The sequence below is a fragment of the Sus scrofa genome, chromosome 17 (genome assembly GCF_000003025.6).
Source record: "Sus scrofa isolate TJ Tabasco breed Duroc chromosome 17, Sscrofa11.1, whole genome shotgun sequence".
Lineage (NCBI taxonomy): Eukaryota > Metazoa > Chordata > Mammalia > Artiodactyla > Suidae > Sus > Sus scrofa.
The window spans coordinates 62729197-62864624 of record NC_010459.5 but is presented as its reverse complement, the minus strand read 5'-3'; the positions used below and the strand labels follow the sequence as shown (position 1 = coordinate 62864624).

Here is a 135428-nt window from a genome sequence, read left to right as displayed (position 1 = left end):
TCAGGAGGGCCAGCGTTCTGCCCTGGTGGCCTGATGGCAGCCTGGGAAGGGTCAGAGGTGGGAGGTGGTGGGTGGGGGTGGGGTGGGCAGAGCGAGGAGCCCGTGGGCGGCAATGGGAACACACAAGTGGCAACTTTGGAATTAACTTTTTGGTTTTTCGACTCCAGAAACCAGTTTAGTTTGCTTGCCGACCGTGCTCCAGATGTTCTTTCAAAGGCTCCCCGTCTGGGGAGGCCGTGGGACCCAGACTACCCTTCAAAGCCCGCCTGACCCCTCCCCTCAGCGCTGCACATGGGGGGTCTCCCTGGACCGTGCCCTGCGGCCCCATCTGCCACCATGGCACAGCCCCCACCTCCATGGAAGCAGCTGAGAAGGCGCGTGTGGCACAGGACACCCCACGTGTGTGCCCCAGAAAAGTGCTTTTCAGAGGAAGAACAGGCTCAGGCCACACCCCCGGGGGCCTTGGCAGGGAGGGGCGAGCCCCTGGGAAAGGTGGGGCCTGCCTGCTCTCTGCCCTTACGCTCTGCCCTCAGTGGCCCCAGGGCTCCATCCCCACGGGTCTCTTTCTGTGCCCGTGCTCCAGCAGCGAACCTCTGAGCAGCTTGGTGGGCCCTGGCGCAGAGCCTGAAGAGCCACACCTCAGATCTGAGCAGGTGGCCCCAGCTCTCCCTCCAGGCTCTGTGTCTCTCAGCAGCTGCGTGTGGCTGTGCATCTCCCCAAACGGGGTCCCGCCCTGGACAAGTGAACTTTGTGTAGACGCCCGCCCTGCCCCACCCAGCATGAGCAAAGATGCTGAAGTGGGTTGAACGGCGGCTCCAGAGATATGCCCACCTCCCAGTGTGAACTTCTTGGTGCAAAGGGTGCCAGCAGATGTGATTAGGCCTTGAGGTGAGCTCATCCTGGGTTACCCAGTGGCCCTCAACCCCATGGCAAAGATCCCCAAAACACAGAGAGAGAGAAGGCCACGTGAGGAAAGAGGCAGATATTGGAGCCATGTAGTCACAAGCAAAGAACACTAGGAGCCACCAGAAGCTTCAAGAAGCAAGAACGGATTCGCCCCTAGAGCCCCTGGAGGGAGCACAGCCCTATGAGACCTGCTTTCAGGTCAATGCTGCTGACTCTGGACTCGTGGCCTTTGTGTTAAGCCACCTAGTTTGTGGTAATTTGTCCTAGCAGCTCTCGGAAACTAGTAACAGATGGCTTCTGAGCTGTGGGGCTCAGGCAGGTTCGCTGGAGAGAGCGAGCTGGGCCGGGGGTGGGGGGGCCGTGCACACTCACACATTCCTGCTGCACACACACCTCTTCCTGCACCCCACTGTGTGCACACACAGACACACTTCCAGGGAGGCTCTGGCAGGACCTGGAGGAGGAGCAGTGGGCCCAGGGTGCAGGGGTATCTTGTTTGCTCCTGAACTTGGGCGGAGGAGGGGTCGCCCCACCACCTGCCCACCCCGGCTGCAGGGGCTACTCTCCGCAGGTTCCCGGGCTGGGCTGGGGAAGCAGGGGCCTTGGTGGGGGCCCTGCCCCTACTGTGGACTCTCTTACCGAGCTTCTCCAGGCCCAGCTCAGCTACGCAGGCGTTGTGCTCCAACCACAGGGGCCTGCTCCCTCCTACCTGAACGCTGGGCCACCCCCGCCCCAGGCAGGGGCCCGTGGGAAGTCCCAGATCCCGCCTCAGCTCAGACCCTGTCTGGCGACAGTGCGCTCTAGCCCCAGCTGGAACCTCCACACCGGCCGTCCCCACACAGCCCACGCGCCACACCCGGGAGCCCTCACAGATGCAGCACTCATAGATCGGTGGGGCATGTTCTGTGTGCACCTCGGGTGTCACCACACTCAGTGTGGCCTCATGGCCTGGGAGCATACTGCTGAGGTCCCCACCCTGTGCTCTTATCCCAGCTCTTGCACTTCCTGCCAAGTCCTATAACCTCCTGGGGCCTCGGTTTCCTAGTGTGTAAAACAGGGACAGGGGTTCCTGCTGCACAGACTGAACCTGTTCACACGCATGGGCAGGGCATGTCAGGGTTTGCTGTGCCCACTGACGGCTCCACTGCGAAGACCTGTCTACCTCTCCTGCTTGCCTCTGTTCTGCCAGGGTACCCGGGGCAAGGCCTGCCGCCCACCTGTCCAGGAGGGGCGTGATGACAGGTGTGCCCACCACTTGCCTTGGCCAGGTGCTCTGCTTGCCCCACTTCCCCAAATCCTCTCCCAGCTGTGATCAGGAGGGGCCGCCCACCTCCAGGCCAACACGGCTGGAGGTGGGGGACTCCAGGGATCAGCCCCCCATTCTGCCCAGCAAACGCAGGGTCTGTAGCCAGCCTGTCCCAGTTCCACAGAGGGGCTGCTGCCACCCTTCCCAGGCTGCAGGAAATGGCCTGGCTCAGCTTGCAGCCAGGGCCATAGCTCGCTTCCCTTCAAGCCCGTTTCCTTTATCCGGTTGTTTTGCTCCGAATTCACAAAGCTCAGCCTTCCCCCCCTCTCCATTTCCACCCTTCCCCCATTCCTGAGTGGAGCAGGACGGATACGCGGCTGCATTTTAGCGCCGACAGGAGTCCCTGACCGGCTCCCGCCCCGCCCCCCAAGCCGGCAGCGTGGACCGAGCGGGAGTCCGGTCCAGCGTCCCGAGCTGCCCCCTGCTGGCCGAGCCTGGGAGCACCGTCCTCGCCTCCCCCGCCCCCTCCACCACCACGTTTGTCAGTGGCCCCAGAGCCCCCTTCCCCCCGAGACGCGCAGACCCTGGGGGCGGAAGGGGAGACCCGGGCGCTGCACCAGCTGTTTATTGGGCCCTCGCTAGGGGCAGGGAGGGCCGGCCCCTTCGGGAGCGGCGCGCGGCGCGGGGCGGGAGCTCCCGTCTCGGGCCCGGGGCCCGAGGCCCTGGGGGTGGGCGGCGCGGGCTCTCAGCAGGCGAACTCCTAGGAGTCCCCCGTGGCCCCGGCACGCAGCGCGAAGAGCTTCTCCCAGCAGGTGGCGACGGCGTCCAGGGCGCGCAGCAGGAGCCTCCTCCGGCCGCCCCGACGCCGGACAAGGCGCGTCTCGGACCGCCGGCTGGGCTGTCGGGACGTGTCGGTCAGGGAGTATGCACGGACCCCACCCCGCCCCGCCCGCTCTTGTCCAGCCCCCGAGGGAAGGGGGTCGCCGTCCGGTCAGCGGGCCCAACAGGAGTCCCCAGAACCTGGGGCCGTGGGAGTGAGTGGGCTGGGGATCCGGCCTCGCACGCGCTCAGGGACGCACACCTGCCGCAGCGTCCAGCAGTGGCGCCGCATCACCGCCTCGGTGCGCACGGCCACGGTCCACGCCGCTTTCTCCAGAGCCCCGCGGCGGCCCCCGGCGACAGCCCCACGTAGGGTCTGACCCAGGGCCACGATGGACAGTAGGATATTGTGCTCCTGGGGGTGGGGGAGGAGAAAGCGTGCTGGGGACGAGCCCTACAGGGAGCCCCAAGGGAGGGGGGGGGCCCACGGGCTGGGGGCGGGGCGTCTCCATACCTTCTGGGCGCCGCAGGAGGCTCCCACCCGCCCCTGCCTTCCGGAGGCCGCGGCTCCAGTCAGGTTTTTCTGAATGAAATGGTGTCTGGAGCCCGACCCGGCCCCTTCGGCCCCTGGCCCCATCCACCTCACTGCGGCCTGCAAGTCCTCGAAGATGACGGCGCGGTAGTGGTGGAGCACGTCGGGGACGCTGCAGGAGCGGAGCCCGGCCCGGCCCGGCCCGGCCCCCAGCAGCGCCAGCAGGAGCACCCACAGCGCGGGCTTAGGGGGCCCCTGCAAAGGATAGCGCGTCACTCCGTGGAGGGCGCCTCTGCCCCTGCAGCCCCGCAGGCTTGCCCACGGGGGGGGGGGGGGCTCTCAGCTGCTTAAAAAGAGACGTCGCCGGCGGTTCTGCAAAGGCTCCAGGCATGGGCCTGGCAGGCTTAGGGAAGGGCACACAGCAGGCCTGCAACCTGGACAGCACGAAGGTCTTGCAGAGATGGGTAAGGACGCAGGACTCTGCAGTCCCACACACTGGATGCTCTAGCTGGCGCGGGTGTGAGGACCCAAGTGCCCACAAGACTCAGCAGGGCTGACCTAGGTCTGGGCTACAGCAGGAAGTACCCTCTGCACAGCCTTGCCCCTGGCCATGCCAGACCCCCACCACTACCCCCGGCATCTCTCACCTCCTGGGGCCACAGCAGTGGCTGCAGAGCTGTTTGCCCAGCCTTCCCCACAGCAGAGGGCAGAACCCATCTGCTCCCTCCACAGCCGGGCAGCTCCCGCCTCCCGTCGTCAACTGCTCAGCTACAACCACCTCTGAGAGCCATGGAAGCTGGGGTTCCCCTGTGCCCCCAACCCAACCAGGACAGGGGTGAGGGCCTAGGGCTCAAGGCCACACCCCTTGGGAAGGGGAGGGCTTGGGGAACGCCAAGGGGAAGGGAGGAAGGGGGGCACCTGACACCCCACCAGACATTCCATTCACAGGCCTCCCCCTCCCCCAGAATGGAGGGACCCGGCTCACAGGGAGAAGCCCACCCCCATCCAGAAGCCCAAACATCAGAGAAAGAGCAGCTTGTCCTCAGGCTCCCAGCCTCCAGGCTGGAGTCAGACAGCAACTGGAACATTAATCATGTGAACCCAGCGAGACCCGGGACTCAAGACAACAGACTCTGCTTCCCGGCCCTGGCAGAGAAGCCTGGCCTTGCAGGACTGGGCCTGGGAGTCCGCGGGGGGCTTCTTCTGCCCGAGGCGCCAAAGCACTGGCCAGAAGAGCAGATGCAATTAGCTGCAGCCCCTTCTGGAAACCCACCCTCCCAGACACACTAGGCAGGACGGCCAGTTCAGTTACCCCCTCCGCCTGCGGAGGCTCAGAGATCCCAGTGAGAACAAGAGCTGGTGGTGCTGGAGGTCCAAGTGGGGTAGGGCGACTGCCCGGGGGGGCCTGGGAAGGCCAGTCCAGCCTACGAGGGCCCGGTGGCCCCAGCACCAGACCGGTGACTCTGCCGACACTGCCGGGAAGGTCGGGCAGGAGCGCCCAGGGCCAGGCTGCGGCGGTGGGAACCAAGGGGGATTTCCCGGTGGGGCACAGCGGGGCTGCTGAGCCACCCCTGGTCTGTGCACGCTCCCTGCCCCTTGGCCAGCGTCGGCCCCCCCAGCCCGTGTCCCGCAGCTGCTCACCATGGGCCTCTCAGGGTCAGGCCCTCCCTCACTCCCGCCGCTGGGCCTCGGACATGCTCCTGGGATCCTCAGGTGGGGGCTGCGGCTGCTACTCCAGGTCCTGCTCCAAGCCTGGCCACCAGGGCTTCCCTGGATGGGCTGGAGCAGGAGGACGAGCGGCAGGCGGACCAGGCTTTTGAAGTTGGCTCCTCCGAGCAAAGGAGGGAGGGAGGACGAAGGAGGGAGGCCCCAGGATCCCAGCCCTGCCCCCTCCCTCTCCCCACCCCTATCCAATCGCTTCTTCAATTAACCTGACCCTGGAGCCCAGCCCCAGCGGGCTGTCTTCCCACCCAGCAGATCTTGGATTCAGCTGTCAGCTCCGCGGAGGACGGAGGACGGGGCAGGGCGCTTGGGGGGCCAGAGTGCAGCACAAGGCCGGTTGGCAGGGAAGGGGAACCCAAAGAGGCAGGGGGCTGCCCGCGCCCTCCCCGGGGGCCCTCCTCAGTGGTCAGCAGGTGCTGCCTCTTCCAGGAACCCAGCGCCAGGTGAGCAGACTTAACCCTCCGGCCCCCAGCTACCCAACACTCCGTCCGGGGGTCCTGTCCCAGCAGGTCTCAGGCCTGGGACTTCCCGGGCTCTCTGCTGGCCCAGCACTCAGAGGTGCCTCCCGCTGCTCCCCTCCTGGGCCAAGGGGGTCTTTTGCTGGGGAGGTGACCTTGGCTAGACTTGAAGCAGAACTGAAAAGGGCAGATGAAAACCTACGGTCTGGCTTTCCCAGGGAGAGGAGACTTTCCTCACCACCCCCGGCACAGGGAAAGCCACCCGCAGGCAAAAAAACACAAAGATGACACTGGCGGGTGGACAATCCAGATGCTCTGGAACCTCCTGAGGGCCCTGAGGGAAGCCTCACCTGGCCTAGGTCAAAGGAAGTGCCCGGAGGAGCCACAACCCACCGAGGGCACAGAACTACCAGCTGCCCTGTGGCCACAGCTCTTCCTGGGCCCCGGCTTCCAACAGGGGCAGGCTGCCTTTCAAACTCTAATAAAGGTGTCGGGACTCACTTTTCAGTGTTGGGGCTGGACCCTTACCACCTCCTCCAAAAGGGATCAGAAGAAACTCCGGAGTCTCAGTGAAATCACCCAGGAGCCGAACCTCCTGCAGAGCCCCCCAGGACCAGCCCCACTCAGGGTGAGGGGAAAGATTTCTGGGGTCACAGACTATCTGTGAGCAGGGCCAGGCCAGGCACTGGCAGTTCCTGACCCCACAAAGGGATGGTCCCATCCCTGGGGCTGGCTGTGTCCCTGTGGCAATTAGAACACGGTGGTGGGGGAGGGGGGACGGACCCCGCAGGTAGGCCCAGGCGCTGACATGGAGGTGTGGCCATGGCCCGAGGGCTCAGCCACAGGTCAGGGACCACTGCCATCTCAAGGCACCCCTCTGGGAGCTTCTCTTACTAGTCTGTGGAAACAACTGTCAGCTGCCCTTCTGGTCCCCACCCCCCCCCACCTCTTGTCCTTGGCCCACAGCCTCTGGACACCCCGGGACCCTGGCCAGACGTCTACAGCCACAGCCAAGACCCCGACTTCCAAGGGAACTGGCTAGTTTCCCACTGAATACACACGAAGGGACCCAGAGCCCCAAGTCTTTATCCTCAGGGAGAAAACATGCCATCGCCCAGGGCATGAATGCGTCTTCGGTCTAGAGAGGACGGTTACGAGTGCCATTGGATAAAATTCGCTGACTACAGATGAGCAAACATGAACTCACCTGCAAATGCGGAGCCCCTCTTAGCGGTGGTGCGCACACCAAGCCCCCCCACCCCCCATCCTTCAGGGCGCCAGGCCTATCTGCGCTCCGGAAAGTCGCCACCCGCAGGGCACTGAAGTCACCAGGACAGCCAGGCCCCAGCTGTGCCTACACGCGGCTCCTGCCCAGAATGTGCCTTCCACGTGCTTCCAATGGCCCCGTCCAGTGGGCCACCCCAGGGAGGGCCCGGAGCACACCTGCCAGCCGCTGACCCAGCAACTACCTAGAAAGCCTTTAATTCGAGAGCAGGCCGGCACGCCCCCTGCCCGCCCCCCAGCCCGGCCCCGGCGGCTCCCCCAGCGGGGGCAGAGCAGTCAGAAGGGGTTCCGGATGCGGGCTGCCACGAGCACGAGGATCTCCCCGATCTTCCGCTGCCAGTTGGTGATGTCCTTGGACGTGGCGCACCACAGCTCCCCGTGCCGGGGCTCGGCGTTCTCGCAGCGCCGCCTCACCTCCTCCCGCTGCTCCTGCAGGGAAGCAGGGGCGCCTGAGCAGGGCCCCCCCGCCCCGGCCGCCCGGCCCCGCTCGGCTCAGGGCAGCCCCTCTGCCTGGGGAGCAGACCTGACGAGGCGCTTCCCCGGGGGTGAGCCCCGCGTCCACATCCCGCGAGGACCCAGGAGGGCCGGGCTCCGGGGGGGCGCCTGCCCCGCAGGACAGAATCACCGAGGCACAAGGACGACCCTCAGGCCTCAAGCTCCAGCCCCATTACTAGCGCGACCTCGCGCCCCCGCCACAGGAACGCGTGAGAGAACACCGCCAGGCCGCTCCAGGTGGCGCAGACATCCACGCCGCGCCGCAGGCTGGGCGGCTCTGGGGCTGGAGACGGAGCGGCCTCGGAGCCGTCCCGGCAGGCGCCTCACCTCCGTGCCATGCTGCAGCTCAAACTTGTAGAAGAAGGCCCAGGCGTCCCCCAGGTCTGAGTCGATCTTCACCGTGCGGTGGAACCACTCCCTGGCCTTGGTGATCTTGCGTTCGCTCCAGAACAGCCTGTCGGAAGCAGAGGGTGGGGCCCAGGCGGGCGTCCTCAGGGGGGGTCCGAGGACAGCCTGGGGCCTTGGCGGGGGCGGGGGGTGTGGGGGGTGGTCGAGGAGGGGGAGGCCCCGCTGCAGCAGCGCAGGGCTCAGCCCGCAGACCGCCAGCCTCTCCTGAGGCCTGGCTGCCTGGGGCTCCGCCAGGCCACTAAGCGGAACCACCCTTCCAGAAGCGCCTGACCAGGGAGCTCCCGCTGTGAGGCCATGGGGTAAGGAATCAACTGCAGCAGCTGGGGTCGCTGAGGAGGCACGGGTTTGATCCCCAGCCCAGGGCAGTGGGTTAAAGACTCTGGCGTTGCCACGGCTGCGTCAAAGGTCACAGCTGCAGCAGGGATTCAGTCCCTGGCCCTGGAATTTCCATATGCCGCGGGTGCAGCCATCTAAAAAAAAAGTCTAACCAAAGTGTTTCTTTTGGTTGTTTTTGACCACCCCAAAGCGCTTCTTAAAAATAAACAGGAGTTACCATTGTGGCTCAGCGGGTTAGGGACCCTACGTAGTCTCACTGAGGATGCAGGTTTGATCCCTGGCCTTGCTCAGTGGGTTAAGGATACGGCCGGCTGCAAGCTGTGGTATAAGTCACAGATGCGGCTTGGATCCAGTGTTGCCATGGCTGTGGTGTAGGCCAGCAGCTGCAGCTCCGAATTGACCCCTACCTAGCCTGGGAACTTTCATACGACACAGATGTGGCCTTAAAACGAAACACACACACACACACACACACACACACACACACACACACGAGTTCCCTGAGAGCTCAGCAGGTTAAGGATCCTGAGCTGTCACTGCTGTGGTGCAGGATCAATCCCTGGCCTGGGAACTTCTGCATGCCGCAGGCACAGCCAAAAAACAAAAAAACCCAAAAAACCCCCACCACTCACACGGAGCAAGAACCTCAGACTCCTTTAAATTGTTTTCCTTTGAGCCAAGTACCAGGAGAGAAAGCCAACCCCACAAAACATCAGACCACGGCCCTGACTGGGGGAGTGAAGTGCAGTCTCCTCCAGCCCCTCGGTTCTCACCTCCTGGGACATTTCGCCTCAGGAGGCAGCTCCAGCAGGAGCCCAAAGCCAAAACAGAGAACCTGGGCCACAAGCAGACACGCCTGAAAACCAGACCCGGAGAGGAGCCCTGGGGTCCAAAGCCAGACCGGGAACCCAGGGAGCTGTCCCCACAGGCCAGCGAGGGCGGGAAGGCAGAGGGGGGGCTGCCCGCCTCCACCCAGCTCCCCCGCCAGAAGCACCAGCGCAAACCCTTCAGGCAGCTGTTTCAGGCTGGGCTCAGCTTCGAAAGGAATCACTCCAGGCTCTGATAGCCTGATTGTTTTTTAAGCCTTGCGGTATTCTTAATTGCTTGGTGTTAGATAAACTGTGATTTAAAGAGCACAAACCCAGATAGCAGCACACAGCACCAGCCTGGGAACAGCGGGAAGGAACCTGTTTACTTTACAAAGCCTTTTATGAGGTTTTATGGCAGCCCTATCGGAGTGTCACGCACAAGTCACCGTGGGAGCCCTGGGAGGGCCCAAGCTGGGCCTCTGGGGCCTGCAGGAAGCCCCAGGCGCAGTGCCTCCCCTGCAGCGGGGCGGAGGAGCCGGGCAGAACCTGAGCAGGGGGGCCCAGGCTGCCCGGGATCCCGTCAGGCAGGGACAGCACCTGGGAGCTCCCCGGCCCACACCCCCTCACGCGGGGGGGCGGGGGGGAGAGCCTCGATGACGACGATGATGCTTCCAGCCCTTCCACCCCGCCACCTCCCAGCCCTGACCACACCCACCCTCTGCCCTGCACTCAGGTTCTGCTCCTCTCAGGCCCCTGTCCTTCGAGAAGGGAACAGAGACCCTGTGAGGTTAGGAGGGTCTCAGGCCCTGCACACACTGGCCTCAAGCTCACCCAGTCCTTTCAAGGCCCCGAGCTCCCTCTTTCCACACGTCTCGTCTCGACGGGGCCTCTGACCCAGCACCCCACAGAGCCGCCTCCCCTGGCCCTGGAGGCCAGGTCCCCTGAGGACAGGTGGCTCCGGCAGAGTCGCCTCCACACCCCCGGGGACATGGGCTGGGCCTGGCCACAGGCCCTGGATTGTTCCTGGGCTGCAGGGGTCAAAGGGCCTGCCTTCTCACCCTAACCCGATGAAAGCAATGTTCTTGCTTACAGCCCTTTGGACCAAGGGAGGCTTGCTTATAACTTCAGTTCTCTGAGGACCAGCGTCAGCAGGCCTGTGCCTGTCCTGCAACCCACGGGACCCACAGGAACAAACTGAAAAGTGGCAGAGACGGCAAGAGCAGACCCACGAGAAGGAACGAGGAGAAGGAAGGCAGGTCAGGGATGAGCAGGCAACCCAGGCCCATGCGGCCTCTGACTGGGGACGTGCTCCATGGTGGAGCTGCGGGGGCCAAGGACCAGGGGAGCCCACCCTCTCCCAGGGACCAGGAGGCCCCGGCAAGGTGCTCAGAAGCACCACAGGGACCCTACTCACTTGGCCACAGCCAGGAGCACGTGGGGGTCGTGCTCACACTTCTTCAGGGCATCCACACTCTTGGTCTTCCTCTGGGGTCTCGCTTCCAGGAAGATGGCTTCGGACCAGAGGACCCCTAAAATCCATAATGCAGACAACCCACCCTGCTTTCAGAAACATGCCCATCCACACACAGGCTGCCCGAGGTCAGCCTTTGAACGTTCTAAGCCCAGTGTCCACAGCTACGCCTCCTGCACATTTGGGGAGAACAGCAGGGGCCAGCGGCACCGCCCACCCCCCACAGCCAGCAGCCCAGGTGGCACAGACAGGACAACTTTCTGGGGGCAGGGGGGCCGGAAGTCCAAACACCTCTAAGGTTTCATTCCCACTGACTCTGTGACTTCGCAGCTAAGAATTCACGGTCACAAAACCATCGGAAGCGCTACCACAGACCCGCGCAGGGCCACAACCCAGGGGTGGCTATCAGACTACAAACAGACCCCCCCTCCCGGGAGGGGGACGGGGGGGGGGGTCACACACCCAGACAGCTCAGTGAAGCCACTAAGGAACGTACATTCTTGAAGATTCAGTAACAGTGAAAAACTCTCACAGATTTAAAAAAGGAACAAGGAGTTCCCGTCGTGGCGCAGTGGTTAACGAATCCGACTAGGAACGATGAGGTTGCGGGTTCGATCCCTGGCCTTGCTCAGTGGGTTAAGGAGCCGGTGTTGCCGTGAGCTGTGGTGTAGGTCACAGATGCGGCTCAGATCTGGCGTTGCTGTGGCTGTGGCGTAGGCCGGTGGCTACAGCTCTGATTCGATCCCTAGCCTGGGAAACTCCACATGCCACGGGAGTGGCCCAAGAAAAGGCAAAAAGATGAAAAAAATAAATAAATAAATGAAAAATAAAAAAAGGAACAAATCTAGGAGTTCCCATTGTGGAGCAATGGTTAAAGAATCCGACTAGGAACGATGAGGTTGTGGGTTTGATCCCTGGCCTTGCTCAGTGGGTGAAGGATCCGGCGTTGCCATGAGCTGTGGTGTAGGTTGCAGACGCGGCTCGGATCTGGCGTTGCTGTGACTGTGGTGCAGGCCGCCAGCTGTAGCTCCGATTAGACCCTTAGTCTGGGAACCTCCATATGCTGTAGGTGCGGCCCTAGAAAAATCAAAAAGATTAAAAAAAAAAAAAAAAAGAAAGGCACAAAACTAAACACACAGTATGATTGACTTTGTAAAAACACGAACAAGCTAAGAGCAGGAAGCGCCGAGTACTAGGCTTACAGGTGATTTCTGTGTCGCCTTTTTTGCTCCAAATCAGTTTATATACTGCATGTGCATTAACCTATCTGTGATAAAATAGTGAACATTAAATCCTAAACGGCAAAGAAACGGTGGTGGAACATGAGGCCAAACTCCCCACACTGAGACTTTCGTTCAATCACCTCAAAGACCGAGTTTACGGAAACTTCTGACGCAAAGACGGACGCAGAGCACAGACACCGCCTGCGGCCCCTGCAGCCCGCACCCCAGGAGCTCACCGGAGCTGGGGCACTCCTGCAGCGCCTTGGCCATCAGCGTGCTGGCGATGTTCTTCAGGCCCGCACGGTACTCCAGCCTCACGGACTCCAGCCTGAGAGAGAAGCCGGCGGCGGCAGCGGGGGGGGGGGTCAAGCAGCAGCAGCCCGACCACAAGCCCAGACGCAGTTCTGGAAGCTCCCGGGAAGCCACAGCAGCTGCGCTTCCCCGCTCTGCCAAGTGGGGCTCGTCCACCAGGGAAGGGAGACGCTGGGGTCCCCACGACCAAGCTCAGTGGCAGCTGCCCTGGAGGTGGGGACCTGGCACCCCCACCGAGGTGCAAGAACGAACAAGCGGGGAGGACACACTGGTGTGCTGTCACCGAGGCCCGCCTCGGCCCCTGCGCACACGTTCCCAGGGACAGAGGGCCACCCTCACGGGCAGCCTCCTGTCCTCCCTCAAGGCAGAGTCGCCTCTTCCGAGGAGCCCGTTCCCGGCGTCATCCGCCCCCGACGCCCCCCCGCCCCAGGGCACACGCTGCACCGCGTCCGCTCTCTCCGGGCCCGGCTGAGCCCGCCTGAGGCAGGGCCAGGACTCCACAGGCGAGCGCCCGCCACTGCCCCGCGAGGCCTGAGCGGGACACGCAGCACCGAGGCCTCGGGCAGCTTGCTGAGGGGCACGGGACGCTCACCACAGGCCGGGGTTCTTCGGGTTCTTCAAGCGGGACTTCTCCAAGATGGCCCGGGCTCGGGTCAGCTGCCCGATCTTCTCCTCCAGCCGGGAGAGCAAAAGCCACAGGGGTGTGGAGTGGGGACATTTCTTCAACTGCGGCCAACAGACACCAGCGGGACAGGGCTCAGCTGGTGTCTGAAGGGGCCGGGATCAGGGCTGCCTGTGCCCAGAGAGCCAGCCACTTCAGGCCCCGGGGGGCGCCCGCGCACGCGGGTGTGGACTCTGCAGCCTGGGCGTGACGTGGGCCGCAGCCCGCCACTCGGCTGGCGCAGCACAGCCGCGTGTGCAGGGCCTGAGCCCACCCCTCCTCCAGCTGGGGCTCCGCAAGGGCCGCCGCCCCCGCCCCCGAGGGGAGGCGCTCTGTCGGCAGCCGGCCCGAGGCTCACCCCCTGGTTGTAGGCTTCCCGCGCCTTCTCCATGAGCTCCTCCTGCTCCTCGATCTGCCCCTTCATCATCCAGAGCTTGGGGAAGTCCTCGTAGTGCTTCAGCGCCTCCTCGCACAGCTCCTGGGCGGCCGCCAGGTTCCCCAGCACCCACTCCAGCTTCACAGACTTCATGAACACCTGGGGGGACGGCGTCAGGCAGCACCTCCCCGGGCGTGCCCGCCCACGGCTCACCCCGCGAGCTGTCCACCCGGCCGCACGCACGCGCTGCTGTAAGCGGGCTCCTGCCCCTTGGAACGGGCCGGGCCACACACACGACTGCACTGCAAAGCTGAGCGCGCCGAGCCAGCTTCGCGTGCCTGCGGCCTCCGTCCCCCCTCCCGCCCCCGAAGCGGGCGGTGGGGCAGCTCTGCTCACCCGGGCTGTGGGCGCGCTGCTCCGCGCCTTGGCCAGCAGCCGGCGGGCCCGCTCATACTCGTTGTTCTCGGATTCCAGCTTCACGGCCGCCAGCCAGATCTCCTCGCTGTTGGGGTTGGCCTGGGGGCAAGCACAGCAGTGTCGCAAAGGGAGCAGGGGGACTCTGCAGCGAAAGCAGCCAGCCTGGGGGCCGGACCAGGCCTCACTCTGCAGCAGGACCCTCTGATCCAAGCCAGAGGGTCCACCAGGCAGCGCCCGGCCCCCAAACGCCGACCTGCCCACAAACGAGGCCGCGTGCCCACGGGGACAGACGCAGCCTCCGTGGCTGCCGGCAGGGCCATCTCCCCCAGGACCCACCCCCGCTTGCAACCCGCCTGCGATCCACCCCACACCCCTGGTGTGAGGACGCGGGCCGGACGCCAGGACGCCTGGGGCTTTGGCATGGCGTGGAGGCCCCCAGGGTTGGGACCCAGCCATGTGCAACCCAGTCCCGCAGACACGTGGGCGGTGCCCTCAGCCTCCAGCAAACACAGCCACCTGCTGGCCACACTCGGCCTGGCCGGGCCACAGGCCTGCCCAGCAGCCCCACAGGGACAGGTGAGGAGAGGAGAGCGCCTGGCGGGAGACAGGCAGCTGAGCACCTGCAGCACTGAGCGCCCTCAACAGGCAGCTGAGGGCAGGAGGTGCCGTCCAGGCCAGTCCCTTCCCTCAGCGTTCACTCAGGGACACGCCAACTTTACCACGTTAGCCTGGGTGACGACACATCGACATGTGCACAGCACGCTACGGTTTGTAAAAACCTGTGTTGCAAACCGCTGCCTGATACTGTGTTGTCATAAAGTATTAGGATATCACACGTGACGACAAAAATCAAGCCCTTAAAAAAAAAACGTCCAACAAGCCTGGCCGGCTGCAGCAGTCTGAACGCAACTCCACCCGCCCACGGGCCTGGCAGCAGCAGGAGGCCCCCGTGCGACCCCGAGGCACACGCCCTGTGCTCCGGGCATGGGGCACAGGCCTTCCTCCTGCAGGCGCTGGGCAATCGAACGTCACGCGGGAGAGTGGTGGTCCCTATGCCCTCCCGTGGGAAGTGTGCCCCAGCTGCTGCTCCACCCCGCCCGCCTCCCCGTGCTGTGTTCTGGAAGAGTGAGCCCGTGGTCACTGAGTGGCAGCAAATGGGAGGAAGGTGTCCGTCGCCTGGGCCCCATCTGCCTGCAGAGCTCCCTGACCACACACAGCCCCTCCGGGGTCAGCTCCTGTCCACGGGCAGGGGAAGGGCTTTGCAGAGGGCCCGGGACACCGGCGCCCTGGGGCCTCGGCCAGCCCCTCGAGGCACCCCTCACCCACCTGGAAGGCCAGAGCCAGGATGCTCCTTGCTGCAGGCACGTCCCCCGCAAGCCACTTGGACTTGGCACCCATGAGCCACAGCACCTCCGCTTTGGGGCAGTGGGCCACCGCCCTCTGCAGCAGGGCCTCCAGGGACTCCCTGCGAGACAGAGGGCTCGGTCACCAGCAGGGCACGCAGGCCGCCTGCAGCGGGCTGCGGGCACTGAAGAGACAGTTACTGCTTCAAAGTCCGGCGCTGTAAATGATTCACTAGATCTTTACGACGGGGAGAGTGTGGGGAAATCGCCTCTCTCCACAAAGGCTCTAAGCTCAACTACTGAAGAGGGCGCCACAAAGCAGCGCATTGTTCAGTCCGAGCCTGGCGGAGGGCTTCTCAAGAGAGTCTTTCACAGCCGCGAGTCTGGGAGCATGATAACTCCGCGGCCTGGGCGACGGGCCTTTTCATCTCTAACCGCAGATCGGCCAATAAAGATTACGACCCGAGTCTACTCTTTGGCATCAGAGAAACTGTCTTCTGGAAGGAAGTTATCTTAGGTCACTACTGAGCAAGAAGCCCTCCAGCCGGGGGTTCGGGGGGAAGCCCCCAGCCTCAGGTGGCTCCCCAGCCCTGGCACAGACGACCTCCTGGGGCCTCAGCAGCAAGACAGAGTGCAGGCTGACACCAGAGCCAAGGCCCCAGGTCCCGACTGGTCAGCCTCTGAGCGGGCAAGACGCCAAGGGCGCCAGAGATGGGGGAGGGGACGGTCCTGAGGCCACATCCCCCAGGAGGGGCCCTGCTGCAGACTGGAACCTGTGCAGGGTGAAGCAGCAAGGTCATCTCAAAAGGTCCCCAAAGGAGTTAACCCCAAGACACACAGCAGCTGGTGGTGGGGGAGGGAACGGGGCTTCGGCAGCGGGTCTGCAAAGACACGCTCAAGACCAAGCCTGAGCAACGTCACAAAGAAATGGGCTCAGAACTCCCAGCTAAACCCGGGTGGGATCAGCAAGGCCCGGGCACTGGGACGGCCGCAGAGGGCCCGGCAGAGGCTGCCCGCTAACTCCAGATGTTGCAACATCTAATTCAATCAGCAGTTACAGCCAACGAGGCAGACCCAAAAGGTGTTTTCAATTAAAGAATACAACTGAAGAAAATTGTCAAGGACCTCCTCAGAGCACAAAAAGCAGCGCAAGCCCAATCTAGCACGGCTTAAATGAAAAACACGCCTGGGCCTCAATGCCGCACCGCCCACACTGCCGAAGCCAGCGCTGGCACAAACGTGGGGCCTGAGGCTCCAGCCTCGCCCCCGGGACCCTCAGACCACCAGGCGTCCCTGGCTCAGCTGCCGGCACTTGGGAGGAGCCTTTAGTGCCCCGGCTGCTCAACTGTGAAAGAACAGCAACGCTGTCGCAGAAGGTGCCATCAAGATAGCCCCGGCTGCAGTGTTCCAAATGCCACAGGAGCTTCTGCCCCTCGCCAGATGGCTGGCCCTCGAATCGGGCCCTCGCCCACCCGTGGGAAGGTGGGGCCTAAACCCCGCACCCGGCACCCTGGCGTCTCGGGGGACGCTCAGGGCAGCAGGCGTACCTGGTGCCGTGGTTCTTCTCAAAGTAGGCAGCTCGCAGCCACACGCTCTTCTTGCTGGGGAAGACCTGCAGCGCGTAGGCGTAGATGGCTCGGGCGCACTCCAGGGCGTTGTGGGCCACACACTACGTACGGCAGAGAGAGGAGGGCGTGAGGGGCCCGCCCCCGACCCGGGAGCAGGGCACCCGCCAGAAACCGTGCAGTGGGAAGGTCTCCAGAGGGAAAGCCCAGCAGGACGGGGGCACCAACAGCAAAACGCAAGCAGGAGGGGCTGCGACGAGGCTGCCTGCTGGCCGCAGGGGCACCGGCTGCCCCACAGGCTGGCTCCCATTAAAAAATAAGTGTCGTACGTGTTCTCCATTTAAAAAGTTACGCTCACTGGAAATGTGTAAAACACTAAGGGAAACCAAAAGCCCACCCATCCCAACAGACCTGCCACAAACACTCCCGGGCCTCTAGGCCTCTTCTCCGGCCTCGCGTGATGTCAGCCTCGGTGCGCATCAAGGCGACACAAGAAAGCCAGTTGCTGCCTGCAGCAGTGCCCCCTGGGGGTCAGGACCCCTGGACAATCACAGGAAAAGGCTGGCAGCTGTCCTTACTGAGCCTCACGCAGGGCCGAGACCATGCCTGGCACAGACCTCACGCTGGCAGGTGCTGCCAGCGCTCCTGCACAGGAGGCGGCACAGCTCCAGGCGAATAAGAAGCCGCCAGAAGCAGCAGAACGAGGCTCTGCACGTGTGAACACCCACACAGCCTGGACCAAGAGCAGGTGTCCTGCAGGAGGGCTCCGAGCCACCCAGGGCCACCTGGCAGCCTGGCTGGGCCGTTAGCAAGCCTCCTGATTGCAAGGACATCCAGCTGGAAACAGGCAGGAAGCGGGGAAAAAGGGAGGTCTCCTCCTTCAGACCCGGGTCCCTGACTCAACCACCAGAGGCCGGGAACCCAGTGCAGGTGCGTCCTGACCAGGGGCTCCGGAAGCAGGCAGGACCCCACCTCAGCCGCCCACGAGCCCCCGGTTCCCCCTGTGACTTCCGACAAAGGCCCTGGAGGGCAGTTACAAAAAGGCCCTGGGGCCTATGTGGCCCCATGGGATTAAGTGACCGCTGCCCAGGGTCCAGGGTGTGGGTGTGTGGGCCGGGCCCACCCCCAGGGGGAGCTCTGGAAGAACTCCACGTTTCTAAGCACAAAAGGGCCTCGGTTCTTCCTGCAGAAATACAAGCACAGAAGAGAGTGGTGCCTGCTCCAGGCTAAGTGAAGAGACACAGAAACCAGAGTTTCAAAGGGCTTCAGAGTTCTGTACCCACAGCCCATCCCTGTGGGGTAGCGCCTGCCGTGGCCCCCAGTGCTGTCAACAGTGACGAGGAAGGTAGGATCAGAAGGGCTCAAAGAGTTCCCATTGTGGAGCAGTGGAAACGAGTCCGACTAGTATCCGTGAAGATGCGAGTTCAATCCCTGGCCCTGCTCAGGGGGCTGGGGAGCCAGCATTGTTCTGGCTGTGGTGTAGGCCAGCAGCTGCAGCTCTGATTTGACCCCTAGCTCTGATTTGACTGCTATAGGCCGAGAGTGCGGCCCTAAAAGATAAAAAGGACGGGGGGGGGCCTCAATGACTGGGAGTGGGGGCCCTTCCCCCTCTCACTGGAGAGGCTGGGAGCATCTTAGGTCTTTCTTACACTTTTCTGTCTAAAATGTCCCGTAACGAAAAGGCTTAAATCACGAGGGCAGGAATTCGGGCACACTCAGTGTGGTGGAGGCACCTGGGTCCCTCCCACGTGCTCACAGCCAGCTGCAGCCTGTGTCCCCAGACTGGAGGAGGGAGAGGAGAGCTCCCCACTGCTGCAGAACCCAACCGTCAACCCTACCTAGTAAAGCACCGAGAAAATCACCGCCTGCCAGATGCCGCGGTAACACCTGAGACAGGCCACCACTGTTGTTAACGGAGCTGCAAACGTTACAGGAGTCGCAGTGTCATCCCCCCCCCCAACGAAATACCCGCTAGTTACAAGGACACAGGAGTCGTCCAGTGGAGGGATCAGGAGACAGCACCTGAGCTGGACAGAGCTGAATGTGCCCCTGCTCGTGGACACGTCGCAGAGACCAAGGAAGCTGTGCCCTCAAAAAAGGCAGACCAGGAGTTCCCGTCATGCTGCAGTGGAGACGATTCTGACTAGGAACCATGAGGTTGTGGGTTCCATCCCTGGCCTCGCTCAGTGAGTTATGGATCCAGCATTGCCATGAGCTGTGGTGTAGGTCGCAGACGTGGCTTGGAGCTGGCGTGGCGTGACTGTGGCTGTGGCTGTGGTGTAGCCTGGCAGCTATAGCTCTGATTAGACCCCTAGCCTGGGAAGCTCCACATGCCGCAGGTGCGGCCCTGAAAAGGCTGAAAAAAAAAAAAGAGAGAGAGAGACAGACCAAGAGAAACTAAGACCTCCCCGATCCCCCACCCAGGGCCCTCGGGGACCTAAGGCTATAACAACCTCGGGCAGCTTCTCAAGGGGAACACAGGTGGGTGCTGCCTTTTGCCAAAGAGTGAGGTCTGAGTAAGGCCTGCAGCTGACTTCCCGGCTCCATCTCGGACCTGACTCTGAGAGCCGTGTCGCGTCCTCTGTTAGGGACGCACACACTGCAGTGTTGACTGGGAAAGGGCCATCATGTGTGCAAGGCGCTCGAGTGGCTTGGGGGAAGGACAGGGGTGGTGGCCACACTCCCAGCCCTGCCACACTCCTCAGCATCCTCAAAGAGGGACACACAACTGAATCGCAGCCCGGAGCCACGGGCGCCTGGCAGGGAGTATGCTACGCCCACGGGTGCCAGCACGAGCATGTGCGGAGAATAAAAAAGCAAATGTAGGAATTCCTGTCATGGCTCAGTGGTGAACGAACCCAACTAGGAACCACGAGGTTTCAGGTTCGATCTCTGGCCTCACTCAGTGGGTTAAGGATCTGGCATTGCCGTGAGTTGTGGTGTAGGCTGGTGGCCACAGCTCCGATTAGACCTCTAGCCTAGGAACCTCCATATGCCTCAGGTGCAGCCCTAAATACACCAAAAAAAAAAAAAAAAGTAAATGCGGCGTTTCCACTGCGGATTCAGTGTTGTCTCAGGTCACTGCTGAGGCATGGGTTCGAGCCCTGGCCTGGCACAGTGGGTTAAAGGACCCTATGCTGCAGCTTTGGCAACACCAGATCCTGTAACCTGCTGTGCCAGGGATGGGACCCTCACCTCCGTAGCAACGCAAAAGCCACTGCAGTCAACTCCCCCACTGGCAGGATCTCCTGTTCACTGATCTGAACCATTCCTCTTTTCTCTGGAAGTGCTCCAAGGCAACAACCTCAAAGTGGGCAAAAGCTTCGTGTGCAAATGCTTTCTGAAGAGCAATTTACAGCAGAAATCAAGAGAGGTGGAGCAGTGACGAGCTAGGACAGCTGGGTTCCCTGTGGCCCTGGACCTGGCTTGGCTCTAGCTCCAGCTTTGCACACAAACTTGGGTTTGTACAAAATGACGCAGCTTTACTGTTTTCGTTTGTTTGTTTTTTAGGGCCGCACCCGTGGCATATGGAAGTTCCCAGGCTGGGGTCAAATCGGAGCTGTAGCTGCCGGCCTGCACCACGGCTCAAAGCAACAGTGGACCCTTAACTCACTGAGCGAGCTCAGGAACCCGCATCCTCACGGATACCAGTCGGGTTTGCTTGAGCCATGACAGGAACTCTTTACAACTGCAACTACGTTCAAACATCAGCAGATCACAAAGACTTCCCAACTGCAGCCTGTCCCGCGAATAGACGCCAGGCCGTGTGGCCGACTCACACTGTCCGCATCTTCCATCCACGTGTGCTTCCGGTCCTCCTCCTCGATGCCGATGCCAATCACAGCACGCATGACCGCCTGGCAGGTGGCCACACTCCCAGCCTTGTCGCACTCCTCGGCATCCTGAAAGAGGGACACAAAACCAAACGTACAGCCCAGAGCCACAGGTGCCTGGCAGGATGCAATGTCCAATGCTGACACGGGCCCTGAAGGTTCTGATGCCCACACGGCCCTGGCAAAGCCTACCCTACTGCCTGGTCCACAGCTGCAGCCTCACCGCCACCCAGCAGACAAACCTCCACGAACACCTAAGCCATCCCGCCAGCCCGCATGACACAAGCACCTATTGGGAACAAAGCTCTACCGGAGGCCACTCCAGGCTGGGAGGGGCTCCCGTGCTAGGAAAGTTCCAAAGTGGCAGGGTCAAAGACAAGGTCATGCGCACGCACACTGCTGGCCTGGGGCTCAGGACTCAAAGGACGGAGCTGCGGGTGGAAGGGAGGAACCTGGGCTGAGACAGCAGCCTGGGGAAGGACCGGCCTCTGGGACAGGGGGTGGGGGCAGGCTGACCGGCAGAAAACACTCGACTTCAGGAAAGCAAATCTAGGACGAGCAGAGAGAAGACAGCTGTGGCTCCAGATGCAACACAAAGTGCTGCTGAAGCCTCGTGCGTCCAGAGGGGAAGGACCAGCGAGGGGGTGACAGGAGGTCACCAAAACGCCTAGCACAGTCTCTAGGAATTTAGGGCAAACCTCAGGATGCGGGAAGGGAGGGAAACCCTGCAGAGAGGGCAGAGGAAAGCCCAGCCAGAGGCGGAAAGCCAAGCAGGCAAGGATGTGAACCCGCGCTAATGCGGTCCCAGGCGCGGCCTGGCCTGCTCCCCGGCTCCTGAGGGCTCGAGTCTCGATGGACTGAGTTCCAGAAGAAACGGGAAGCAGGTGGGCCCGAAAGCAGAAGTTAAGTGACATTCAGCAGAGTCAGGCACACGGTAGGCACTAAACAAATGGTGACCTGCTCAGGAGGCACCACCCCTGAAAGTCATGCACTCTCTGCAGGACATTCTGGAAAACCACGTGCTAAACTTCAAACAAAGGTTAAACTGGGTTACAACGGAGGCGTGCGGATCCCGCGCAGCCCACTCTGGGGCGAGCAAGCAACGGCAGAGAATGAGCTTATCGACCCGCCGAACAGCCGGCTCGGGCTGCGTTTCCCTGCCGCGGGCACAGCCTTAGTGACGGGTTTGCAGGAAGGTGGCCTGAGAGCCACCAGGGGACAGGATGGCCACTGCTGGCCCCCGAAATCACTCCCCTGACGGGACGGAAATGCAGGCTGGCAGAACAGGCGGACGTGCTACGGCCAAGCAAGTGGCCCAAAGGGGTGCTGGGGTGGGACCAGGGCAAGGGCACCTGCTCGGCTCTGCCCGAAGACACCCCCAGGAGCTGCAGCTGCCAGCCACACCTGCCCTCCCCAAGGGCCGGAAACCCAGCTGGCAGGACACAGCATGGGTGACCCAGGGCAGTGAGGACTGGGACACGGCACCATCCGCGGGTCCCCCACACTGGCCGGCTCACCACCTGGGGACCAGGGAGGAGGCAGAGCTCAGAGTCGCTGAAGACCACGGAGGAATTCCTGCTGCGGCTCAGTGATAATGAGCCCAGCGAGCATCCGTGAGGACACGTGTTCTAGCCCTGGCCTTGCTCAGTGGGTTAAGGATCTGGCGTTGCTGTGGCTGTGGTGTAGGCCTCAGCTGCAGCTCTGATTTGACCCCCAGCCTGGGAACCTCCAAACGCCATGGGTGTGGCCCTAAAAAAAAGCAAAAACATAAACACAAAAAAGACCATGGAGCACTGAGCCCGTGAGACCAGGCGCAGGGAGAAGAGAGCGCCTGGGACCTGCTGTGCACAGGGCAGCATGAATGTGTGGAAAGAGCCTGAGTGAGGACTAGTGGGATGCTCCTGGAGGCACACCCCCAAGCCCAGGAGCAGCACCTATGCCCCCCGGGCCAGGGTGGGGACCCCAGGAGAGACCTGGCACTGAACAGAGCACATGGCGAGGCCACCTCCATGGGGAATCCATCCCAAGCCAGCCCACACCAATGAGTGCCCAGCTCCCCAGCAAATGCAGAGGCAAGCATGACCCCCAAAGGCCCAAAGTGTCCCCAGTGACAGAGGCACGCCCCGTCCCTAAAGCCAGAGCCTCAGTGACAGAGCCAAGCTCCATCCCCAAAAGGTCAGCGTGTCTCCAGTGACAGCCACCCTCCATCCCCCAAGCCAGAGCCCTCAGGAGCACCCAGCGGGACACACGCAGCACCTGCGACAAATCAGACGGCCGGGCGCGCAGAGACACAGGGGGGAGAGGTGCACAACAAGGGGCGACACCGACCAAACCAACCCAACGCGACGGAGGCGTCGGGGGGAGCAGACAAGGACACAAAACAACTAGCACAACGGCACTCGTGTGCTCGAACGTTACCTGGAGACAGGAAAAAAAGAAGGTTTTTAAAATGACCAAAATGCCTAGAAGTGCAAACCTCAGGATCTGCAACAAAAGGCGTCCTCGATGAGCTCAACGGCGGATTAGACGTCACAGAAGAGGAGAGGAGAGGAGTGGAACTCAGGTACAAAGCACCGAGCCAACAAGACGAAGCTGAGCGGCAAAGGAGAGCATCCTGCGACTGACCAGAGCAGCCGCGAGCTGAGCTCACACCGCACGCGCGGGGAGGACCAGGCACGCCGAGACCAGCAAGAAGCTGCGGCTTCCCTGCTGCCCTCCCACGCACAGGAGGGTCTACCTGGGTGAGCAGACGAGGAACGACAGGCATGCAGACTGGAAGTTAAGAAGTAAAACTGGCTTTGCAGATGGCGTGCTCTTCCACAGAGACAACCCCAAGAATCCACTGAAACTACTCCAATTTAAGAAACTATTTCAGCAAGGTCACAGCACATAAGATCCATTTTAAAAAATAAACTGTATTCCCATACACTAACAATAAGCAACTTAAAATGAAATAAAAAAACCTCTGTTCATAACAGCATCAAAGATAACACTTTAGGAGTTCCCTGGTGGCCTAATGGTTAAGAACTCGGCATCGACCCTGCTGTGGCTGGGGTCTGGTCCCTGGCCCAGGAACTTCTGCACAACTCAGGTGCAGCAAAACCAAGCAACCAAACAAACAAAAGCACTCTAGGATAAATCAAACAGAAGGGCAACACTAGTACACTGAAGCGTTTTCAGAGGTTTGTGTGTGTGTGTGTCCTTGTTTTTAGGGCTACATCCACAAAAGTTCCCAGGTTGAGGGTCAAATCAGAGCTGTAGCTCCCAGCCCACACCACACCCACAGCCACGCCAGATCCGAGCCGCGTCTGCAACCTACGATGTAGCTCACAGCAACGCTGGATCCTCAGCCCGCTGAGCAAGGCCAGGGATCGAACCCGCATCTTCATGGATGCTAGTCGGGTTTGCAACCGCTGAGCCGCAATGTGAACTCCTACACTGACATGTCACCGAGGACATTTTTAAGGAACTAAATAAATGGGGAGACATCTTACGTTCAATGGTCAGAAGACTCCCTGTTGTTAGGATGTTGGGAGTGCCCCCAAAACGCCCTCCCGACTCGGCGCGGTCTCTACCAAGTTCCAGCTGGCTATTGTGCAGAACCTGACAAGCTTTGTTTCGTTCTTTGCTTTTTAGGGCCGCACCCGCAGCACATGGAGGTTCCCAGGCTAGGGGTCGAATTGGAGCTACAGCTGCCGGCCTCCACCACAGCCACAGCCATGCCAGATCTGAGCCGTGTCTGCGATCTACACCACAGCTCACGGCAATGCTGGATCCTCAACCCGCTGAGCAAGCTGAGCAAGGCCAGGGACTGAACCCGCAACCTCATGGTTCCCAGTGGGATTCGTTTCCTCTGAGCCACAACGAGAACTCTGAACCTGACCAGAACCTCATGGTTCCATAGTTCTCTCTATGGATTGTCCCTGGGGGTAACTTACAGGAGGCCATGGCTCAGGGAGAAAAAGAAGAAAAGGAAGTTCCCATCGTGGCTCAGTGTTTAACAAATCCGACTAGGAACCATGAGGTTGTGGGTTCGATCCCTGGTCTTGCTCAGTGGGTTAGGGATCCAGCGTTGCTGTGAGCTGTGGTGTAGGTCAAAGACGCGCCTTGGATCCTGCATGGCTGTGGCCGTGGCATAGGCCCGCAGCTGTAACTCCGATTCAACCCCTAGCCTGGGAACCTCCATATGCCGCGGGAGCGGCCCAAGAAATGGCAAAAAGACAAAAAAAATAAAATAAAATAAAATAAAATTCACATGGAAACACCAAGAACCAAGCATAGGCGAACAGTCTGGTAAAGAACAAAGCAGGAGGACTCACACCTTACCCGCCAGTCTGAAAGCAGGACAGTGAGGTGCTGGCATGGACACAGACGTCCAGGCCAGCGAGCAGAGCTGAGCCCACAGAAATAAAGCTCTACACTTGGGACCAACTGGTCCCGTGCACCGGCACCAAGACGACTCGATGGGGAGGCAGTGGTGCCATGGCAACAGGACATGGACTTGTGAAAGGAGGAAGTCCAACTCTTTGAAGGCACGTGGTTCACAGGCCTAGATGTGAGCACGAAAAAAATCTTGGAAAATACAGGAGTCAATCTTTATGACCTCAGCTTAGGGAAGGTTTCTTAGATATGACACCTCTAAAGCAGGTATAACAAGAGAAAAAACAAAATTGGGCAACCTCGAAATTAAAGACATTTGTACAACAAACAATATCCTCAAGGACGTGAAAAGACCGTCCACCAAATGGGAACAAATACTTGCAAGTCAAATAACCTAATAAATGACCTGTACCCAGGACACATACAAAACTCCCACAATGCAATAAAACTAGATAATAAATAATAAAAAGGTAAATAACCCAACACACTCAAAACCACTGAACCATACACTTTACATGGGTAAAACTTACGGAATGTTAATTACAGCTTAATGAACTGTTAAAAAAATGAAACAGAATAATTTAAAAAATGACCGGTTCACCATGAGCTGTAGGACAGCTTCACGTGGTCTAACAAGTGTGTGACTCCACCTGCAAGAGGGGAGTTAAAAAAACAGTGGACGCAAATTTTCCAAATTTAATAAAATGTATAAATCCACAGATCCAAGAAACAAAATGAACTTCACACACTTGAAAGATGAAAACAGCAAAAACAAGATAAATCACAATCAAACTTCTCAAAACCAATGATAAAGAAAAAATTCTTAGGGAGTTCCCACCATGGCTCGGCAGGTTAAGAACCCAGCTGGTATCCATGAGGATGTGGGTTCAACCCTAACCGCGCTCAGTGGGTTAAGGGTCCGGTGTTGCCGCAACGTGCAGCATAGGTTACAGTTCAGCTCGGAGCTGGCGTTGCTGTGGCTGTGGTGTCAGCCAGCAGCTGCAGCTCCGATTCAACCCTCAGCCTGGGAACTTTCATGTGCTGCAGGTACAGCTGTGAAAAAACAAACAAACAAACTGAAAGAGGAGTTCCTGCTGTGGTGCAGTGGGTTAAAGATCCGATATCACCACAGCTGTGGTGTAGGTCAAAGGTGCGGCTTGGATTTGATCCCTGGCCCAGGAACTTCCACATGTTGCAGTGTGGCCAAAAAATAAAAAAAATAAAATACCGAAAGAAAACACTGTCAACCTAGAATTCTACACCCAGAAAAAATATCTTTCAAAAACAAAGATGAAATAAAGACGGCTCCTTGCTGTAAAATTTGGTTGTGATGAATACTGTACAACTATAAATGTAATAGTATTCATTAAGCACTTAAAAAAAAAAAAAAAAAAAAAAGACGGCTCCAGACATCTAAAAAGTGGAGGCCCTGAGCTCCAGCCGGCCTCAGCTGCAGGCAACGTCACAGGTCTTTTGAGCAGGAGGTGATACCAGCTGGAAACCCCGGTCCACACAAAGGGTGAGCATATCAGAAAGGGCAGCAAGGTGGCAGGAGTTCCCGGCGAGGCGCCTCGGGAATAAATCTGACTAGGATCCACGAGGATGCAGGTTCGATCCCTGGCCTCGCTCAGCGGGTTAAGGATCCGGCGTTGCCGTGAGCTGTGGTGTGGGTCTGAAGACGCAGCTCAGATCTGGCGTGGCTGTGGCGTAGGCCAGTGGCCACAGCTCCAACCCGACCCCTAGCCTGGGAAACCCCAAAAAGACAAAAAAAAGGAAGAAGAAACGGTAACAACGTGTCTGACGGCACCACGTGAACAGAGCCGCTGCACCAAGATGACTCAATTTCGAGCAACATTCAAGGCACTGCCCCTGAGATTTTTAAAATGCGTGGAAACCCGGGAAGGGAGGAGAACCGAGGTACTGCTCCTGGGGAGCAGCAGCCTTGCGGCGACCCCCTGGGGAAGGGAGAGCTCAGCCCAGCAGGCGGGTGGCTCGGAGGAGGGCAGGCAGGACTAGGGCAGCAGGGGCAGGAGAAGGAAGGAGGCAGAGGTCAGGGACCACCTCCCAAGGCCGAGGGCCAGGGGGTAAAGCAGAGGGGCTGGCTCTGCCCCTCCACCCAATCAACGAAAAAAAAGCACGTTCCCTGGCTGTCCCCAAGACAGCAGGGGTGCTGACTGAGAAGGCTCTCAGAGGCCTCGTCAGCCACCGTCCACAGAAAAGGTTACCAGATGGGACAGAGTGACAACAGCCCGAGACCCCTCTTGTAGGTCGCCTTCTCCACTGGAAAAGCAGGGTGCCGCGGCGGAAGTCCACTGAGGCTCCCCCAGATGCACACAGGGCCCCGGCTCCATGGAAAGCCACAACACAAGGCCCTCTAAGGAAAGGCCACGCCGGTGCCAGCCCGCAGGCCCCACCTCCAGAGACTCCGGTGAGCAGGAGGGCACCCACCTTCAAAGCGACCCCGAGACCCCGCCCGCCGCCCGCACCTGGATCCACTGCTCCCGGTTGATCTCCACGCCGTTGGCCCGCAGGGAGGTGATGGCCCGGTCGATGATCTTCTCCACCATCTGCGTGTTCCCGTTGGCCTCCTCCAGCTTGGCAGCCGTGATCCAGATGTGTCGGTCGGTGGGGATGTTCTCGCGGGCCTTGTTCAAAACCTTGCGGGCATTCTCGTACGTCTCCAACCTCGCCAGGGCAAGCCAGAGCTGCAGGCAAAGAACCATGCTCACCGAGGCCCGCCGGGTCAGGCGGCCCCACGGGCCGCAGGGCGTGCACCTGATCCTGTGTGAAAGCTCCAGGGCCACCTGACAGAGCCGTGGGCGTGCGTGCGGCGGCACCTCCAGCTCATCGGACAGCCGTCCAGTTCTGCTTCTGACTCACGGAGTGACGCTGGTTACCGCCAAGAGGACAGGCTCTCGGTCCCACATTCCAAACACTGGCTAAAGGGGGACAGTGAGCCAGGCTCACCCGGGGTTGGGATGGAAGGGGAGCGGGCCGTGACTGCGGCCCTCACAGGAGAAGAGGACACGGGTGTGCGGCCGTCGGAGTTCTCACACCCCAGCTCTTGAATCTGCAATGCTTCATCACCAAAGTGTGTTTGGGCTCTACTCACTTTTACGTAAACAAATTAAGATTAATTTTGTTTGGAGAATTTCACAATACCTCTTTAGGGTAATTAAAGACATACTGGATATCAAAAAACCACAACTAAAAATCACTTCACAGAATGCTGTGAACCAGAAAGATTGAAACTAAAGGGATCCAACTAGCTCAGGCCAGGCTGGCACCAAGATGTACCAGTCTCTTCTGTCTCCCTCCACCCCTCAGGTCCCACTGTCGATCTCAGCTGAACTGGAAGGACTGGTCCCTGGGAGAGCTGAGCAGGGAGCCCTTGCAGCGCTCGGGGATGGGACTGGGGGAAGGGACTGGCCCGCGTGTCCGTCAGGAGCCCACCCTCACCCCCTCCATGCCCACTGGATGCCTCCTCTGAGGGCAGGGCCGCACCTCCACACTGGTGGGGCAGCACTCCACAGCTCGGCTGAGCATGATGCGAGCATCCTCAGGTTCTTCCAGCTCCACGGCTGCCTTCCACAAGCGAACGGAGTTTGGAACATGCTCAAGGGCTGGGGAAGGTCAGACAAGAAAGCAGGTCACAGAACAAGGAAGCGAAAAGCAGGGCACCGCGTCGCAGAGAAGGCTGCTGCCAACAGGGCCAGATGGTCTGTGCCCTGGGTGACAGGCCAGGGCTTCACGTGGGCCCCTAGGTCTGGGACAGACACAAATAAGATCAGCACGGGCATTGTGAATCAGCGAGCAAGACTGGCAGAGAGGGCCGTGGGTCGTCTCGATGCCCGTTCACAATGGAAAACCGACCTCAGAAAACCACGCGGTGCAGACAAGGCAATCGCCGCACGGGAAGGGCCAGCCACGCAGGCTGTGTGTGTGAAGAGTGTGCAGACGTTGTGGGAACAGGAGTTCCTGTTGTGGCTCAGTGGTTAACGAATCCGACTAGCAACCACGAGGTTGTGGGTTCGATCCCTGGCCTTGCTCAGTGGGTTAAGGATCCAGCATTGCCGAGAGCTGTGGTGTAGGTCGCACACATGGCTTGGATCTGGCGTTGCTATGACTGTGGTGTAAGCCGGTGGCCTCAGCTCGATTTGACCTCTAGCCTGGGAACCTCCATATGCTGCGGGTGCGGCCCCAGAAAAGGCAAAAAGACAAAAAACAAAAAATTTGTGGGAACAGAACACAAGGGACTCTGGGGCCCACACCTGCCCAGGATGTGCGCGTCTGAGGGCCGGCAGAGGGAGGCTCCTCCCTGGACCCCAAGGCTCGAAGGCAACAGGTGCTACCACACTGACAGTGCACTCAGTGCACGCGGAGTGACATCGGGGAAGGGGACCGACGCTAACCTTGTGGACCAGGAGTTCCCGACTTGGCTCAGCAGTTAACAAACCCGACTAGTATCCATGAGGACATGGGTCCGATCCCCGGCCTCGCTCAGCGGGTCAAGGACCCGGTGTTGCCAAGAGCTGCGGTGTAGGCCAGTAGCTGTAGCTCCACTTCAACCCCTAGCCTGGGAACGTCCACATGCCTCAGGTGTGGCCCTAAAGACAACCAAACAAAAAGATCAGAAGTACAGCCATGCAGTCCAGCAACTTACAAGCCTCTGTGTAAGCAGCTGAGCCTTTTTGCCAGATGCAATTTACCAAAAAGGCCAAGACACCGAGCAGATAAACACAGAGCCCTGCAGTGGGAGCACCAGGGAGGAGGTGGCAAGCCCTCCGGTCAGCCCCTGGCAGCAGTGAGGGTGACCTCAAGCCCTGACGACGCCAGGAACGCAGACGCCTCTAAGGCATCCCCAAGGAGGGCTTCTTTCTTGAAAACACGTGAGCCAGGCTTCTGAGGAAACAGACCCAAGGTTCGAGGTGCAGAACGTGAGGACGCACAAGCTTTCTCACAAGAGGCTGGGCAGCCTGGGCTCATCGGGGACTGGCTGGATGAGGTGGAAGAAGCCTCCCTCTAGCAGAAGCAGCCCACCTCCTGGGGGCCCCCTAGAAACGGGGTGCCCTGTCTCCCCTTTATGAGCCCTATAAAAATGGGGTACCCTTCCCCCCTTTTATGGGCCCTGTAAAAATGGGCTGCCGCTCCTCTCCTATGGCCCCACCAGACAGCAGCAGTGCCAGGCCCCAGCGGGTGGTTGTTAGGCTGAGGAGCAGGAGGCAGCCAGGGCCAAGATGCTCCAACAAGCGGTCCAGAGTGGGGGAGACACACCCACGGACCCCAGGGCCACCCCGGTGAGTTTCAAAGGTCCGCACAGTCCAGGGCTCACGTGGCCTCTTCTCCATGATGGAAAACAAGACGCCGCAGCCCGGGGCCCAGGGCTCTTCGGGGATCACAGCGCCTCGAAGTGCTTCTCCACCGACTGAGACCCACCGCTGCCAGGGCTGCGGCCGACAGACAGCTCAGCCACAAGTCCAGGCCGCAGTCCAGCTGCGTCGGACTCTACAAATCCAGCGCCCAGAAAGGTGGGCAGCAGGCCCGGGGCCTCCAGGGCTGTGGAGCAGAGCTGCTCTCTCCTGCAGACCTGCAGCTCCTGGAGGGCTGCTGTGCCCGGCAGAGACTAGGCAGGCGCCCTAGGGATGTTAAGTGATGGGCACCCTAGTTCACCCACGTGGCCGGGGCCACAGCCGGGGCAGACGCGGCAGCAGCCTGTGTCAGGGGCGGCGGTGGCAGAGGCCTCCCATGCGGGCTGAGGGACCGGGGGGTTGAGGAGGAGGTGCCCCTAAGGCCTGCACAGGGCTCTGCAGGTATGGCAGCATGCCGGCCCTGACCTGGACCCGCTGCCGCCTCATCGTGGTCCCATCAACGGAGGGACCACAGCAAGAAGTGCTGCTGACTCAGCAGCAGCTGATGATCCGACCAAGGCCCCCAAAGCAGGAGGGCCCAGACAGGACCCGGCCAACATCCTGGGCCCGCTCCAGGGAAGGGCGGAGCGGGGGCCGGTTCCTGCCCGGCTGGACGGCCTCCCCCGGCAGTGCTCTGGCTGCACCACCATCTGCAGGGCCACCCGTCGCACCCCCCAGTCAAGGGCCTGGCCCCTGGGCGCCCTAGCCGGACTATGCTGCCATTTAGACCAACGGCCGACACAGAGGACAACGGCAGGGAAACCTCACAGGAGGTGACACCTGTGAGACAGGCAGGGCTCCAGCTGTGCATCCCAGTCCCTGGGGGAGCCTGCTGCCCACACCGTTCAGCTCGGCTGTGGAGGCCATGGTCCCACCGCACTGAACCCTGGGGCTGACCCATCCTCCAGCCTCCAGCCCTGGCGGGAGAGGTGAGCCCTGACTCCCACAGCGAGATGGCACTGTCACCACATGGGGGAGGGGAGACCAGGGTGGCAGCCCTAAGGGGAGAGCCCCTTCGAGAGTCACAGCCAGACAGGGAGGCCCGGCCCCCCGCGCTCCGCCTCCCTTTGCTGCACCCCACCAGGGGTGGCCTGCACTCTTGTCTCCAGGGTACGGCAGAATGTCAGGCAGGGTCCCGGTCACCCAGCATGGGTGGGACTCCCAGGACCCTGTCTCCATTTCCTCAACAGTCCCCAGGACTAGAGCTGAAGCCAAGCACCGCTGACCCATCCAGCTCTTGCCCAGAGACCAGCTACCATGCCAGGTCAAGGCCATCTCCAGAAGCTGTGGCTGCCAGGGCGAGAGGGACAGCCCAGCGGCAAGAGCACCGTCCACACGGATAGCCCTGGCCCCGAGGGGAGGACTCGCGGTGTGTCACGTGGGCACAGGCAGAGCCACGGGAGGCAGCCAGGTTTCAGGGACCAGAGCGTGGAGCTCCCCTGTTCGGCATCTGCACAGTCAGCAGGGAAGCAGCCTCGCACCATCAGGGCAAGCGCGGGGCTCGCGGCGCCCTGACAGGGGACAGCTGCGGCTCGAGATTACGCCCCACGCTGATGCCTCGCAGCCTCCCAGGCCTCAGGTTCTCCCAACAAAGGGTCAGGGGCCCGGGGCTCGCAGACACAGGGCCGCCACGGCGTGCGCCTCAGCCACCGAAGGAAGCAACTGTCACCTGAGTTCTCCAACACCAGATCCCGCCAGCAGTCGGGGTCCCGTGCACCGAGAGCTCTGCCCCAGGCACCGGGAGGAAGAGGGCTCTTCGTGGAAACCCCCTAAGGACGGGGCAGGGCTAGGGCCAGGGCGCGCCGCTCACCCCACCTTAGCAACGCCTGAGGGAGAGCAGAGCCAAGAGGCCTGGAAAGCAAGCACCCCGCTGCCCTGCGGGCCCGCCACGCCCGGTCCTCTCTCCACATCTGAGGCCAACTGGTAATCTGGGGGTGAACAGGGAGGGGCACAAAGACATGCTGACCATTCATCACACGTGGCAGGGGAAGCTCAGCAGAGCTTTTTCCTGAACAAACAGAGCTAATTACCCGGAGTCTAATGTGTTTGTCATTAGAGAACAGTTTCCTGGCTGGAAAGAAGTGTGCTGATTTCTATAAACCAAGACAGGTGCGAACTTTCTGCTCCTGGCCTCACTTTAAAAGACTGGCTCTGAGCACTGCCGTGCAGCACGGCTGCAGTCATGAAACCAGGCCGGAGAGAGGAAGACACGCTTGCAGGCACACGCACGTTCACGCAGTCAGGGCCCCGCGCGAGGCAGCCACCGCCTGGCCTGCCAACAACCTGGACGGTGGGGTCCGAATCCGTGGCTGGAAGCCCTGCCCATCTGCCAGCACGTGCCTCCTTCTGACGGCTCCCTCCACACGCCACAAAAACAAGAGCTGGAAACCTCCCACTGCAAACTGCCCTCCAGTCCACAAAACACGTCGCGCTTCCCCCGGCTACAGATTCAGGTAGAGGAAGCCATGCGCCCAGGCTCCGACCCGCTCTGGATCAGCTCTCCGACCTACGGCTGCTGGCCTCTGGAACCAAGGTCAAAGCGTGTCTACCACACAGTGCTGGCGACAGGAGCGAACGGCTCTTTTCTCAGCTCTGCAGTAATGAAAAGCAAACGAGCCACAAACGCTCCATCTTGGCAGTGACTCCGGGCTGGACTCGGTTTCCCTGGCGTGCAAACAGTTCAGAGCGATGAGAGCCAAAGGCGCACACTGCCAACACGCTGCCTGGCAGGGGCTTCAACAGGAAGGCGTTTAAATTTAAAGGCGCCACTCAGGTGGGACTAGCCAGCCGGGTAAGACATGGCCTGAGGCAGGGAGGCACACAGCCACTCGGCCCCCTCAAGGCCCCCTGCCCTTCACTCCTCGGCTCACCGAGCCCTCGGGAGCCGCTCTGAGGCCAGCACCACCCTCACCCCGACACAGCGTGAGGAGAGCTGGGGCCTCAGAGCGGCTGCCCAGCTCCCTCAAGGTCACAGCAGGAAAAGGCACCTCCACCAGGTGGGGTCTCCCCAACGCAGGGCCCCGGGGTAGAAGCCCCAGCAAGCAGCAGAGGAGCCACAGGCGAGAGCCCGCACCGGGGCGGAGGGGGCAAACGCCCTTCACCCTGGGGGGGCACAGTCCGGCTGCCGTGCCCCGACGGCTCCCCAGGGGAGGCTCACCTTTCCGAAGAACCCGCTTCTTGGCGCGAATGTCTGTTTCCAGCTCTGCAGCTCTGATGTAAATCCGAACAGACTGGGGGAGGTGACGGACAGCCTGGGCCACCACAGCCTTGGCTGTGTCCCCAGGCTGCAGCCTGGCTGCCTCCAGCCAGACGTCTTCGCTCTGTGGGGAGAACAACAGAGCAGTGAGGGCACGTGCAGGCTGAGAGCCGCGCGGGAGCAGCCACCCGCCCCCGCCAAGTGCAGCCCACGTCCGGGAAACAGGAGGGCCGGTTCACCAGGTCCGGGCATCCTGGGTCTTACATTCAAGCAAAAAAGTCTGCTCCTGAGACCCCCTGCCACACCAACGCACGGGAATGTGGCTACAGCACATCTGTCCGGGTCCGAAAGGAACAGCATGCCCTCGGGGACAGGAAGTCAAGACCCGGACGAGGTGGCCGTTCCTCTGCCTGGGAGGTCACGCTTTATGCCTAACGTCCCAGGAAACTCAGAGGGCGCCCTCGGCTGTAGGCGCACCCCTGGCCTCAGGGGAAGCGATGGTCACTCAGAGGGTCTCACAAGACTTCCTAGGGCCTGTCTAATCCATCTGCTTCCAAAAAGAAGTTCTGGAAGACATTCCTACGACAGTGTCCACGTCCAGGCTCCCAGCACCGGGGAGGCAGGAGGGCCGCCCAGCTCTGCTCTCTCGCCAGGCTCATGCTGCTAGGAAAGAGCGGTGCTCGGCACCCAGCGCCGGCGAAAACAGGCGGCTCTGTCCCGCTCTGCCCTGCTCCCCGCCGTCCTGCGGCCTGCGGCTTCCACACCGGAGGGAGGCCACGCACGCAGCAGGACGCCGGGGGCCCTCGGGCACCGCACAGCCTCCCTGGGGAGCACCCTACCTTGGGGCACATCTCCGTCCCCTTCATAATGAGGTTCCGAGCTACTTGCAGCTTCCCGGTGACCTCCTCCAGGCGGGCCGATGCGATCCAGGCTGGCGGGTGGTGAGGGTTTGTCTCCCGCACAGACTTGAGGAGGAGTCGCGCCTTCTTGATGTCACTGTGAGGGCGAGGAAGCAGAGGGTCAGGCCGCCACCCGCCGAGGGCATGCCCGGCCCACAGGAGGGTGCCCGTACAGACCCAGCAAGGGAACAGTCAGATCCGATACCCCAGGGGACATAACCACGTCCAACTCGGTCTGCACGCTCCACGCAACATCCATGCAGACAGGCTCTGAGACCACTTCAGGTGCCAGGCTGAGCACCGGGCCAGGGCCAGGAGCCTGGGACACAGCTAGCAAGCTGCCGGCTGGCTCGGCATGCGCACAGCTTTGGCGTGTTCCCTGTAACGCCCTTAACGTCCACAGTGAGTGGATACAGAGCTATTTTAATCAGGAGATCAAACTACGCCACCGTGTATGACTCAGAATATCCACATCCTATTTTGGCTGCCTTTTTTTTTTTTTTTTTTTTTTTTTGTCTTTCTGCCTCTTCTAGGGCTGCTCCTGTGGCATATGGAGGTTCCCAGGCTAGGGGTCGAATCGGAGCCGTAGCCGCCAGCCTACACCAGACTGGCCGCATATTTTTAAAACAAAATCCAAACCGTTCTCGGCAACCTAAGCCCACCCTAGCCAACGGTTCTGCAGGACTCTCACTTGATGTCCCCTCCATGGGTTGGGATCATGGAATTCAAGTCCGTCAGGTAGCCTTTGGGGTCGACCACTGTCTGCCCACTCACTGAGTCGGACACCTGCAAGACAGGCCAGGCCAAGCAGTCAGATGGAGCCAGGAACGCCTGGAAGGGAGCAGCTGGAGGACCCCTGGAGCCCCTTCCCAGCGTCCCAACCACCAGTGGGTAGGGAAACTCTTTTTTGGCAGTGCCCATGGCATGTGCAAGTTCTAGGCCCAGGGATCAAAGGCGAACCACAGCCATGACAACACAGGCTCTTGACCTGATGAGCAACCTGGGAATTCCTGGAAACTTTTAAAGTAAGAAAACAACTGTAACTCAGACCAGAGTTTGCAGTGATAACAAGCAAGTTACATGTATACAAGACAAAGATTTATATTTTAAAAAAGAAATCCATAGAAGTCCCGGCGGGGGGGGGGGGGGGGGGGGGGGGGGAGGAATCTAACTGAACATAAGAAAGATCCATCTAGGAGTTCCTGTTGTGGTGCAGTGGAAACGAATCCGACAAGGAACACAAGGTTGTGGATTTGATCCCTGGCCTCGCTCGGCGGGTTAAGGATCCGGTGTTGGCGTGAGCTGTGGTGTCGGCCAGCTTCTGATTATACCCCTAGCCTGGGAACTTCCATGTGCCACAGGTGAGGCCCTAAAAAGCAAAAGCAGAAAAAAGAAAGATCCATCTAAGAATGAGTGAAACCTAGAAATAGTAAAGTTAGATTGCTCATTTCATCATACCATTCTCTAAAGCTGTCCAAGTTACCATGATAACAAGGAAAATCTCTGAGTAATAAATGGGCAAAAATACACAAAGACAAGAAAAAGATGAAAGGGAAACAGATGGGAAGGAAGAAATAAAACTCCCTTTGTTTGCAGACGACTTGATTATCTGTGTAAAAAATAAAGGAATCAAAAAAAGCTCCCAAGGAGTTCCCGTCATGGCTCAGTGGTTAACGAATCTGACTAGGAACTATGAGGTTGCAGGTTCGATCCCTGGCCTTGCTCAGTGGGTTAAGGATCCGGCATTGCCGTGAGCTGTGGTGTAAGTCGAAGACACAGCTCAGATCTGGCATTGCTGTGGTGGTGGTAAAAGCCGGCAGCTGTAGCTCCAATTAGACCCCTAGCCTGGGAACCTCCATATGCCATGCGTGCGGCCCTAGAAAAGGCAAAAAAAAAAAAAAAAAAAAAAATAGGAGTTCCCGTCGTGGCGCAGTGGTTAACGAATCTGACTAGGAACCATGAGGTTGCAGGTTCGGTCCCTGCCCTTGCTCAGTGGGTTAACGATCTGGCGTTGCCGTGAGCTGTGGTGTAGGTTGCAGACGCGGCTCGGATCCCGCATTGCTGTGGCTCTGGCGTCGGCAAGGGCTACAGCTCCGATTCGACCCCTCGCCTGGGAACCTCCATATGCTGTGGGAGCGGCCCAAAGAAATAGCAAAAAGACAAAAAAAAGACAAAAAAAAACTTTTCATGGAATACCTGCCAGAGACACGCAACTTCCCCACGAAGCAAGCACACCGACTGGAGGCTTGCTGGAGGGGAGGGGCTGCGGCTCTCCGACAAAGCCCCTCTGATCACACAGGCAGCCCCCGGCCGCGAGTGTGCAGCACCGCGCCTCTCAGAGGCGATTTGGTACTTAAGTGAAAACAGGCCGCTCTGACAACTCCTTTTCAAAGATACTACAAAAATGTTTACCTGCACCTACAAAGATAGAAGCACGAGTTTACCAAAACATGGTTTGTAATCACAGAAAAAGTAGAAACAACTTAAAAGGTCCATCAATCAAAGATTAAATCATGACACTGACCAGGAACTACTCTCCAACTTATAAAATACACGTCTAGTAACATGAAAACGTGCAATTTCAGATCTGTAAGCTACTCGTCTGTTTGTTTGTTTGTTTTGTCTTTTCTAGGGCCACACCCACGGCACATGGAGCTTCCCAGGCTAGGGGTCTAATGGGAGCTGTAGCTGCCGGCCTGCACCACAGCCACAGCAACGCGGGATCCAAGCCGTGTCTGCAACCTACACCACAGCTCACGGCAATGCTAGATCCTTAACCCACTGATAGAGGCCAGGGATCAAACCCGCAACCTCACGGTTCCTAGTCGGATTCGTTTCCACTGCACCACAACAGGAACTCCCTGAAGCTACTGTTTAACTGTAAAATTTTGCTCCCCATAAAAAATTCAAAGTACAACAAAAGCTCAATTAAAATTTACGTTTCCTACCACACCAGGTTGAGTAGTTCACTCTGCTATTTTTCTATTTCAAAGCACGTGTGAAATTTTTCAGTATAGGGAGTTCCCGTCGTGGCGCAGTGGTTAACGAATCCGACTAGGAACCATGAGGTTGCGGGTTCGGTCCCTGCCCTTGCTCAGTGGGTTAACAATCCGGCGTTGCCCTGAGCTGTGGTGTAGGTTGCAGACGCAGCTCGGATCCTGCGTTGCTGTGGCTCTGACGTAGGCCGGTGGCTACAGCTCCGATTCAACCCCTAGCCCGGGAACCTCCATATGCCGCGGGAGCGGCCCAAGAAATGGCAAAAAGACAAAAAAAAAAAAAAAAAAAAAAAAAATTTTTCAGTATAAATGTTTAACAAAAAGCATTCCCTGTGGCGTGGGTGTGTAGCCCTGGACGCATCCTAGGCAGGTGCCAATGCATCCGCGTGGATGTACTTTCTCCAACACACAGGCCACTTTGGGTCTGGCTCTCATGTGCATGGTGACTCTCCCAATTTGTTGGTTCTTTTGACTTTACAGTGCTTCCTCTATTGTGCAAAAGTTTTTAATTTCTATGTTGTCTAAGGTGAAAGTATTTTCCTTCCTGGTTTCCGATGTGCATGTCACGCGAAAGGGCTTCCCCTCTGCCTGGGTCACTGCCTAGAGCACTGAGCCAAGCGCACATCCCACAAGGATCACAACCACTGACCAGAGTGCAAGAAGAAAGCAGGGATGTGTAAAGAGGGGGCATGAAGCTACATCCACAGGAAGCACGTGGCTTGTCCTGAGTGCCTTGGTTTGGTCTGCTTCTCAGGCAGCCCTGTCACATGTGACAGACCCCAGGCCCTGAGGGCAGCACAACCACACCAGGCTGGCCCTTTGCTGCTGACATTTAGTGCCCTGCACCTGTGCCCGCCCCCCAAGCAGGTGCATGGACCAGGCTCACTGCAGAACCCTGCCTCTCTCTGTACCAGGACAGGGGACCGTACACGTCACAGGTCTGCTTACCTTGAGACAAAGCACTTCAAAAGAGGAACTTTTCCCAAGTATACATTAGGTTAACAGTCAAAACCCCCAAAACTGTTAGTACAACCTGCAGAAAAACAGCACATGACACAAACTCTCACCTGGCTCAGCCGCATGTCCATCAGAGTGTTCCTGGCTTGGCCGATCTTCCTCATGTCCAGCTCACCTGTGCCAGGTGTCATCAAACCAGGGGTCATCCCGCCTGGGTAGGGGGTGTTCAGTCCGCCTGGGTAGGGGGTGTTCAGACCTCCAAATTGCTGGAGGGAGACAGGACAAAAGGCCGGCTTGTGTACTCAGGCGAAGATGCGCATCTCCCTGAAATCTTTCCATGGAGGCCTGGCACGCAAGCCGCTGGGCAGCCAGACGCAGCCGCGGCACAGCTGCTGCGCTGCAGGAGCACGCGCCCCACCCCGGCGCCTCCCTGGGCTCCCTGCCAACCCACCCGACAGGCCAAAGGAGCCCCATTTGCCTCCTCTGTGGAGCCTCACAGTTTGTCGGGGATCCACTGAAGTGTGGTTCTCTCCAGTCTGCAAGTGTTTGGCAAAGAAACTGTCCGGAACAGGGGTCAGCTTCTCATAGCGCGGGTTCCGCTGGCGTTTGTTCCTGGCATCGCCAACCTCAGGGATGCTCAGCCACTCTTCTTCTGTGACTTCTGCCAACTTCCTCTAGAAATACCCGCCCCAGAAACATTCACTCTGGCAGAAGTTCACACCCACGAGAAAACCTGTGTTCTCCCTTACACCACCCCCAAACCATTTTGCCTTAAGAAAGGACCCCGACACAGAAACGACCATCTACTCCCACAGAGAAAGCCTCATCCTCCCCACAAAGAAAGCGCCACCCGGAGTTCCCACCGTGGCGCAGTGGTTGACGAATCCAACTAGGAACCATGGGGTTGCGGGTTCAGTCCCTGGCCTTGCTCAGTGGGTTAGGGATCCGGCGTTGCCGTGAGCTGTGGTGTAGGTCGCAGACGTGGCTCGGATCCCGCGTTGCTGTGGCTCTGGCGTAGGCCGGTGGCTACAGCTCCGATTGGACCCCTAGCCTGGGAACCTCCATATGCCGCGAGAGCGGCCCTAGAAAAGGCAAAAAGACGGGGAAAAAAAAAAAAAAAAAAAGAAAGCGCCATCCATCCCACACAGAAAGCGCCATCTACTTCACTTAGAAAAGTCAATTTGTTGGAGTTGCTCTACTTCACTCAGGCACAAATTGTTCTGTCAAAACTCAAAGGACATAATTTTAAAAAACTGATGTCTGGAGTTTCGGCTGCGGCTCCATTAGGAGTGGGTCACCATCCAGCGTCATCTCCGCAGCAGCACATGTTCAATCCCCAGCCCGGTGCAGTGGGTTAAGTATCCAGCACTGCAGCTCGGATTCGATCCCTGCCCTGGGAACTTCCACATGCTGCAAGTGCGGCGAAAAAAAAAGAAAAGAAAACCTGAGAAGTCACAACGGATACTACGGAAATACAGAAAACCATGAGAGAATACTATAAACAACTGTAAGCCAACAAATTTGACAACCTAGAAGAAATGGACGACTTTCTAGAGACCTACAGCCTGGCAAAACTGAGTCAAGAAGAAATAGATCAACTAAACAGACTGACCCCTAGAAATGAAATTGATTATGTCATAAAAACACTCATTACAAATAAAAGTCCAGGACCAGATGGCTTCACAGGTGAATTCTACCAAACCTACAAAGAGGAACCTATCCCCACCCTCCCTAAACTATTCCAAAATGTTGAAGAAGAAGGCACACTCCCGAAGACATTCTATGATGCCACCATCACCCTAATTCTAAAACCAAAGATGCCACCAAAAAAGAAAACGATCGGCCATTATCTTTGATGAATATAGACGCAAAAATTCTCAGCAAAATTGTAGCCAACCAAATCCAACAACATACCAAAAAGCTCATACACCACAACCAGGTGGCATTCATCCCAGGTTCATAAGGATGGTTCAACATATGCCAATCAATCAACGTCATCCACCACATTAACAAAAGAAAAGTCAAAAACCACATGATCATCTCACTAGATGCAGAAAAAGCACACAACGGGCCCAACATCCCTTCATGATAAAAACTTTCACCAAAGTGGGTATAGAGGGAACACACCTTAACACAATCAAAGCCATTTATGACAAACCCACAGCAAATATAACATTCAATGGAGACAAGCTGAAAGTCTTTCCACTAAAATCTGGAACAAGACAAGGATGTCCTCTGTCACCACTGCTATTCAACATAGTCCTGGAAGTCCTGGCCACAGCAATCAGACAAACAAAAGAAATAAAAGGCAACCAAATAGGAAGAGAAGAGGTAAAACTGTCACTGTACGCAGATGACATGATACTATATGTAGAAAACCCTAAGGACTCAACCCAAAAACTACCTGAACTGATCAACAGATTCAGCAAAGTAGTAGGATGTAAGATTAACATTCAGAAATCAGTCACATTTCTGTACACTAACAATGAAATATTAGAAAAGGAATAAAAAAATGCAATACCTTTTAAAATTGCACCCCAAAAAATCAAATGCCTGGGAATACACCTGACCAGGGAGGTAAAGGACTTATATGCTGAGAACTATAAAACATTAATCAAGAAAAGTAAAGAAGATGTAAAGAAAGGGAAAGATACTCCATGCTTCTGGGTTGGAAAAATTAATATCGTAAAAATGGCCATACTACCCAAAGCAATCTACAGATTTAATGCAATCCCTATCAAATTACCCATGACATTTTTCACAGAACTAGAACAAACAATCCAAAAATTTATATGGAAGCACAAAAGACCCAGAATTGCCAAAGCAATCCCGAGGAACAAAAACCAAGCAGGAGGCATCACTCTCCCAGACTTTAGGCGACATTACAAAGCCACAGTCATCAAGACAGTGTGGTACTGGTACCAAAACAGACATGCAGACCAATGGAACAGAACAGAGAACCCAGAAAGAAACCCAGACACCTACGGTCAATTAATCTTGGACAAAGGAGGCAAAAACATAAAATGGGGAAAAGACAGTCTTTTCAGCAAGAATTGCTGGGAAATCTGAACAGCTGCATGCAAATCAATGAAACTAGAACACACCCTCACACCACGCACGAAAACAAAGTCAAAATGGCTTAAAGACTTAAATATAAGACAAGACACCTTCAAACTCCTGGAAGAGAACACAGGCAAAACACTCTCTGACATCAACCTTATTATGAATGTTTGCTCAGGTCAGTCTCCCAAAGCAACAGAAATAAAAGCCAAAATAAACCGATGGGACCTAATCAAACTGACAAGCTTTTGCACAGCAAAGGCAACCAAAAAGAAAACAAAAAGACAACTTACGAAATGGGAGAAAATAGCTTCAAAGGATGCAACGGACAAGGGCTTAATCTCTAGAATATACAAGCAACTTACACAACTCAACAGCAAAAAAGCCAACCACCCAATGGAAAAATGGGCAAAAGACCTGAAGAGACATTTCTCCAAGGAAGATGTACAGAAGGCCAACAAGAACAGGAAAAAATGCTCAACATCACTGATTATTAGAGAAATGCAAATCAAAACTGCCATGAGGTACCACCTCACACCAGTCAGAATGGCCATGATTAATAAGTCCACAAATAATAAACACTGGAGAGGGTCTAGAGAAAAGGGAACCCTCCTGCACTGTTGGTGGGAATGTAAGCTGGTACAACCACTATGGAGATACCTTAGAAATCTATACATAGAACTACCATATGACCCAGCAGTCCCACTCTTGGGCCTATATCTGGAAAAAAAACTTTCCTTAAAAAAGACGCATGCACCTGTATGTTGACTGCAGCACAATTCACAATAGCCAAGACATGGAAACAACCCAAACGTCCATCAACAGACGATTGGATTAGGAAGATGTCGTGGATATATACACAATGGAATATGACTCAGACATAAAAAAGAACAAAATAATGCCAGTTGCAGCAACTTGGATGGAACTAGAGACTCTCATACTGAGTGAAGTAAGTCAGAAAGACAGGAGTTCCCGTCGTGGCGCAGTGGTTAACGAATCTGACTAGGAACCATGAGGTTGTGGGTTCGGTCCCTGCCCTTGCTCAGTGGGTTAACGATTCGGCGTTGCTGTGAGCTGTGGTGTAGGTTGCAGACACAGCTCGGATCCTGCGCTGCTGTGGCCCTGGCGTAGGCCGGCAGGCTACAGCTCCGATTCGACCCCTAGCCTGGGAACCTCCATATGCCGCGAGAGCAGCCCAAGAAATGGCAAAAAAAAAAACCCAAAAAATAAAATAAAAAATAAAGTTACACACACAAAAAAAAACCCCAAAAAACTAAAATAAAATAAAGTTACAAATAAACTCAGCCCTTTGTTCCACCTTTTGTAGTGAGGAGAGCGGAGGCTTGTTACATACACAGACACACACACATTAAACACGCTGGAGCAGGGGCCTTCTTCCACCCACTGAATTAAACAAAGGGCAGAGGCAGCAAAATCTCATCAGCTCCGCCTGAGCCTCGGTTCTCGGGAAGGGCATCAGGAATATCATGCCACCCGTCTGCTCACTTTGAGATCTGAGAACTGCTGCTGGATTTTGGGACGCTCCATACGGTATTTCTCAATTTCTTCTTTCTCCCTTTGCTCCCTAGGAAATAAAACGTGTGTGCACACATTAGAAATACTGCATGTCCGTTCTGAAACAAAGGCCTTTTATTATACTTCTTGATCAAACCACCAAAAAACGGAATAGTTCCACACACTCAGGACCTAAATCAAATCTATTTTAAGGCAACAGCGGACACATTAGCAAATTAACTCAATTCCCTACCAGGTGAAAACATGCAGAAATCACTAAAATAAAAGCAAATTTTGTCTTATTCCAATAAATACTTGCATTTGAATACAAGCATATTTACTGCTTTAAAATTATACAAAATTCCAAAGGCAGGGCCATCCTATGAAGACTCAACTCAGAAGCAAATCTGAAGCACTGTCCTAGTTGCCCATCCAACTCTCTACTCAATTTACCTTGCGCTCTTCAAAGGAGAGCTCCCTTCTAACGAACAAGAAGCCTGGCTGCTCCGACTGCCACAACCGACAGGTCTGTGACTTGGGGCCAGGTCACATGTGGATACAAAGAGCCATGGGAAATGGTGACTAAGTAAACTAGTGTGGATGTCCGCCCCGGAGCCAGGGTTCCAGCACTGAGCTCAGACAGGACTCCGACTGTGTGGCGACAAATGATGCGCCTGGAAAGGACAAACCCCTCCACGGGCTAGAGGTGGCCTGTCATCACGGCTCCTGATGGGGCGAGACACACAGACGCACCTGTCGGGTTTTCTGGCAAAAGACATTCCATCTGATTTTAATCAAGCCTCTGGGAGTTCTCTTGTGGCCCAGTGGGTTAAGGATCCAACAATGACACTACTGTGGCACAGGTTTGATTCCTGGCCTGGGAACATCCATATGCCGAGAACGAGGCCATAAAAAAAAGTTAATTAAATAAATAAATATTTTTTAAAAAATCAAGCCTCAGGATCCAATTTCCATTCCACCAAGCAATGCTAAAAGCATGACAGTACAAAGGCACCCTGAGGAGACAGGCAGCCATTCTGGGGGATGGGGTGCAGTTGGGGGGGGTGGCTAAGAGACATGCCCATGAGGGGTTCTGGTTGTGTCCTGGCTTAGAAAAGAAAGCTCGGAAGTTCCCGTCGTGGCTCAGCGGTAACGAACCCAACTAGTACCCATGAGGACATGGGTTCGATCCCTGTCCTCGCTCAGTGGGTTAAGTATCTGACATTGCTGTGGCTGTGGTGTAGGCCGGCAGCTACAGCTCCGATTCAACCCTTAGCCTGGAAACTTCCATATGCCACGGGTACGGCCCAAAAAAGACAAAAAAGAAAAAAAAAGCTGCTCTATGATGCTGTTGGGATAAGCAGGGAAAAGTGGATGCGGACTGGCTACCAGGTAACAAGACATACTGCTCAGTGCTGGGGCCCCACAAAGACCACGTGCAGGTGCAGATGAGGCAGACGTGCGAACTGTAAACAGTGTAGAGACTACGTGGCAGCAGGGGCATGTGTGCCACACTACTCTTCCTGTGTATCTGTGTTTGCGTTGTGACCAGTTTTCAGAAGCCAACCACTTTCGTTGGGGTTTTTTTGGTTTTGTTTTATTTTTGTTTGTTTTTCCTTAAGTCTTTTGTCTTTCTAGGGCCACACCCATGGCATATGGAGGTTCCCAGGCTAGGGGTCTAATCAGAGCTGTAGCTGCCGGCCTATGCCAGAGCCCGCAGCAACGCCAGATCCTTAACCCACTGAGCGAGGCCAGAGATTGAACCCGCAACCTCATGGTTCCCAGTCGGATTCATTTCCACTGCACCATGATGGGAACTCCATAAGCCAACCACTTTCTTAAAACCAGTTAATACAGCAATTCTCTACAAGTATCCATGTCATTCAGGATTCCGGTTTGTTTTTTGGCCACGGGATGCGCTAGTTCCCAGGCCAGGGATCAAACCTGTGCCACAACAGTTGGCAATGCCAGATCCTTAACCACCAGGCCACCAAGGAACTTCTCACTCAGGTTTTGGGGTTTTTTCCTTTTTTTTTTCAAGTTTTCTAAATGAACGAATTCCAGAAAATTGGAATCAAATCATCTTTAATATGCAAAACCACACTTAACTATCACACACACACACACACACACACACACACACAAGTTCCTACACATCAACTCAATAACATGCTTTTGAAAAACTCCCCCTGGAGTTCCCACCATGGCTCGGCAGAAAATGAATCTGACTGGAATCCACGAGTACTCAGGTTCAATCCCTTGGCCTCACTCAGTGGGTTAAGGATCTGGTGTTGCCGGGAGCTGTGGTGCAGGTCACAGATGCGGCTCGGATGTGATGTTGCTGTGGCTGTGGTGTAGGCCGGCAGCTACAGCTCCAATTAGACCCCTAGCCTGGGAACCTCCATGTGCCGCAGTGCAGCCCTAGAAAAGGCAAAAAGACAAAAAAAAAAGAAATAAACCAAAACAGAACTTTCTTTGTGGGGGGCGGGGGGAGGCTTCGCCAACAGCATGTGAAAGTTCCAAGGCCAGGGATCCAACTGGAGCTGCTGCTGTGACAGTGCTAGATCCTGAGCCAGCTGCCCCGTACGAGAACTCCCAGAACACAATTGTTCTAAGAAGCTGGCTAACAGTACGGAGAGCAATCGCTTGTCTTACCTCCTCTCCTTCCTTCTTTCATCCATCCTCTTGTCCAGGGCTGCGTAGATGGCATCTGCTTCCTCGTCGTCTTTCTCGTAGGGCCCGCTGGAGAAGAGACTCCCAGCGTAGCCATTAAACTGGGGCCAAACAGCATAACTTAGACCATCAGTCTTCCCTCCAACACAACCCCCACCAGCAGAAACAGCACAGCCAGCTGCGAAAAGTCTGCTGAACAGGTTTTGTCAACCAGTTGAACCCTAGCTGGAGGTAACCAAAGAGCTGCTGAGCAGTCTTCAAAAGGGTCAAGGGCATGAAAGAAGAACATCTGCACCAATCAGAGGAGGCGAAGGACACAGCTAAACGCAGTGTGGGCCCTGGCCTGGGTCCTGGGCCAGGAGGAGGACAGAGGCAGAAAACCCGTGGGATTCAAGTAAGAGCTACAGGTTAGTTAAGAGTGCCGAGTCAACATTCACTTCCTGATTTCAGCAACAGCACTAGGGTTGTGAGAAGAGGCTTGTGAAGAGTAGGCAGAAATCCTCCATTTAATTTTTAAAGTTCTCTGCAAGTTTAAAATTATTTCTGAGTTCCTGTCGTGACTACAGTGGAAATGAATCTGACTGGCATCCATGAGGACACAGGTTTGACCTCTGCCCTCGATCAGTGGGTTAAGGATCCAGTGTTGCCATGGGCCATGGTGTAGGTCGCAGACGTGGCTCGGATCTGGCGTTGCTGTGGCTGTGGTGTAGGCCGGCAGCTTCAGCTCTGATTCCACCCTTAGCCTGGGAACCTCCCTATGCCGCAGGTGCGGCCCAAAAGACCAAAAAAAAAATTTTTTTTTTCAGAATTGAACTTCTTTTTTCTTTTTTGGCCACACAACAGCATATGGAGCTTCCAGGCCAGGGATCAGATCCAAGCCACAGCTGGATCCCAGAGCTGTGTCCCAGCTCTCCTAAAATGCCACCTATCCTGTCGCATCACAGCAGGAACTCCCAGAACTGAATTTTAAAAATCTTTCCCTCTAAAGAAAAATGCCATCTGTTACAACACATCTGTAGAAAACTTCCATTGACCAAACATCAATTAACCAAGAGAATGAGCACTAAAGCCAAAGAAAGCAAGGATTACCACCAATTCCACTTAAAATTTTCATCATTAAAGATCAGCCAAGGAGTCCCCACTGTGGCACAGTGAGTTAAGAATCCTCTCACTGCAGCTGCTCGGGTTTTGAACAAGTGCATGTTTGATCCCCTGCCCCACACAGTGAGTTAAAAGAGCTGCAGCCGGCTCGGATTCAATCTCTGGCCCAGAAACTTCCATATGCAGTGGGCCATTAAAAAAAAAAAAAAGAGGAGTTCCCATCGTGGCGCAGCGGAAACGAATCTGACTAGGAACCATGAGGTTGCGGGTTCGATCCCTGGCCTTGCTCAGTGGGTTAAGGATCTGGCGTTGCTGCGGGCTGTGGTATAGGTCACAGACTCGGCTCGGACCTGGCATTGCTGTGGCTGTGGTGTAGGCCGGCGGCTACAGCTCCAATTCGAAGCCTAGCCTGGGAACCTCCATATGCCGTGGGTGTGGCCCTAAAAAGGACAGAAGAGACAAAAAAAAGAAAAAGAAAAGAGACCAGCCAAGACAACACGCCAGTGTAACAACTCTAACACTTGCAAAGGCATCAAGTGCACAGTTGTTTGCATTTTTCACATGCCCCTCACTGCTGGCACTATCCCACGAGTAGCTGACATAAGAGCACCCGCCACCCCAAGCCACTCATCACAGATGCCAAGAGCACACTGCTGAAGCTGGGCGGCCCTTCTGGACACTGGCCAGGGAGCCCCAGTCACCTCATCATAGTTGGTGTCATTCAGATCCTCATCGTCGTCATCTGCGGCCTGGCTCTTCTTCATCTGGTCCCCGACGGTCCTCTTGCCCGGGGGCGCGTGGCGGTCATCCACGGGATCATTGGCATCCCGGGCAGGCCCAATGTCTGACCGGGTGGTGAAGCCAGTGGCACTGCAGGAGACCCCAAGACGCCCACTTATCTGAGTGGCCTTGTTTCTGTGCTTTTCCCTCCACAGGCGTCACCTGATGACACCTACTTTTCCAACTGCTCTGGGAAACCTCCAAAGATCCCGTGAACTCCCCACAGTGCCGTGTGTGCAGGGAACCCCACACAGCCGTGCTCTCCAACGTCGCCGTCCGTCCGCTTCAGGACAGGAAGCTGAGGAGGCTACCAAGGCTCTCTCCTGCCACCCCCGTTCTCCGGGAGAGGGCTTCGCCAGGGCACCAGCCTCCCATTCCCAACACCTGCTAGGCATCTCCCTCTCCCACTCCACCCGGGCCTTCCAACGCAGCTCGGCCCAGGCAGAGCTCCCCTTCCGCACCGGCCCTGCAGCGGCAGCTCTGGGCTGTTTCAGCGGGTGGTGGCAGTGCCGTCCCAGGCACCATGGCATTGGCTCGGCCTCCCTCTCCCTCCCACCCGCCTCCAAGCTCTACAGGGTCTCCCCCCAGAACCCATGCTCCTGAGACCATGACTCCCATCCCATCTCGTTAGGAAGCAAGCTACCCCCCTGCATGGAGCTTCCCTAGCTTCAACACAGCTCCGACCGCAGCCTCTACGCAGCAAGGCTCTCATTCAGATTTGAAGGAGGAAACGAAAGCTTTACAGGCAAGCAAAAGCTAAGAGAATTCAGCACCACTAAACCAGCTTTACAACGAATACTAAAGGAACCTCTCTAGGTAGAAGGAGACCATAACCAGAAACAAAACTATGACGAGTGACGGGGCTCACCGGCAAAGACAAACACGTGAGAAAGGGAGAAGGTCAGCCACACACAAACAGGCCACCAAACCCAGAAATCGGGAGCAGAGGAGGGTACAAAGGCAGGATGCTGGGGATGCACTGGCAATGAAGAGACCAACAGCTTACAACAACCCTGTGTATACAAAGACTCCTATATCAAAACTTCACGGTAACTGCAAACCAAAAATCTACAAGAGATACACACAGAAATAAGAAAAAGCAACCCAAAAACAACACTGAAGACAGTCATCAAACCACAAAAGAAGATAATAACTGCTCAATTCCTCAGCAATAAACGGCCGTCATCTGATCTAGGGGACCCAGTCACAAGCCTCACAGATGCCACCCCTGCCCGCGGAGAGCTGACTCTGAACAGGCAGTACTGTGACCACCGACACCGCAGCGGAAGAACGAGCAACCCTGAGCGAGCACACAGAGGACCCCGGCCGGACGGTGGGGGAATCAGTCCCGTTCAAGGCAGGGGTTGGGGGGGGGCGATGCCTGGCCTGGGGGGTAGTAGCCACGGTGCTCAACTACAAGCACTGCACACTCGCAAGACGGCGTTACCACCCGCCTCTCAGCACAAACACCGGGCTCAGAGCGCCCCGGTGTCCCGTCTCCTGGGGAGGCAGCCTCGCTCGGGTCTGTCCGAACCCAGGACGCCGTTCTTCCCACAAAGACCTGGCCAACCCTGCGCCACCGCTGCTCTCGTCCTCCCCGCCCCGACCCGCCGCCTCACTGAGACGTGTGGGCAGTCGCGACGCGACCACGGTCCCGCCCGGGGCTCCACCCCAGCGCGCGGCCCGCCCCAGGCCTCACCCCCGGCCCAGCCCGGGCACGTAGCCGAGCGGAGCGGGCATGCCCAAGAACGGCTTCTTCTTCTTGTTCATCGCGGCTGTGACGCCGACGGCCGGGAAGGGAAAGGACGGAGGCTGCGGCCGGAGGCCAAAGACGACAGACGACCGAAGCGCCGCCGCAGGAAGAGCTCGCGCGCCCGCGTCACCCGCGCCCCGGAAGCAGAGCGCGCGAACCGACAGATCCCCGCCCACCTCGGCGGCCCCGACCGGAAGTTCCCTAAAGGCGACTTCCGCCCGCTTCCGGCGGCTCCTTGACTCCGAGACCGAGACGCGATAGGCGCATGCGCGGGGGGCGCCTGCTCGTGTAGCTGCGGGCGGGCGGGCGGTGTCACCCTCGATTAGCCCTCGATTAGCAGTCTGCACACGGGGGAACCTCAAACCTTGAGCCGGGGCGGCCCTGCTAACTGCGTGTACTCGATGCATTTCCGATACCTGCCTGTATGGGCAGGACCTATGGGTCCCCCGCCTCCCGGATCCGCCCTCCCTGCCCCCCGCCCAGTCGCCCTGGCCCCGGGGCAGGGCCTAACACAGCTCCGGGGGCTGCACACCCAGCCAGTTGTGTAGAGCTTATGCGGAGTGTATGTGTTGTGATCGCGTGTCCCCGGGTGCAGACTGCTTCCCTGGCTCTCCGCGCTCAGATTTCTGGACCCGATCCGGCAGCGCCGGTACCTGTACAGGCCCCCACCCCCACCATACCCTGAACATTCAGGTGCTTCTGGTGAGGGTGGGAGCCCAGATCCTAGGGAGCTAATTGATGAGCATAAATAAATGCACCAGGACAAGTTAGTATGCGGGCATGAGTGGTCACAGCATGTGGGTGAATTCCGTGTGTCCGTGGGCACAGGTGCAAGTCAAGCCACCTGTGCTCATATTTTAGGTGAATATGCATGACCGTCCTTGGCATACATGTCTGTGTGTCCATGTGCACGTTTGCTGAGGTGGCTGTGGGACATCCTCTGGCCCCCACATTCACCTGGGGAGAGCCCTCAGGCTCTAGGCAAAGCAAGCAAAAAGCTGGCCACATGTTTAGCCTTCTGCTGGACCAGGCAGCCCCCAGCCCACCCTAACCTTTCTCACTGGGGTCCTGGAGCAAACATAGCTCTCCTGCCTGCTGCAGCCTTCTCAGAGTTTCTCCCTCCTCCTTGCCCCCAGCCGAATCCCTTTCAGCACCACGCCCTGGACGCTGAGTCAGATTCTGGGTCTCCAGAGGGGAGGGGAGAGACCCTGCTGTCCTCCAGAAGTTTGCGGTGTTGTGGGGAATAAGAAAGGGTCGAACTGACTTCTCTGGGGAAACGAGTGCCCGTTGGACAGGGAGACCACTGGAGAGGTCTGGAGATGACGTGAATAAAGGAATAAGTAAACTGACATAGGAGAATGGGTTAGGTCTGGCCCTTGACCTGGCCCCCAGTGGACAGAAGCTCCCCGGAGCAGGTACACTACCCTCTCCCCTCCACACACGCACTCTTATGTCCCTGACTCAGATGCTCCTGCAGACCTCTGGATCTCCTGCCGGTGCACAGAGTCCCTTGTCCTTGCACGCCCAGGTGCGCACTGCCGGCCCGTGCCCTGGCAGGCACCGTTCGCATACGCAGATCCGCGCGCCGCCGACACACCTCCGAGTTCCCGGAGCGCGCCCGGCTCTCAGGGCTCAGCGGCAGGTGCCTCGCCGCGCAGACTCGCCGGGCGCGGGGACCGGCTCGGGCGCGGGGCCGGTTGGGGCGGGGCGGCGGCGCGCGTTCCCCGCCGGCCACACGGGCCGCCCTGCGCCCGGCGAGGGGCGTGTGCACAGGCGGGGGACCCGCGGGCCCCATGTTCACGGAGCTGAGGACCAAGCTGAGCCCCCCGCGAGGCCGCTCCGGGGCTGTGCGCGCCGGCTTCGGGGAGCGCCGGGATGTGGACGGTGAGCGGGCTGGACCGGGGCGCGGGAGTATCGGGGTCTGGGGGCTCGAGGACCGAGAGGGACAGGGGCGGGTCCTGGCGGACTCCGAATGGCAGCCGCACTCGGAGTGGGGGGCGCGCCCTGGTCGAACAGGGTCTCGGGTGTCTTTGTCCTGTGCCGGGGCGGGGGTGGGGTGGGGGCGGGCAGTCAGGCCTTGGGAATCAGCGCGCCTTGGTTTGGGAGAGGTGACCCGCTCGGGCTCCTGTCCCCAGGCGAGTAGCACCCCTTTGATCACCTTCTCCTTTGCGCGGAGAAAACCTTCCCCAGCCCCAGCAGTGGGGCCGAGGGGTGGCCGAGACCACAGCGGGACTCAGGCGCCCCCTCCCCATTTTCCTACTGGAAATCTGACATTGGGGCTAGAAGGCGGGACGCACCGATGGACGGACGAAGAGCCCTCCCCCCGGCGCGGACAGGAAATGGGCGGGGCCAAACTGGCCCGGGACAGGTGGCAGAGGCCTCCCACTAGTCCTACCGCCCCTGGCCGGCCTGCGCTGCGAGGCCCAGCGACCCAAAGCCCTGGGACCCCTGCAGGCCCCTGTTCCCTGGGAGGTGCCAGTCTTCTTCCCCCACAGTAGTTACTGCAAGGCACCTCCAGCGGCCACACCCTCTCTCTGACCCCAGGCCTCAAATTTAGAGTCGCCTGTGGCCACTGATACCAGAAAGTTGCAAGAATGGGGAGGAAGGGGGGTAGTGGGGGTGGGGGGTGGGGGGAAATAGTAAGACGTGGGTTTCCCCGCATTAATGAGACCTCCTGGGCACATCACCAAACCCTCCCCTCCCTAGGGGTGAGAGGTTGTGTCCACAGCAGGGAAGGTCTCCCTACGGCTGCGGGGGGTGGGTCCAAGGCCCTGGCCTGGGAACCTGATTCTGCCTGCTGAGTCAGGGGCTGGCGCCGCTATAACTTGGGGGCAAGGTTGGGTCCTGCTTCCTGTCTCTCCCCAGGGCCCTCTTGATGTGTGGACGTCACAGAGAATCTTGATCCATCCATTCATTCATCCACCGTGTTTCTGGGCACCTCCCATTTACCTGGAGCCATGCCAAGGGAGGGCCCCATCCAAGGGTCTGCCCTCCGCTGACTCATGTCAGCACCAGCACAGAAATGATGGCAAAACTGAAACGTGATGAGTGGGGTGAAGCTAGGGTAGGAAGGGAAAGCACAAATCGGCCCCTGAGCCCCTGAGCCCACGGCTGCAGCTGGCATGCTTGTGCTGAGCAGCCCGTGCCCTTGCGACCCTGCCACACACAGGAGCTGCCTGGCTACCAGGGGCCTGTGGGAGGGGAGGGAGCAAGAACCTTGTCAGCTTGCCAGGGTTCAGGCTTCTTGTCCGCGAGTCACCTCGCTGGCTGTGACAGCGGCCAGGCCTCAAACGCTAGGTATGGCGACAGAAACCAGGTGCCTTCGCTGCCAAGAGCGGATCTCCCGGGGGCTGGGGCTGGGGTTTCCTCACAGGCAAGTCCATGTGTGCCCTGGTTGGATGAGGCTGTGCCAGCCAGCCCAAGGCAAGGAGGAGGCCAGGGCCACCTCGGGATAGCCTCGGCTGCTGAGTGCTGGGCTCCCCGGCAGGCACATCACTCTAATTACCCAGGGGAAGGTGTGTGCAGTTCTGCAGTTCTGGGTTGGAGTCCTCGAGTCAGCTCTTACCCACTGGAGCTCTCTGCGGGCTTGGGCAAGTGTGCCCCCCCCCCACCCCAGTGACGGCAAGATGGGCTGGCGGGAAGCTGGCTCACAGGGAAAGGCGCCTCAGGCCCTGCCCGGACCACCTTGACCAGGCAGCCCTGCTCTGCAGCTACAGCCCACTTCAGCTTCTGCCGGACCCTCCTGGAGCACACGGTGTCAGCCGAGAGCATCCCCTGCCACCTGCCCCGGACACCAGGCACCAGCCTCACGTGGCACGATTCCCGTAGCCAGAGGGCAGCCGGTGGCCGGCCAGTCAAGCTCCTACAGCAGCCTGGCACAGAGGCCCCTCAGGTACCAACCCACTCCACCCGCCCCGCCCCGCCCCGCCCCCGCCTCACCCCCTCACTCTACCGGCGCCCCCCTCTCCCCACAGGGCCGGCTGTACTCTGACCACTACGGCCTCTACCACACCAGTCCCTCCCTGGGTGGCCTGACGAGGCCTGTGGTCCTGTGGAGTCAGCAGGACGTCTGCAAGTGGCTCAAGAAGCACTGTCCCCACAACTACCTCGTCTACGTGGAGGCCTTCTCCCAGCACGCCATCACCGGTGCCGCGGGGGGACTGCGGGGGCTGCGGTGGAGGGAGGGGTGCAGGGGTCCCTGGAGGCCCCCTCCCTGCTCCCTTCTGCCTCCTCTCCACGTCAACCCGTCTTCCTGGTCTCTGTCTCTCTGCAGAGTCTCTCCCAGTGTCTGTGTCTGTTTTCATCTGGCTTTGTTCTGCCCAGTCCATCCGTCCCTGTCCTTCCTTTGCCCCCTCCCTTTCTCCCTGTTTCTCAGAATCTCTGCAGCTGGCTGTCTCTCCCCATCCAAACCCTCGCTTCCTCTCTATCTCCCTCTCTTTCTGTCTGTCTCTCCCTGTCCCTGCCCCTTCACGCTCTCTGATTTTGCTTTTGCTTTTGAAGCCCCTCAGATGGCGAGCACAGCTCACCCCTCTCTCCCTCCCTCCCAGGCCGGGCGCTGCTGCGGCTGAATGCAGAGAAGTTGCAACGGATGGGGCTGGCGCAGGAGGCGCAGCGGCAGGAGGTGCTGCAGCAGGTGCTGCGCCTGCAGGTGCGCGAGGAGGGGCGGAGCCTGCAGCTGCTCAGCCAAGGTCAGTGGGAAGAGCCAGGAGTGCCCGTGGGGCTTGGAAAGGCCAGGGGTGGGTGGGTTGATCTCGGGAGGGAGGCCGTGGGGCCCCAGTAAGGGCCATCCTGTCCTCAGGGCAGAGTGGATGATGCCAGAGGCCCCCAATCCTCCTCGTGCCCATCCCCCCCAGCTTCCTTCGGAAACATGTCCTAGCTGCTGCCTGAGGCTTGAACCCCAGACCTCAGCACTGTGACCGGAGCCCCTGACAAGGACGAGGCAGGGCTGGCTGCACAGCCCCTTTCGGACCCTGCAAGAGGCCCCAGGGGCCGAGCCCAGCCCAATGGACAGGTGGGACCAGGCTTGCCACCTCTGGTTATACACTCCAGGCTGTGCCTGGGATCGGGCAGGTGGGCACTGCTGTGGCCCTTCCTCCCAGGACCTGAGCCCAGGCCCACCCCCTGGTGCTGCTGGCGGCCACCTGGAGCCACTATTGGTTTGCCCTCCACCCCCCAGGCTCCCAGGGAGTCTGCTTATTTATATTCCCTTCGCCCAGGTTGATGTTCGCCCTCCATCACCTGCAGTCGTGAGTCTTCTAGACACCCTGCCCCCTCCCAGGCCAGAGGTCTGCCCCAGCCCTGTTTGCCCGCTCCCCCAGCACCCCTAGGGCTGCCCACACAGGTGGGGTGAACTGCCAGGCTCCCTGTGGCATGTCCCTGCCCAGACAATGGTCATTGGCATTGGCCCACCGGGCACCGTGCCAAGTGCTTTCACTCATTTTTGAAACCCTCACCACGCCCCCGTCTGTTCACGGGCACTGGGACACGTGCCCAAGACCTGACTGGCACAATGAGGACCCCACACCCAGCACTCAGCACCAGGTTCAGCCCCATCCTGACCTCAAGTTTAGGGACGTCTCTCACCTCCCAGGGTCATGGAGAGCCCCATCTCGGCTTGGCCATGGCCGGGCATTCCCAGTGCCCCTTTCCGAGGAAAACCCGGACGCACACGGAACTGTCCCGATGGCTGCACCTTCCACTCGGTGGGCCAGAGGGCCCTGGGTTTGGGACTGGTGCTGCCCGGCAGAGGGACAGCTAGGATGGTGCCGGCAGCCCCGTGCTCTTGCTCCTCTGCCCATCATGCACTCCCCTAGGGGACTCTGAAAATCACAAAGACCGGGGACGGCGGCGAGAGGCTGAATCCCCAGCCCCTGCTCTATGTCCTGAGCTGGCCTCAGGATAGGGAGGCTGGTTGTTGCAGGTCCCATATGAAATTTGAACTGGCCTGGTGCCCCTTGTCCCGTGTGTCCCCTGTGGAAGCCCCTCATCCTGCCTGGCTGTCTTGAGTATCCCTGGCCGCTTCATGCCATCATGACGTCACCCTTTCCAAGGAGCCGTTCCATCTCTCTCCCTTTCCCTCCTGGTCTTGCCTCCTCAACCCTGCTGTGCTCCTGTCTCGTCTTCCTTGTTTTGCGCTAACTTTTTTATATTCTGACAAAAGGCCAGAAATAAACTTGGTTCTCAAGTGCCCTAAGTGTGGTGTCTGGCTCTGGCCAAGCAGGCACGTGGGCTTGGCCAGAGCCTTTGGAGGGGCCCTGGGTCTGGAAGGGGGTGGGGTGCCAGGACCGGCTGCCTCCTCTAGCCCAGGCCACCAGAGGGCAGCAGTGTCTCATCCTGGGGGGTGGGGAGGCATTTACCTGCCCCAGACCTGGGGGGGCAGGGGGGAAACGGGGCAGAGACCAAAATGAGCTCAGCCCCGGGGCGTGCTCAGACACAGGGACACAGGTGTGTTAGGTTCCTGGGCCTGTGGAAATAAATCACCACCACTGGGAGGCCCCACACAATTCTCCAGGCCACTACTCTGCGCTCCAGCAGGGCAGCAAGCCAGGGCGCAGGGGCGGGAGACCGCTTCCTGGCTTCTCTCAGCTTCCGGTGTCCACCCTGGGGACTCCTGGGCTCCTGGATGCACCGCTTTATCCTGGATTCTGGGGTCATGTCACTTTCTGTTTGTGTCAAATCTCTCTCCTACAAGGACCCTTGTCACGGGTCTTAGGGCCGCCTGGATGACCGCTTCATCTCAAGATGTTTTAACTTTATTACATCTGTGAAACCCTTATTCCAGATAAGGTCCCACTCACAGGTTCCGGGGATTGGAAGTGGCTATCTTTTGGGTCCCCTTTCAGCCCCCCATCAGAAACACACGTCACAGCACACGCCCTGACACTCATACCTCCATAGCAAGCAGACACACAAATACGAACACAGAGGCATAAACTGGCAGCTACAGTCTGGCACTAACACACAGAGACACAGTGACCCCAGCGTCCAGACCCACAACACAGAATCCCAGCATCGCATGACCCCCTAACACGGGCAAGACACCAGGCCCAGTGTACCCCCTACACAACACAGACATCACACCCTGCCCTGACATGCAGACGCACTGTGGCCTGGACACACATTCACCAAGAACCAAACACCCCGCCATACCCTCTGTGCAGTCACCTGGACATGAACATACAACAGGCATCTTTTTCTTCTAGTACAGGACAGAGACGTGCCCTGACACCTCTATGGCCAAACAGGACACTGCTTGACACACATGAGCAGAGGGACACACACCTACCAACAGGTGTGGACACATTCCACGTAGACATGCAGACTTGCACGAGGAAAGCTGGCGAACCTGGGTGCGCCTCAGGCGCACACACCAGCCCCCTGCCTGAAATCCTGCGTCTCGACACCAGGGCAGGCACAGGCTCTGACTTCCAAGGGAAAGACTAACCCCCCTGCAGAGGGCACCCCGCCTCTGCCCCCGTGAGAGGCAACGATCCCTCCCCGTGAGGTGAGGAGGACCCCAAATCTTCCCATGAGCGGTGTAGGAGGAGCTGCTCCGGTGTGGACAGAGCACGTGGGAAGGGCCCCAGGGAAGGAGGTGCACCTCGTGCCTCTGTTTCCCTACTAGCACCCCTTCTCTGCTCGGCTCATTGCCCAGTCCTGGTGAGGCTGGTGCCCCACCCCCACCCCCAGACCCAATACTTCTGGGGCACAAAGGAGCAAGGCACTGGCCGCTGGCCCAGGACCACCCTCCCCCCAAAGTAGACAGAGGCTGCTCCAAAGGGCAGGAATCCCAACAAAGCCCCTGGCCTCTAGCTGCCCAGGCCCTGCCAGGACCCAAGCGAGTTCGTGAGGGTGGCCACAGGCAGACGTGGTCACAGGGCTGGCTGGAAAAGAGGCAGCGCGTGCAGGCTCCTGGGCCCGGTGGCCAGGAGTTCAAGGTCCGGGGAGACCTCGGCCTCCGACGGCCACACCTTCGCAGGGCCAGGTCCTGGAGACACCCCGTCGTCGCTTCAATCCACGCGCGCCGGGAGTGGGGCAGTACCCGGACCCCTGCCGAGCCTCGGCCGACCCCACCGCCTGAACACCGCCTCCCGGCCCGCAGGGGCAGCCCCGGCCCCCTCGCGCCGGCGGCCCGGCGGACGCAGGCGGCCGCCGGCGCGCGGCCGGCCGGATGGGCCCCCTCCCCCGACCCGGCTCCCCGTCGCGGAGCGGCGGCAGGAATACCGCGAGAGTTCGCCCCCTCCCCCCCACAGTAAAACTGTCAAAGGTGGGAGGGGCGGGAGCGCGCATGTGCGCAGCGCGGCGCGCAGCCTGCGCCGCCCGGACCCCGCGCCCCGCGCCCCGGCCCGGCCCGGCCCCGGCCCCGGCCCCCGCCCCCGCCCGGCTCCGGCCCGCTGGGCGCCGCAGGTAAGCGCCCGGCCGCGCCCCCGGCCGCGCCCCCCGGGCAGGCTCGCGTGGGCCGCGCCCCCGACCCTGACCCCGCGCGCAAGTCGAGGATCCGGGCCCTGCGTCCCGTCCCCGCGCGCCCGCCCCCGCCGCGCCCGGACCCCTGCGCCGCGCCCCGCGCCCGGCGTCGGCGCCGCGTCCCTGCCTCCTCCTTCTCCAGAAAAAGTCGCCATTTTGGTTCAGTGCCTTTGGGCACCCCCCCACCCCAAGGCGTCCGCGATCCGCGGCCCTTCCCGGGCCAGGCCGGGCCCGCACCCGCCGCAGGTGACAGGTGGGTGGCGAGGCCAGCCTCCAAGTGTGCGTCCCCAGGTCAGCCTCATCCGTGCGCCCGGGCCTGGGCCGGGGTCCCCGGCTGAGCGGCGTTGGCCGAGGTCCCGCCGCCAGCGTCGCCAGCGGTCAGCGCGTGGCACTCCAACCCCCCTCCCCGCGAGTGTCCCACCTTTGCGACCCTGCTGGGCCCTCCGGGAGGGCGGAAGCCCTTTCTCCTCCTGGTGCGCGAGTCACAGGCCCTGGGTGGAAGGAGGGAGTCTGCCCCCGAGGCCCGCACTCTCCCCGGCCCCCAACTCCGAATCCTCCACCCAGGCTGGGGGAACACTGGAAAGGTGGCTCTCAGCAGCCCCCACTCCTCCTGCCTCTGGGGTCATCGCGGGGCGTGGGTAACTGAGGATGACTGTCTCCTGAGTGTCAGGGGGAGGACTTCCAGAGAAGTTTGCTCAGAGCGCTCTAGACGCACACCTCCCCCAGACCCAGGCTCCAGGCATCCGGACACCAGGCGCAGTAACTGTGCTGACCTCTGACCTCAGTCGGCCAAGCCAGTCTCTGGACCGCCTAGGCACGGCAGCTCCTTCCCTTCCCTTTGGATATAAATTAGTTTGAAACCACCAAGGGAGGGGTACCCTGCGCACACAACCCCCGAACCTGGAGGGGCTCCCCACGTGAGGGGGGCCCCCAGCAGAACAGGCCCACAGAGGCCCGGTCTCGGGCAGCAGGATGTTTCCTGTGGTCTCTGACGTGGTGCTGGTGGACCTGTAGGTTGGTGACAGGGTCTCGGGGGTGGAGGTGATGAGGTCAGCTAGGCGAAGGGTGGCCGAGGAACCCAGCCTGAGGTATCCTTCTGGTTGCAGGGGCCCCAACTGGAAAGAAGGCCAAGAAGAGGATCAGGTGGGAGGGCTCAGCTGGCACAGGGGCCAGAACCAGGAGCTGCAGGGTCCTTGGCTGCCCCCCCCCCAGAGGGTGTGTGTTGCAGCTGGGGAGTGGCCAGGCTTGGCCATCTTCCCTCCGTGTCCTGGGAGAAGGATGCAAGGGCACCCGCCCGGTCCCGTCGCATGGCCTTGGGTCTGGGTGGGGCTGCGGGGGAAGGTGTTCCCAGGTGCCCAGCCAGCACAGCCTGTGAGCCAGCAGCCACACTGGTGTCCTAATTGGCCCCCCGAGGGGTGCCGCTAGCCTCCCTCCTCGGGGCGCCCCCCCCCCCACGTCCTGGGGCCGCCGCCAGCCGAGCACCAGGTAGGAGATGCATGACTCTCCGCACTCTCTGGGATCGTGTGTCTGGAGACAGAGGGAGCCCCCCAGAGCCGGTGAGGGTCTCAGGAGAGGGTCACATTCTTCCAAGCCAATGGGGTCTCCTGGGTTATCTGGCGAGACAGTGAGCCGCCTCCGGGTGGGGCTGTGGGAAAAGGTGTTCCCAGGTGCTCCCCTAAACCAGAAGCCTCCCCCACCCATCACCTGCTTTCCCTTGCAGCCCCAAGCACAGGCGGGCACGCTCCCCTTCCTTGGGCCAGAGAGTGGGCCTGCCTGTGGGTGGGGTTCGAGGGCAGCCCATTTCTCATCCTAAGTTGGGCCTGGTGGGCCTCACCAGTGGGTGCACTTGCTTTGCAGAGATGACCGACCCCTTTTGTGTTGGAGGAGGCCGCCGACTCCCAGGGTCCAGCAAGAGCGGACCTGGGAAGGATGGCGGCCGGAACGAGGTCCGACTTCCCATGCTTCATGACCCACCAAAGCTGGGTAAGAGGAGTCAGCCTAAGGTCCGCTCGCCTGGTCACGTGCAGCCAGTGCTGGGTGCGGGCCTCACTGGGCATCCAGCTCCTGAGTGCCTGCCTGGGCTCCTGAGAGGATTCCCAGGGCAGGGGCAGCCCGGGGCCCTGCATTCTCATCCTAGCCTGACTGCAGGCTCCTGCCCCCCACGCTCGGTATGGGGAAGCTAGCTCACCACCAGGCGTGGCTGGCCCATGGGGAGCATAGCCACCAAGCCTTGGCATGTTGTCTGCTGCAGGGCTGCCAGCGGTCCGAGGTGGGCAGACAATGCCCGGCCAGGCCCCGCTCTGCTTTGACCTGGGAAGTCCAGCCGGTGATAGGACAGAAGGGAAGAAAAAGGGGCGTCCGAAAGCTGAGAACCAGGCCCTCCGAGACATTCCTGTGAGCTCCCCGAGGGCTGGGTGGGGCTCTCGCGGGGTCTGCCTGTGAGCCCATTGCCTTACCGTGCTGGCTGGTGGCTCGTCCAGTGCCACGCCTCAGCCCATGTCCCCAGCCGCTCCGTGCATCGGGGCTTCAGGGTGTTGCCTCAGGCCTAGGGGGCCATGCAGGCGGACCTAGTCCTGCAAGCCCAGGCAAGGCCCTGGGTCGGGCTGGCCGGCAGAGGCCGGGACGGCTGCAGGGTCAGCAGCCTGGCCTTTCCCACGCCCAGCTCTCCCTGATGAACCAGTGGAAGGATGAATTCAAGGCGCACTCGAGGGTGAAGTGTCCAAACTCCGGGTGCTGGCTGGAGTTCCCCAGCATCTACGGGCTCAAGTACCATTACCAGCGGTGCCAGGGGGTAAGGGGCTGTGGGCTGGGGAAGGGGAGGCCTGAGGCCCGCCCTGCCCTGGCTGTAGGCTCAGGGGGTGTCTGGGCAGGGGCTGGTGGCCCATTCCACACTTGCCCTCTCTCCCAGGGAGCCATCTCCGAGAGGCTGACCTTCCCCTGCCCCTTCTGTGAGGCCGCCTTCACCTCCAAGACGCAGCTGGAGAAGCATCGGATTTGGAATCACATGGACCGGCCCCTGCCTGCCCCCAAGCCCGGGCCAGTCAGCCGGCCCGTCACCGTCAGTCGGCCCGTGGGGGTCAGCAAGCCCATCGGAGTCAGCAAACCTGTCACTATCAGCAAGCCCATCGGCATTAGCAAGCCGGTGACGGTCAGCCGGCCCGTGCCGGTCACCAAGCCGGTGACGGTCAGCCGGCCCGTGCCGGTCACCAAGCCGGTGACGGTCAGCCGGCCCGTGCCGGTCACTAAGGCTGTGCCAGTTGCTAGGCCTGTGCCGGTCAATAAGCCTATACCAGTCACGAAGTCTGTGCCAATCGCCAAGCCAGTGACAGTCAACAAACCGGTGCCGGTCACCAAACCAGTGACCATTAACAAGCCGGTGCCAATGACAAAACTTGTGCCGGTTACAAAGCCAGTGCCAGTCAGCAGGCCCATTGTGGTCAGCAAGCCGGTGCCGGTCAGCAGGCCCGTGGCCATCAGCAGACACGCAGCCCCCTGCAAGATGGTGCTGCTGACCAAGTCTGAGAACAAGGCTCCTCGGGCCTCAGGGAAGAGCAGCGGGAAGAAAAGGTACGGGGGCTGCTGCTGGCTCGGGATTGGCTGTTCCTGCTGCAGCCTGGGTGGTCACAGGGCCCACAGCGGGCCCCCCTGCCCCTCACCTCCCTGCTCCCTGCAGGGCTGCGGACAGCCTGGACGCCGGCCCCATCCCGCCCAAGCAGGCGAGGCCGGAGAGCGGGGAGTACGGCCCGTCCACCATGGGCCAGAGCTCGGCCTTCCAGCTGAGCACAGACCCCAGCAGCGGCTCCCTCTCTCCGGGCAGCTGGCCCTTGGGGGGCAAGGAGGCACCGAGGGCCGCAGACCCCGTGGCCCCGCCCGAGGAGGGTGCGGAGCGCACAAGGCACAGTAAGACGAGGGCGGGAGGCGGCGGCCAGGGCCGGCCAGCGGCCAGCGGGCCCACGCCTCCGATGGCTAGTGGACCCGACTTGGTCTCTGTTTTCCCTCCCCCGAGTCAGGAAGGAAACAGAAAACACCCAAGAAGTTTACGGGTGAGCAGCCGTCCATCTCAGGGACCTTTGGACTCAAAGGTGAGGCCCCGGGCCAGCCAGCCACCTGCGGGGCTGGGCATGTGCACAGATGTGCCTGCCCCTCAGCCCACACCTGCCCCGCCCACGTGTGCACACAGGCCTGGCCAAGGCAGAAGACAAATCACGCATCCACCGGGCCAAGAAGCAGGAGGGGCCAGCCCCCGAGGACATGCGGAAGAAGGTGCCAGCCCCCACCAGTGCTGTCAGCAAGGAGGTGCCGGCCCCCATGGCCCACCCAGCCCCAGGTGGGGGCTGCCGGGTGGCGGGACACTGGCCAGGTCTTGACTGTGGGGTGGATCTTGAACCACGGGGTCAGGGGGCTGAGCGTGGACCCTGGGCTCTGTGCTTGGTGTCCAGGGCATCAGGGAGCCCCTGCCAGCCCCTGAGGTCCTGGCCCTGCCCCACAGGTGGCCCTGAGGAGCAGTGGCAACGGGCCATCCACGAACGGGGGGAGGCCGTCTGCCCCACGTGCAGCGTGGTCACCCGAAAGACCCTGGTGGGGCTCAAGAAGCACATGGAAGTCTGTCAGAAGGTAAGGTCGCCCCTGGGCTTCCTGGAGGGGCGGCGCCAGGGCCAGCTCTTCATGGGTGGGCCCCTTCTGCAGCTGCAGGATGCGCTTAAGTGCCAGCATTGCCGGAAGCAGTTCAAGTCCAAGGCCGGCCTCAACTACCACACCATGGCTGAGCACAGTGCCAAGGTATGCCACTGGGCCCAGCTGCCATCCAGCCCTGACCACTGACCGCTGTCTCCTACCCCACCCGCCTGCCCTGCTCTGACCGCTGACCTTTCATTAGCACACCACTGCAGGGCTTAGTGGCGCCCAAGCCTGACCAGGGACATCCGTGGCCCCAGCCTCTGGGCAGGGGCCGGGGCCCGGGCCCTGTGGTGGTGGGGGCACTGAGGCTGGGCCTGCCCCCCAGCCCTCTGACGCCGAGGCCTCGGAGGGGAGTGAGCAGGAGGAGCGGGAACGGCTGCGGAAGGTGCTGAAGCAGATGGGGCGGCTGCGCTGCCCCCAGGAGGTCAGTGGGGTGGGCAGCGAGGGTGCAGGCGCCGTGTGGGCTGGGGTGCAGCTCCTCGCCGGCCACTCACCTGCCCCCGGAACCCCAGGGCTGTGGGGCCGCCTTCTCCAGCCTCATGGGCTACCAGTACCACCAGCGACGCTGCGGGAAGCCGCCCTGCGAGGTGGAGAGCCCTTCCTTCCCCTGCACCCACTGCGGCAAGACCTACCGCTCCAAGGCTGGCCACGACTACCACGTGCGCTCGGAGCACTCGGCCCCGGTGAGCGGCCAGAGCCCAGCGCTCCCGGCCCGTGGGCACGTCCGCGTGGTGCTGCCTGCGGCGGGGGCTCTCCCTTCCTTCCCTGTGGGCCACGTGCATCGGGGGAGTGAACCGGGTTGGGCCTCTGCGTCCCCAGCACGTGTGGCTCCTGTTGCTCACCTGGGCCCCCTGTCCTGCAGCCTCCTGAAGAGCCCACGGACAAGGCCCCTGAGGCTGTGGACCTGTTGGGTGTCGAGAGGACCCCCAGCGGCCGCATCCGCCGCACGTCGGCCCAGGTTGCCGTGTTCCACCTGCAGGAGATCGCGGAGGATGAGCTGGCTCGAGACTGGACCAAGCGGAGGATGAAGGATGACCTGGTGCCCGAGACTGCGAGGGTGAGCCCAGCCTCCCAGTGCTGAGCCTGAGGCTCCATGTGACTGGTGCCACCCACTCACTGACCCCCCCCGGGGGGGGGCTTTCTCAGAGCCACAGGGGGTATTTGGGGTCAGCTTCCCTCCAACCCCTGAGCTCACCATGGCACCTGCTGCTTTCTGCAGCTCAACTACACGCGGCCAGGCCTTCCAGTGCTGAACCCCCAGCTGCTGGAGGCGTGGAAGAACGAGGTCAAGGACAAGGGCCATGTCAACTGCCCCAATGATGTGAGCTGGGGAGGCTGGCGCAGGCCTGGGGGTGCTGGGACTCAGGACAGAGGCCCAGGTGTGGCCTTGGGGGGAGCCCTTCAAGTGGCCCCTGCAGGGTCCTCAGACGGAACCCCATGGACAGAGAGGCCTTGGCCTCTGCCCTGGTGGCCCCGCCCACCCACACCTCATGAGTCCTGGGGTCAGGTTCCCCGACTTGCCCCAGACGGGCCCTGGATCCCCCGGGCTGGGGCAAGGGGTGCATACTTGTGGGGGCCCTGCCAAAGGCCTCCCCCACGGTTGCCTCCTGCCCCCAGTGCTGTGAAGCCATCTACTCCAGTGTGTCCGGCCTCAAGGCCCATCTGGCCAGCTGCAGCAAGGTCAGTCCCAGGTCCTCCCCTGTGGCAGGGCATGTGCTTGCTGCTCCCGGCTGCCCCCGGCTGCCCCCCAGGGGTTCCCACACATTGGGTCTGTGCCCTTGCTCCTACGAGGCTGATGGCCAACCCAGCCCCTGTCAGTCAGTCCTGGGCAGTCCTGCCTCCATGTTCTCCTTGTCTCTGCTGCTACACGTGGGGCACACCCACCTGGGCTTGGGGCGGGGGCTCTCAGCAAAGGCCTCCCCTCCCTCCCCTGCCCTCCCCTGCCCTGTGGCAGAGGCTGGGTGCCTGAAGCCCAGCTCGTGGGCATCCATCCAGATAAGCTGCAGTTGCCCCTGACTCTGTAGCCACACAGCCTCGGGGCAGGGTGGTGGGAGCTCCTGGCTGCAGCTGGGCCTCTCTTAACCTCCACCGGCCAGGGATGGTGGCCAACTTGTGTCCGTGGGACTGCCCTGTGCCTGCAGGGGGACCACCTGGTGGGGAAGTACTGCTGCCTGCTGTGTCCCAAGGAGTTCAGCTCTGAGAGTGGCGTCAAGTACCACATCCTCAAGACGCACGCAGAGGTGGGGCAGGGATGGGGCCTGGTGCGAGAGCCCCATGGAGGGGGCTGGGCGGGGGCCGGGGAGGCGGGGAGAGGGGTGTTGGTTGGGCTGACGGCTCGAATGGCCTTCCTTTGAGCAAGTGGCTGCTGTGGAGAACCCTCCCTCCAGTGTCTCCGCCCCGCCCCGCCCTCCAGTGTCTCCGCCCCGGTGTCTCCATTGCTGCTTCTCTCTCCCAGAACTGGTTCCGTACTTCGGCAGACCCGCCCCCCAGACACAAGGGCCGGGACTCCCCTGTACCCAAGAAGGAGCGGAAGAGTCTGGCCGGCGGCGGGAAGAAGCGGGGCCGAAAGCCCAAGGATCGGCCCCCCGAGGAGTCGGCCCCCAGGACGTCCCCCCGCCGGGACGAGTGGCCTCCGGGAGGCAGAGACAAGGGGGCCCGGGGCTCCACGGGCCGGAAGGTGGGAGCCGGCAAGGCACCCGAGAAGTGAGCGCGTGGAGCCTGGCAGGTGGGTGGGGCCCGTCCCCACGCGGCCCGGCCCCTCCTCCGCCCGGGTGGGGCTCCGGCACCTCCTGCCTCCTGCCCTCCGGGTCTCCACCCCGCCCCTGCCTGATCGGCTGTCCTGCTGGGCAGCTGGTCCTCTCCCTTCCCCGAAGGTGGTCCTACACCCCCCCCCCCACCGCCCCCGGACCCGGGCTGCGGCGGGACACCCTGAGCTGAGGCTCCTGGGCCCGGGAGCCGGGGCCGCTGCGGAAGTGCAATAGTCCAGAGGGACCTTCCCGGGCCCACCGAGTCTGGGGCCTGGCTGGGCAGGAGGCAGGGTTGCAGCCTGGGCTTTAGTGCTTGGGCCACATGGAGCCGGCCGATGGCCTTCTGGCCCTTGGCTGGCGAGCTCCGTGCTCTGTCTGCTTCCTCAGGCCCAAGCTCGGGGGTCCCTGGTGACCTGTGGTTCTGGGCTGGTGAGGGACCTGAGCAGCCTCACTTCTTGACCCGACACTGGAGCCCCAGCACCCCCAGCTACCTCCCAGGACAGACCCCAAGTCTGATAGCTGCCGTGCTGACCTGACAGCTCGCCCCACGCCCACCCCAGCCGTCTTCTGGTTCCTGCACTTCTCTCTACCTCTCCAGCCCCCGCCCATGCCACCCCTGCCACCCCTGCTACCCCTGCTGTGCTTGGGCCCCCATGCCACCCCTCCCTCCCCACATCCATCACAGGGGGCAGCTCTGCTCTGCCACACCCCAGTAGTGCTCCCGCTGGGGGCGGGCGGGCGGGTTGGGGGGGGGGTTCTACTTCTCCCTCTGAAGGGCTGTGGGCGCAGGGCTGTGGGGCCGCATGAAGTGAGCTCCGGCCTCGGCCCCCAGCTTTGCTACTACTGCTGGCCTGGCTCTAGCAGCCCAGTGGGCAAGGGTTGGGCCAGTCTGGGTTCTGGGATCACCTGGGGTCCACAGGCATGTGGGGCAGGGACCTGGGGTCTGGCTCTGAGTAGTGATTCCTGTGGGAAGCAGCCTTTGGTGGTCTGAGTTGGCCCTGGCCAAGCTCCCGTGGGAGCCTCCTGCCCACTGTCTTACCTGCTCCTTTGTTTCTGGCTACGTGGCTTTTTGACATGAGATCCAAAGGCTGGGGCGGAGCTGGGTCAAACTCACAGCAGGTCGGCAGCAGTTCCAAGGCTCTGTCTTGACTCCCTTTGGTGCCCTGAGCTCTGTAGGTTGGGTTGGGGGAGTCCAGGCCACTCTGAGGAGGTAGCCACATGGTTTCTGGCCTCCTGCCTGGACCCCACCTTCCCACTCTGGCGTTGCAGGGACACGGAGGGTGCCCAGAGATGCTGGGGTGAATGGAGGCTGTTTTCCACTGGGGGGTGGGGGTGGGCTGAGGGCTCGGCCTCGCCGATCCTGAATGATGTGAATTTTGATATTTGCCGGTGTGCGTGTATCTCCTGGGTGTAGTGGATGCCGGTCCTGTTGCTGTGACAAGTAACAACCTTTTTTTTATTCTGTTTTTTATACAACAACTCACAACAATCTGACACTTTGGTGCTAAGGGTTTCCTGGTGCCGACCGACAGTGGATCTGGGGGCTGGGCTGGGTCCCTCCCCTGCTCAGGGAGGTGGCGCTGACTGGGCACCTCGGCCCCAGCTCCTGTCCTCAGCCAGCCCCTGGAGGGCGGGGGGGGCTCTGGTCTGGGCTCAACTCCCCTCCCCCTGCGCTGGGGAGCCGCTTCAGGAGGGCCTGGGGCTGGGGTGCCGTGCTGCCTGTCTCTGGCTTCTTCTTTCGGCCAGCATGTTCTGACCCAGGGCAGTTCTGGCCTGATGTCCTAGGGAGGGGGTGTGGAGGCTGGACTCTCCCCACTTGATCTGAGCAGAGGGTGGAGACATGGGCGGATGGAGGTGCTCCAGCATCAAAGGTTGAGGCAAGCAGCATGGGCTTTGGGGCAGGAGGGCTTTCTTTCCTGTGTTCCCGCTGTCACTGATGTGCAGTTGGTGGAGGTAGAGGTGGGTCGGGCGGCCACTGCAGGGGCAGCTGCGGGAGGGGCAGGGGAGCAAGTGCTGGTGGGAGCCCCACATGCACTCTGTCCTTGTCATCAGTGGCTGGAGGCGTTGGACCTCCACGCCTCTGCTGGGGATGGCCACCTGCCCCGGCCTCTCAGGTACTTGGCCCTTGGGGAGTGGGGGCTGGTTTTGGCAGGGGGATGAGTTTCACTGTCACCCCCGAGGTCCAAGTGTGGTCCCTGGCATGGGGACCCCGCCGGATGTGTGGGAAGAGGTGGGGTGCTGGGTAACTTGATGTTTAGCACTTTAACCCCCTTCTTGGTCTTTAAGGTGGGCCTGGGGACTGCCGCCAGAAGTGGCTGCTGGGCCAGACCGCTTTCTTCCCCTCTTTCCTCCCTGCTTCCCACACTCTGGCTGGTGGATGGCAGTGGCAGGCTGGTTACAGAGCCCTCCTCCCATGGTGCCAGAGCCCTGGGCAGCTCAGCAGCATCTGCCCACTTCTCACTCTGGTGGGAGTGCAGCCAGGTAGCCTCCTGGCCTTGACTGAAACCTTCAGTGAGAGGGACCAGAGCGGCAGGCAGCCCCTACCCCGGTGCAGGGGGCATGGACCCTGCCTGAGACCCAAGCCCAGGGCACAATGCCAGGTCCCTTTCTGAAGATCTACCTCTGGCCCAGCCTCCCCCCCTTGCCCTGAGAACAGGAAACGGTTAACTCAAGGGACTGACACTTCACACAAAAATAGGATGCACTTTTTTGCTCATGCAAGGGCAGATGAGTGTCCCCCGGTGTGACTGGTGGTCTTCCCAGCTGTAGCCCCACTCCTGTCCCTCTGGTTTGGAAGGGAAAGAATGGGTGCACCCTGACCGCAGAGGGGAGGGCTGTCCCTGTGTGTCCCCAGTGGGTCCCGGGCAGTGGGCCTGCAGGCCTGGGGTTCTGGGACAGCCAGCACCTCCTGCCTGGCAGCCACACATCCTGTACTTTGGGTTTCTTGGTTTGGGTTTTTTAATGCCAGTTCTCCGTAATAAGTGCATTTCGAAAGAGAGGTTCCAGCTATCACTTGTAACCATATATATACATATATATTCTATCTACAAAGTGTTTATTTGCAAGATGTTTTGACGGTGAGCTTGGGCCCTGCCCGCCTTGTGACCATCTGTCCCCGGTCCTCGTCCCCGCTCTCCGGCCCGAGTGGCGCGGGGGCGGGCCATCAACTGTATGTATTAAAAATGACTGTATCAAATAAATGTTTATTAATTTTTTTTCCAGGGGTTTTGTGCGGCTGAGTTTGTGGGAAAGCGCGCGTTGGGAGTCTTCCCCGGACGCCGGCCGCGCAGCCTCGTGGAGCTTGCGGTCCATGAGGCGCGCGCGGCCTCGTGGGACTTGTAGTCCGCGGGGCGCGCTGGCGGGCGCGCGGCGCGGGGCCCGAACCACAGCTCCCGGCAGCCTGCGCGGCCAGCCCCGAGCCCCGCCCCGCCCCGTCCCGCCTCGCACGCGGAGAGGGCCCGGAGCTCATGGCTGCGCCCCCAGCCTCGGCCGACGCCCCCGGCCCAGCCCCGCCGCCCCCCGCGGCTGGAGACCGGCCGGAGCGGCCGGAGGGGAAGAGCGAGACCCCGTGCGAGGACCGGTAGGCGCGGCGCGCCCCTCGCGTGCCGTGGGAGGGGCGGCCCCGGGAGCCAGATCTGGACCAGTGGAGGGTCTCCGGCGCCTGGCTGGAGCGGGCCCGCGCGGACGGCCGCGGGAAGGGGCCCATGGGCAGGGCCCGCGTGGGGCCTTGGTCTGTCCCCAGTGGAGGGGGCAGCGGGCCAGCGAGCGCCTGGGCTGGGCTGCGCGCTTACCGGGCGCTCCCCAGGTCCCCAGTTTGTTCCGACCCCGCACGGACTCGGCCCTGCCCCATCGAGGCCAGAGGTCAAAATGCTGGTCAGGACGGAGCACCGTGCCCGGGGACCCTCAGGCTCTGGGGGCCTTCCAGGGGGTGCGTTTGTCACCTGGCTGGGGAGGTGGCTCCCTCTTGGAGCCTCCAGGGCCAGGCCCCAGGGTGATGGTGGATCTGTGCTCAGGGGAGGGGTGGCTGGCTCCTCTCTTCCGGGTTTGAACCGTCCTGAGGGCCAGGGCCAGCAGTGGCCACAGGCTGGAGCCAAACGAAACCTCCCCAGCCAGGCGCCTGGTCCCGGAACTTGCTGTGGTCTGGACTCCACGGCATTGTGGGTGCTGCCAGCAGAGCCGCTGGACAGGCAGGCAGAGGAATCAGGGGCGAGCTGCTGGGCGGGGTAAGGCTCCCTGAGCCTCAAGGAGCTTGTTGTGTCCCTGTAGACACACCCTCCCAGTGAGCAGTGACTCAGAGCTGGGCAGGGTGATAACGTCCTGAGTTGTCATGCCTGCTGGTCCCGGAGAACCTGATTTAGCCCGAGACCAGGTAGTCTCTGCCTACAGACACGGATTGGTACAGAGACCACACATCTCGGCGCTGGGGAAGCAATGGGCTTCCCGTCCTCAGAGCAGGGTCCCCAGGGAACAGGGGAGGGCAGCCAAGATGCTTGGGCTGTAAGCCTAGACCCATGGCATCTCACAGAGCCCCTTCGAGTCTGCCCTGAGCTGCCTCTGGACCTCATGCGGGCTTACTCTCTCCATGCTACCTGCCTTCTGTGTGATGTGGTGTTTCTCAAGCATGTACCCTCAACCCCCCCCAGTCCCTACACGCCCCCCCCCGCCGAGGGCCCCTGAGCTGGCTCTAGTCGGTGTCCAGTTGTATGTGCAGGTGCCTCTGAGCCAAGGCTCTCCCCGGCCATGATTCCAGCTTTTCCCACATCGTCGAGGCTGCACTGGTGTGGTCAGCCCACCTGGCTCTGGTTTCTTGTCTGTGTGCCCTTCTGGAAGGTCTCCCAGGAGGACTGGACCTTGGACTCCCTTTGCATCTGACGGTCGTAGCAGTGCGCCCCTCAGGCTGCCTCCTGGTGTGGTCCTGGTGGGCTGGGGCCTCCCTCTGGGAGTGGAGGAGCCTGGGTGCTCTTGCTCAGAGCAGTGGAAGCAGGGGATCCTGTAGTGCGATGTCCACGGGGTAGGGTGGGGTGGAGTCAGCGCAGGTCCCTGGAGCCTGCTTCTCCCATTTCGGGCTGCGGCCTCCCAGCCCCACAGCCCTCTGTCTGCCCTGAGATCTCTGTCCCTGAGCCAGTCTGGGACCCCCGGGCCAGGCCCCAGGGAGCAGCTCCTCCCTCCTCTGGCCTGGTTTCACTCAGCCACCAGGCAGGCTCTCTAGAGCAGCCCCACCCTGGACAGCTGTGTCTCCCTGAGAGTGGTGGGCCACTGCCCAGGGCCAGGAGGGGGGCAGCTCTTGTGGGTCGGGCCTGCCTCCAGGGGCCTGTTACCTGGGCAGCCTCCCCTGGGTGGTCCCCCTATCCACGTGTGAACCTCAGGGGGGGATTCTTTCCTCCAAGCCCGGCCAGCCCTTCCGTGTTGGAAGCTGAGGAGGAAGCTGGTGGACCTGATGCTTAATTGCAGGGAGGAGACTGAGGACCTGTGACTTGAGCGGAGCTACTGCCCACCTGAGGGCCTGCTCCTCCGGCTGCTGTCAGACGGGGGCGTGGCTGTGTCCCCTCCGCCCCAAGCTGGGTGGAGGGGGTGGGGCGCACAGTTATTCTCAGCTGAGGCCTCTGGAGGGTAGAGTTTCAGGTTGTTTATGCCTCTAGGAGGCACCTGGGGGCAGGGGCGGGCTCCCGGCTTAGCCCTGCAGCCCGGCCTGGCCTAGAGACACCTCGGATTTCCCTGCTGACCTGGTGGGGGCCTGAGGAGGGGGGTGCGCCTGCAGCCCCAGCAGGCCAGGGGTCTGAAGCTTTCTCTAGGGTGTTCTGGTGACAGAGGGCCTGTACACAGTGGTTCTCAGCCAGCCCAGAGTGGGCAGCGTGCCAGCCTGCACACCGGAGGGGCACTTCACACCCGCCGGCTGGCCCGCGTCTGCCTGGCCGTGCTCCCCTGCGGGGTCAGTGCTATTAATACCAGGCCAGTGCGCAGCCCCAGCTGGGTGATCCTCTTATGCCCGTGGCCTCGGGGCTGGCGCTGAGTGCTGTTGCGTCTACAAAGGCCCTGGGGTCTCTTACCTGTGGGCCCCCTGCCTCCCAGCAGACAGCCCCACCGGCCAGGGTGTGGACCCAACTCCGGCTCCTCGGCTGCTGTGCTGCCCACCCCTGGAGGGGCAGTTGGGCCGGCTCCCTTGCGGTCCTGGGGGGCTGCTGTGCGTCTCAGAGTCGCTGTTGTGATGCCCCTGCCCACACCTGGGCTCGCCCTGCCATCCCAGTTTCCCCCGTGTCCCAGCCATGAGCAGCCCCCCAGCTTACCCTGGCATCAGGGTCTCGGGCTGCTGGACCCTTGGAGCAGAAGGCAGGTGAGTGGCTGGCCTGCCGGCTTCTGGCGGGAATGCCCGTCTTCGCTGTGTCTAGGGGACACCAGGACCTGGGCCGGGCAGTCCTGCTGCCCGCAGGCACGGTTACCTGCTGACCTATGTCCACCGGGGCTTGTAATCCTTTGGTGGAAATGACCTCTTGTCATCGCAGCCAGCAGAGCAAGGAGGTGAGGGCTTGTGTGATTTTCCGGCTCGAAGTTTGTCCCGTTGTGAAAGGGGGCGAGGCTTGTTCGGAGGGCGCAGTATCCCTCCTCCAGAGAGACGGCGGGGCTGGGCTTGGCTGCTGACCCAGCCTGGGGCCAGCCGTCGCCAGCCCGGGGGTGGGGGGAGGCGGGTTTCTGGCGGGTGGTCCCTGGCTTGCTTCCAACTCATCCCTGCATGGCCCCGTCCTCTGGGGATGTCTCTGCCCCAGAAAGCCGCCCGTGGTGGTCATGGCCTCCGTAGGACAAGGAATAGTCACGGGTGAAGGCTCCACCTGGAGAAGCCAGGCCACCAGCCTGGGCTGAAGAGCAGGGCTGGGAGCAGCGCCAGCCCCAGAGCTCCTGTCACGGTCCCCCGACATCCGCGGGGGTCCCGCTGCTGTGAGCGTGCTCAGCAGTTTTCTGTGTTGGCGGTTGCTCCCCGAGTAGGAGGCACAGGTGGCGGCCAGCCTGGTTGGTTTTTTCTGCCCACCAAGGCCACCCTCCCCACCCCCAGCGCCAGGGCGTCCATCATCTCCGGGTCTGTGGGTCGCTTGGGGAGGGCCACTGCGTGTGAGCCCCGGGGCCTTGTGCTCACGGTGGGTGGGTGCGTCCGAGGAGCAGCCGGTGCTGCCCCCATTCCAGGGCTCTGTCCGTGTCCTTCTGGGCTGAGGTGGGTGGCACCCCTGGGGCGGCTCCTCGTCACTGCCCTGGCATCGTGTGTCCCGCTGTGTTGTTTGCCCTCAGCTCCACGATGAGTGACGGCTCCTCTAGCGCCACAGAGGTGGCTCTGAGCACAGGCCCGTTATTCCCAGAGCTCGCTCGCTCCCCACGTGGCCCGGTGACGGTCCCCACAGCTCCTGTCACACCTGCTGTCAGCAGGCTTTCTCGCTGCTCACACTCACGCAGACCTCGCCCTCTGTGCCCTGAGAGCTGCGCTGCGACTGGTCACGTGTGAGGCCTGAGCTAATTCCGCCCTGCCCCCACCCCCACACGTGTGCAAACAGACACCGTCCCCTTGGCAACGCCGGGTGCTCTGGGAGTGCCACATGCTGGATGCGCCCGCGTCCCCCCGCGAGCTTTGGTTTTGGAGAACGGAGGGCACGTACTCGTGAAATCTCCAATTCCGGCGGAAGCCCTGGTTCTGGCTCTTGGCAGCGGAGACCATCCTGGCACATCTGCTTCCCACTGTTTCTGGGCTCCTGTTGCCCTGGGCCTCACGGGTGCTCATGTGAAGGGCGTGGCCTCTGGCTTTTGCCTTCCCTCCCAACAGTGCTTCGGGGATGCTGTCTGCGTGCGGCCTTCCCCGGGCCCCTTGCTCCGGTCCCGAGCTGCACCCACAGTGGGGTTCCCACCGTGGGTGGACACACGTCCTGCAGGGGTTGTCTGGGGCACCCCCAGTTCCCGAACTTTCTTCCCGCCTGCCCTGGACCCGTCCCTCTGCGGCTGGGGCAGGCTTTCAGCCCAGTCTCTTTCTTAGGCAGTGGCCAGAACTGCCTTGTGCCCCAGCTTGTCCTGTCCTGGGGCTGTCTTCAGCACAGACTGAGCAGGATTCTGGCAACACTCTCACCAGGTGTGAGGCCTTGAGGCCTTGGGCCAGTGGTCACGTCCGATCTTTGGCATCTGAAGGGATAGAGAAGTCAGCACAGCTCAGCTCGGGTGCGCGGCCTGTCGTGCTCAGGCACAGTGGCGCCTGCCTTTCCCAGGCTGAGGTTTCCATCCGGGGGCCTCCACCCTCTGCCTTGGAGTTGGCGGTGCTCCTGGGCCTCCCCCCCGTCTGTCTACACCACTGCCCAGCTCTTCTGTTCACAGCCTCTCTCTGCAGGAGCCCCTCTCCCTGCATGCCCTGCGCAGTGGCAGGGGTGTGCTGTCCTGGGAGGGGACAGAGTCCTGGATGGGGTCTGGACTGTCCTTGGTGTGCCCAGTCCTGGGGAGATGGGGGCCTTGCCCAGCCCAGCTCAGCTGATGCCCAGTCCACATGGGAGGAGGATCGGCCCACGACAGCGCTCCCCCTGTGACCTCCATTGTCACTTGCTGTCTCTGATTCGGAGGCAGGGACAGTCCAAGTCCACAAGCCCTGTGGATGGGCCTCACCGGGTTTCCTGTGCCCCCCACCTGAGTTGTGCCCAGGTGCCCAATGTGGGGGGGCAGGGGGGCAGGTGGCTCTGGGCCCAGGTGAGCGTGTGCCCCCTCTGCAGCAGCAGTGCAGAGTCCTTGGACAGGCTCCTCCCACCCGTGGGCGCCGGGCGCTCGCCCCGAAAGCGCACCACCAGCCAGTGCAAGTCTGAGCCGCCCCTGCTGCGAACCAGCAAGCGCACCATCTACACCGCAGGGCGGCCACCCTGGTACAACGAGCACGGCACACAGTCCAAGGAGGCCTTTGCCATCGGTGAGTGCAGCCGCCACAGGAGGAGGGCGGGGGCTGCCATCTGCCCGGACCCCAGAAGGGACAGTCCTGCAGGACCTACTTGGAGGCCTGAGCCCACAGGTCTGTGACCTGCCCTGCCTTGGGCCCCTCTGTCGGATGGCAGCCTGGGGCAGAGACAGCAGGGTGGGCACTGCCGGGACCCCTCGGCGCAGGGGCCGTGCCACTGCTCAGGGTCTTTCTGCCCCTCCCCACAGGCCTGGGGGGCGGCAGTGCCTCTGGGAAGACCACTGTGGCCAGAATGATCATTGAGGCCCTGGATGTGCCCTGGGTGGTCCTGCTGTCCATGGATTCCTTCTACAAGGTGGGGCCGCCCACGGGTGCGGGCTGCGTCCTGGAGGCTCACAGCTCCCGCCCCGGCCGGGGGCCCGAGCCTGCAGCTCCCTCTCCTCCCTCCGCAGGTCCTCCCCATCGAGATGCTCCCTCCTCCCCCCACAGGGGCTCCCCCCTCCGCTGAGAGCCGTTCCCTGCCTCCTGCAGGTGCTCACCAGGCAGCAGCAGGAGCAGGCTGCCCACAACAATTTCAACTTCGACCACCCCGATGCCTTTGACTTCGACCTCATCATCTCCACCCTCAAGAAGCTGAAGCAGGGCAAGAGCGTCAAGGTGCCCATCTATGACTTCACCACCCACAGCCGGAAGAAGGACTGGGTAGGCCCCGTGGGCTGGCGCAGGGGGCAGGTGCCCTGGGCTGGCGCAGGGGCTGTGGGGCCGCCTCCACGCACACGATTCCTTCGCAGAAAACGCTCTACGGTGCGAACGTCATCATTTTCGAGGGCATCATGGCCTTTGCTGACAAGACCCTGCTGGAGGTGAGGACGGGTGCCAGGCTCGCTGATCCCCCTGCAGGACTGGCTTAGACCTGCCTCCGTCCCCCGTCCCCCGTCCCCGTCCCAAGCCTAGTCCCTGCGTCCGGTGAGGAGGGCCTTCTCTCCCTCCCGAGTCGCACTCTCCCCAGGTGCATCGGGGTCTTGGCGGCCATTCTCCGGGGCCCACGAGCTCGTTGAGGTCGGAGTGAGGACGGTGGGAGTGGGTTCCCTGGTATGGGTGCACGTGAGGGTCCTGCCCAGCAGGGAGCCAGCCTCCCGCGTCTGCGCTGGCTGCAGGGCATCCTGTGCCCAGGGAGTCTCTGGGCAGCTGCTCAGGCGGGACACTCCCGCCCCTGCCGAGGCCCCGCTCGCCGCCCCCTTGCAGTCTGTGCTGCTCCTGCGCGGGCGCTGGGGCCCAAGGAGCCCTGCCGCCCGCCGTGCGCACCGGGCCAGCGGCAGACCTGCGCGGGGCCCAGCCCTCTCTGCAGGAGGCCGTCTCCGGGCCCACGCGGGCTCCGCTGGCTCCGGGCCCCTGGCTACGCGCCCTCCCCCTCCAGCTCCTGGACATGAAGATCTTTGTGGACACGGACTCCGACATCCGCCTGGTGCGGCGGCTGCGCCGCGACATCAGCGAGCGGGGCCGGGACATCGAGGGCGTCATCAAGCAGTACAACAAGTTCGTGAAGCCTGCCTTCGACCAGTACATCCAGCCCACCATGCGCCTGGCGGACATCGTGGTGCCCCGGGGTGAGCCCGCGGGCCCCTCGGCGGGGGCGGGGGCGGGGGCGGGGCGAGGAGGCGGAGCCTCATCCGCCCGCCCCGCCCCGTCCCGCCCCAGGGAGCGGAAACACCGTGGCCATCGACCTGATCGTGCAGCACGTACACAGCCAGCTGGAGGAGGTGAGCCCGCCTGGCGGGGTGGGGGTTTGTCCCTGCAGCAGCTCCCCTGCTGCCCCCGCCCACGGCCGCCTGCTCTTGCAGCCCCCGCTGTCCCTGCCGCCCCCTGGCCAGGGGCAGCTGGGGTCCCTGAGGAAGCCTAGGGCCCAGAGGTGTCTCCGAGGCCCCCAGCCTGGGCCGGGCCTGGCACAGAGGGGGCACCCCTGTCCCTCACAACCCTTCTAGGCGACCTTCGGGTGTTGGCGCTGAGTGCCACGTCCTGCGCATCCTACGAGGTCACGCAGGCTGGGGTGGCCAAGGCCAGTGCCCGCTGCTCTGGGCAGGCCTTACAAGGGGTGTTCAAGGCCTGAGGCCTGTGGACCAGGGCCCCGGGTCTGGCTCTGAGCGCCCAGCCCAGAGCGAGCGCTGGGCCCTCCCCTGCAGGCAGCCCCCTGGGACCACCCCCCCGGGGGCTATGGCCTGGCCCTTCCTGGGTGGGGTGGCCTGGTGGGCTGAGGCACACGGTGGTGACAGGCTGTGCTGACCAGCGATTGCGGGGTGAGCCGTGCTGCCGTCACTGACGCCCCACCCCGTTCCCTTGTGTCTCCCCGTGTTGCTGCCGCAGCGCGAGCTGAGTGTCAGGTAAGACCTCCCACACTCTGCGCAGACAGAGGCTCTTCCAGCATCCACAGGGCCTTTGGAGTCTGGGTTGGCCCCTCCCACCATGTCCAACCCATGTGGTGGCCCTGCCCCAGGCACAGAAGGGGTGGTATAGGGGCCCCCCTGCCGCTTCTGCCCACCTCTGCCAGCAGTCAAGGAAATTAAGGCCCAGAGAGGTTAAGGGGCTTGCCCGAGGTCTCAGCACGCTGACCGGAGGCTGGCCACGCCTCTGGAGGCTCTTGCCCCACTTGGGGCTAGTTGTGTGGGGTCCGACATGAGGGCGCGGCTGTCCTGAGCCTGCACCGCTGGGCCTCCAGGACAGTGGCCACAAGCATGGCCACCAGCAGCCAGAGGGCCTGCCTGATCCCAGGGCCAGTCTCCCTGCCCAGGCCCTGGGGCCCTGCCCACCGGGCCTGCAGCCAAGGCATAGAGACGGGAGCAGCTGCGGGAAGCCTAAGCCTGGGGGGTCTGGGGCTGTGGCTCCTTCCCGCGCTGAGAGGGACAGAGCACCTGTCCCCACACGGTGGTCAGCACGAATGACCTGCCCCCAGCCCGCGCTTTCTGTGGAGCTGGAAAGCACTGGCCTGACTGAGCCGCCGTCCACTGCGGCCACGTTGGACATGCCTCTGGGGCGTCGGCGTGCCCCCAGCTTCCTGGCCTGCATGAGTCTCCGCTTGGCTCTCACCCAGACCAGGGCACCTGCGGGTCTGGTCGCGTCAGGTCCTCTGGAAGCCTTTGTTCAGAGAAGAAAAAGTTTCCAGGGTTCCAAAAACAGCTCAACGCAGCCAGCTAGGCTTTCCCTTCTCTGGGCAGCCAAGGAAGTGGCGGCCGCCACCACCTCTTCCGCCACCTGGGAGCGGAGCTGTGGGCGGGTGGCCCGAGGGCAAAGGCTTGAGGGGTCTCCCTGCCCCCTGGCCGCCTGCGCCAACCTTTCCCAGGCCAGCTGGTGGTGCGGGGGCCACCCTGCTCCCCGCTAAACGGTCTCTCTCTTCTCTTCCTCTTCTCTGTAAACCTTTGGGTTTCCTGCCCCGTTCCCTCCCCGAACACACTCCACCTCTTCACCCCGCGAGCAGAGGAAGCTGCGCTGGGATGTGTGAGGACAGAGTGCTCTGGTTGTGCTGCTGCGCTGTGTGCCCGCGGCTCCGCGTCCCCCCACCCCCCCGCTCCTCTGCCCGCTCCCGGCTGGGGCTCCGGCTGGGGCTCCAGCTGCGGTGGCTGGGGCTGCAAGCATCACCTGGCAGGGTGGGGGGATTCAGGTGGGGCTTGGGCGCCCAAAGCTCAGCTCTTTCCCCGGGGAGAGGTGTCCTGAGGTTGGCAACCAGCTGCTCCTCAGAGGCAGAGTGGAGGGGGTTGCTAAGATTCATCTGCAAGGGCGAGGCCTCCCCTCCCACCACCAGGTCCTGCAGGAGGGAGGGAGGCTCTCACCACAGCCCTGCTTCCTGCCTACTGATCAGCTCTGCCTTCCACCTTGTCCTTTAACCTTTGCCTGGCTGTCGTGGGGAGGGGTCCTGGGGCGGGGCGCTCCCTCCAGATCAGCCACTGGGAGGTGGTGACCCCCAACCCTGCACACATACCCTTCCCAGTGTCCCCCCCCCCAGTGTGTAGGGAAGATGGGGTCTGGGAGAAGACACCCCTTCTCCCGTTCCCAATTTGGCTTGTGTCCCCAGGGCTGCGCTGGCCTCCGCGCACCAGTGCCACCCCCTGCCCCAGACGCTGAGTGTCCTCAAGAGCACACCGCAGGTGCGCGGCATGCATACCATCATCAGGTGAGGGTCTCGGGGGCAGCCCGGGCCGGGGGCAGGTAGGTGGGGGGACACACACACCCCCGCGCGCGCGCTAACCGACAGGGGTCCTCAGGGACCGGGAGACCAGCCGCGACGAGTTCATCTTCTACTCCAAGAGGCTGATGCGGCTGCTCATCGAGCATGCGCTGTCCTTCCTGCCCTTCCAGGTGCGGGGGAGGGGGCGGACACGGAGTGGGGGGTGGAGGGGTGGCTTCTCCTCGCGCTCACACCCCGCCCCCCGCTCTTCGCAGGACTGCGTGGTGCAGACCCCGCAGGGGCAGGACTACGCGGGCAAGTGCTACGCCGGGAAGCAGGTACTGGGCTCCGCCTGGGGGTGGGCGGGGGCGACCGGGAGGCGGGGGTCCAGCCCGCTCAGCCTCGCCCCCGCAGATCACGGGCGTGTCCATCCTGCGGGCGGGCGAGACCATGGAGCCTGCACTGCGGGCCGTGTGCAAGGACGTGCGCATCGGCACCATCCTCATCCAGACCAACCAGCTCACCGGGGAGCCCGAGGTGGGTCTAGGGTGGGGGGTCTGGCTGTCGTGGGAGGGCATCCTGGGGCGGGCCCTCCCTCCAGGTCAGCCGCTGGGAGGCGGGACCCCCTCCCTGCACACCGCCGGCCATTCCCACGCTGGCGCCCCAGGGGAGGGGGGGTTCCTGGGGAGGCGGGGGGCCCGTCCTGACGCCGCTGTGGTCGACTGCAGCTCCACTACCTGCGGCTCCCCAAGGACATCAGCGATGACCACGTGATCCTGATGGACTGCACGGTGTCCACTGGCGCCGCAGCCATGATGGCCGTGCGGGTGCTGCTGGTGAGTGGGCGGGGGAGGCGGGCGGGGGCTGGTGGGGTGCCGGGCAGGGCTCACCCCTGGCTGCGCAGGACCACGACGTGCCAGAGGACAAGATCTTCCTGCTGTCGCTGCTCATGGCCGAGATGGGCGTCCACTCGGTGGCCTACGCGTTCCCCCGCGTGCGGATCATCACCACGGCAGTGGACAAGCGCGTCAACGACCTCTTCCGCATCATCCCCGGCATCGGTGAGGCGGCCGCGCCCGGTCAGGGCGCCGGGGCCCGGCGTGCCTGAGGCCCTGCTGCAAGGACCTGCCTCTTCCCCCAGGGAACTTTGGCGACCGCTACTTCGGGACTGACGCTGTCCCCGACGGCAGCGACGAGGAGGAGGGGGGCTCTGCCAGCTAGCCTCGCACCCAGAGCCTTCTCAGCCCGCCCCCAGCCCTGTCTCCCAGCCCCACACAGAACAGACACTTTGATTTATTTTAATTAAAAAAAGTTCTTACCATTGTAAGTCGTCTGTGCATTCCGTGAAAGAAAACGCTGGGAAAAAGGGGCTTTGGCTGGTTGGCTGGGGCCCAGGAGAGGTGCCCCACCTGGGACCTGGGGTTGGGGAGCAGCCCCCGGGGCTGCTGCGGCCCTCAAGGCGCCAGGCCAGTGTGGCAGCAGAGGGACTGACCAGGATTCCACCCCGCTGCCCCCGCCCCAAAGGCAGGTGCTCCTGGCCTTGGACTTGACTTTGCTTGCAGTCCAGGCTCAGTGCCAGATTTAGGAGAGGGCAGACCGGGGCCTGCAGCTCCTGTGTGAACAAGCCCCTTGCTGGCCACCTGGCCTGGGCCGGGGTCTCACAGGGTAATAGCTCCGCGGCAACTGCCCCTTCCCCCCGTGTGCCTGTACCACGGGGGTGGGGGCGCGGAAGTTGGTGCAGGGGCGATGGTAGGAGGGAGTGACCAACCCGTGCCGGCCACTGGCAGGAGCCCCAGTTGCAGGGGGGATGGCCAGGGCCTCACTGAGCCAGCCACACGGCTCAGGGTCAGAAACCACGTCCGGCCCTGCCTTCACTGCTTCTGGCTGGGCCAACCTGGGCCAGGGCGCAGGCCTGCCGGGCTTGGGAGTCGTGATGCCAACCCCCAGCCTCCACGAGTGGGCTGTCGGGCCCTCACTCTCCTGCCCCCTTCGCCTCGCGGCCAGGCTCTCACCCTCTCCTGCCCTCTGGGTCCCCCCACCTCACGAAGGCCATGTCATGGAGAAGCCTGTCGTGGGGCGGGGACAGGAAGTCCCCGGGTGGGGGCCAGGCCAAGAGCAGCAGATAAAGGCGGGAGCTCATCCAAGAGGTAGGTGGCCCAGCACCAGGGTCGGAGGAGTGCCGTGGCCCGAGGTCAGCGGGGGCCGCTCCTCCCCAGCTTGGTGAGTAGACTCCCCGTGTCTCCCGAGCCCTTGTTCATTCGCTCACTCGTTTGTCCTGTGCTCTGGGCCTGGAACCTGGAACTGCAGCAGGCCAGGCCCTGCTCGGGGTGCGACGCGCTGCGAGTTCTGTCCAGCCAGACCTTCCCAGAGAGGGGGGCACACGGGTGATGAGGAGCCAGGCAGGGGCTGGATCATTCTTGGAGGGGCCCCCGAGTGCAGCTAGAGGCTAACCAGCTCCCAGAGAACAAATCCAAGCTCAGCGCAGGCCCACACATGCCCACAGGCGGGACGCAGCTCTGGGCCCCGCTCGGCCGCCAGCCTCCTCCATCTCGGGGTCAGTGGCGGCCTAGGACAGAGGCAGCCTCCACAGTCTTGGTCCCGGCTCAGGGGTGTTCTTGGGCCATTTTCCACCAGGACCCCGTGGGGTGGCAGATGTGGGTCACCTTCCAAACAGTCTGAGGGAGGGTCTCAGGGGGGTGGGGAGCACGGGGGGCGGGGCAGGCGGGGGGCAGTGGCGATCCTCCACCCCAGAGAGCCTCCCAGCCCAGAAACAGGACCTGGGGGCCAAGGTCAAGACTGTCCAGGGAGCAGTACTCTGCACAGCTGCTGGGGACTGGAGGGGCTTCCAGCTCAGGGAGACCACTTGGGTGGGGCCCTCAGGGGCTGGATGAACTAGGCCCCTGGAGCTGATTGGTGGCTGTGTGTTGTTGCCTTCTGGGCACCTGGCACCTCTGGGCCCAGGGGAGGCCGAGGGGTGCAGGGAAGGGCCTGGCAGGGGAGCTGTGAGGGAGGGGCTGCAGCCTGGAGGTGCCCTGGGAGCAGCAAGAGGAATGCAGACGTGCAGAAGCTCCTGTGACACTGGGTGGGGGCTTGGAAGAGCAGCGTGCCCGCTAAGGGCTGTCAGCTGCCCCCTGGGCAGTGCCTCCAGGACTGTCAAACCTGAGAATGGTGAGCGTCCAGGGACAATCTCAGGTGTGTCAGCCCGAGAGGTGCCGTCCTTTGCCAGTGGCTGCCCCAGGGCACCTGTCACAGGTACCAGGGCAGGTCAGCAGCAGGGTCTGGAGGGCTGGTATGGTCCCAGGGGGGATTCCCTGTCCTGTGCCTGGGCTGGGCCCCCTGGGGTCAGGAAGCCCCAGCCAGACGGTAGCCCTACTTCTCCAAGGTGAGTCCTGGGGGCAGGAGGCTGGAGTTTCAGGTTCTCCAAGGTCAAGATGAGGGTTTGGGGAAGCAGGAGGGGAGGGGGCAGCAGATTTAGACACATGAAGGAAGGCGGCGGCGGCGGTGGCGGGGGGTGGGCAGGTGGAGTGTTGCCGGGCTTGGGTTAGAAGGCAGAAAAGGGCCACTGGTCCAGGAAGTTCGCCGGGACCCAGGTCTGTGACCACAGGACAGTGCTAGGAGCAATGGTGACTTGAGCAGCACCACATCCGCTGGGGTGGCAAGTGGGCGGGCCTAGCTCCCTGCGTGGGTCCCCAGGCGCATCTGGTCACCAACCAGCTTCCAACTGGGGGAGCCAAGTACCGCCTGGGGTCACATGTCTGAGGGTGCGACTGGCGCTGGCCTGGACCCTCCCCAACCACCACCACTCACCCCAAGTTCTTCTGGCTCCAGCAGAGCCCAAGCATGAGTGTCCCTGCCCAGGCCCTGGGGACCCTGGGGACCCTGCGACCAGAGAAAGGGGCCGAGTTGGGGCCGGAGGACAGGGATGGAGAACTGGGCCCTGCGCTGGGGGTACTGCTTCTGGGGGCTCCCAAGGTAATGAGGAACCCACCACCCAAATGAGGTGCGGAGCAAGGGGCGTCTCCCTCAAGCAGGAGGGAGCCCTGTTCCCGGGGACTTGGAGTCGGGGCGGGGGGGGGGGGGGGCGGGTGTCAGGTGCGCGCCACCCCGCCGGCGGGGGCCCCAAGCCCGACCCCCGGCCAAGAGGCCGCGCGCCCACCCTCGCGGGCCCAGGCGGCCTGGCTCCCCGCGTCCGCGACGCGTCTCACCGAGATGCTGCCGCGGTTTCGCAGAGCAGGAGGAAGTTCCCGGACTCCTGCCCCCACCACGCGGCCCCACTCTGCGGCCGCCGCTCCAGCTCCGGGAATAAAGCGCTGCAGACGGTGACGGGGGCGGGGGCTCCGCTCCCGGCCAGGGCCCCCCAGGCGGTGAAGTCCACGGTGAAGAGCCGGGCGGCGTCGGAGCCCGGCGCCCCCGCGGCCGCTCACCGCGGAGTCGGGCCCAGGCTGCCCCCGCCGCCTGCGCGCGGCCGGAGCACCTGGACGCCGTCACGGTCATGGCCGGCAGGGCCCCAGGTGTGGGAGGGGGTCGCGAGCCGCCGCCGCTCCCGCCCTCGTGGCGGCCCCGCCCCTCCTCGTGGCGGCCCCGCCCCTCCTCGTGGCCACGCCCTGCCGCCCGGACCCCCGTGGAGCCGCGCCCGCCCGCGGCCTCCGAAACCGAGGCCCGAGGCCCGGGCAGGGCGGAGGTCTCTGCCCGCCAACTGGCAGGGCATGCCCGTCATTGAGACTCGGTGAAGTTACCCTTACACAGGATGCTGAAAATAAGGGTGGACGCTCATTCAGGAGAACGCGGGGGTGGGAGGGGGGCCTTGCTCTCCATGCCCTCGTCCAGGCAAGGCTTCCAGGCCTGCGCCCGCGAGCGGCCTCCTTCAGGGCGGGGCAGCTCTGTCACCAGCCGGGCTGGGAAACCCGCCTGTGGCTTCGGTTAACAAGACCCAGACCGTGGCCACCTGTGGTCACCTCGTATGAGGCTGTACAGAAATTAAAGTGAATTAACTAGACCTAGAGGCAGCCCCACGGATTTTGAAAAAAGCCCCACACCGAATGAACATTCACAGGGATTGAGTGCTGAACAGTTTGTGTAAAATTGTAGCATTCGGTGGTACCTGTTATTTATGGAAGATTCTGAGACTGGTAGGCAAGGTTTAAAACTATAAACAGAAATGGACTTGCGCACTGGAGTCCACCTCAGCCTGGGGAGAGGGACCAATGGTCGACGAGGTCAAATTTGTTCGCTTTTTTCGCTTTTTAGGGCCACACTTGCAGCATATGGAAGTTCCCCGGCTAGGGGTCAAACCGGAGCTGAAACTGGGGCCTTACACCACAGCTCACAGCAACGCCGGATCCTTAACCCACTGACCAAGGCCAGGGATCGAACCTGCGTCCTCATGGATACTAGTCAGATTCGTTTCTGCTAAACCACGACAGGAGGTTGGTTTTTTTTTTTTTTTTTTTTTTTTTTTGTCTTTTTAGGGCCGTACCCCCGGCACGTGGAGGTACAGAGGCACAAAGGCAAGCCACTGGAGTCTGGCAGACACTGTGAACAGGAGTACCGGGCCCAGACAGCTCCCTGCCATCAAGCGGGCGGAGGAGGAATCTCCGACCCCTCTGGGGGCCAGCGGGGAGGACCGGCCCTGCCTGGGAGATGCCAGCGCGGTGCTGGGAAACCCGAGCTTGGACATGACCCAGGAAGCTGGGACAGCAGAATCCAGGCAGGAAGATCCGAGCACGCTCCAGATGCCCTGGGTGGAGCAGGCAGGGGGACAGCCTGGAACACATGCTCCTGAACGGTGGACAGGGCTGCCCGAGGGGCAGAGAAGCTGGCCAGGTGTCCCCTTCCCAATGCCACGCTGCCAGCCGGCCACAGGCCCAGGCAGCTGCAGCCCTGCTCGTCTGGACGGACAACTGCCAACAGGAGGGGGGATGCAGGGCGCCGCCATTGAGGGCGGCAGGGACGGCGCCCAGAGGCGTGGGCAGGAGGAAGGTCAGCCAGGTGGAGAGGTGGGGACAGTGGGACTCAGTGGCTGTCGGCCACTGGCCTGCCAGCCACATCCCAGGCAGGCTCCGGAACCGACAGGACAAGCTGCCCGTGGCTCAGGGCTCACTCAGCCCCGCCTCCAGCCCAGGCACAGTCTCCAGAAGATGGAGGGCGTGTCCTTACTCGGCCAGACAGGTGGGGGTGGGGTCCCTGCCCCCCAGGGGACTCGGGAGGGCCTCCAAGGTCAGCTGTCCCTCAAACGGGATTATGCAGGAATCAGGAAATAAGACATACACCTGGACTGCGGTGAAAACATTTATTTTACACGTTATCTTTATCACAGGTCAACATTCAGACAGAAGAGACTGGCCCCCGGTGTGCACAGGCGCCAGGGCAGAGGTCAGGCCCCAGGAGGACGAGAGCAGCACGGGGACCACAACGGTTCCCACACCCGCACAGAGCTTCTCACCACGTCGGGAACGTTTCAGTGTAAACTGCCTCCCCCGCCACATCACCCCATTTTCCAGAGACGCGCCGCGGCCAGCCCCCTCCTGGAGGGTGGCGGTGTGGCCCCGTCTTCCTCAGGAACCCGCAGGGTGGGTCTGTGTGCAGGACAGGGGCCCTCTGAGCACAGCTGTCAGACTCCATCTGGTGCATAAACTGGTTTTCATGTTTAAAGAGAGGGAGGGTTTCCAGCCACCTGAGTGTCACAGGGCCGTGCCACCCACCTCTGGGTCAGGAGAGCAACGGGGCCCAGGGAGGGATGGGCAGCGCTTGCCCAGTCGCCGCCTGGGTGGTCCTGCCCCCACCCTGGACTCGCAGGGGGCAGGCACCGGCTCCGGGCGCACAGTGGGGTCGGTGCCGCCTTCCGCGCAAGGAGCAAGACACCAGACACTGAGGCCCGGCTCCCACCGCGACTCGTCAAGAAACCAGAGGCCAATTTGGAGCCGATTTTTATTGTACTTGTTGCTTCGCCACTGGATAGCAGCAGTCACGCCTGCTGCGTGATATATACATATACACATATGTACACACACTACACCCACACTACGCCCACACCTACAGCAGACGACGCCAACCGTGCTTGAAACGACAGGAGGAAACGGAGCTGGCTGCCAATTCCACAGGAGGAGGAGCGCAACAGGTGAGTCCCGGGTCACAGAGTTCACAGCTCAGAAGCCGCCAGAGGAATGCGATCAGGCCCGTTGCCACAGCCTCCAAGCTGCCCCCCGGGCGCACGCACTGAGCCAGGACAGGCAGGGCTCTCCCGGGCGCACTCCCTCCAGATGCTGACCAGGCCGCCCCGGACGGGCTCCCCGGCCAGCGGTGTGGACACGCCGCCCGCCCCGCCCAGCGCGCCCAGGCTTTGCCCAGCGGTCCCACTCGACTGACCAGAGAAGCGGGAGGGCTCACAGCGAAAGCAGCGGGAAGCAGGGTAAGGCCCGAAGGCCCGGGAACCAGTCACCACGCACAAACAGAGACGTGCACAGCCCTGTCCCCACCCACCCTCGGGTCCCCCAGCCCTGGCCACGGCGGGCCACCTAGCGTGAGGCCCACAGCACGCCTGTCCCCACCACGACAGGCAGAGAGCTGTCCTTGCCGAGCACAGGCGCGGCTGCACCCCTCCAGACACGACACTGCTCCCCAGAGAACAGACAACCACGCGGGCAAAGGGCACCCGGGGACCTTGGTCTCCAGCCAGGAGGCGGCCTGCGAGTGTGGACAGTAGACCCCTGGGAAAGGCTTCTGCCCCGGACCCCAGAGAGGACACGCTTCGGGTTGGGTCAGGCGGGGGGTGGTCCAGACCCGGGCTCAGCTCCCGGGGGCCTGGGCCTCGGGGCAGCATCAGCATCGGCTTGAGGGCTGCTGTCATCACTCACCACTTATCTCATTTTTACAAACCCCACAGGGGACGGGTTCGACCCAGACCTGCCCCTCCTTCCCACGCCACCCGGGCCTCCAGGGAGCGTCATGTTTCTAGGAGACGATCCGTAAGATTCTAGAACCGAAAGACCCCCGGCAGGGGACCACTGGCGTGTGCCACGGGCCTCAGTGCTTCTGGACACAAAGCAAGAGCACAGACACGGTGCAGGGGCGGCTTCCTGCCCGAAGCTTTGAGCTGGGTTCTTGGCCGTTCGGGGCAAACAACTCACTTCCTAGTTATTTCCAGAGACAGCAGGAAGACTGGCTGCCTCCCCCTCGGGCTGGACTCCTGCTGCTGGACGGGAACTGGCAGTGAAGACCGCCCTGCATGGGGCCTCCTCCCCGTCCTGGGCGGTGAGACAGTGCATTTCCTAACCCTCCCAGCAGCCCAAGCCCGGGGCCCTTCTAGCTCAGTATCAGGGCGCACCTCCCTCACTGGACACCTCCGTGATCATCCTCCCGCACAAAACCCCCAACAAAACGGGGCCTCCCCCAGCACGGCTCCTGGAGTGCTCGGGCCACGGCGGCGGCGGCGGGGGGGGGGGAGGGGGAACAGGGGACGCCGCCGATGCCGCCAGTGACTTCAGGTGCGTCTGACCTCCCTGCGTGCGGCCCCCACCCCGTCCTTCCCACTGGCTGTTCCCTCGGCTCGTTCTGCAGAAACCCGGCAGTGTCACGCACAGGCCAGGCAGGAGCGCCCTCCCAGGGCTTCCGTGGCCTGGCCGCGGGCAAACACGCTGAAGGGCCCAGGGCCTCCTGGAACCCACCCCTCTACCCAGAGTGCGCCTTTGGTCCAGCTGGTCCTTCCTCTGAGTCCGATGCCTCTAGCTCTACCCGAGCCATCAACACCAGCCAAAGGGACCATGCGAAGGAAGGGGGCGGCTGGGCGCTCTGGGTGGCACAGGGGAGGGCTGTACGGCCGCTCGCCACCGGCAGCCAGGACTCTCAGCCCCCGACTCCCGAGGCCCGGGCCACTGCTGCCATCTGCGATGCTGAGGGGGTCCCGAAAGGGCCAGGGGGTCCTGCAGAGATGTGGGCGAAGACAAGGTGCGGGCGGGGGGAGCGGGGCTGCGGGAGGGGGCCCTGTCCATCCGGCCCGTGGCCTGGGCAAGTGCGGGACCGTTCCCACGCCTGGTGAGGGGGCGGGGACCGGCCTCAGGTCCGACACGGCAAGACTGTGGTCAGCAGAGCCTCCTGCAGCGACCGCCACAGCCGCACACGGGGAACGCCCGCTGCCAGGCCGAGCCCACAAGGCGAAGAGGCCGCACAGACTGTCCTCGGGACCAACACCACGGAAGGGCCACGCCGGGCGGCTGGGCCCAGCTCCCGCCAGGCGCCTGAGTCCAACGGCCCTGCCTGCGGCCACACGGTCGTGCACAGAGGGCAGCGGGCAGACCCCACAGCTCCCAGCCTGTCTGGGCCCGCCTGGCCGCGAGGCGCCACGCGGGCCATCCACCCAGGGCACAGACCGGACTGAAAGCCCTGAGGCGCCCCCCTGCCCCCGCCCCGCCGGGTGAACACGGCCTGGCTGCAACACGCCCACAACACAGACGGACATGGAACAGAACCCATACATGCTGTCAAAGAAAGGAACAACAGAAGACCGTAGCTAAACTGCTTTAAATACTGCATGCTACGCGCTTCGTGGGTCGGGATCGACGGATGGCGGGCGGGCACAGAGGCGGGCGGGCGGGCGCTGCCCTTCCCGTGGCCGGAGCGGCTCCCGCGCCAGCTCTGTGACTACAGTTCATGATTCTAAGGTTGAGCGGCCGGCCGGGCGCTGACCCTCTCGTTGCAGCTCTTCCTGAACTTAGTTGAACCCGTCGGTGTGGTAGCTGGGGTGCGAGTCGGCCGTGAGCTGGGTGGTCTCCGTGGCCGAGGCCGGCTGGACGGCGATCGGAGCGTCTGCGGCCTCTGCAAGCAAAGCACAGGCGCCGGCGTGAGGGCGGGCCCGCAGGCTGCACCGCGCCCCGTGGCCCGAGACCCGCTTCTGGCGGCGCCTTTGGCGCCTGGCGGCTCCACTGGGGTCCGAGGTCGTAGGACAAGCGCTCAGCGGGGAGAGGCCACCGTGACCTGCACCCCCGACCCCGCCCCACCTACTCGGTCCCTGGCGCTGTGGCCCCGCAGTCCGCCATGGGGACCGCCCTCTGCGCTGCTGTTACCTCCAGCGTCCGCGTTCACACAACAGTCCCGCCGCCACCACCAACACTCCCGCACAGTGTCAGTGCCCTCCTGTTTGACGAGACAGGGCGACACGTTCAGGGCCCGCCCTGGCCCCGCATCGCGCGGCGGACAAGGGCGGGCGCTCACCCCGCTCGTCGGACTGCAGCTGCGCCTCCAGGTCCTCGGGGGACACGTAGAACTCGGTCTCCTCGCCGTCAGGGGCCTTGGGCTTGCACCGGCCGCAGCAGCAGTTGAAGCAGCAGCACAGGCAGCAGCAGCAGTAGCAGCAGGTCAGGAGCCCGCAGAAGACGAAGAGCGCCTGCGGGGAGGGAGCGGGCTGGGCGGTGGGCCCCCCGGAGCTGCAGAGGGCCTGGGCCCACGGGGCTCCCTTCCACTCAGGCAGGGCAGGCGGACGGCCCGAGGGGAGGTGCCCCAGAGGCACCAGCATTTGGAGCAAAACCAGGAAGCAAAGACAAGCAAAGGTCTAAAACCGTAGGGCGCAAGCTGCCCCGCCCGGCTCTGTGAACAAGGGCAGAAACGAGCCGCGCCCGCAAGAGGGCCGTCTGCTGTCCCACCACAGGGACCCGAGCGCACCCGGCGGGGGCCGCCCAGCTCCGGCGCTCACCTTGGCCCACCAGCTGGACAGCACGAAGTAGGTGTTGACGTTCTCCTCCCCGAACTGCTCGGCCACGTAGAGACCCAGCGAGCCGTACTTGTCGTAAATGTTCCTCTTGGTGGCGTCGGTCAGGATGGCGTGGGCGTTGTTGATCTCCTTGAACTTGTCTGCCGCCTCCGGGTTATCGGGGTTCTTGTCAGGGTGATACTTCAAGGCCAGCTTCCTGCAAACCAAAACCATCTCCTGGTCTTGCATGTCACGCTCCTCAGGGGATGGAGGCCCAGGAGACGCGCTTACCCACCCCCGTCTCACAGTCCAGCCCCCCGCACAGCCCCCGGCCAGTCCACGCTCAGGAGCAGGTGCCCGGGTGAGAACCGACGGCGGGCAGCTGCCCCGGGCCTGCCCCGCTGCTGCCCCCTGGTGGCCTGGCCACTCACTGCACACCTGCGGGCCGCCCGGCGAGACAGGCAGGAGGGCGCAGCAAAGCCCACGCTGTGTCTGCTAAGGAGACAGAGGACCTTACGCATCCCTCACAGGCACCTGGCGCGGCACAGCTCAGCTCGGCCAGACCTGCCCTGCGGAGCCGTCTGCTCCAGGGCAGAGGGGTGCATTATCCCCAAAGCACTACTTTTGGTTGCTGAGAAAACATTAAGACAAGTGAAAAGCTATATAAAGAGACACACTCCACATTCAAAGATGCAATGGGGAGTTCTTGTCGTGGCTCAGCGGTTAACAAATGCGACTGGCATCCATGAGGATGCAGGTTTGATCCCTGGCCCTGCTCAGTGGGTTAAGGATCCGGCGTTGTGTGAGCAGCGGTGTAGGCTGCAGATGCCGCTCGGATCCCAAGTTGCTGTGGCTGTGGTGCAGGCCGGTGGCTACAGCTCCGATCGACCCCTAGCCTGGGAACCTCCATGTGCCGAAGGTGCGGCCCTAAAAAGACAACAATAGACAAACAAAACAAAACCCCAAAGATGCAAGGGAACTGGGGCCGCCTAAACAGTGACCAGGCCAGGAGGGCGGGCAGGGTTCTCGGCACAGGCAGGCACAGGGCGGGAGGCGCAGGCTCTCACCGATAGGACTTCTTGATGTCATCCGAGGTTGCATTCTTGTCCAGCCCCAGCACGTGATACAGCGACTCCCCCGAGGTGGACAGTGAGCGCTGTCGCTGGTCTGCCATGGCAGCCTGACCTACAAGAGCGCAGGCCAAACATCAGAAGGTACGCAGCCACCTGCAGGTGCACAGCTGACGCGCCGGACCCCGCTCGACTGCTTCAGCAAAAAATCACACTGCGTGGAGTTCCCGCTGTGTCTAGTGTCCGTGAGGACACCGGTTCAACCCCTGGCCTCGCTCAGTGAGTGGGTGAGGGATCCGGCGTTGGTGTGAGCTGTGGTGTGGGTCGCAGATGCGGCTTGGATCCCGCATTGCTGTGGCTGTGATGAAGGCCGGCAGCTGCAGCTCTGATGCGACCCCTAACCGGAGAACCTCCATGTGCCTCGGGTGCAGTCCTAAAAAGCAAAAACAAAACAAAACAAAACAAAACCCCACACCACCTTGTGGGGTCATGATGTACACACAGAACATATTCGACTACAGCAGGAAGGAGGGAGGAGTGGTCCCGTGGGGGCGCATGTTAGGGGCAGTTTCTAATCGTGCAATAACACTGCCCCTAAGTAGATATAAAACTTCAGTGTGATTAGTATCTAGAGCAACCTCCACACAAAGACGCACTGAGACGAGATCCACTGGGGTGTCTCTGGCAGTGCCAGGATGCACGTCTGATCCACAGCCTGGAACAGCAGACGAAAGGATCTGGTGGTGGTGCAGCCGCAGTGTAGACCACAACTGGGGCCCGGATCTGATCCCTGGCCTGGGAGCTCCACATGCCACAGGGCAGCCAAAAAAAAAAAAAGAAAAAGGAAAAGCTACGAGGAGGAGTTCCCGCTGTGGCTAGGGGGTTAATGACCCAGCTTGTCTCTGGGGAGGCACTGGTTCAATCCCCAGCCTGGCACAGTGGGTTAAGGATCCAGCATTGCCGCAGCTCTGACATATGTCCCAGCTCTGGCTCGGATTCAATCCCTGGCCTGGGAGCTTCCATATGCTGCAACTGGTGCCAAAAAAAGAAAAAAAATGCAAGGAGGCAGAGTTAAAAAGCTGAAAGGAAAATGAAACGCTTCAGACTCCAATAAAAGAGACTGTCGGAAGGGATAAAAATGCGAGACCCAACTACACACTGTCTGCGAGAGACACACACACTTCAAAAACAGCTTCGGAGTTCCTGTTGTGGCTCAGCGGTTAATGAACCTGACTAGTATCCATGAGGTCTCGGGTCTGATCCCGGGCCTCACTCAGTGGGTTAAGGATCCAGCGTTACTGTGAGCTGTGGTGTAGGCTGCAGACTTAGCTCGGATCCCGCGTGGCTGTGGTGTTCGACCCCTAGCCTGGGAACCTCCATGTGTCTCAAGTACAGCCCTAAAAAGACCAATCCCCCCCCAAAAAAAACCCAAAAAAAACCCTCAAAACGCATTAAGTACTGACTGAACTAAAGGGAGAAACAATTTCACAGTCACAAAAACTTTAACACCCCCCCTCAGAAACCGAGAGAGACACACACACAAAAGCAGGAAAAAGCCAGCACTGAGAAGAATGCTAGCAGCCACCATGACCTCAGTGGCGCCTTCGTGACACTTGGCATCTACAGACTCCACACCGATCAAAAACCACGTAGACGCGTCACACTCTGGACCTTCAAACAAGTTCCCACAAACTTAAGGGGGCTGACATCACAGCCCGTCCGCTCTCTGACCCGAACAGGGTCAGCACCTGCTGACAGGTGCCCAGGAAAACCTTGAGAGTCTAACACTAAACCACACGCATGCTCATCACTCATCTAATAATCCCTGTGCGGTTACTGGCTACTACTTAGAAGTAAACTGGTGCAGGCAGAGCTGCCAAAACTCAGAAGCAGCCAGGACGTCCTCCAGCAGGTGAGACATAAACGGTGGAGCATCCAGACTGTGGGCCACGATTCCGCCCCAACGGAGACGAGCCTTCCAGTCACGCGAAGCCAGGGAGGAAACGCACGTGCATTTCGCTAAGTGAAAGCAGCCACCAATCGGAAAGGCCGCAGACTGTGTGACTCCAGCTCCACCGCGTTCTGGAAAAGGCAGAACTAGGGAAACGGTAAAAAGATCAGGGGTTGCCCGGGTCAGGGGTGAGGAAGATGAACAGGCAATTTTTCACAGGGACTTTTCAGGGCAATGAAAGTACCAGATGCTACGGGGGGGATGCGTGTCCCTCTACCTGGTCAAAATCCACAGAACCGGAGTTCCCGTCGTGGCGCAGTGGTTAACGAATCCGACTAGGAACCATGAGGTTGCGGGTTCGGTCCCTGCCCTTGCTCAGTGGGTTAAGGATCCGGCGTTGCCGTGAGCTGTGGTGTAGGTCACAGACGCGGCTCGGATCCCGCGTTGCTGTGGCTCTGGCGTAGGCCGGTGGCTACAGCTCCGATTCGACCCCTAGCCTGGGAACCTCCATATGCCGTGGGAGCGGCCCAAGAAATAGCAAAAAAAAAAGACAAAAAAAAAAAAAAAAAAAAAATCCACAGAACCTGCAACACCAAGAGTGAGCCCTGATGTGTTCCGCGGACTGGTCAGCACGTGTCAGGGCTGGCGTTTCACACTAGTGCACGGTGTGCACACAGCTCGTGGAGGGGGCGGGGATTCCGGGGAATTCTACCTTCCCCTGGATTTTTGTGAAAACCTAAAAGCGCTCTGAAAACTGTCCTGATACCCTCGGAGACAGAGATCACGACGAACCGTGAAGAACAAGGACCCAAGGACACGAGCGTCTCCGGCAAAAGCCGCCGAGCAGCTCAGTGGGCCGCAGAGCAGACGGCCTCGACGCGCCTGGCGCAGCCCGAGGCCAACGTGCAGAGAATACGCGAGTCCGGAGCCTGCGGAGGCAGCAGCTCGAGAACAGGCATCCAGAGCGCATTGGTCTGGGAGGCAGAGAACACAGCCCACTGGGAGAAAGCAGTCAGCAGAGGAGACAGACCCAGCTGGGAGGGCACACGAGGGCGGAAACCGAGGCCCACCGGGCACAGCGCCACGGCCCTGCCAAGACGTCCCGGGCAAATGGAGAACTTCCTGGAACAAAGCAGCTTTCTAATCGAAGGAGAAGAGACCCTCGGCCTGGGGTGCCATGGTCGACCAAGTGCAAGGTCAGAAGAAGGGGTGGATACAAGCATTCGGGAAAAGCATGCTGGGGTTGCCATCACAGAGCAGTGGAAACGAATCCGACTACGCCATGGGTGCGATCCCTGGCCTCGCTCAGTGGGTGAAGGATCTGGCGTTGCCGTGAGCTGTGGCGCAGGTCGCAGATGTGGCTTGGATCCGGCACTGCTGTGGCTGTGGCGGAGGCTGGCAGCTGCAGCTCCGATTGGACCCCTAGGACCTCTAGCCTGGGAACCTCCATATGCCGTGGGTGCGGCCCTACAAAGCCAAAAAAAAGAAAAAGAAAAAGAAAGAAAAGAAAGTATGCTGGTACACCACCGTGATTCAGTTATCTGAGGAAGGAGATGGAGAAACAGGCCGGGGTGTGATGAGAAGATGCTGGGGCCAGGCTGCAGCTGGAGAGCCTGGGACCCCTGCAGGCGGCAGGGTCCTCCCACCTCCTGACCACAGCACTCGGGTTATCTTCCTCCGCGTGGGGTTCCTTGAGCTGGCAGTCACGGGCACTCGGCTGAGGGACCCCAGGTGAGCCACCTGGGCCCTCAGCGTAAGGGACGATGACACACCGCTGAGGGCAGAAAATAAAATGAGCCCCACTGCCATCTGAGCGACAGCGGGCTTTGCCATCAGGGCGTGAGGACTCAGTGCCTGGTTCTGAAGGCTTCTCGACACAAGGACCCCCCCGCCTCCTGCAGCCCAGGCAGGCCTGCACAGGACCCTCGACCCTTGGTGGGTGGCAGGCCCTTTTTCTGACGCTGGTGAGGTAGTGGCATAGTCTAGGCCACTCTCCATCACTAAGTATTCTGTCCATTTAGTTCACAGCAGAGGTACCATGACTTTGTCTGGTTTAACGACAAGGAGCTAAGTGGTTTTTTTGATCCTTGACAACTGCTCTAGAAACACCAACCTGACAAACATTTTTAGTCTCAGTGACTCAGCACCTACTAAACAGTTGCTGGCTTTCAGACCCCATCCCTAGAAAAATATCAATAACACCTTTGCGTCTGCTCTTTAAAGCAAATGACCAGACATCCTGCGGCAGTCAGCTACTTAATTTGACTAAAGAGAACTCCCTGGGGAGCTTGCCCGTCTCACCCCAGTTGTGACTCACCAGCACCACTTAAGAGTGGCTGAGGGCCAAAGAGATGCCACTGCACGAGTGTGGCATCTCCCGTCTCAGAGCCACCAAGGAAACACATACCCTGGAGGAGTCGCTAGGCAAGCCACTCTGCTGTATCACCTGCTGCTGCTTTTTTTTGGCCTCACCTGCATGCAGCACACGGAAGTTCCTGGGCCAGGGATCCAACCTGCACCACAGCTACAACCAGAGCTGCAGCAGTGACAATGACAGATCCTTAACTCACTGAGCCACCAGGGCACTTGAAGATTTTCTTTTTTTTTTTTTTTTTGTCTTTTTGCCATTTCTTGGGCTGCTCCCGTGGCATGTGGAGATTCCCAGGCTAGGGGTCGAATCGGAGCTGGAGCCACCGGCCTACGCCAGAGCCACAGCAACGCGGGATCCGAGCTGCGTCTGCAACCTACACCACAGCTCACGGCAACGCCGGATCCTTAACCCACTGAGCAAGGGCAGGGATTGAACCCGTAACCTCATGGTTCCTAGTCAGATTCGTTAATCACTGTGCCATGACGGGGACTCCAAGATTTTGTTTTCTTAATTTTTCTTTTCTTTTTTTTTGGGGGGGTGCAGGGGGCTAGAGTGTACAGCAGCTTGACATGGGATCTAGATTCCCAGAGCAGGGACTGAACCCAGGCTGCAGCAGGGAATGCACAAAGTCCTAACCGCTGGACCACCGGGGAGCTCCCATTTTCGGACGTTTCTATAGTGAGCAGGTATACTTCAACGATTTAAAGAAATAAACGTTTTTCTAATACAGGAAAAAAATAACCATCTTACAGATTTTGCCCGAGGAATAAACTGCGGACTGTCCCCTTGGCGCCTGGCTCGTGCCACGGCCTCCATGGTGGCCGTTTCTTCCACGCTCTCGTGTCCTGCCTGCTACCGGCCCCTCTCCCCCCGACCCCCACGTTCAGCACCCCAGGCACAGAGCTCCAAGCTCATCACCTCAAGAAGCCCCAAGGGCCTTGGGACCAGGTATTCTCCGCACAGGCCTTGAGGCCCTGAGGTCCAGGACGCGCCTGCTGTGGTGAGTGGGGGGTCCTCACCTAGGTCTGTATCCCCCCAGGGGGATGAGACAGAATTCAGTGTGTGGTTTTTGTGAGCTTTTTTTTTTTCTTTTCTGGTCTTCTGTCTTTTTTCAGGGCCGCACTTGTGGCATGTGGAAGTTCCCAGGCTTGAGGTTGAATCAGATCAAAGCCGTAGCCTCAGGCCTACACCACAGCCGAAGCAACGCCAGATCCGAGCAGCGTCCGCGACCTACACCACAGCTCACGGCAACGCCAGATCCTTAACCCACTGATAGAGGCCAGGGATCAAACCCACAACCTCATGGTTCCTAGTCAGATTCATTTCCGCTGCACCACGAAGGGAACTCCAGGTTTGGTTTTGTTTTGTTTTTTTGCATTTTAGGGCCATGCCTGTGGCATATGGAAGTTCCAGGGCCAAGGGTCAAACTGGAGCTGCAGCTGCCAACCTACACCACAGCCACGCCAGATCTGAGCTGCGTCTGCGACCTACGCTGCAGCTTGCGGCAATGCTGGATCCTTCACCCAGTGAGAGAGGCCAGGAATCCAATCCACATCCTCAAGGACACTGCGTGGGGGTCTTAACCCACTGGGCCACAACAGAACCTGGGCCCGTTTTAACTACATTTCGAAGGTGCTCTCAAGCCCCAGGGCAGGAGTCGGAAGCATCGTACCTTCAGAAACCAGGGGCACCTGTGCAAAGCTGTGGTGTGCCCTGGCGACTGCCAAGCAGACCAGCAGCTGGGCACAAGCGGGAACAGTGAGACCCCACAGTCAGGCTTGCCGACCGTAGGAAGCAGGGATCAGGTAAGAGGGAGGGTCTTCTGGAAGATACACAGTCTGTCCCCCTGTCACCAGCCCACTCAGGTCCTTCACCAACAGCCCACTGGCTGCAGCACCAAAGCCCAGCTCCCCGGTCTGCCTGCCGAGGTCCTGGAGGACACAGCCTCCTCCTGCCGCTGCACCCGCTGGGCCTCATGGCCTGATACTAGCTCGGAGGCCAAGGCAGTGCTGCCCAGAGTCCTGGGCTCTCCTTGCCACCCTGCCCCCTGGTCCCGGAAGGCCTGTCCCAGCCACTCACCCCACGGACGCACGGCAGAGCCCTGCACATTCTATGAAGCCGCCCTGGGCCTTGAGCATGTGTCTGTGTTGTTTGCTCAACAAATGTTTACAAAGCTTCTGCCACGTCCCACACTCTTCCCTCAAAGCTGGGAATTTAGCAGTGACCAAAATAAACGAAACAGACAAAAAAATCCCTGTCCTCACGGGCCACGCTTGTGCTTCTCAGGAGACAGACACCTCCGGGGGAAAGGGACAGGCACACGGAATTGTGCCTGTGTTTGCAGACGCAGTCTTGGCATGCGGCGAACGTTGCAGAGTTGCTGTTGAAGTCAAACCACAATCAAAGGAAGCAGTCAGATACCAGCTTTGAGATCTGAAAACATCTGAAAAGGAGGGCTCTTCTGGTTCTGCTTAAATACTTTCTCATGTCGTATTTGATGCACAGAAAGGAATGCATGGACCATACAAGTCAGGACACAGTGAGAAAGACCACAAGCCCGTCCTTCAATTTAAAACTAGAAAATTACTGGTAACTGTGAAACTTCCTGCATTCTCCCCACACGAGAACCAATATTTATTACAATCCCTTAAATTTAAAAATTTTCTTTTTCAGCCACCCTGTGGCATATGGAGTTCCCACGTCAGCGATCAGATCTGAGTGGCAGTCACAACCCAAGATGCAGCTGTCCCAGGGCCGGGGATCGAACCTGCGTCCCAGTGCACCCTGGGTCCCAGTGCCGCTGATCCCGCTGCGCCACAGTAAGAACTCCTACCATCCCTTCCTTTAAAAAAAAAAATCTACCTCATGATTCTCCCCAAACACTATTCTGTTTAGGTTTTTTTTCCCCCCTTCTTGGCTCCACCCATGGCATGCGGAGGTTCCCGGGCTAGGGGTGGAATCGGAGCTGCAGCTGCTGCCTACGCCAGAGCCACAGCAAGGCCAGATCTGAGCCACGTCTGCGACTTACACCACAGCTCATGGCAACGCCGGATCCTCAACCCACTGAGTGAGGCCAGGGAGGGAACCTGTATCCTCATGGATACTTAGTCGGGTTCGTCACTGCTGAGCCATGACAGGAACTCCTTTGGATGAGAGGTGTTCAGATCTAGTCCCCTAGCAGCTGTCAAACATACACTACAGTACCGACTGCAGTCAGCACACTGCACACCCGGCCCCGCGACGCTGGATGTGTAACTCTGAGTCGACACCTTTCTGCCCACCTTCACCCGTTCTGCCCATTTTCTTCTTCAACCCAAAATTTACTTAGAGGTCTGTTTTCCCCAGGTAATCTGTGGGATATATACCCACGTTTTTACTCCCGGATCCCACGCCCTCTGGTCAGGCAGCACGGCAGCCTCTGTGTCATCTCTCTGGGACTGACTTTGCTCAGCAAGCACACGGCCTGCGTATCAGTGACTATGAGCTCGAGTCATCACATGTGTGAAAACATCTATATTCTGCCCTAAAGCTAAAATCACATTTTGGGCATAGAACTCTAATCCTAGTTATTCCAAGCAGGTTTTTTTGTTTGTTTGTTTTATTTGTTGGTTTTAACGGCTGCACCTGCAGCACAGCATATGGAAGTTCCCCGGGCCAGGGACTGAATCCAAGCGGCTGCAATTGGATTCTTAACCAACAGCACCACAGCAGGAACTCTGACAAGGAGGATTGTAAAAGCAGTTAGAAGGTAATCCCTTGAGCCACACCGCCTGGTGTGCAGAGAGGTTTGCTCCCCACGCCCCCGAGGACAGAAAGTGGTGGCCTTCCCACGGCCACACTGAGGACGCCGCGCTGTCTCTGGCGATGCTCCTCAAGATGCAGAGGTTTCCAGGCTGCCCCTGGGTGCTCACCAGCCTCCCCGCACACGGTGGGCCGCCCCAGGAATGTGGCTGGACAGGCAGCCTAGAAAGCCACTGTGTTGCCAGGGGCAGAGGACAAAGTGCCCAGAGGAGAGCTCCAGGTCACAAAGACAGTACATCATACAATAGGCAGTCTGACAATACGACGCTAAGGAGCTCCCGTGGTGGCACAGCGGAAAGGAATCCGACTAGGAACCGAGAGGTGGCGGGTTCGATCCCTGGCCTCGCTCAGTGGGTTAAGGACCTGGCATTGCCATGAGCTGTGGTATAGGTTGCAGACGCGCCTTGGATCTCATGTTGCTGTGGCTGTGGTGTAGGCCGGCAGCTACAGCTCCAATTGGACCCCTAGCTTAGGAATCTCCATATGCCATGGGTGTGGCCACAAAAAGCAAAAATAAAATAAAATAAAATAAAACTAAAAAATAGAAATACAGATGCTAAGAAAAAGGCTGTGAGGAACCTGGGGAGAGAGGAGCCCTACTCTAGAAAGAGAAATGTAACCAGAGGAAGGAATCCAGGCTCTGAAATAAACACTGTTTCCACAAGTGGAAATAATGTAAGCATTTTATGGGTTTTCAGCAATAATGTTACGGAAGGCAAGTGTACTGTTAGGAAACACAACCTGACCTTCTCTGCCTTGACAGCGTAAAGGGACAAGGGCAGCAGCAGTCAGAGGAGGGGAAGAAAAGGAAGAAAGGCCGACACCCTCTAGCCAGTCCGAGGCCAGAGCCCTGTCACACGGGAGACAAGGATGCTGCCACCTCCAGTCAGGACAGGGGACCGGTGATTCATCAGGTGACGGCTGGGGAGGCAGTGGGAAGACACAGCCGGCGAGACGCCCCTTGGGGGGTGGGGGGGTGCGCCCTGGGGCGGGCACTGCTGCTTTGTCTCCTAAACCCACAGAAGCGAAACCTTGCTACCCACAAAAACATTAAAGACAAAACACAACCGGTGTTTCAGTGACAGCTGACCTCTCTTCTTCGAAGGAATCTTCATTGAAAATCCATGATGAACCTCGTAAAAACCTGCCAGAGGACATTCAGGAAGCAGCCGGGGCTGGAGCACCTGCTGCCCTCAAGACAAGGGAGGGCCACTGCTGGGGACACTGGGACACAGCAGTTACAGTTTGCACGTGCAATTGAACCGTCATCGATCCCAAGAGATGTGAATGTGCTGCCCGACGGGAGGGACTGGCCACCACTGAACTCCAGAGACAGATGAGCACAGAGCGTGAGGCAGACGCAGAGCTGGCCAGGCGCACGGAATCACGCCGAGGACCGCCGTCCTGGTAGCCGACTCCTGACCTGAAATGAACTCCAAGTGTAAGGAATCCCCCAATTCTTTAGGAAAACAGAGGAACCCTAAAGCATTCACCTTTCTTCCTTAAGTCTAAGAAGAATGAAAAGCCACAGTGATGCTGAACCTTAAAACAGGGAGAATTAAGTGAGAAAGATGAAGCCTCCCATGTTACCAACTGAGCAGCGCCCCGCGCACCGGCATCCCCTCCGTAAAGGTCCACTGAGTTCATTTATCACTAGGGACTCACGTCCAGGAAGCAAATGGACCTTTCTTTCCTAAACCGATGCTCGTGCACGAGTCAAAAGGAAAAGGAGATCAGACGCCGAGGAAAATAACTATAAACATGTGCGTGAACACGAGGCGCGTCAAAGGAGCTGAACATTCTCCAGCGCCTACGACTCGCAGAGGCGATACCACGGGCCGTCGCGGAAGGGGGCACCTTCTGGCCTTGCTGCTCAGCCTGCCCGAGGGGCACCCGGCAGGGGTGAATCGGGTGACACCAGGGAGACCCCGGGCACGAGGGCAGGGCAGCACTGCCTCTGTGTGGGAGCCTGAAACAAGCTAGAACCCTGGCATCCGGAACAGGGTGGGCAGATCCAGAGCACTTCCAGCAGCACAGCCCTGGCGCCAGCAGGCACTCGCCTCTGCCCAGGGCTGGAGGGAAGGACCCCAGGCAGACCACTGCTACAACCAGACACTTCCAGACACCTTCACATGTCCCCAGTCTAAAAAGAAACCAGAGAGCAGCCGACAACAGTGTTTTGCAGGGAGGGGGAGCAGTGGAGCTACTGGGTTGTTGGTGCTCCAGCCTCATCACACCTAACGTCTCGGGGCACTGCAGCCACAGGCTCTTCAACCCAGGCAGCTGGCTGCTGCCCTGGGCTCTCTGCAGACTGGGCCTGAGGGTAGCACACAGACCGGGACACACAGAGGAATTTGCACCACGACAGAAAGGCCATAATGTGTCGGGCAACCAAGGACAAGTCCATGTTCGTGACTGCCTACCAGGAGGAATTGCCTCATTATCTGGAAATCTCACAACGTTCAAATCCTCAACTTCAAAGAGTCCCCACTGTGGCTCAGTGGTAACAAACCCGATTAGCATCCATAAGGACATGGGTTCAATAATCCCTGGCCTCGCTCAGTGGGCCGAGGGTCCCACTGGTGCCATGAGCTGTGGTATAGACCTCAAGACGAGGCTCAGATCCTACGTTGCCGTGGCTGTGGTGAAGACTGGCAGCTGTAGCTCCAAATCGACCCCTAGCCTGGGAACTTCCATATGATGTAGGTGTGGCCCTAAAAAGACCAAACAAAAACAAACCCCCCAAAAACCCAAAATACAAAAAAAAAAAAAAATCCTCAACGTTGAATAACCTGTGACAATACTTGTGACCAAAATCATACTGTCAATGTCACAGTCACTCAGGAGAATGGAGGCTCCCACAGGCTCAGGGCAGTTCACTGTGTAACACTGACAATCAAGGACCCACCGCGCTGGCTGCAGCCCCACCCCCAAACCAGAATGAACGGGAGCCCGTGACACACACAGTGGACGCGAGTGCGTAAAGATGTGCCAGATGCCACCACGATGCCTTCTGTCTCCAAAATGTGCCTGTGAGAAACCGCATGCCTTCTCCGCACTGTGACACCCCAGCCAGGGCGGCTCCATGGGACAGTCCTCTGGAGAGGGGCCAGCCCAGTGCTTCCGACTGGTGGAACACCTCTGACGAAGGAGCAGACATGGCTTCAGAGCGACTGACTCCCGGCAACCGTAACCCAAATCAAACTATTCCCTCAAATCTGGCACGAAACCAAGCAGAAGGTGCACGAGCCACACCAGGACAAGCCAACCTGAGAGACGCCTGAGGGCAGAAGCACTAAGTGTCAAGACACGTGCGTACACTGTCACAGCTGTTCTGTGACAGAACTTGTAACTACCGCTCTCAATTCCAGGGTGGCAGCTACAGTGGACACATGCCTGGCAGGCGCAGGCCTTTAGGCGCATTGCCGGACAGGTCCCCACGCCGGCGTCAGTGGGGACAGTTCTCAGCCACTTGCCCAGGCTGGAACCTGGCCCTGCTGCTCAGGGGCTACGACCTGGGCAAGTGACCCATCACCGCCATCCGCCGTCCGCCATCCTCCCTGTCCAATGGGGATGGAAGCAGCCTGGCGCCACGTGTCTGTGAGCTGGCTCGTCGTCAGGGGGCCGGGAACCCAGCAAGTACCAGCTACCACTGTCACGGCCTCCAACTCACAGATGAGAAGACTTAGGTTGGAAACCACGGACTCATCTACTCAGGGTGACTCTGCCAGGGACCAGCGGGACTGGGATTCGGATGCAAGCCTGAGTCCCAGCTGTCATACAATGGCTGACTTTCCCTAAGTTTTAGAAACGAGTTATTCCTCCCCGCCCTGAGCACAAAGAACTTATTTTCTTTCACTAAAGTGTAAGTTTTACCTCAATAAGACACTACCTTAACTGTGTTAGTACAACAGACAGAATGTAAACAATGTTTACAACGCTGAAGAAAAGGTTGGTTACATTTTACTTAATTCTCAGCTTGAACGCTACTATTAATTACTGTTGCATACTTTTTTTTTTTCTTTTTTCTTTTGTCTTTTTAGGGCTGCACCCTCAGCATAGGGAGGTTCCCAGGCCAGGGGTCCAATCGGACCTACAGCTGCGGGACTATACCACAGCCACAGCAATGCCAGATCCGAGTCGCGTCTGCAACCTACACCACAGCTCACAGCAACATCGGATCCTTAACCCACTGAGTGAGGACGGGGATCGAACCCGCAACCTCATGGTTTCTTGTCCGATTTGTTTCCACTGAGCCACCACAAGAACTCCCACCTTTTTTTTTTTTTTTTTGATGGGTGCACCCGAGGGATATGGAAGCCCCCAGCCAGGGATGGAACCCAAGCCTCAGCTACAACCTATGCCAGAGGTGCGGCAATGCTGGATCCTTTCACTCACTGTGCCAGGCTGGGGACTGAACCAGCGCCTCTGCAGTAACTGGAGCTGCTACAGGTGGATTCTGAACCCACTGCACCACAGTGGGAGTGCCCCGTTGCATACATTTCAAAAGTAAAATGGACAGTTCATGAACGTGCCTTACTGTCACTTGCCTTTTAAAACACAGAAGACCTGCCTTCCAGGCTTCAGGGGCTGGCGTCTCGTCGGGTGAGACTGCACCGAGCTGCCCTTCCCTCAGGGGGGCTCTGCCCCGTGACCACCACCCAGAGGGGAGCTGTCAGTCGGCTGGATGGTCATCTGGGGGAGGACAGGACAGACCACTGGCCACTCAAGGGAGCAGCAGGTGGGTCTGACCAAGAGACAGGTTTGCCTGATGACACACGGAGACTCTGAGACCAGTTTAAGGTACGCCACGAGCACAAGGTCTAAATCACAGATGCTGGAGTTCCTGTCGTGGCACAGGGGTTAACGAATCCGACTAGGAACCCTGAGGTTGCAGGTTCGATCCCTGGCCTCGCTCAGTGGGTGAAGGATCCAGCGTCACCGTGACCTGTGGTGTAGGTCCCAGATGCAGCTCGGATTCCGCGTTGCTGTGGCTCTGGCACAGGCCGGCGGCTAGAGCACTGATTAGACCCCTAGCCTGGGAACCTCCATATGCCCTGGGTGTGGCTCTAGAAAAAGCAATCAATCATCAATCAATCAATCAATCACAGATGCCGACAAAGGTCTGCACAGGCCTCCGAAGGAGAGCAGGGCTGAGAGCACTGCAGTCTGTGGGCCGGAGCGAGGACTCGGTGTGATCCCGAGCTGGGTGGACAGGCTGGCCAACCGGGCACCCAAGCCAGCCCCTCAAGACGTCGTGTCACAGTTACCCTTGCCACGGATCTGTTTTTGTTTGTTTGTTTTGCTTTTCAGGGCTGCACCTGCTGCATATGGAAGTTCCCAGGCTAGGGATCGAAATGGAGCTGCAGCTCCCGGCCTACGTCACAGCCACAGCCACGCGGGATCTGAGCTGCCCTTCGACCTACACCACAGCTCGTGGCAACACCGAATCCTTAATCCACTGAGCCAGGCCAGGGATGGAACTCGCCTCCTCATGGATGCTCGTCATCCCGCTGAGCCCCCACGGGAATTCCATGGATCAGCTTTTACAAAAGAAAAGGCACGGCAGATGAGACAAGTGTGGAGCTATGGATGCCACACACACACCAGGGAGAAGGATGTTGTGGGTAACAGTCAGTTAGGGTCGCGCAACCAGGCGGGTGAGGCAAGAGGCAACCACCGTGTTATCGGGTGAAGGGGGCGGAGGCTTTATCTGGGCTTGTTCTTGAGGCTGCCCCTTTGTGGGGGGGGGGAGTCTGTACATTTCAGTTTCCTGATCTAAACTAACGGGTAACAGCTACCTCGCAAGGCAGTCCTGGGGATTACGGCTGATGTGCACGAAACAACCCTGGCCTGGCCACACATCATTTCCGAGGCTTTGCTGTTAGGGGGAGGGGAGGCATCCTCTCCTGACAGCAAAACATAACCGTTTCACACAGGAAACACCTCTGCTTGGACAAGTTAAGAAAGACTTCATAGGTAATCCTTTAATTACAGACATTCTAGTTTAATCTCAAAATGAGAAACCGGACCATTAAAATTGCATGGGAAGAGCCTCATGAGTCACAGTACACGGTAAATACAGCACAATACAAACTGTCATCCGGGGTGTTCCTGCTGTGGCACAACAGGACTGGCAGCTCCTCTGGAGCACTGGGACACAGGTTCGATCCCCAGCACAGCACAGTGGGTTAAGGATCCCTCACTGGCCGCAGCTGTGGTGCAGGACGCAACTGTAAGTCGGATCTGATCCTTGGACCGGGAGCTCCATATGCCACCAGGCGGGCAAAAAAAAAAAAAAAAAAAAAGGAACAAAAATTGTTATCCAGAATACAACTTCTTTTTCAGTTAATTAAAAAAAATAGATGTGGGAGTTCCCACTGTGGCACAGTGGAAACAAATCCGACTAGTATCCATGAAAATGTGGGTTTGATCCCTGGCCTCACTCAGTGGGTCGGGGATCCGGCGTTGCTGTGGCTGTGGTGCAGGCCGGCAGCGGTAGCTCTGATTGGACCCCTGGCCTGGGAACCTCGTACGCCACGAGTGCAGCCCTAAAAGGCAAAAAAAAAAAAAAAAAAAGCCGTGGACTGGTTTCCACATCTTAAAAGGTCCATTTATCACTACATTATCACTATTATCACTATTTACTTAAAATTCTTAAATAACAAAGCAGAATTTACTGCAACTGGCAAAACAAACACAAACACACACACACACACACACACACACACACGCCTCAGACTTCAGTATCCAACCTACAGCAGCAGCTCGACAAGCACCAAAGTGTCAAACAGAAGGTGTTAAAAACCCCGTGCGGGTGAAGACAGAGCCGCGCGTTGCCAGAGCAGGTGACCTTGGTGACAAAAAGAGTAAAGCCTGTATGTTTGACCCAGACATTTTCCTCTAACCGAGAGAGAGAGACACTCTCACAGTTAAAGACACTCCTGCCTAACAACGGAAAGCTCGATGGGACGCCTCGATAAAAATCAACCATTTGCTCTGCTGCTAATCCCTGCCAATAATAGAAGGAAGCAAAACAAAGCCAGACGGTGGCACGTGCTCTCCTGCAGAGCCGGCCAGCTCCTTCGAGGCCGGCTGCCCACGATGCCTGGGGCTAGGAGGTGGCGCCCCGGGGTCTTGGGCCTTGAGCACCCGAATTCGTCACCCTTGAAGCAGGCTCAGAGCGGGACAAATCCCAGTTCCGCTTTCACTGTAACGTATTTCCACTCAGCCCAGTGATAAAGAGGCACAGGACAGGGCTAAGAAAGGGCTGGCCGTCGCAGAGATAGCTGGGGTGGGGCACAGATAGGGCAGCAAGTCAGCATTCCAATCCTCTGAGTCCCGGGACTGCAACTTCACAACCAATTGGTATAAGTTCCTTAGAGGCCAGCAATGAAGAGGCCAAAGGGCTGTGCATTTCATCTTGCAAAGGCGGGGCAGCCGGTGTCACAGTGCCGGGGAGGCAAAAACCCAAAGGACAAAGAAGTGATCTGTAACCGTGAGGGTAAGGAGGGCGCCCGGGCACTCACACATTCAAGGACTCGTCACTCACAACGTGCTTCAAAATAAGTTACAGATATTAGTCGGGTTTAACATGTCAGGAATAAAAGACTAAGGTTTCTGCCACAGAACTAAGATTTTTTGTCTTCAATTATAGTTGACTTACAGAGTTGTGACAAGTTCTGCTGTACAGCACAGCGACCCAGTCATACATATACACACATTCTCTCTCTCTCTCTTTTTGTCTTTTTTTACCACTGCACCTGAGGCACATGGAGGGTCCCAGGCTGGGGTCAAATCAGAGATGTAGTTGCTGGTCTACACCACAGCCACCGCAATAGCAACATCACATCCGAGCCGCGTCTGTGACCTACACCACAGCTCACGGCAACACCGATCCTTAACCCACTAAGTGAGGCCAGGGATCGAACCTGCATCCTCACGGATGCCAGGCAGGTTCATTTTGGCTGAGCCACAAGGGGGACTCCATATACATTCTTCTTCTCATTTATCTTCCATCATGCTCCACCCCAAGACATAGGACACCTTTCCCTGTGCTGTACAGAAGGACCTCACGGCTCATCCTGTCTAAATCTAGCAGGGAAGTTTTAAAAACCAGTTGTGTTTTGGAACGAAGTGGACCTTCCATGTGTACAGACAACTCTCGAAAAGGAAACCACTTCAGAAGGCATTCTCAAGAGTTCCCTTGAGGCACAGCAGATTAGGGATCTGGTGTTGTCACTGCAGTAGCTAGGGTCACAGCTGTGGTGTGGGCACAGCCGCCCAAAAAGGGCATTTTCAGTGACATCCCAAACCTGCTCTCACCACACACTCCGTCTTCAGACAATGAGATATTGTACCTCATTTCCGCAATTTCGATGTGAACTACTAGGATTTGCTAAACTCTTAGAATTTAAAACAATTCTTACCTACTAACGACCAAAACCTACTGTCTGCCAGCACCAAGAACGGAGGCATAACGCACCACTTCAGCAATAAAACATACTTACACAAAATTAATGCAGAGAATGAGGAAAGAGAATCTAAACTACAGGTTGTCTGATAATCTAATCCTTAAATCTTCTGGGTTGAATTCTGAGTGACCGATAACAGACCAGCTGTTAATCCGCTTCAGGGGACGTCATTACCTAAGAACTGGCCCTGGTATCAGGACAGTAAAACCAGAACCGTTCCTCCTGCCGAGGGCAGCATTTTCATAAAACGTGACGACTGCCGTTTTCAGCCTCCCTACCACTCACACCTAGGACGCACCTGCCGAGCTATCTTGCCCTCGACCATCTTCTGCCAGCTCCTCCCCCACACGCAGTAAGAGAGGTACCAGGACCCCCACTCAGTGAGTCCAAATCTTGGCCTCTTGCAGGAGGGAAAGTCTGGCACAGACCCTGCTGACACCCAGACCGGACGACTGCGACGGAGCAGGAGGGGTCTGATCTGACGCGTCCAGCCAGATCACCACATCACAGGAAAGCGCCTCTTGGGGAGAACGCTGTGCGGAGGGCACACCAAGAGCCCAGAGTCTCTGCTCTGCTTCCCGCCCTGAAGACACAGGGATCTGTTTCCCGACAGGAGACCTGGCTGCCCTCATGGGCTGAGATACGGTTTGCCCACAGCGTTATACCCTCCAAGCCCTGCGCAAAGTACTTAAAAAAGGAGTTAAGTTAAAAAAGGAATTTTTCAAGGGTGATAACACCTGTGTCCATCATAGCCTCATTTTATTTTATTGTCTTTTTTTTTTTTTTTTTAAGGGCTGCACCCAAGGCATATGGAGGTTCCCAGGCTAGGGGTCCAATGGGAGCTACAGCTGCCAGCCTGCACCACAGCCACAGCAACGCGGGATCTGAACCACCCACGTCTGCGACCTACACTACAGCTCACAGCAACACCAGATCCTTAACCCACTGAGCGAGGCCAGGGATCGAACCTGCAACCTCATGCTTACTAGTCAGATTCATTTCCTCTGCGCCACAACGGGGAACTCCACATCATGTGATCATTTTAAATAGAGAGACAAAGTCTCACCTTAGATAAATCCCACCTTGTCCCCTTACCCCAGCCTCACTGCGCTTTAGTCACTGATTCAACAAACACCTGTGGAGCATTCACTCCAGCCCAGGACCAATGCAGGCATCTCAGGCCGGAGCCCTGGAGAGGCACCATCAGCATCCTGTCAGGCGGGTGGTCAGCCCAGGAGCCAGTGCGGAGGCCTGACCTCAAGTTCTAGGTCTGGGACTGAGCACAGAGCACCCATCCTGTGTGAGCGAGGGGCACTCAAGAACAAAAAGGGCTGAGAGAGACCCAGTGCACTGACAGAACGAACGAAAACCAAGAAAATAAACTCACTCTGCGTGAAGATTCTGCAAACGACTCAAGTCCTTTAGTCACAAAGCAGGATTCAGTGTGCTCACAACAGCCTCACAGCAGAGAGCGAGCCGAGGGTCAGGAACGGCTCACTTCCCTGTGACTCGAACAGTTTACTGCATCTCACGCCACTTCATCAACAAATGAACAGCATGTGGGCTTTACCTGGGGCGGGGGGCGGCAAAGACAAAACTTCTAAAAGCATCGTTATAGTGGCAGATCAGACAAAACCTTTTGGTTCTGAGCAAACTCGAGACTAAAAGTGGCAAAAAGATTTACAGGGAAGTCCCGCACAGATCACCTCTGCGCCCTGCCTCTGGACTGGCTGTCCTCTCCTGAGAGGGAGCTGACTTGCCACGGACCTCCCTCAGCACCCAGCGCCCAACTATTCAGCACTCACCCACAACGACTTCCCAGTGACAAGGTCGCTGTGCTGCAGAGCTGCTGCTAAGCTCATCACTCTCCTTCATTCGACCAGTGTTTACCGGGCACAGAGTGTGTGCCAGGAACTGTTCTTCGCACCAAACAGCCACCCTGTGGACCTTACCCCACAGTAAAGGATTACGCGTAACAAACGTACTAAAGAGACTTCAGAAGAATTAAGTGCTGTGGGAAATTAAACAGGAAAGGGAATCAGGAAACCGGAGGTGGCGAGCTGGAATTCTAGGTAAGATAGGGAAGGCCTGCCCTCACTGGGCCTAAGAGTGAGGAAGTGAGGGATCCGGGCAGATCCGAGGACAGAGCACATGAGTCTGTTGAGAGAATGGCCAAGAGGCCATGGCGGTGGGGGTCAGAGGGTGGCAAGGGGCGTCCCTCCCCAACAAAGGTGCCCACCCAAGGCCACAGGCTCCAGAGCCGAGGTCCCTCAGCAAGGCTGTCTCCTCCACATGCAGACCTAAGCGTCTGCTCACCACAGATGCCCAGGTGGTCTGCTTTCGCCACGGCCAAGGGGAACAGGCGCAACACACACGACCCTCAGATCCCAGGGCTAGTGGAGGCACCTGCCCCACAGCCAGAGCGGCTCCTACAGCCCTTGGTTTGGCCACAGGCCCCCAGAGGTGCCCGGGGTCCCAGAGTCCTGACAGGTCAAAGGAGAGCTGCTGGCTCTCAGTTATAAAGTTTCCCAAAGCCCTTAAGTCCTGCCTCATAGCGTCACCTCTCATTTGACAGATGACACGATGCTGACACTCACGACAACACTGAACAAGAGAGGAGCAAGAGAATAAACATAAAATCTCAGAGCTTTGCCTTTAGGCAACCAAGTCACAGACGGGCCAGTACACTTGTTTTGTCATTAAGATAGTTTGTAAACAGACAGAGGTGTCCAGCACGGCACCCATTAGGCTACGACCGGCTGGTTAAAATGTCTCCTTATCAAACCTCAACACGAAAATCAAAATAAAACTGAAACTTTTGCTTCCCTTCCTGTGTGGCACAACCAAATGCACTCCGATAAATCGTCTCAGGCACATGAAAAAGGGGCTCCTTAATCCAGCCTCTCAACACGAACAAGTTAGAACCTGAAGGGAAGAGCTCCCGACACTGTCTCCGCAAGACAATACACAGCGATGCTCCAAATAATGTCCTTGCGACGCAGAGAAAACACTTCTTTCTTACCAGGCCGACGATTCACACCCCCGAGATTAATTTACAGCGCGTCAAGGAACAAAGCTCACTTCGCCGAGCTCCAAGCGTGACCCGGGGACAGGTTACGTGGCTGCTGCATCCGGCGGCTCTGCCCCCCGCGGCCCCCTGGACAGGAAAGCCCCTCCCCAGGGCGGTGGGCGCCCGGCGCACACGCCGGGCCCTGGGCCCTCGCCGCCGCCGCCGCCGGTCAGGTCTGGCCGACCACAGCGCGGGCCCGGCGGCCTGGCCACGGCGCGCGCCCTGGGCCTCCCGGCGCCTCTCCGGCCCGGCCGCCGCCCCCCGCCCCGAGCGGGGAGGGAGGGAAACAAGGAGGGAGGGGGTCGCCGCCATTTCCGGCTACGGGCGCGCGGCCCCCCAGCCCGCGTCGCGCCCCCCTGCGCCCCCGCCCTCCTCCAGCCGCCTCCACATCCCGCCCCCAGTCACCGCGAGGCCCCCGCCCGGCCTGACGCGATGCCGCGGGCCCGCCGCGAGCTCACCTGTCCGCGCGCCCGCCCGCCCGCCGGCTCCGCGGCTCTGCTCCTCCCTGCGCAGCGCTGCTGGGCAGCCGGCCGACGCGCTCCTCAGCCGGGGCTGCGCCTCGGGACCCGGCGGCGGCGGCGGCGGCGGCGGCGGCGGCGGCGGCGGCGGCAGCGGCGGCGGCGGCGACGGAGTCGGCGGCGGGGGCAGCGGCAGAGGGCGCGGGAGCAGCACCGGCAGAGGCGGCGAGGGCGCGCACGCTCACGCACGCTCACGCACGCACCCGCACCGGCGCGCGCGCTCCCGGGAGGACGTGGGCGCCGGTGGGTCGGAGCTGCGGGCTGGGCAGGCCGCGCGTGCGCTCAGAGCGCTGCGCAGAGGCTCCGCCCACGAGGGGCAGGGCCCGAATGACAGCAGTGGGCGGAGGCTCCAGAGCTCCCAGCGGAGGCTCCGCCTACTGAGGGCGGAGTCCCGAGTGCCAGCCCATACGCGGGTGCTCCGAGAGCTGTGGGCGGAGCTTGCACCGCGGAGCCGGAAGCCTCCACCGCCCAGCAGGGGCGGGGCCGAGACGCGGGGGCGGGGCCTGCCCGCCAGCGCTTCAGGTAGTGGCTAGTGCGCCGACAGGTGCTGCGGTAAACGGATGCGGGGACTAGTTTGGCGGCTGACTTTGCCTGGAGCTTCACGTAAGATTGGGGAAACGCAATTGTTCTCGTCAAAGAACAAGCGAAAGAGGGAGCTGGTGGGAGTTGTCCCAGAGGCCGCCGACCCCTGAACCACTGTTAGGGACCGCGCGGTGCAGAGATGTGACTTGCTTCCTACCTCCCCAATCGCCGAAGTGTCACAGCCATTGTCCAGCCCCTCCCAGAATCACCTGCAAACAATGCCTTGAATGGGCAGTTGTACCAACTTCTACTCACTTCCCTTCCGGTCCAGTTTCGACCCGTTCTTTGACTCCGAGGGAGGGGAGACCTGCTCGTCACCCTTCGCTAACACTCCTTATAACAGGAGGTATTCTGCCGTATACTGAGTGCCTGGTACATCTGTATGTGCTATTTCATCCTGAAAGCCGTCCAAATCGATTTTTTTTTTGGGGGGGGTCTTTTTTAGGGCCGCACCCGCGGCATATGGAGGTTCCCAGGCTAGGGGTCGAATCGGAGCTGCAGCCGCCGGCCTGCACAAAAACCACAGCGACTCGGAATCCGAGCCGCGTCTGCGATCTACACCACAGCTCACGGCAACGCCAGATCCTTAACCCACGGAGCGAGGCCAGGGATCCAACCCGCAACCTCAGAGTTCCTGGTCCGATTCGGTAAGCACTAAGCCAGGCCTGGAACTCCCCCAAATCGACCTTTCCATTCACTTCTCTTGCCTCCTCACTTCCACACTTGCCCACATCAGCGGAGTCACATTCTTAACACAGAAACTTTATGACACTGAAGTCTTCCTATGACATACTGAGTAAAATCCAAACTCTGCCAACAAGCTCCAGCCCCGTTTACCTCCACCCTCTTCTTACACCTCTCTGCCATCCTTGAACTGCCCAGTTTGCCCCAGGCCTGGGGCCTCTAAGTGGCAGAGAGCTCAGGAAGTCTCCTGGCAGTTATTAAGTTGTGCAACATCAGTCAGGCAGCACAAAAAAGGCGTAGGCCAGAAAAACAAGCAGCAGAAAGGCCAGATTAGTATCTACATCTGGTGTTTTGGGGTTGTTTTTTGTTTTTTGTTTTTTTTCCTTTTTAGGGCTGCAACTGTGGCCTATAGAAGTTCCCAGGCTAGGGGTCCACTTGGAGCTGCAGCCGCAGCAACGCCAGATCTGAGCTGCCTCTGCAATCTGTACCACAGCACACAGCAACTGAGCGGGGCCAGGGGTAGGAGCTGCATCCTTACGGACACCGCAATGAGAACTGCAGTGCCGATGTCTTTCGATTCAAGGAATGGGTGAGGCAGGCCCTGGTGAGTCTCTCTTGGACCCAGTAGTTCCACATCAGGGGTTTTCTTTGGTCTTTTTAGGGTTGGAAATTCCCAGGCTAGGGGTCGAATTGGAGCTACAGCTGCCAGCCTACACCACAGCCACAGTAACACCAGATCTGAGCCACATCTGCAACCTGCACCACAGCTTGTGGCAATGCTGGATCCTTAACCCACTGATGGAGGCCAGGGATTGAACGCTCTTCATCATGGATACTAGTTGGGTTCTGAGCTACAATGGGAACTCCTAGTGATTGTTTTCTGAAGAAAATGTTCCCCAATACAGAAAAAGGTGTATGTGCTGAGCTGCACTTGATGGTGTTATTTGTAATCGTGAAAATGGAAACCGGTGCCACTATACACTAAGACACTCGGATGGAACGATATGGTTTAAACAAACAAGTCACCCTTTGGGAGGAGACAGGAAGGATACCGGCAAATGTTGACAATGACTGCAGGCCCACCAGGTGGCCCCTTATCCTAACCTTGAGACAGGAAGCTGGGACTTCAGGGAAGCAGGTGCTGCCAGCTTAGGGCAGACACACCTGAGGGCTAGAATCACCCTTGTACCTCACAAGGCCTAGCAAACACTTACCCACAAGACATCTAAATACTGAACAAGCGAAGACCACGTGGGAGCCCTGCGAATGTGGGGGATGCTGACTGCGGCAGCGGTGGCGCTTCCCCACTTGGTGCAGCTCCCCGTTGTGGTGGACTGCCATGCTGGGCCACAAGCCTCGTTCCACTTGAACTCATTCACTCTTCCTACTGGGCTTACTGTGGTGGTTGTTTTTGTTTTCGGCCGTGGCCTGCCGTGGCCTGATGTGGGATCTTGGTTCCCAGGCCGGGGATTGAACCCAGGCAGCAGCCGTGAAAGCACCAAGTCTTAACCACTAGACCTCCAGGAAACTCCCAACTTTCCCTGCAGCTGCATCTGGAACAAGCCATGTTCTGACCCCAAAGGAGGTCTGATGCCCCCAGTAAAGGGGCTTCCCCTCTGGGAACACCCAATACAGTAGAAATGGACGCGTGAAGTGCCAGGGCAGTGCAGGCTTCCCCTCAAGTTGTAGGGGCATGTGGCTAGCGTTTCAGGGCACAGCATTCTTCAAAAGGACAGAGGGCATAGAGTTGTAAGCCATCTTTTAAGTGATAATGGGAAGGGAATGAGAACACACTTTCAGAGTTCCCTGGTGGTCCAGTCATCAGGACGCTGCAGCCCGGGTTCATTTCCTGGTCTGGGAACTGAGATACCACATCAAGCGGCTGCATGCCATCATCAAAAAAAAGAAAAAAAAAAAGGGAGCTCCTGTCATGGCTCAGGGGAAACACATCTGACTAGTATCCACGGGGACGCAGGTTTGATCCCTGGCCTCCCTCAATGGGTTAAGGATCCGGTGTTGCTGTGAACTGCAGTGTAGGTGCAGATGCGATCAGATTCGGTGTTGCTGTGGCTGGGGTGGAGACCGGTGGCTGTAGCTCCGATCGGACCCTTAGCCCGGGAACCTCCATATGCCATACCTGAGGCCCTAAATATATATATACACACACGCACACGCTTGCTCTTGTGTGAAGGAAACACTGGGAGCGCATGGTTCCCAGAGAGCGTGGGTGGGGGATGGGCGCATTCCCCAGTGTGCTTGGCATCTGGTTTTGACTTTTGAACCCGGTGGACAGATTACCTTAAAACACTTAACACAGGTCATGGAATTGCCCTGGGGACCCCTGCCAGCATCCCTGCACCCTGGGGCAGGCCTCCCAAGGCGGATGTGTGCTCCTTCCGGGAGGAGCCCTGCCCCGCAGCCGTCCTCACCGCCTTGGCTCAGCTCCCTTCAGCACCTGCCTGCTTCTCCATCGCCGTCCTCCGTCCCTTGTCTTCACCCACCAGCAGTGGGCTTGAGGGGGCACGAGGCTCATGATGGCCCGAGGAGCAGGCACCTCTTCTTTCTGACCCTTCCTGCCCATGAACCCCTCCACCTGCTCACCTTCCTGCACCACGAGGGCCGGTTCAACCGCAGCCGCGTAATCGAGGGATCTCCAGCGACTCTCCATCGGGCGTCCCGGCCGGCCGGCCGCCCTCTTACTGCAGTGCCCGGCTTGCATGGCTGCAGCAGCTCAGCCCAGACTCCCCTGCAACCTGGCTGGCTGCGGCCCACCCTCCACACTTTCCGCACACACCCATGGCTCCGTCACCAACACAGCCTCTCACGGCACTGAGCACCTGGAGTCCGTGCCGGGACCACCTCTTTCCTGCCTGCGACTCCTCGGGCGGAGGCTCCTGACAACAAGGATCCTGTTGTTGAATGTGCCATTCTTTTGCCACCTTCCTGAATGAAGCAAGACACGCCACACAAGCGGAAGCGGATTTTCCCCCAAAGGAATGCTTTATTGGCAAGTTACCCATTACTTACTTTAAGGAAAAGATCTACCAGTCATTAGCCCTGCATCCTGCCTCCTCCCAACACCACACCTGAGGGATTCCCACCTGGAGAAAGGACACGGACAGGTACGCCGCTCAAGGCACGAGCGCGGACTGCACCCCCCACCCTGGTGTCTGCAGTGGCCGGCAGACTCAGGTAGCAGAGAGCACGTCTCAGTTGACCAAAGCGGACGCAGAGCTGACGGTTCCTCCCCTCTGAGTGCACAGATGCGGGCGAGGTCTCTGCCCAGGACAAGCCCGTAAGGCACAGAGCTGCCCCTCCGGACACACCAGATGCGGGGCCCTGGGTGAGGGGCTGCTGGGCGGGGCAGCATCCAAGGGGAGAGAGGTCTTCGTCGCTCCGGAGAAAAGGCTGCAGCAGAGGCTTGGCTGACTCCAACCGCCGGGCCCTGACCGGCCTGCAGGGTCTGCCTGCAGCTGGCTGCACCTAGGCAGGCTGGAGCTGCCGACCAGCAATGCGCAGGCCTGGCCCCCGGGGAGCGGTGCTGCCCCTCTGCAGACGTGCTGCCTTTCCATTCTCCTGCCCGGATACCCACTGGCCCAGGGACCCTTTGGTCATCGGGAGCCGCCGTGGTCAATGAGAGGAGAGAGAAGCCAATTTCACACACGTGGACGGAGTGCATCTGCGAAACGCACCACGGGCAGGGCCACGCTGCCACTCAACCGGATGCAGAATTCTACACGGTGCTCAAAACCCACAAAGAACCCTCATTTCTAGATATAAAAAAACATTATAAACAAAGCATAAGGCGATGTAAGGCGTGTATTCAGCTCGAGGCCAAAGAAATGATATTTTCTAACTATGAGGCTAAAGTTGCTTTGCTTAGTTTTAATTTTTGAAAAACCCACTGCATTTAAAAAATAAAGAATTTGCTTTTGTTAAAGCTAGATCATTAGTGTAACAATTAGGCAGCTGCTGATAATCAGTTTCCTTCTGGCGGGTCTCCGAAAATGGACAGTTTGTTGCGCATGTTGAAAAGAAACTGCAGATCAGGCAGGGCTTCCTGGAGGCGCGGCCTCTGCGCCTGAGGAAGGAGCGGAGCAGACGCGGCGTGTTTCACACTGTGGCTCTTCCCTTGAACACGCGCTGAGCACACACGGTTCCCAGAGGGAGCCGGGCTCTGGCTCGGAGACCGCCGCCTCTGCTGACACAGTGGAGGCAAGTGCAGGTGGCGTGTCCTCGGCCCCACGCGAGCCTGCGGCCATGCCCCACATGGATGGCACGACTGTCCTCAAAGCCAGCTCTGAGCGCTGCCGAGGCCTGGCTGCCCGCCCCGCTCACGCAGCTGCAGCTGTGGCCAGGAGGCTGTGCTTGTCTGTGGCCACGCGAAGCCCGCTGGGCTCAGAAGGACGTGCGATCAGGCAGGGGTTTGTCACCACTCCCGGCCGGGGAGGGCAGGTTGTCACCACCATTCTCTCTGCCGCCGACAACCTTAGACTACAGAGAAAGACCAAGACAGGAGGACGTGAGATGGAGCCCACGGGCCTGGCGGAGCCCAGGCCCACGCCGGGAGGTCAAGGCGTCGGATCTGCACGAGCGCTTCCGCAGCAAAAAAGGAAGAGGCCACCCACCCGGGCCACAGGCAGGACATCTTCCCGGGGAGTCAGGCAGTGAAAAGAGCCGACCCCAGAGGGCTAGCCCCAGCAGACAGCTGGGTTTCTGGGACACTCTGGCCACGACGACACAACAGAAGCGGAGGACAGGGGAGGGAAGGCGGCCCGGGAGCCACTTGTGGGGCTGTTGCTGAGCTCCACCCGGGCTGCGCCAGCCTCCCCTCCTGGCTGTGGGGCTGCAGGGCACTGTCGCCGTGGAAACCGCACAGGTCCCAGGGCTCCCTGACTGCATATGGGAACCCACAATGTCAGGCCCAGCGGGAGAGCTGCTGGAGGGGCCGGTTACCTTTATGGTCCCAACTCGGTCTTCAAATGACTTGAAGGTGGCAGAATTCCTGCAGAGAGAGGAGGGAGATGCGTGCATGAGAAGCAGACAGCCGTGCTGCCCTCCTAAACCCAAGGGCCTTAGGGTGAGGGTCACCCCTGGAGAGACCCCTGCAGAAGATCACTTCGAAAATGCGACAAGCCCAGAAAAGGACACTCTGCAGAGAGCCCAGCCAAAGTCATCCAAGAGGCTTCCCCAGGTCAGGACGGAGGTCAGCCATGCCCGCCCACAGCAAGGACACAAGATCTGCAGGCCACCAGCCGGTGAGACCCAGACCTCACATGGGCCACCTACGGACCCCTCACACAGACCCCCACACATGCCAGGCAGAGAGAAACCAAGGGCAATTCTTTTCTTTTTTTTCTCTTTTTAGGGCTGTGCTCACGGTGTACGGAGGTTCTCAGGCTAAGGGTTAAATTGGAGCCACAGCTGCTGGCCTCCACCACAGCCACAGCCACACGGGATCCAACTCATGTCTGTGACCTACACCACAGCTCACGGCAACGCCAGATCCTTCACCCACTGAGCCAGGCCAGGGAACCTGCATCCTCATGGATGCCAGTTGGGTTTGTTAGCGCTGAGCCACGCCGGGAACTCCACCAAGGGCAATGCTGGGAGGAGTGAGGAGAGGCTCAAGGCCTCTGTGCCCTCGGGCATGCTCTGGATGTGGCAGCTGCACCAGATTCTGCTGAGCAAGGACAGGAGCTCTGTGCGGACCCAGGCTGCATCCCGGAGCAGGAGGAACAGGTCAAAGTGCTCAGAGACACAGATCAAACAGTCTCCACCCGGGGCCTGGGGACACCGGAGCTCCCTGGGAGCTGGCGCCTGGGGGCCTCTCTGCCCCTTCCTGGCCCAAGCCCTTGGACAGCCCTGGGAAGTCCCAGGTGGAGCTCAGGTGAGCCCAGTGGTTCCTCCAGGCCTCACTCCCACCAGCTCTGCAGCCGTGGAGGGGATCCTGCCCAACCTTAGCCACCGGGAGGTTGACAGGGGAGGTAGCCCCAATTCAGGGACATGGGGAGCGTGGGGCAGGGCAGGAGCCACCCTCCACCCGGCTCCCACCGCCCGGAGCTGGGGGCAGGTCACGTTACCTCATGGCCGGCATGCTTATGGAGTGGCGGATGGAGGAGCTGCTGCTCGGAAGCGTGGTAAGAGCAGAGAAGGAAGAGTCAGCACGCGACACGCCCGCGCTCGGCGGCTCAGCTCCGGCAGAAACCCCACTACTGGCTCTCGCCACCAGAGACGCTTTGCCAGGCCGCCCTCACCCAAGGAAAACCAGACCCAAGGGGCCCCTCTCGTGGCCCCAGAAGTGTGGCACTGCCAAGGGCAGTGCTGAAATGGGGAAGCCAGGAAGCCCTGGGCCTGGAGCCCCCAAAACACCTTCGGTGCAAAGAGCTGCCAGTCACCCTTCCGTGACCACCAGGCGAGCCAGCGAGACCCTGGTCAGAGAAGGCTACTGAAAGCCAGTGACGGCTCGGCCTGGGTTCCGGGTATTGGGCTGGAAGAGCAGCTTAATCAACGGGGGAGGCTGCTGACTGGGTCCCAAAGGGACCCTCCTCCCCGCGGGAAGAGAGCAGCTCCACCTGGTGGGGCACGCGCAGAAGCACGCAGGCGGCAGGGCCCCTGCGGTGTCACTGGGGCGTGGGCTCCCTGACACGCCTGGCTTCATCCAGCACAGCCTCCCTGGGCCGCAGGGTCCACTCTGCCCTGAAGCAGAAAAGCCTCCCCAGGCACGTCCAGCGCCCGTCTTACCTAAAGGAGTGTGAGAACGGCCGAGCCCTGAGAGGTGGCAGCAGCAGGAGAGAGAAACGCAGCATTAGGAAGGAGCACCCACCCCGCCCCAGCCCTGCATGGGTGCGCTGGACGGCCGGCAGGAACCCGTGACCACGCCACCCGGACACACGCAGCCCCAGACCGCAGCCTCCCTGCTGCACGTCTAGGATGCTGCGCGGGCAGAGCAAAGCGGCCCCGAGCAGCACGGCGGGGCCGGGGGAGGCGGCTCTGAGGTCTGTGCCGCAGCCGGGACACCCCAAGGCAGGCCGAGCACTGTGCGCTCTGGCTCTGTCACCACGGGTGACAGAGGCTGACCTAGAAACCTGTGTCTAAGGGCAGCTGCCAGCAGGGGCTGGGGGACAGGGCCACGCCAAGACGGAGACCATTTCACCAGCGACAGTCACCCACAGCACTCAGCACTCAGGTGGGCAGCAGGACCCGCTCTGCTTGGTGGGAGAGGCGCCTGTCGTCCCGTTAAAGGTCACCCGGCCGGATGGAGGCCCCGCCCTGCTCTGGGCCTTTGACCCCCATCCCCCCATGCAGGGCCACTCCTGGGCAGGCCTGCAGAGGGCACGGGGGTGGGGCAGCTGACCGCGGGACCTGGTCCCAAACACCTGCGTGCAGCGGCGCACCAGGCAGCGCCCAGGCCTGCACTCATGCTGTAACCCTCCCTGGCTCTGCCCTTCCTTCTCAAGTGGTGAACGGCTGGCCTCCAGCTCCAAACCAGAGGTTAGTGGGCCTCGGCCTCAGCAACCACCAGAGACCCCACGGTGAGAGTAGGGACATGGCGACCTGAGTCGCAGCACTGAGCACACAGCTGAGCAGCAGAGGCAAGGGTCGGCTGGGAGCCCCCGCTGGCTGGAGACAGCCCTGGGGCCGAGCAGAGGGAGGGAGCAAAGGTGCAGGGAGAGAAGTGCGGCCTGTGAGGACCTGCCTGCCCAGACGGTGGGACCGGCTCATAGCAGAGGCTCTGCCCTGGCACGGGGTCACCCAGGGGCCCCCACCCACTCTGAAGCGAGTGAGAACACTTCGGACGAGTGAGGGACCTGGAAGCGAACCCTACTAGAGGAGGAAAAGGCTTCACCCAGCAGGCCTCTGCTGCCCCTCGGCCGCCCGCCTTCATCAGACCAGCACGGGGGGAGGAAAGGGTGCCTGGCCCAGACAGGTGAGACTCGGCCACTGGCACCCCGAGCTTGGGGTGGGCAGACGGGCGTGAGGCCCAGGACAGCAGTCACTATGGAGCCTCCCTGCAGCCTGTGCAGAGCTGCCCGCAGGGACGGCAGGCTCGGCGGCTCGCGCAGGAGCGGGCCCAGGCCTTCTTGGCTGCTCAGCTTCTCTGTCGGTCTGCAGCTTCCAGAATCAAAAGCAGGGTGGCGGGGGGAGGGGTGACGATGGCAGACAGAGCTGAGAGGTGGGCAGGGCCTGGGCACCAGCGGTCCCCCGCTTGCTGAGGACCAGGGCAGAGCTCCCACCCTGAGGCCCGCAAGGCCCCCGCAGGCCTGGGAGGAGGGAGCATGCCTCACCTCGGAAGGCAGGCAGGCAAGGAGCCTGGGCTGAGGGGAGGGTCAGGGAGCAGACAGCAGCTGCGACCTGCGACGTGCTGCCACTCACCACTGACACCCCAAGGAGGCCCCCTGAGGGGAGGGAGCTGAGCCACAATCGGCACTGCCTCTGGCTATGGGGAGGCCCCGAGGGTGTAGCCGCGGAGACCTGAGCAGGACACAGAGGGTGAGCCCTGGCCTGGGGACAGGCGTGGCCACTGGGCTCGGGCTGGCACCGCAGTGTGCGGCCCACCAAGGGCCCGAGCCCCATGCACCCCCCACCTGCTCCAGAGGCACCTGGGGGGCAGGAGCATCTCGTCAGCCTCTGGGACAGATCACTCGGCGGCGCCCCGGTGTGGAAGGGCACACTCTTGGAGGCGGCCGGTCCTGGGTGCCGCCAGCCCCTCGCCGGAATCATCTTCTCTTGGACGGGCCTCCACTGAGCCCAAGTACCAGTGACCCAAGGGCACCCACGAACGCTCCTGGCCAAGAGGCAGCGGGCAAATGAGGGTGTGTGATCAGCTGGCCTGGGGCGGGTGGGCCCCCCGGGGCCCAGGCAGGCGTCCGGCACACCCTCCTGTTGATCTAGAACCCCTCACCCCCACCTCATGTCTCCGAGCTTCCTGCTGATGGCTGAGCCCATGGTGGACAGGGCAGCTGAGGTCTTCTGTCCCGCCTGAGAGAGAGTTTCCTGAGTCTTCTTGTAGCTGCGAAGGAGAAACACCAGTTAAGCCAAACCCCAAGGGAGGTGCTGCCATGGCCCCAGCTCCAGGGACAAGGTGCCCGGGGGCGGGGGGGCGTCGGGCAGTTAGTGAGCCCGGCCACCAGGGAGAGGCCACGCATCTGGTCTCAGGGCCCCCAGAGAACTCCGTCAGGCACAGAAGCGGCACTGCCAGGCCACACCTCCCTGCCTGGCAACAATGCTGTTTTCTGCTCTTCCCGCGGCTCAGGCCGGGCTCCTGCCTGGACCCCTGCGCTCCTCATCCCGAGGCGGGGGGGTGGCTGGGCCGCAGTGCCCTGGATGGGCCCCCTTCCCAGCACAGCAGCCCACCCGGCAGGAGTTTGGAAATGTCTTGAAGTCATTAGGACGCTGGGTTTATCTGAGTTGCCAAGAAGGTAATTCTGGAAGATGCTGAAAAATGAAGACGGAGTTCGTTCTTTCTTCTTCTTCTTTTTCGTCTTTTGTCTTTTTAGGGCTGCACCTGCGGCACACGGAGGTTCCCAGGCTAGGGGTCAAATCGGAGCTGTAGCCACCAGCCAACACCAGAGCCACAGCAACGCCAGATCTGAGCCGCGTCTGCGACCTACACCACAGCTCGTGGCAATGCTGGATCCTTAACCCACTGAGCGAGGCCAGGGATCGAGCCCACAACCTCAGGGTTCCTAGTCAGATTTGTTTCCGCTACACCACATGATGGGAACTCCTCCAACAGGAAGTTATTTCTAAAATCCTTGCTAAAACTTTTGTTTTGCTTTGCAAATGTATTTTCTAGATCAAAAAAGTTTGCCAGCCACTGTAGTTGAGTTATATTGGTATATAAAAGCACAAATTAACCTACAAAAATAATAAAATTCATGCTAAAAAGCTTGCTTCTGAGTTTCCTAAATTCAGCTAAAAAGCAGCCTGATTCTGAATCCAGGCTTTAGAAAAATCTGACCATCAAAAATTCCTTCTGAGTGACAGTCTGAGGCTACTGCAGAACTGGAGTGAGCAGGGCCTCAAAGTCGAACCACCTGCACAGCAACCCCAGGAGCTGAACTGATGGGCCTGGGCACAGTCGCCCAGGCAGAGGGCCAGGGTCTGAAACCCACAGCCTCCTTCTGGAGGGCGTCCATACACACTGTGCCCCACGCGGTCTGCGTGTCTATTCTCCTGGGCACCCAGAGCTGCCACGGGAAGGCTCCAGAACCTTCTCTGGGGCCCTAACTTGCAGTGCTGGCTAGAGCCCCTCCGCAGCCGTGGGAAGCGCTTCCGTTTCCAAGGGAATGTTCAGATTACCCTCTATGCCACCCCGGGGCCAGCCTGAAACACCAGGTAGGGGACTAACTATACACCACGCTTAGTTTCAGAAACATAAATTCAGAACTGCTTGTCCACAAATAATAAAAACAAAAGGGCAAGTTAACACCCTGTAGTTTGTTGAAGCAACACAATGTGAAGCAGAGGATTTAAGGAGCAGGCAGCGTCCTCCTCCTGGGAGGAGACCTGGCACCGAACCCGTGACAGGAGAGGCCACTGCCCTGCACACCACGACCCCCTGCGTCTGAGGCGTGGAGACAAGGCCTCCCAGTGACTTCCTCAGAAACAGGAACCTCCCAACTGGGGCAGGTGCAGGGCCTGGCAGAGCCAGTGTCTGTGCCTGAGGGCACCCAGCTGGGCCGCCGGCAGTGCCCCTTTGGGACCTATCTCCACCTTTAGGCACTCCGGGCACGGCCAAGGGGCTGAGAACAAAGCTGCTGTGGGGAGAGCAGAAGGGGAAGAGGAAGGAGCCGAGACAGCCCAGAGGCTCTAGGCCTCGCCTGGGGGCTTTGCGCCAGGGGAGGCCTCCCCCGGCTCCTAGGCTGCCACTATCCATAGCTGTGCCTTCTGCCACCTGTGACCAAAGATCTCAACGTGCCCACTAGTAAGTGTGCAATATATCAGCGTCCGCTCTGCGCGTGAGCGCGGCTGTGTTCTGCCTGGGAGAGGATCCAGCTAGGTGACCCCTTCACAACCAACAGAGCGTGGCTGCTGGATCAAAAGTCGTTGGCCGAGGAGTCCCCGCTGTGGCGCAGTGGGTTCATGATCTGTTTTGTCTCCGTGGCGGGCCCGGTGCACTGGGTTAGACGATCTGGCATTGCCACAGCTGTGGCACAGGGCACGTCTGTGTCTTGGATTCACTCCCTGGCCCGGGAACTTTCACGTGCCACGGGTGCAGCCCAAAGAAAAGGAGGCGGCCGAGGGAGGAAATCCTTGCGGCATCCGCCGGCTGTGCCAGCACCGCTTCACCAGACCAAGCACCGGGCTGCATCCCCTCCTCCAGCGCCGTCGGGAGAGCCAGCACTGCTCCCACTCACCGTCCCCTCAGAGTGTCCCCGCAGCCACGAGGGCTCCTTGTCCTGGGCCATCACTGCAGAAGTGCCTCCAGCCCTGACAACCCTCCCAAAGAACCGGGGCCAGGGCCTCATGGGAACGGGACCGCCAGGAGCAGCGTGGGAAGAGGCTGCCCACCAGCCGCGCCCTGGCCACAGGCTCCACTCAGAGGCGTCAGAGCTGTGGTGAGGGAACCCGCACGCCAGAGGCAGCCTGACGCCAGCTAGTTTTACAGACCAGCACCGAGGCCTCCCAAGGCCACCTTCACCTTGAGCCCGCATGGGAGCCGGCCTGCAGCGGCTGGCTGTCCCACTAAGCCACACAAAGGACAGAAAGCTCAAACCACCAGACCCACCGGGGCCTGGCTCCCCAGGACCCCAGGCTGCATGGCCTCTGGGCACCTCCAAGACAAGCATGGGTGCAGCCATCTGCTTTCTGCTCCACACAAAGACTTTCTGCCTGTGCCTTCTGGCCCTCACGACAGCGCTTCCTCCTAAACAAGGCAGGGAAACATCCCAGAGCCCGCGCCCGGCACCCCTGGAGCCCGCACCGCCCAGCTCAGTCGTTCTCTCCGGACTGGAGCGCAGACAAACGAAGTGCTACCATCTCATGTAAGGACCTCAGATAAAACCAGAGCTGTGACAGCCTCAGAAAAACGACCCTGAGTATCTCACGTTCTGCTTGTTTTCGGGGTGGCCGACAGCTCAGTGCCCCTCAGACCGAAGGGAGGCCTTCGAGGTCTCACCCGCACGGCCCGCACTGCGCCCCCGACTCCAGAAGCGCCCCAGGTGGAAGAGAAGCCTCTCGACACGACCTGGAGCCAGGTCTGTGGGGGCGGGGACGGCAGCCTTGTGCAGGCTCCCTCGACAGAGGGGTTCGCAGTGTGGGCGGCGGCCAAGCGAACTTCCTCCAACCTCTGTGCGCTGCTCCAGCGGATCGTAAAGCCCAGTTTTGTTTGTGTTTGAGAGCAGAGAACTCACATTGGAAATAAGAGAGACAAGAAACACCAAGTCCAGGTTTGTGCCGAGTGTGCGCAGCCCTTGTCCCTGGGGGGGAGGGGGCCTTGTCCCCAGGAGGCGTGGGGGGGGGGCCTTGTCCCCAGGAAGCATGTTGTGGGGAAGGGGGGCCTTGTCCCCAGGACGCGTGTTGGGGGGGAGGGGGGCCTTGTCCCCAGGACGCGTGTTGGGGGGGAGGGAGGCCTTGTCCCCAGGACGCGTGTTGGGCGGGGGGGTGCTGGCAGCAAAGCACTCACAGGTCCGACTGGGTCACTTTCTCATTCCACTCTCCGAGTTTCTCAGAAGTTTTCATATAGCTAAAAACAGAAAGTGTGCAGTGAATTACTTAGAACAGCTATTAAAACGCAGGTTTCAAGCTGCAGGTGCAATTCTGGGGAAAGCAGAGAAGCAGCAGCTGGCAGGAAGGTGGGGCCACAGCTTCTGTTCAGCACCTGCACTGAGGCCAGGCCAGGCCAGGCGAGGCAGCGTGGCCCCAGCAGGACCGGGCAGTGCCCCCGCCCCCGCCCCCGTCTCGCCAGGGCGGCACCTGGTCTTTCAGCAGAGGTTGGCCAGCCCGTGGGGCACAGCACTGCTCTGAGGTGCGAGGAGGGCACAGCCCGTGGCCCCAAACACTCGCTGACAGTCACCCCCGGGGACTCGAGGCTACCACTCCCGAGGACAGAGAAAGGGACTTTTCATAGGTGACACGGATGAGCGTCAATTCGGGCTGCCTGTGGATACACAGCTTCCCAGCCCCGACCTCGGAGGACACGTGGGGGCCCCAGAGGCGCCCTCCCCACACTCAGGGCGGGTCACGTCCGGGTCGGAGGACCAGGGGCCTCGACCACGGCACAGTCACGAGAAGGACTCCCTTCCGCAGACTCTGGGCTACAAGGACCCCAGAAGCCAGGGTCATTAAACACCTAAGCGGTCTTCTCTCAAACGTCCACCCTGAAACGTAGGCCTGCCCGTTTCTGCTCGGACGACTGGCAAGTAGCCCGCCGCCTTTAAAAGTCGTGAGTCCGCTCTAGACTCTGAAGAAAGACAGACGCGGCTGCCGGCAAGGGTTCGGGGCCGGCCGCCTCCAAAGGGCACACCTGACGCCCGCTCCCGGGCAGCCCCGGCGGGCGGCAGAGCAGGTACTCACGCGCTGGAGCCTTGCACGTCCTGCCAGCTCCGTGACAGGTTCTGCCGCAGGCCCTCCAAGGCTGAGAGGCCCAGCTTCCGCCTCAGCTCTCCGCAGTGGCGCTCCTTGGCGGCCAGCACCTGGCGCAGAGTGACAATTTCCTCCTCGACCTGCAAAAGCCCACACCTGCCGTGACTGGGCCGCCAGCGTCGCAGGCAACGAAGGCCGCCCCCCCGCCCCCGAAACCCAGCTCATCTTAGGACGCTCTGGAGCAGGCATCCCGTCTCCCTAAGCCAAGCGTCCTGCCATCACGGCACCGACCCGACCCGCGGGTGACGAAGCCAGGCCTGTCAGAGCTCTTTCCGGGGACCAGGCTTGGGTGACAGGAGGTGACGCGCTGGCAGCCGGGCCCATCTGCACACGGGGGGATTCTAGAAGCAGTGGGAAGGAGACAGAGCTGACAGACGGCTGGCCAGAGACCCACGTGACAGAGAAACACCCTTATGACAACATCTGTGTCCCTGAGCACAGCTCCAGGCCTTAGCAAAAGCCACTCACACACAAGCCAAAAGTAAACTCTCTGTTTTGCTTAAGGGAGTTTGAGTCGGGCAAGAGAAAGAATCCTGACAATAAAGACCAGAACCTTCTCGCGTCTTAAAAAAAAAAAAAAAAATGCAAGAAAGGAGCCTCCTTTAATGCCTTGCTACTTTATTTTTTTTAACTTAAAAAAATTTTATCTTTTTAGGGGCACACCTGCAGCACATGGAGGTTCCCCGGCTAGGGGTCGAAATGGGGCTATAGCTGCCGGCCTGCACCACAACCACAGCAACGCCAGATCCGAGCCGTAGCTGTGACCTACACCACAGCCCATGGCGACGCCGGATCCTTAACCCATTGAGCGAGGCCAGGGATTGAACCCGCATCCTCATGGTTCTCAGATTCGTTTCTGCTGCATCACAACAGGAACTCCCTAGAAAGGAACATCCTTTAATGCCTTCCTACTTTGCTTTTTAACTTTTTAACTTTTTTTCTTTTTTAAGGGTCACACTTGTGGCGTATGGAAGTTCCCTGGTTCGGGGTCACATCGGAGCTGTGGCTGCCGGCCTACACCACAGCCACAGCCGCACAGGATCCGAGCCACCTCAGACCTCCACCACAGCTCATGGGAACACTGAATCCTTAAACCGCTGAGTAAGGCCAGGGACAGAATCCGCATCCTCATGGATACTAGTTAGGCTCGTTACCCCTGAGCCACAACAGGAACTTCTAACTTTTTCAAAGTTTTGGTTTTTTGGCTGCACCTGCAGCACACCGAAGTTTGTTGGCCAGGGATCGAACCCAAGCCACGGGAGTGACAATGCTAAATCCCTGACCTGCTGAGCCGCCAGGGAACTCCAAAGCCTTCCTACTTTAGAGTCTCAAATAGTTCTCAGTTTCTCTGTGAACAACTACTCTGCAAAGTCCCTTTCTTAAAGAATGTGACTGTTTGCATTAAGGTACCAGCAACAGCTTAGAGCCCTGCACATCACTAGATTTTGCTTTAGAAAATACTGGAACAAGAAACAATTTAAAAACCCAGGATCTACAATAGCAAATTGGCAGAACACTGTAAACCAGCTATACAGGAAAAAAAAAATCATTAAATTAAAAAATAAATAAAATACCTTCAACTGCTGGGGAAAAAAACAACCAACCAACCAAAAAACCCCCAAGGAGTTCCCGCTGTGGCGCAGTGGAAACGAATCTGACCAGTAACCATGAGGTTTCAGGTTCGATCCCTGGCCTTGCTCGGTGGGCTAAGGATCCGGTGTTGCCGTGAGCTGTGGCGTGGGTCACAGATGCAGCTCAGATCTGACGTGGCTGTGGCTGTGGTGGAGGCCGGCAGCCGCAGCTTCCATTAGACCCCTAGCCTGGGAACCTCCATATGCTGCTGGTTCAGCCCTAAAAGGACAAAAGACAAAAACAAACAAACAAAAACCCCCAAGATACAGGATCACTTAAGGCCGGTCACTCCAATGGTGACACTCAGTGACATGGTGCCTTGACAACAGGGCTTAAGGGCACATGGATGCCCAGTTGCAATTTTAAATGATACCAGTGCTGCTTCACTTTGCAATTCAACGCTGAGAGGGGTTCTCTTGTGGTGCTTGTGTTAAGGACCCAGCATTGTCACCACAGCGGCTTGGGTCGCTGTTTCGGTGTGGGTTTCAGTCTGGGCCTGAGGACTCCTGTGTGATGTGGGCATGGCCAAGAAACCGATCAAAACCATGGAAAAAGACCTTGTGGTTTTATTCTCTAACTGGTATGTTCTGAGATAAAAGGCAAAGTCTAAGCCTCCCAGGAATTCGCACTGCTTCTCCCTCAACCTCCATCCAACCCAGTCTCGGGCGTCCTCTGTGGTCGGCAACCCAGTCCTAGGGCTGAGGTTCGCCTGGACAGCCAGCTCTGCTCAGACCCGGGACTGTGCCCAGGACCTGGCGGAATGGGCTTGTCATGGAAAACACAGCAGAAAAAGCACAGCCGGGAACTGCGACACACGTGCTCCAGCCGTGGCCCGACTGCGCGCTCTGGTCCGACACCAACAAGCTCATCTCCCCAGGCTGGGGAATCTCCAGTGCATCCCTGGTGGACCCCATGCCATGCTGTTCGCTGGTCTGAATAAAAAATGATACTCGAAGACTTTTTATTCTTAACTTCCGTTTCTCTCTTAAGGAGCCCGTGAAGCACTTTCAACAAAAGAAGTATAGTTAAAAGGAAAATGAAGATCCAGGAGCAGTTCTAGCCGTGGGATCTTGAAAATGCTGTGTTAACTAAAAGAGAGCTTCCTGGCAGACAGTGTGCTCAGAGCAGCTGTCCCCACGTGGGCAGTCTCCTCGCGGGCACCTGCCAGGTGCCAGGCCCATGCGACCAAGGGCTGCAGAGAGCAGTTTCCTCGGGGCTCCCGGGCGACCTCCTAGGCAATTTCTCCAGAGCACAGCCTGTACTCTGGCCCCTCATCAGCCTGAGAAGGCCTCACAGTCACCCAGGACGGATAGCAAGACACAGTACCTTTGCCAGCTCGGCCCTCAGCTCCTCAGCCTCGGCCTCCGTCAGACCCTCGACAGGCGTCTGGGCTGTGTCGACAGGGACATCCGTCATGGAGTCGGAGAGCAGGCCTTTGTTAGGAGAATTCAGGTTGATATCTGCCAAGACAGAACGTGGTCTGTGTCCAGCAAGAAGCCAGAGCCGGGCTGGCGGGGCAGAGCCTCCACCGAAGAGGGGGAAGCAAGCGGGAAAGGGCAGCTTGGGGGAAAGGGGGACCCATGGGGACAATGCCCCCCCCCGGAAGGTTCGGCGAAGGTACTCTGGGCCACCAGACTGAGGCCACCCAAGAAGCGACTTCAGGTTCTGCAATCCTGGGCACAGGGCAGCCGTTCTCGAAATCTGGTGCCTCCTTGCAGGAATATGACCCGCACAGTCAAGAAACTTTTGCTACAAACGAAGCAGCTGCGTCTAACAGAGCTTCCACTTTTCGGAGTGAAGAAACTTCATACAGCTGCAGACACAACAAGCACCACCTGCCGTCCACAGCTCTGCCTGAACACAGGCTAGGGCTGCACGTAGGCAGTCGCCCAGCCCCCTGTCCAGCCCCAGCAGGCGGTCAGCTCAGCGAAATCCCCTCAGTGCCCCCCCCGCCCCCCCCGCGGCCAGGAGGCTGCGGCACCAGCGAGGTGCAGAGACAACGGCCTCCCCACGCCCTGGTCCTCCTGGCCACAGTCCAGTGCCTGCGGTCGGGTTTTTTTTTCCACGAAAAAAGCATCTTTCTGTCTATGTTAGAAGCTGACAAGACGTCAGACGATGAAAAATGGGTCCACCACGGTTCTTCGCAAGTCCAAATGCACGACCTTTGTTTTGAGCTTTAAACACTGTCAGCACTGAAAACAGCTTCCCTTTCATCAGCACATCCTGTGAAGAAACGGGCTCCGTGTGGTGTCTGGCACGTTGCACAGTAAATTAAAACAAAAGGCACAGGAGTTCCCGTTGTAGCTCCGTGAATTAAGAATCTGACTCTGTCTCTGTGAGAGCACAGGTTCAATCCCTGGCCTTCCTCAGTGGATTAAGGATCCGGTGTTGCTGTGGCGGTGGTGTAGGCCGGCAGCTAACAGCTCTGATTTGACCCCTGGCCCAGGAATTTCCATATACCGCAAAAATAAAAGAATTAAAAAACAAAAGGCATAAGGCTGGGAAGAAGCAGAAGCGCCTTTGATGGGAGGATCTTTGGTACCCTAGAAATCTTAGAGTCTGCTAAAAATAGGTAGGTTGCACTTGAAACCCCAGTTGGCTGTGTCACTCCTTTCCCGTGGCCCCCTGCTCTTCCGTGGTGCACTACAGACGTTCACTCCAGGAAACAGGCTGCTTTCCCCACCCCACCCCCTTTTCCCAGCAGCGCTCAAGGCATATGAAGTTCCCGGGGTGGGACTGAACCCAAGCTGTAGCTGCAACATATGCCCACAGCTGCAGCCACACCAGATCTTTAACCCACTACGCTGGGCTGGAGATTAAACCTGCACCTCAGCAGTGACCTGAACCACTTCAGAGACAGTGCTGGACTGCTAACACGCTGTGCCATAGTGGGAATACCTTTTTATTTTTGTAATCAACTGATTCTGATTTTTTTTTTTTCTTTTTAGGGTGGCATATGGAAGCTCCCAGGCTAGGGGTTGAATCAGAGCCACAGCCACCAACCTACACTACAGACACAGCAATGCCAGATCCAAGCGGCAGCTTCAGCAATGTTGGATCCTTAATCCACTGAGTGAGGCCAGGGATCAAACCTGCCCCTTCATGAATACTAGTCAGATTCTTAACCTGCTGAGCCACAATGGGAACTCCCAGCTTCTGACTTTTAACTGAGATCAACCTAATTTTTTTATTTTTCTTTGCTCTTTAGGGCTGCACTTGCGGCATATGGAGGTTCCCAGTCTAGGGGTCCAAAGGGAGCTACAGCTGCTGGTCTACACCACAGCCAAAGCAACATGAGATCTGAACCACGTCCGGCAACCTATACCACAGCTCATGGCAATGCCGGATCCTTAACCCACCGAGCAAGGCCAGGGATCGAACACGCAACCTCGTGGTTCCTAGTCGGATTCGTTTCCACTGTGCTGTGACATAACTCCTTAACCTAAATGGTTTTATTTCATCATCTGTATCTGTTATACTGAACCTACTAAAATTCAGGAAATGCCTTACAATGTCTACAATTTTCCTGTTTTAAAAAAACAAATGAAAGCCCTCAGTTTCTGCCTATAAAGCTAAAACTGGAGGAGTTCCCGTCGTGGCGCAGTGGTTAACGAGGTTGTGGGTTCGATCCCTGGCCTTGCTCAGTGGGTTAAGGCGTTGCAGTGAACTGTGGTGTAGGTCGCAGACGAGGCTCGGATCCCGAGTTGCTGTGGCTCTGGCTCAGGCTCTGGCCGGTGGTTACAGCTCCAATTAGACCCCTGGCCTGGGAACCTCCACATGCCACGGAGCGGCCCTAGAAAAGGCAAAAAGACAAAAAGCAAAAAAAAAAAAAAAAAAAAAAAAAAAAAAAAAGTTTAAAAACTTACAGAATCTATCGGAATCCAGGAATGTTAATGTTTAATTACCATGCTGATACAGGCCAAACAGCAGAAAAGCATCCTACGATTACACAGTGTAGTTATGCCAACGGGATACAGGCGTCTCTCTCCAGAGTCCCAGGATGGATGGAAGACAGACTCCTATAACCTCCGCTAGATTTTTATCTCCTGGGCCCGCTCCACACCCCCAGCGGCCAGCTCAAACTGGTCTGGGATGTCTGATCCGGAAACAGGCCTGGTATGCTGGGTGTGCCCCTGACTCACTGCACCCTTCCCCGCTTGAGACAACCCCGAGGTAGGCTGGGCTCCGCGCAGCGTTGCCACCCAAGGGGCGCTACGCCGAACCCGAGGACGGCCTCCCTTCCCTTCCCCTCTCCAGGAGCCGCCCACGACACCTCGGCCCGGCTCCAGGGCCGGATGAAGTGTCCCCGAGGGCCCTGCGCAGGGACTGAGGGCGGCCCGCCGGGCAAGGCAGGGCGGGGGCATGGCGATAGGTGCCTGGAGTGAGGAAACCCAACACTCTGGGGCGAGGGGAGGGCGCCGGGAAAACAGTGTTCGGAGCGGTCCCTGTCGGGGGCGGAAGGCCCGCCTGGAGCTTCGAGGCCGGGCGCCTGGAGCTCAGGAGGAGCCGCGGGTGAGCGAGCGCGGGAGGAGGGGACCAGAGCCTGCCACGCCACACCGGGCCCATCGGCGGCGGGGGCGCCAGGCCCGCGAGTACCTTGGCCGGCGGAGTCCATGTTCAAGCGGCGGCCGGGCCGCAGCTAGTGTCGAGGCCGCGGACGCGGGCGTCGCAGGAGCCGAGCTGGCCGCACCAGGTGTCGCTCGCCGCGTACACAGCAGCCAGCAGGACCGCCTCCGCCGCGGCGGCATTACGTAATCAGCGGCGCGACGACCCACTTCCGCTTTCGGGCGCTCCGCCCTCGTCCCGCCTCCACAAGCGGTGCCCAATGAGGACGTTGTTTGGCTCAGTCCCTGTTCACCCGCTTCAACCTGATTGGCCGACGCTGCAGACGGAGCCGGGACGTGAGGCCGGCTCCACCAGCGGGACGCCCAGGTAGAATGGTCTTGAGGCGCACGGGGAAGGTGGGAGTCGGGAAGACCGTGCAACGTGGCGCCACGGGAGCCCGGAGAAAGGCCTTTCGGAGGTCTCGAGGGTGTTTGCCGCTGCTGCCTACGAGCGCCACGGCTCACGTACCCTGGCAAGCCGGACTCGGGCCGATTGAGATCCCTCCGAGGCCCGACCCTCTGACTTTGGGGTTCCGTCTTTTTCTCTGTCCGTCCTTTTTGTGGGGATTTTTTTATTGTATGGGGATTGCGCAGAAAAAGGCGTAATCATGAGTTGTCCTCTTGCCCCACAGGCGCCGCTGCGCTCTCCTGGCTGGAGGCGCCCTATTGCCGCGGGCACGCCTTTGTTCTCTCATTCCCTTTTCACAGCCACCTGGTGAGCGGGGCGAGGCCCTTTCCACTTTACGGATGAGGACACTATGGCCGGAGTTACTTGCCCATCCCTCAGCTAGTTGAATTGCTTGCAGCAGGCCGGAAAAGAGTTTGCCACACTTCTCAAAGGAGAGGTGTGTACCTGTTACACAACCTAGTCCTGCTAAAACAAGTTCCACGACTACCCTTCTCTGGCTACTTATGGCCTCTGCAAACGAATCTTTTAATGGTATTCAAACCCTTGAGAATGGGACCCTTCTGGACAGCGCACACTCTTCCAGCCAAGCCCCTCTGCATGTACTGATCCCTAGGAAGGAAGCCAATTCCTTCCTCCACCTGGCTGATTCCTCTTACTCAGCTCAAAGCTTGCCTTCTCCTCAGAGGTACTTCCTGGTACCTGAGGTACCTGCCTCTGCTCGCTCTGGCCCAGGTGCATCAAGGCCAGGTCTTGCTCAATTATTTGTCTGACCCACCTGCCTTCTTTCAGCTTTTCCAGGGTTTCTAGCTCAACCCAGCCTGGCCGGCCCATCTCCAGGGGTTGGGGACAGCCAGCAGTCCCTGCTTCATACAATTCAGGGCAAATGGTGAGGAAGTGAATGCCTTACAATGGCAGTGAGCAGAGGCTCGTCTCTCATTCTCTCTTGCCTCCCTGAGCCAGGAACAAAGCAATGAGTGCTCAGTGCAGGTGTGTCTGTAACCCCATATGGACATGCTGCTTACCAAGCCTGGTTCCAGGGTGAACCCCATCCTATAGAAGTTAGGAGTGGAGGAGTTCCCATCGTGGCTCAGTGGTTAACGAACCCGACTAGCATCCATGAGGACACGGGTTCGATCCCTGGCCTTGCTCAGTGGGTTAAGGATCTGGTGTTGCTGCAGTGTAGGTCGCAGACGTGGCTCAGATCCCACATTGCTGTGGCTCTGGCGTAGTCCAGCAGCTACAGCTCCAATTCAACCCCTAGCCTGGGAACCTCCATATGCCGCCAGTGGGACCCTAAAAGACAAAAAAAAAAAAAAAATTAGCCATGGAGTGTGTGGAGGGAACCCTATGAAGCATCAGTAGCATCACACTCCCGAGGAGGCCCAGCTGCTAAGACCTTTATAACCCTCCAGAGCCAGTGTCCTTTCCCAGTTAGGGGTGACTTGCACAGACCCTTCAGCACTCATCTCTCCTGAAGCCATCCTGCCACCTAGGTCAGGTGAAGGACACCTCCTGGAGACCCACAGCCGGTGTTCCCACCATCCTTTTGAGGTGGTCAAGGCACCCATGACACAGCATTGCCATAAACTGGGTCAGGTTAATCTTTGCCTTCCCTGTAGGAGCTGGGAGCAGACGGGGACGTCTGCAAGTGTTGGAGGGAAGAGAAAGAAGGGAAGGGGACGCCCCACTTAAGGAGAGCACCAGGTCCCTATGTCCTGCCCCACCCTCCCCTAGACCCCAGGTCGGGATCCCCAGGCAGGGCCAGCTTTACTGATTTGGAGTGGGGGCGGGAGCGGGAGTGGGGGGGCGGGGGGAGACCGACCCGCAGTTAGGTCTACAGCCTCCAGGGCAACTGGAAGTCCTCTGGTTCCAGCCGGCTGTAGTGAGTCGCCTCCACGTTCTTGAGGTGTTTGCGCGCCAGGAACAGCGCGAGCTGCCGGCGCCGCCGAGGGCTCAGGCCCTGGCCCACCAGCCAGGGGAAGGCGAGCCCGTGGGGCCCCCAGGCCTCCTCGTCCTCCTGCCGGTCCTGGCAGCGCGTGCGGTAGGAGCGCAGCAGGGCCAGGCACCACTCGTCATCCACGTGGTGGCGCGTGTAGAAGGCGGCCTCCTGCGCCAGGCTGCTGGCACGCAGCCAGCGGGTCACGACGGCGCGGCCCTCGCGCGCCATCACGGCGGGGTAGCGGTGCTGCAGCAGACGCAGGAGCAGCTCGTTGCCGCGGTTGCCCTCCACGTCGCCGGACGGCAGGGGGCGCAGGTGGCCCGAGGTGCTGACCACGTCGTCCTGCGTGCGCCGGAGCAGCAGCACCGGCCCGGGGTAGCGACACAGCTGCTCCGCCACGTTGAGGTTGAAGTGCTCGCGCACGGTGCGCACCACCAGCCCCTTCCAGCAGTGCGGCATGACCTTCAGCGCCAGTGGCACGAGGTCGTCGAAGGTGGCGTCCAGCACCAGCGCGCCCAGCTCCGGGTACGTCATCGTGGCCCAGGTGGCTGTGAAGCCGCCGATAGACCAGCCATAGACCACCACGTGCGCGGGTGGGAAGTGCAGGCGGTGCAGCGCGTACTTGACCACCACGTCCATGGCGTTAGCATCATGCTGAGGGAACGGCGCGCCCGTGCTGCCCCCGAAGCCCGGGTGGTTCCAGCCCAGCACCGAGTAGCCGGCCTCCAGCGGTGCCGCGAGGCAGCCCATCTCGTAGAAGCCTGCGTTGCCTTCGCAGCAGATGACGAGGCGCAGGCCGCGGCCCTGGCCGCCCGGACATTGGCGGCGGTCCATGAACATCGTGTCGATCTCGTTGCCATCGCAGGCCACCAGCTTGGCGCGCCGGCCGCCGTAGCGCTCCACCAGGCGCTCCTGGCCCTGCTGCAGCAGCGGCAGCAGCGCGCGTGTCATCAGGAACATGGAGCCGGGGTACACGAGCCAGCGGCCCAGCGAGTGGGCCAGCGCGTAGCTGGCCAGCTGGCCGGGCAGCTCGCGGATCTGCTGCAGGAGGCATTGCGCCTGGCTGCGCGCCCCGCGCGACGGTCGCCCGGGCGCATCCCCGCCCAGCGCCGCGCCACGCAGGAGCCACACGCCCGCCGCGGCCGCCGCGCACGTCAGCGCGCCGTGACCGCTGCCACCCCCGGCGGCGGCGCACACGTCGTCCCAGCGGAAGTCCACCGGCCAGTCGCGGAAGTTGTAGGTGTAGTTGGCGGTCAGGTAGATTTTGAACACGTGCACCAGCGCCTTCACGAAGCAAACGACGCACATGGGCGTCGAGGCCACCGGGCGCCACCTGGGCCCTAACGCCCTGCGGCCCGGCCGGGCTCACGGCGGGAGGCCCCGGCCCGGCCTGGAGGGCGGCGGCAGGGGCGAGCGCGCGCAGGGCTGCCGCGGGACATGCCTCCTCAGGGCTTGGCCCTCGTGGCCTTTGTGACCTGGGCCTTCCAGGGTCCAGGAGAGGCGGCATCTGCCCGGCGCGTGCCGGCTTTGTGAGTCACTGTGGCTGCGGAGGAGGAGCCACCCTGCGCTGAGCACACAAAGGGTCCCTAGGGCGGAGGACGCCCGGCCCGGCCCCGCCCCCAGGACATAACGTGGGGCCCGGGGCCAGGCCCCAGGCCCCAGGCCCCAGGCCCCGCTTCCCCAGCTGCCCAGCCTCCCACCTACACCGGAGCGGCCTCCAACAGCCTCCTCCTTGAACTGTAGGTGGACAGACAGGCCGGAAATCAACACCCTGACCGCTTCCTGGGTGGAGGCCTGGCTCTCACTGGGAAAGATACACCCTGAACCAGCTTGCCCCCTGCTCCTGCCCCAGGTAGCAAGCTGGTGGGCGATGGAGCAGAGGCAGGAGGAAGCAGCCTTGGGGATCAGGCTGTGTGAGAGTCTGCAGAGGCTGGGGGGTGGTCCTGGAGGAGGCTGCTAGGAGGGGTCCCCTGCCCAGCCTCCCTGGTACCAGGGAGCAGCCCAAGAAATCCCACAGAGAGCAGCAGAGGCTGGGAGGGGGCTGCGCTGGAGCAGGAAGGCAGTGTTTGCTCTCTGTCTGTGCCCTGCCCTCCGCACCTTCCTTCCCAGGAAAGGGGTGCGAGCAGGCTGGAAACCCCCCCGCCTGCCCTGGGTCCTCTTTCTACCGCGCCAG

General features: G+C 60.0%; 8 protein-coding genes across 50 annotated transcripts; 3 read left to right on the top strand and 5 right to left on the bottom strand.

Moving 5' to 3' along the window:
* Positions 6830 to 49116, bottom strand: PRPF6 (pre-mRNA processing factor 6). 2 transcript variants are annotated; one of them, XM_021077613.1, is made up of 21 exons: positions 48881 to 49116; positions 47103 to 47271; positions 45283 to 45401; positions 42619 to 42697; positions 38550 to 38726; positions 38163 to 38318; positions 34791 to 34885; positions 34040 to 34196; positions 33162 to 33324; positions 28101 to 28219; positions 27083 to 27301; positions 20163 to 20285; positions 16366 to 16487; positions 14802 to 14940; positions 13455 to 13574; positions 13041 to 13217; positions 12614 to 12747; positions 11946 to 12037; positions 10430 to 10544; positions 7790 to 7916; positions 6830 to 7396 (listed from the first exon to the last, which is right to left on the bottom strand). In XM_021077613.1, the coding sequence occupies exons 1-21, from the start codon at positions 48949 to 48951 to the stop codon at positions 7244 to 7246; spliced, it is 2826 nt and encodes a 941-aa protein (XP_020933272.1). In that variant the 5' UTR covers positions 48952 to 49116; the 3' UTR covers positions 6830 to 7243. The 2 variants fall into 2 exon arrangements, with proteins under 2 accessions (XP_020933272.1, XP_020933273.1); XM_021077614.1 differs by lacking the exon at positions 48881 to 49116 and adding an exon at positions 47358 to 47698 and having other exon boundaries at positions 7152 to 7396.
* SAMD10 (sterile alpha motif domain containing 10) lies at positions 50632 to 55121 on the top strand. Of its 2 annotated transcripts, XM_021077668.1 has the most exons (5): positions 50632 to 50818; positions 52645 to 52826; positions 52909 to 53080; positions 53482 to 53622; positions 53788 to 55121. In XM_021077668.1, exons 1-5 carry the CDS (start codon positions 50728 to 50730, stop codon positions 53808 to 53810), a joined length of 609 nt encoding a protein of 202 aa, XP_020933327.1. In that variant the 5' UTR covers positions 50632 to 50727; the 3' UTR covers positions 53811 to 55121. The 2 variants fall into 2 exon arrangements, with proteins under 2 accessions (XP_020933327.1, XP_020933326.1); XM_021077667.1 differs by lacking the exon at positions 53788 to 55121 and having other exon boundaries at positions 52909 to 53622.
* On the top strand, positions 57285 to 68042 carry ZNF512B (zinc finger protein 512B). 8 transcript variants are annotated; one of them, XM_021077622.1, is made up of 18 exons: positions 57285 to 57340; positions 59255 to 59380; positions 59649 to 59791; positions 60060 to 60188; positions 60306 to 60964; positions 61071 to 61297; positions 61408 to 61479; positions 61578 to 61724; positions 61887 to 62011; positions 62084 to 62176; positions 62400 to 62498; positions 62587 to 62757; positions 62937 to 63131; positions 63294 to 63395; positions 63692 to 63754; positions 64216 to 64314; positions 64530 to 64799; positions 65209 to 68042. In XM_021077622.1, exons 2-17 carry the CDS (start codon positions 59257 to 59259, stop codon positions 64779 to 64781), a joined length of 2700 nt encoding a protein of 899 aa, XP_020933281.1. In that variant the 5' UTR covers positions 57285 to 57340; positions 59255 to 59256; the 3' UTR covers positions 64782 to 64799; positions 65209 to 68042. The 8 variants fall into 8 exon arrangements, with proteins under 8 accessions (XP_020933281.1, XP_020933279.1, XP_020933275.1 ...); XM_021077616.1 differs by lacking the exon at positions 57285 to 57340 and adding exons at positions 57424 to 57650; positions 58504 to 58953 and having other exon boundaries at positions 64530 to 68042; XM_021077617.1 differs by lacking the exon at positions 57285 to 57340 and adding an exon at positions 57816 to 58953.
* On the top strand, positions 68229 to 79206 carry UCKL1 (uridine-cytidine kinase 1 like 1). 21 transcript variants are annotated; one of them, XM_021077626.1, is made up of 17 exons: positions 68229 to 68401; positions 72830 to 72922; positions 73548 to 73738; positions 73972 to 74078; positions 74255 to 74425; positions 74515 to 74586; positions 75141 to 75330; positions 75422 to 75483; positions 75994 to 76101; positions 77193 to 77212; positions 77787 to 77885; positions 77977 to 78070; positions 78155 to 78217; positions 78294 to 78416; positions 78608 to 78715; positions 78784 to 78940; positions 79021 to 79206. In XM_021077626.1, exons 1-17 carry the CDS (start codon positions 68289 to 68291, stop codon positions 79098 to 79100), a joined length of 1851 nt encoding a protein of 616 aa, XP_020933285.1. In that variant the 5' UTR covers positions 68229 to 68288; the 3' UTR covers positions 79101 to 79206. The 21 variants fall into 21 exon arrangements, 16 of the variants coding, with proteins under 16 accessions (XP_020933285.1, XP_020933289.1, XP_020933288.1 ...); XM_021077630.1 differs by lacking the exon at positions 72830 to 72922 and having other exon boundaries at positions 73551 to 73738; XM_021077629.1 differs by lacking the exon at positions 72830 to 72922.
* Positions 84155 to 85891, bottom strand: LOC110257381. The gene has a single exon (XM_021077612.1). The coding sequence runs from the start codon at positions 85723 to 85725 to the stop codon at positions 85018 to 85020; it is 708 nt and encodes a 235-aa protein (XP_020933271.1). The 5' UTR covers positions 85726 to 85891; the 3' UTR covers positions 84155 to 85017.
* On the bottom strand, positions 84155 to 109995 carry DNAJC5 (DnaJ heat shock protein family (Hsp40) member C5). 8 transcript variants are annotated; one of them, XR_002339937.1, is made up of 6 exons: positions 109756 to 109995; positions 89628 to 89745; positions 88564 to 88777; positions 88086 to 88257; positions 87938 to 88007; positions 84155 to 87689 (listed from the first exon to the last, which is right to left on the bottom strand). XR_002339937.1 is itself a non-coding variant. In XM_021077608.1 (5 exons), exons 2-5 carry the CDS (start codon positions 89732 to 89734, stop codon positions 87586 to 87588), a joined length of 597 nt encoding a protein of 198 aa, XP_020933267.1. In that variant the 5' UTR covers positions 89735 to 89745; positions 109756 to 109991; the 3' UTR covers positions 84155 to 87585. The 8 variants fall into 8 exon arrangements, 5 of the variants coding, with proteins under 5 accessions (XP_020933267.1, XP_020933269.1, XP_020933268.1 ...); XR_002339938.1 differs by lacking the exon at positions 109756 to 109995 and adding an exon at positions 107615 to 109227; XR_002339936.1 differs by lacking the exon at positions 109756 to 109995 and adding an exon at positions 90287 to 90427.
* On the bottom strand, positions 114059 to 131070 carry TPD52L2 (tumor protein D52 like 2). 7 transcript variants are annotated; one of them, XM_021077602.1, is made up of 9 exons: positions 130900 to 131059; positions 127630 to 127763; positions 124603 to 124751; positions 123713 to 123772; positions 119993 to 120094; positions 117826 to 117852; positions 117165 to 117206; positions 116038 to 116086; positions 114059 to 115575 (listed from the first exon to the last, which is right to left on the bottom strand). In XM_021077602.1, exons 1-9 carry the CDS (start codon positions 130916 to 130918, stop codon positions 115480 to 115482), a joined length of 678 nt encoding a protein of 225 aa, XP_020933261.1. In that variant the 5' UTR covers positions 130919 to 131059; the 3' UTR covers positions 114059 to 115479. The 7 variants fall into 7 exon arrangements, 5 of the variants coding, with proteins under 5 accessions (XP_020933261.1, XP_020933263.1, XP_020933262.1 ...); XM_021077604.1 differs by lacking the exon at positions 123713 to 123772 and having other exon boundaries at positions 130900 to 131060; XM_021077603.1 differs by lacking the exon at positions 117165 to 117206.
* ABHD16B (abhydrolase domain containing 16B) lies at positions 132565 to 134630 on the bottom strand. The gene has a single exon (XM_021078034.1). The coding sequence runs from the start codon at positions 134561 to 134563 to the stop codon at positions 133151 to 133153; it is 1413 nt and encodes a 470-aa protein (XP_020933693.1). The 5' UTR covers positions 134564 to 134630; the 3' UTR covers positions 132565 to 133150.

Excerpts from the sequence above, each read along its gene's own strand:
- PRPF6 (XM_021077613.1), bottom strand. The coding sequence starts at position 48,951 with ATGAACAAGAAGAAGAAGCCGTTCTTGGGCATGCCCGCTCCGCTCGGC. Across the intron at positions 33,325-34,039 it reads GGACGGAGATGTGCCCCAAG|AGCGAAGACGTCTGGCTGGA; the intron begins GTAGGGTGCTCC and ends TTCTCCCCACAG. Across the intron at positions 20,286-27,082 it reads ACCGGGAGCAGTGGATCCAG|GATGCCGAGGAGTGCGACAA; the intron begins GTGCGGGCGGCG and ends TCCCTCTTTCAG.
- SAMD10 (XM_021077667.1), top strand. The coding sequence starts at position 50,728 with ATGTTCACGGAGCTGAGGACCAAGCTGAGCCCCCCGCGAGGCCGCTCC. Across the intron at positions 50,819-52,644 it reads GGAGCGCCGGGATGTGGACG|CTACAGCCCACTTCAGCTTC; the intron begins GTGAGCGGGCTG and ends CCTGCTCTGCAG. Across the intron at positions 52,827-52,908 it reads CTGGCACAGAGGCCCCTCAG|GGCCGGCTGTACTCTGACCA; the intron begins GTACCAACCCAC and ends CTCTCCCCACAG.
- ZNF512B (XM_021077616.1), top strand. The coding sequence starts at position 58,890 with ATGCATGACTCTCCGCACTCTCTGGGATCGTGTGTCTGGAGACAGAGG. Across the intron at positions 61,480-61,577 it reads AGGGACCTTTGGACTCAAAG|GCCTGGCCAAGGCAGAAGAC; the intron begins GTGAGGCCCCGG and ends GTGTGCACACAG. Across the intron at positions 61,725-61,886 it reads CATGGCCCACCCAGCCCCAG|GTGGCCCTGAGGAGCAGTGG; the intron begins GTGGGGGCTGCC and ends CCTGCCCCACAG.
- UCKL1 (XM_021077623.1), top strand. The coding sequence starts at position 72,633 with ATGCTGTCTGCGTGCGGCCTTCCCCGGGCCCCTTGCTCCGGTCCCGAG. Across the intron at positions 72,923-73,547 it reads TCTGGCAACACTCTCACCAG|CAGCAGTGCAGAGTCCTTGG; the intron begins GTGTGAGGCCTT and ends CCCCCTCTGCAG. Across the intron at positions 75,484-75,993 it reads TACACAGCCAGCTGGAGGAG|GCTGTGCTGACCAGCGATTG; the intron begins GTGAGCCCGCCT and ends CGGTGGTGACAG.
- LOC110257381 (XM_021077612.1), bottom strand. The coding sequence starts at position 85,725 with ATGACAGCAGCCCTCAAGCCGATGCTGATGCTGCCCCGAGGCCCAGGC.
- DNAJC5 (XM_021077608.1), bottom strand. The coding sequence starts at position 89,734 with ATGGCAGACCAGCGACAGCGCTCACTGTCCACCTCGGGGGAGTCGCTG. Across the intron at positions 88,778-89,627 it reads GACATCAAGAAGTCCTATCG|GAAGCTGGCCTTGAAGTATC; the intron begins GTGAGAGCCTGC and ends TTTGGTTTGCAG. Across the intron at positions 87,690-88,085 it reads GCTGCAGTCCGACGAGCGGG|AGGCCGCAGACGCTCCGATC; the intron begins GTGAGCGCCCGC and ends CTTTGCTTGCAG.
- TPD52L2 (XM_021077602.1), bottom strand. Across the intron at positions 124,752-127,629 it reads TGAGGGCCGAGCTGGCAAAG|GTCGAGGAGGAAATTGTCAC; the intron begins GTACTGTGTCTT and ends GGGCTTTTGCAG. Across the intron at positions 123,773-124,602 it reads GACGTGCAAGGCTCCAGCGC|CTATATGAAAACTTCTGAGA; the intron begins GTGAGTACCTGC and ends TTCTGTTTTTAG.
- ABHD16B (XM_021078034.1), bottom strand. The coding sequence starts at position 134,563 with ATGTGCGTCGTTTGCTTCGTGAAGGCGCTGGTGCACGTGTTCAAAATC.